The sequence below is a fragment of the Muntiacus reevesi genome, chromosome 9 (assembly GCF_963930625.1).
Source record: "Muntiacus reevesi chromosome 9, mMunRee1.1, whole genome shotgun sequence".
Lineage (NCBI taxonomy): Eukaryota > Metazoa > Chordata > Mammalia > Artiodactyla > Cervidae > Muntiacus > Muntiacus reevesi.
In genome coordinates, this window is record NC_089257.1 from 9,072,521 (window position 1) to 9,216,699 (window position 144,179).

At 38.8% G+C, this 144,179-nt stretch overlaps 6 protein-coding genes and 1 pseudogene across 6 annotated transcripts; all 7 read right to left on the minus strand.

Moving 5' to 3' along the window:
- Positions 1-5,302: 5,302 nt before the first annotated feature.
- LOC136175506 (olfactory receptor 4A15-like) lies at positions 5,303-6,221 on the minus strand (annotated as a pseudogene).
- Positions 6,222-43,399: 37,178 nt separating this feature from the next.
- Positions 43,400-45,335, minus strand: LOC136175507 (olfactory receptor 4A47-like). The gene is made up of 2 exons (XM_065945784.1): positions 45,301-45,335; positions 43,400-44,367 (listed from the first exon to the last, which is right to left on the minus strand). Exon 2 carries the CDS (start codon positions 44,321-44,323, stop codon positions 43,400-43,402), a length of 924 nt encoding a protein of 307 aa, XP_065801856.1. The 5' UTR covers positions 44,324-44,367; positions 45,301-45,335.
- An 8,919-nt stretch (positions 45,336-54,254) lies between these two features.
- Positions 54,255-62,154, minus strand: LOC136175508 (putative olfactory receptor 4A4). Its single transcript, XM_065945785.1, has 3 exons — positions 61,476-62,154; positions 57,257-57,489; positions 54,255-54,323 (listed from the first exon to the last, which is right to left on the minus strand). Exons 1-3 carry the CDS (start codon positions 62,152-62,154, stop codon positions 54,255-54,257), a joined length of 981 nt encoding a protein of 326 aa, XP_065801857.1.
- Positions 62,155-78,970: 16,816 nt separating this feature from the next.
- On the minus strand, positions 78,971-91,302 carry LOC136175509 (olfactory receptor 4A47-like). Its single transcript, XM_065945786.1, has 2 exons — positions 90,951-91,302; positions 78,971-79,944 (listed from the first exon to the last, which is right to left on the minus strand). Exons 1-2 carry the CDS (start codon positions 91,300-91,302, stop codon positions 78,971-78,973), a joined length of 1,326 nt encoding a protein of 441 aa, XP_065801858.1.
- A 12,175-nt stretch (positions 91,303-103,477) lies between these two features.
- On the minus strand, positions 103,478-104,407 carry LOC136175510 (olfactory receptor 4A47-like). The gene has a single exon (XM_065945787.1). It carries the CDS (start codon positions 104,405-104,407, stop codon positions 103,478-103,480), a length of 930 nt encoding a protein of 309 aa, XP_065801859.1.
- A 22-nt stretch (positions 104,408-104,429) lies between these two features.
- On the minus strand, positions 104,430-118,865 carry LOC136175511 (putative olfactory receptor 4A4). Its single transcript, XM_065945788.1, has 3 exons — positions 118,151-118,865; positions 107,418-107,613; positions 104,430-104,451 (listed from the first exon to the last, which is right to left on the minus strand). The coding sequence occupies exons 1-3, from the start codon at positions 118,863-118,865 to the stop codon at positions 104,430-104,432; spliced, it is 933 nt and encodes a 310-aa protein (XP_065801860.1).
- Positions 118,866-125,416: 6,551 nt separating this feature from the next.
- On the minus strand, positions 125,417-126,346 carry LOC136175512 (olfactory receptor 4A47-like). The gene has a single exon (XM_065945789.1). It carries the CDS (start codon positions 126,344-126,346, stop codon positions 125,417-125,419), a length of 930 nt encoding a protein of 309 aa, XP_065801861.1.
- Between the last annotated feature and the right edge of the window lie 17,833 nt (positions 126,347-144,179).

Sequence of the window (144,179 nt, forward strand, 5' to 3'; positions counted from 1 at the left end):
AGAGTCTCCAGTTTTTGAAGCAAACAGGCAGAGGGAAAAGGAAAACATCTCAAGTCTACTCACAGAGGCATACTTTACCAAATTGCTGCAAATAATAACCAACAATATAAAGAGGAAGGATCTCCCAATATCTGGAAAGCACAGATTAAAATCAACACTATTCTAGACAAAATGCATAACAATTATTAACATATTCACTAGTTCACTTAGTAACTATATATTGTCAGATATAGACCTGTGTGTGTTCTCATATAGACACATGCAAGCAATTGAATAGATACCTAAATAACATTGAATATGTAGTTACAAGTTGTCATAGAGATTCACATGAGATTGGATACATACTTGTGTACTGCTGGACATAGGCCAAGGAATGTTTGGATAATCCCAAAAAAGGCAATGCCACAGAGTGTTCAAACTACTGCACAATTGCACTCATCCCACACACTAGCAACGTGATTCTCAAAATTCTCCAAGCCAGGCTTCAACAGTACGTGAACCACAAGCTTCCCAATATTCAAGCTGGATTTAGAAAAGGGAGAGGAACCAGAGATCAAACAGCCAACATCCACTGGATTATTGAAAAAGCTAGTGAGTTCCAGAGAGACATCTACTTCTGCTTTATGGACTACACCAAAGTATTTGACTGTGTGGATCACAACAAACAGTGGAAAATACTTCAAGAGATGGGAATACCATACCACCTTATCTGCCTCCTGAGAAATATGTTTGCAGGTCAAGAAGCAATAGTTAGAACCAGATATGGAACAACAGGCTGGTTCCAAATCAGAAAAGGAGTACATCAAGGCTGTATATTATCATCCTGCTTATTTAACTAGTTTGGAGTACATCATGTGAAATGCCGGGCTGGGTGAAGCACAGGCTGGAATCAAGATTGCTGGGAGAAATATCAATAACCTCAGATGCTTAGATGACACCACCCTTATGGCAGAATGCAAAGAACTAAAGAGCTTCTTGATAAAAGAGAAGAGTGAAAAAGTTGGCTTAAAGCTCAACATTCAGAAAACTAAGATCATAGCATCTGGTCCCATCACTTCATGGGAAATAGATGGGGAAACAATGGAAATAGTGACAGACTTTATTTTGGGGAACTTTAAAAGCACTGCAGATGGTGACTGCAGCCATGAAATTAAAAGGCGCTAGCCCCTTGGAAGAAAAGCTATGACCAACCTAGACAGCATATTAAAAAGCAGAAACATTACTTTGCCAACAAAGGTCCGTCTAGTCTAAGCTACAGTTTTTCCAGTGGTCATGTATGGATGTAGGGTTGGACTCTAAAGAAAACTGAGTGCCAAAGAATTGATGCTTTTGAACTGTGGTGTTGGAGAAGACTCTTGAGAGTCCTTTGAATGCAAGGAGATCAAACCAGTCAATCCTCAAGGACTTCAGACCTAAATATTCATTGGAAGGACTGATGTTGAAACTGAAACTCCAATACTTTGGCCAACTGATGTGAAAAACTGACTCATCGGAAAAGACCCTGATGCTGGCAAAGATTGAAGTCAGGAGGAGAAGGGGACAACAGAGGATGACATGGTTGGGTGGCATCACTGACTCAATGGACATGAGTCTGAGTAAACTTCAGGAGTTGTTGATGGACAGGGAAGCCTGACCTGCTGAAATTCATGGGGATTACAATGAGTCGGACATGACTGAGTGACTGACCTGAACGACTGATGTGCCTGTGACCTTTAGAAATGAGCTATAATTTACACCAGAAAAAGACACTGAGTCTTCTCTGAGCTGTTCTTTGAAAACGTGTCAGTAAATCAAATGCAAATAAGAGAGTCATCCTTTTCTATAAGAAAATGAAAAGACAAGATTTGTATACACTCTATGGAGATACTTACAAATTTTTGTTGAGACATCAGTGAATATTTTACAATATGTGTCTTATTCTGGATGAGAAATATATTATTAAAACATGTAATTTTCATCAAGGCAAATATATAGTGTCACGGCAAGCTATATATACTTTTATGGGAAGTTTGCAAACTTTTCAAAATGAGCCTGATGTTTAGAGCAGGAGGAGAAGGTCACAAAGGAGGAGAGTGATGAGGAGGAGCAAGTTCCTGAGAATTCAGCCTTCTAAATGGTGTAATAACCTCACATAGTAAAAAGAAAATTGTCAAATAAACTGAAATTAATGATTATGTTGATAGATTATTTTACCTGTTTGGGAAAAGTAGGCTTAAATATTTACCTATCACAAATAAAAGTAAATTCTAGATTGTTAATGAATAATTGAATCTTTCATTTCTTTTATTGAGGGGTAATTGACTTACAATGCTTTAGTTTTTGCTACATAGCAAAGTGACTCCATTATACATATACATATACACACAATATTCTTTTTCATATATTTTATATGGTGTTTTATTGCTTCATCACAGAACATTGACTATTGTTCCCTGTGCCATATGGTAGGACCTTGTTGCCTATACAATGCAAACATAATCATCTCCATCTGCTAATCCTAAACTCAATCCATCCCTTTCCCCAGATAACCCCTTGGCGACCACAAGCCAGCTCTCTGTGTCTTTAGTCTGTGCCTATTCTGTGGAAAAATTTATTTGTGTTATATTTTAAATTCCACATATGAATGATATTGTATGCTATTTGTCTTTCTTTCTCTGACTTACTTTGGAATGATACTTTCTCAGTCCATCCATGTTTCTTCAAATGGCATTATACCATCAGTTGTTCTTTTAAAAAAAGAGGTTAAAACTTAAAAATAATTGCTAGGAAATGAAACTTTTCAAAAGTAATGTGGTAGAAGAAATAAAAAGGAAAAATATGAAAACAAGAGCTATATATAAAACACTTAAAATTTAACATAAGCAATAGAATAAATGTTTGTAAGAGATTTCAAAGAATAGTATTATTTGTAAGTATATTTGATGTAAAAAGAGTTAATCATAACCTTTTAGTAAAGATTCTCACTCCAATAGACCAATAATTCTGATAACTGGCAAAATCTATAGAGTGGATTCTTTGCCCCATATGCTGTGCAAGGAATAGAAAATATAAAGACAGAACAATGTCCCTGACTTCAGGAAGCTTATAAACTAAGGAACATAGAGAGTTAGCTAATATTTTTATCTTATTACTTGAAATAATACACAAGTTTGAAAATTGATGAAACATATGTCTTGGTATACATGGCCTGCTTTCATGGAAGATCATAGACTAGAAGATTAAGCAATATGTATTTACTTTTCAGTGGTTTGGTGGCTAGGAAGTCCAAGATTAAGGTGCTGACAGATTCCAAATCTGGTGAGGTCCTGTCCCTAGGTCACATACAGCCTTTTTTTTTTTTTTCCCTGTGTCCTCACATGCCAGAGTTACGTGAACTCTCTGATGCTTCTTTATAAGGGTATCAATCCCACTCATCGGGGTGAAGCTTTTGTGACCTACTCATTACCCAAAGGGCCCCCCTCCCAATACCATCACAGTAGAAAGGATCTGACTTATGATTTTGGAGAGGGAAATAAACTTTCAGTCTATAGCAACATCCCAAAGTGGAGAGATAAATTGCATAAGTTCTAGTAAACCCAAAGGCTTGTTATTATCTGGTGCTTAGTATTTTATTTGAGAAGACCTTGAGATAATAAAGGGCTTCCCTGATGGCTCAGATGGTAAAGAATCTGTGTGTAACTCAGGAGACACGGGTTTGATTCCGGGGTCAGGACGTTCCCCTGGAGAAGGGAATGGCAACCCACTCCAGTACTCTTGCCTGGAGAATCCCAAGGACAGAGGAGCCTGGCGGGGTCCAGTCCACGGGGTCGCAAAGAGTCGGACACGACTGAGTGACTAGCACTTTCACTGAGGTATGAGAAATCTTCAGGGAACAGGCATAAAATTCAGGACATGAGGCTTCTCACGCAGCGTGCTGCTGCTGCCGCTGCTAAGTCGCTTCAGTCGTGTCCGACCCTGTGCGGCCCCATAGATGGCAGCCCACCAGGCTCCCGTCCCTGGGATTCCCCAGGCAAGAACACCGGAGTGGGTTGCCATTGCCTTCTCCGCTCACACAGTGTGATTTACTAGTAAAAAGCACTCATCACCCCATAGGCTTAGCCCCTCATGAAACCAGAGTAAACAAGAGAGGCAAAAGGATAATCTTCTTTGACCACATGCACTGACCATATTAGAGGCAGATAATATTTTGTTTCAAGCCTAATTCAGAGGAGGATTTTACGAATGCTGTTTCTGTCAAATAAAACAATATATTCTGGCATCTTTATTACCTAGCAATCTCTATTATATTAATAAGAGAGATAATAATGGTATATATTGTCAGAATCTTTCTTGACAATGATATAACCCCAAATATTTAGGTGTCAAGTTCCAAACTGAATATTTAAAGTGCACGGATGATAGACTGTGCTAAATTTACACATGAGAGAGACCAGTGTGCCTGGGTCTCCACAGAAGGTTATGTAAGCAGAAAAGGTGACCAGGATACTGAAAATGCAGCAGGGGTTTTTACCAGGTACTCTAAAGTATCTGGAAAGCAGAATGAGCCACCTTTATGAAAATATAACCCCAAACAAAGCTGAAAAAAATGAGGCAATAATATGATTACCCAGTTGGAATACTGAGTAAGGTTTGTTTATTTTTCTGTATAAAACTTTAGTCTTTCAGATTATTTTTACAAACATAACCTCCTTAATAATATTATGACTGAAATGTTCTTCTTTGACATTAGCGTGCTAAACAATAGAAATAAAATAATGTGCATAAAGAAGCTCATAGATAGAGAAATAAGAAATCTACTTCAAATGTTAATATGGAATGTCTTTGTGTATGGAGGAATAAACCAAGTTTTTAATCATATTTTTAAAATTATTTTTCCTGAAATCTGTAATGAGCTCTATTCTGAAGAAGATTACATTTTTGAAGAGAAAAACATGAGAAAACCTTTCCCTAATTACATAAATTTGCAGTATTAGCTGAGTATAACTCATCATATAGAACATAAATCTATTGCTTCAATAGGATATTTTATACCCCCAAACTGTATACATTTTCTCCAAAATTGCAGAAATCATAAAAATGTATTTCAAACTAAATATATAGTTTGCATTAGGAAAATATGAAATGTTTATAAGCTTATTTTGATCATTGGAAGTATTCAAATGATAAACCTTTTTCATCATACCCAAGTTATTTAAACTGAGGAGACACTTATTACAGTTTAAAAAAAAATCACACATGACTTTCCTTGCTCATTGAAAGAGCAATTGTTTGTTGAAAATAAGTAATATATTTTGCTGCTGCTTCATTGCTTTTTTCTGATCCATAGCTTTTTCATGGCATTTTGCATGTCTCCACTTCTCAGAGTATAGATTAGAGGGTTCAGCATAGGGGTGACAATGGTGTAAAACACAGCGAGGTATTTATCAATGGGTAAGGTAACAGGAGGTCTCAGATACGTAAAAATGCAGGGCACGAAGAAGAGGACCACCACTGTAATGTGGGAGCCACAGGTGGACAAGGCTTTACGCTTCCCTTCCTGACTGAGATTCTTCAAGGAGCGCAGAATGACCCCATAGGAGATGAGTAAGAGTGTAAAAATGGTCACACAGATCGCCCCATCATTGGCAACTACTGTGAGAGCAGTAATGTGGGTGTCAGTGCAGGCAAGTTTTAACAAAGGGTACGTATCGCACCCAAAGTGGTCAATGACATTAGGGCCATAGAAGAGAAGGTTGTAAAAAAAAAATAATATGAAGCAGAGCATGTAAAAACCCACCAACCCAAGCCAATAGCAGCATCAGAACACACACTCTGTGATTCATGATTGTCAAATAATGCAAGGGTTTGCAGATGGCCAGGTAGTGGTCATAGGCCATGAAAACCAGGAGGAAAACCTCAGCACCACTAAACAGATGCTCTGTAAAAAACTGGGTCATGCAAGCTTGAAATGAAATGGTTTTCTTCTCATAGAGTAAGTCTATAATTGTCTTTGGGGTGATTGAAGTAGAATAAAAGGCATCCATAAATGATAAGTAGCCAAGAAAGAAGTACATAGGGGCATCTAATGTTGGGCTGAGTACCACAGTCCAGACAATGAGCAGGTTGCCCGCCATGGTCACAGTGTAAATGAGCAAGAACACGACAAATAAAATTTCCTGCCCCTCGACACTCTGAGTGAGCCCCAAGAGGACAAACTCAGTTACATTTTTCCTTTGTTCCATAGGTTCTTCTGTATGTCTTATTCCAGAGTTCAGGACAGCATTATCTATAAATACAATTATTAAAAGTGACTTCCTAAAATCTTACAATAATTTGTTTTTTTTTTTTTTTAATTTTTTATTTTTTTTATTTATTTTTTTTTTTTTAAATATTATTTTATTAGTTGGAGGCCAATCACTTTACAACATTTCAGTGGGTTTTGTCATACATTGGCATGAATCAGCCATATAGTTACACGTATTCCCCATCCCGATCCCCCCTCCCACCTCCCTCCCCACCCGACTCCTCAGGGTCCTCCCAGTGCACCAGGTCCGAGCACCTGACTCATGTATCCCACCTGGGCTGGTGGTCCGTTTCACCATAGATAGTATAATTTGTTTTTTATTCAACAAACAGTCCTTACGGTTTATTATGTTTGGGTACTTTCAGATATTATAATACAAGGCTGATTAAATCATCTTCCTTGACCACAAACTAATAGATAGGCAAGTAAATTAAAAAAAAAAAAAATGTGGGAAAAGAACACTAAATGAGTGAAGCCCTGCAAATAATTTTCTACCTAGAATCTTTAAATTGTACATATAGCTAATATCTCAGACAAAAAATAAAAGCTGATTAAAGCTTTAAAAAGAAGTAAAGCAAGATTTAATGTCCATTTCATGAAAGAGGTGACTTTCCTCCTTCTAGGGTTGGAAGAAACTTCTTAACCAATCAATTAATCTCAAACAAATATATCTGAATATTTCAAATATTTTAAGAACTTAGGAAAGTATAACCAAACACCAATGGGCAAAATAGTCTGAACATACACATGTTAGATGATATGCACAGAGTTATTATCGAAAGTAAAGATCTGTAAGCAATTAACTAACAAAAGATAAAAATATGAAATAAATTAAAATATCAACAAACAGAGGAAAAATGCCTCTAAATGACCAACAAACATATGATCAGATGCTGAAGCTCATCTGTGAATAGAAAAGTAGGACCTGAAGTCACAGCTTGCTTAGTACAGTATTTGCTTGAGTTCTTGGAAGTCAATCAGTCAAGATATATGGATGCTACCTCATCATTTAATTTTAACAGATTAGCATGCTATATTTAGAGAACAAAAAAATTGAAAGTAGGGTCAGAGTTATAAAAACCTGAAATGAAAATACTGCCAAATCATTAACCTTGAAATTAATTTCTAAGAGTACTTTCTGGAAGGTAAATTTTTTTCAGATCATTAGAATATGAAATTATCCAAAAGGTGTATCACCAAATAGAATCAATTTTTACATATTTAATAATCATGAAGGAATCCTAACATGGCTGATTATGAAAATCACAAAGGAAAACTCTTAAAAGATTGAATTCTCACTCCACCAATGTACTCTTACAAAACAGAAAGCCTTGTTAAGAATTTTGTGTCTCAATATACTTCCTGGATTACCTGCAGAAGATGAAAGTTATTCAATCCATGTTCTGAGCTCTGGTGCCATCTCTTTAGTCCTTCATGCACTGATGCCATTAGTCCTTCATGCACTGATGCCATCTCTGGCAAAATAATGAGCAAGGTACATTCAGCATCACTGGATTTTGAGTCAATCTTGCAGGTAGTGTAATTGATCTCAGACATTCAGAAAAAAAAATACTTTTCAATTATTGGAATTTTCAAAATGAATATGAATGTCTTGTTACCTAAGGAACTCTGAATCTTGATTGTGAAAAGAAGCTCAAAATGTTTACTATCATCAGAATTTGTCCTGATAACAAACAAATGTTAAATCACCATTTTAATCAGACAAAGAGAGAGAGAGAGAGAGAACTTCAAATTATGTAAGGATTGATTAAAGTAAAAAAAAAAAACAATTAATTTGCTGCTTGTGTCTATACTGGTGAAAGTGAAATGGACTTTGCAAAATTTTGATTCTCACTTATATTGTCCTGTCTTCAAACAGCATTGTTGAATTTTGGGTTTCTTGAAGGATGGGAATGATTTCATATATACACTTTATTATGTTCTGAGCTCATCATTTTAATTCTAGTAGAAGTCTCTCATGTGATTGCTACTACAGACAAACACTCCTCAGGTTAAAGGCAAAGAACTGTCAACACTTGGTCTATATTTAATGGCAGTACATACAGGTGAGGCTTTCAGTAGGTCCATCTCCAAGGGTGATTTTTGTCTAATTAAATTCATTGGAACATTAATCATAATTTGGAGGGTAGAGTCTTTATCTCCAGAAATGTTACCAGAACAATCACCATGTGGAACAGGACTTATAGAATCCTGCCCTCTGGGGGAAAAAGCATAAAGTGTAAATTGAGACCATATCACCAAAAGGGAAAATAAAATCTGGACAGAAATGAAATATGTAAAAACTTTCTAGCTTAAATCAAACCTCAAAAATAGGCAAATATTTTTCTAAGTTTAAGCTTTGTCTTTGAAGATAATATCTGAATTTATTTCCAAATATTATTACTGCTAACTTCAGAATAAGTTACTTAAGGTTTATTTCAAATGCAGATAAAGGTTGTCATGTGATTTCAGACAGACAAGTTGATAGAATCTGTTTTAGTATCAAAATGGTGAAAGAGAAAACATTTGTGGGATTACTCCGTTTATCTCAAAGTCCTAACGTGGGCTTTGCCAAAGTAGAAAGCACCCCAGGCTGTGACAGAAGTTGCTGTGCATTTTTAAGGATTTAAATCATCAGCACATATCTATACCTACATCATATATGTATATAGCATGTATGTAAACATATACATATAAATAAAAGGAAAACAAAACATTTTTCATTTACAAATTAAGCAATATGAGCCTAAAATTACCTGTGTAAATCTTCAGACATTTTCTACAGAAAGGTAATGATACACATTATATAAAATAATCTATATTAAAGGTGTTTAAAAAGCAGGACTTCCCAGGTGGTGCTGGTGGTAAAGAATTTGCCTCCCAGTGCAAGAGTTGCAAGAGAGGCAGGTTTGATCCCTGGGTCAGGAAGATCCCCTGGACTGAAAGGTAGCAACCTGCCCCAGTATCGTTGCCTGGGAAATCTCATGGACCAAGGAGCCGCTGGGCTACAGTCCATGGGTCCATGGGATCACAAAGAGTCAATCACGACCTAACACACATATCTAGAAAAAATATATATATATGTATCCATATATGTATACACACACACATAAAGGATAATATAATATGTATATATCAGCTGGATGCAACTAAAAGAGTGCTTAGAAAGAAATGTAGTTTTCTTTATATGCAAATATTAGAAAACAATAAATATTTTAAGAAATGAGCTCAGCTTTTGTCTCAAGATACTAGAAAAGAAAAATTAAAATAAACCTAGAGAGCATTGTAGTTGGAAACAGTATTGAGAACACAGACATCATGTAAAGAGGAGTTCATTAAAAATAATAAATCTATTTAAAACCAATAATTAGGTCTTTGAACTTTAAATTGATACATTTCTAGCGAAATGTACTAAAGAAAAAATACATCAGAATCAGGATTGAAGAGAGGGGGATCCCCTGATGGTCCAATAGTTAATAATCCACCTTACGGAGCAGGGCTGTGTGCGCAGTCGCTCAGTCGTGTCCGACTCTGTGCGACCCCATGGACTGGAGCCCGCCAGACCCCTCTGTCCATGGGATTCTCCAGGCAAGAATGCTGGAGTGGGCTGCCATGCCCTACTCCAGGGAATCTTCCCCACCCAGGGATGGAACCCAGGTCTCCCGCATCGCAGGCAAATTCTTTACCGTCTGAGCCACTAGGGGATCCCCACAGTGCAGGGGATCTGGGTTCAACCCCTAGTTGGGGAACTAAGACCCCACACATGCGTTTGTGCTAGTCGCTCAGACATGTCCAACTCTCTGTGACACCATGAACTGTAGCCCACACGGCACCTCTGTCCCTGGGGTTTTCCAGGCAAGAATCCTGGAGTGGGTTTGGAGCAGATGAGTTCCCGCTGCAACTTCTGAACCTGTGCGCTCAGAGAGTTGACACGCTGCCAAGACTGATCCTGCGTGAGACAGCAGACATCCTGAAGGTGGAACTAAGACTGGATGCAGGGATATAAATGAAATTTTGAAATAAATAAATAAAATGGTTAAAACGGTAGATTTTAAACAAATATTGAAGAAAGAGCCATCACTCTCGATTCTAGAGATCTTAAAAAGATGATACAATAATATTACAAATGAATTCACAGATGTATACTTGCCAAGAAAAAAAATGAAGCACCGCTATGAAAAAGACAACTTTCTAATCACACAGAGCGAAACAACTAAAAGCTGGGATAATCTAACATCTAAATAAATCAATGTTCAGAATTACTTTCCCCCTCAAAATGTCATTCTCATGTGGCTTTCATCAATCAGTTCTGTAACAACTAATCCATAAATGGTACCAATCTTACATAAACACTTTCACAGAAGGGAGAAAATAACCTGCCCCCATAATAAGCCTTCCCAGAGAAAGAAACAAGGGCATCACAAGGAAAACAGTGAGATCGATTTCTCACATTAGCAAACACACAGAATCCTGAAAATCGTTCTTATTTTGATTCCCTTGGATGCTTTCTTTTGGGATTATTTTTTAGCTTGTTAATATGGGTTTTGAGACACATCCTGAGAAGCGCTCAATCTAAGACTAATCATGTCCCACTACTGCTGTAAAATCTTTCTGAGTATTCAACCAACACCACTGTCCTTGTGAACAATGAGGTTTCCCAGCTGGTGAGAATAAACACTATTCCAGGCCTAAAGTCAGCTCCAAGTCCTCTTTGTAATCCATTTGGATAAATCTCCCTCCAGCCTCAGGGATTTTCCTCAAATGCAAGGACAGATCAGTACTCTGATGAAACTTGAGTAATGAATAATCTCTCTCTCTCTCCCACAACCCCCTCAAGACTCCAGAACTATAGTTGTATCCTCTGCATATTTTACTCTCATAAATTTAGCTGCCTGGGTGTCCTCAGACCCTGAACCTCCTATCTTCAACTCAGAAAGCCTATTGGGATTTTTTTTTTTTTTTTATGTATCCCTCTCCGTATGACAACATGAGACATTTTAAAAGTAATAAACAGGGAAACACTTGGAACTCAACTAAACTTCCATCTCTCAGTGATCACTGCCACTTAATTCTTATATCTAGTACCTCAAACAGAGAAGGCAATGGCACCCCACTCCAGTACTCTTGTCTGGAAAATCCCATGGACGGAGGAGCCTGGTGGGCTGCAGCTCATGGGGTCGCTAAGAGTCGGACACGACTGAGCGACTTCATTTTCACTTTTCACTTTCATGCATTGGAGAAGGAAATGGCAACCCACTCCAGTGTTCTTGCCTGGAGAATCGCAGGGATGGCGGAGCCTGGTGGGCTGCCGTCTATGGGGTCACATAGTCAGCCATGACTGAAGCGACTTAGCAGCAGCAGCAGCAGCACCTCAAAAATAATTATTTTCTATTTTTTCTGAATCTGTTTGCTTGTTTCTTTAAAAGTTTACATGCACATTTACAGTAATTTTAATCATAAGTTAATATGGCTGGAAACAGGCAAAATATCTATTAATCAAAAAAAGGTTAAAAGGACTGTGATACATCCACAAAATGGAATGCTAATTGGCAATAAAATGAATAAACTATTGATAAACACAAGGATGTGCATAAATCTCAAATACATAAAACTATGAGAAAAATCCATATTTAAAAGAGTACAGAATAGGCATAATCTTTACACAGAAAATACAGACAACTGAACCAAAATTGCTGGATCTAATAAATAAATCCAACAAATTTTCAGGGTACAAAGTCAACTTGCAAAAATGAGTTGCATTTACATATTTCACAATAAAATATATAAAAATAAAATTAAGAAACTAATCCCATTTAAAATAGTATCAATAAGAATAACATACATAGGAATAAAGTAAATAATGGAAGTAAAAGTCTGGTACACTGAAAAGTATATGACATCAATGAAAGAAATTAAAGGAACAAAGAAGGATGCCCAATTGTCATGAACTGGAGTAAGAAAGAAAAATATTGCTAAAGTGGCCACACTATCCAAATCAAATGGAAAAGATCAGCAGTCACAGAAAATATATGAAGTTAATTTATGAGCAGTTCATGGAAAAGGAATATAAAGGCCTTGAAACATGTGAAAAGATGCCCAAACAGATGACATTCTGACAACAACTATAAATGTCAAAGTTTAAATACATAAAATAACTGACTCAACAGTTCCACTTCTTGGAACTCATATAGACAAAATTTAAAAAACTTCATCACAGAATTATTAAACATTGAAAAAAAAAAAACTGAAGAAAACATGAAAAGGACCAGATGCATCAATTTTAGTGTAGCTGCATGAAGAGTTAAGTAGTAGGAACTAACTAGACTGAGTTAGGATCTAAGTAAACTGGCATACACAGATCTCCAGGAGGCTGTGCAGTAAAATGAAAAATGTATACACTGAAGCAGAAACACAAACATATAAATGAGAATATGCTTATATTTGCAGATTATAAATTGAGAAATCTGAGAAAGAGAATATAGTGACTGCATCTGAAAGGACTAGAAGAGTCTGGGTTATGATGGGGATAAGTTTTATTCTACATTATTTAATTTTGCATGAATTCCATTATTGGAATAGAATTTTTTCTTATTTAAAAAATTAAAATAAATATTATGCTAAAATTTCATATGAACACAAATGAAACTGAGGAAAAAAACACTCTATCCACACAATATATTTTAACTAGTACAATAAATAGAAAGATTAAAAAATAAGAATCTAACAATAAAAACAAGAATAAGAAAAAATAAGAGTAAATACAAATTAATTTAAAATTAGTAACTATAAAAATTTCATTGACTAATTTGTGACATATTATTTATTGACTCCCTAATTTAAATGTATGCTACCTTTCAAGATTCAATGATAAACTAGATGTTAGTCAGTTTACATACCATCAGGGAATTGCTATTAATAAATAGCATGAACACATAATTTAATTATAATTGTCACTAATCTGTTAAAGAAATGGAAAGTATGTATCAAATTTATGAAGACTTTTACATTCTAAGGAGATTGGCCCTAATGCTAATTTACTAGCTTCATAATGGATAATGCACTAATTTAAAACTTGGTCTGCCTTTTTTCCTCTCCAGAGCTTATTTATATAGCATTAGTCATTTCAGAATTTCTTAGACTGCAGATTAATGAGTTCACTATGAGAATTATGACTGTATAAGAGACACTCAATTATTTTTTAACAGGAAAGGTCTTACCAGGTCTTCCATATATAAAACTACAAGAACAAAGAAGCAGACAACCACAGAGATGTGGGAACCACAGATGTGAAGGGCGTTCTGCCCCGCTCCTGACTCGGGTTCTTCGGAAAGTGCAGGATGACTCCGTAGGCGGTCAATAAGAGCAGAAACACAAAAGTGCAGACCAGTCCTCCATTGGCCAGTACTGAGAGGCCAATAATCTAGGTGTTAGTACGTATCAGTTTCAATAAGGGTCCATGTTACACATGAAGTGATCAGTGACTTTGGGGCCACAGAGTGGGAGCCCATAGATGGTGCTGAGCTGCATTACTGAGTGCAGGAGACCTCCAACCCAGGATACCACCAGCAGTAAAACACATAACCACAGCCCCGGGCATTTATGTCTATGAGTTCAAGGTCTTACTGAGAGTTTTAGTCATGATAATGTGCAGGCAGCCCACCACTGTCAAAATATAAAAAGAAAGAGTGAGGCCCAAGGGGACAAAATAAGAAATACTGTTCCTTGGTTCCATCTAGTCTTAACAGGAGCCGAGTTCACATATTAGGAGCAGTTAACCTACAAAACAAGGGGAAACACTTTTACATGCATTATCAGTTCAGTTCAGTTCAGTTCAGTCACTCAGACATGTCCGACTCTTTGCGACCCCATGAACTGCAGCATGCCAGGCCTCCCTGTCCATCACCAACTCCCGGAGTCCACCCAAACCCATGTCCACTGTGTCAGTGATGCCATCTAACCATCTCATCTTCTGTCGTCCCCTTCTCCTCTTGCCCTCAATCTTTCCCAGAATCAGGGTCTTTCCAATGAGTCAGCTCTTCCCATCAGGTGGCCAAAGTATTGGAGTTTCAGCTTCAACCATCAGTCCTTCCAATGAACACCCAGGACTGATCTCCTTTAGGATGGACTGGTTGGATCTCCTTGCAGTCCAAGGGACTCTCAAGATTCTTGTCCAACACCACAGTTCAAAAGTATCAATTCTTTGGTGCTCAGCTTTCTTTATAGTCCAACTCTCACATCCGAATATGACCACTGGAAAAACCATAGCTTTGATTAGATGGACCTTTGTTGGCAAAGTAATGTGTCTGCTTTTTAATATGCTATCTAGGTTGGTCATAACTTTCCTTCCAAAGAGTAAGCGTCTTTTAATTTCATGGCTGCAATCACCATCTGCAGTGATTTTGGAGCCCCCAAAAAATAAAGTCAGCCACTGTTTCCACTGTTTCCCCATCTATTTCCCACGAAGTGATGGGACCAGATGCCATGATCTTGGTATTCTGAAAGTTGAGCTTTAAGCCAACTTTTTCACTCTCCTCTTTCACTTTCATCAAGAGGCTCTTTAGTTCTTCTTCACTTTCTACCATAAGGGTGGTGTCATCTACATATCTGAGGTTATTGATATTTCTCCCAGTTTGATTCCAGTTTGTGCTTCCTCCAGCCCAGAGTTTCTCATGATGTACTCTGCATATAAGTTAAATAAGCAGGGTGACAGTATACAGACTTGACATACTTCTTTTTGTATTTGGAAACAGTGTGTTGTTCCATGTCCAGTTCTGAATATTTAGAACAACTTTTATTATAAGTTCAAATAGCTGGAAACAGCCAAAATATCTGTTAACTGAGAAAAAAATAAACTGTGGTACATCCATAAATCAAAATATTACTCATCAGTCACATGAATAACTTACTGATGAACACATTGACATGCATAAACCTCATATGCATGTTACTAAGAGCAAGTAGCCATATCTAACAGAGTACAGAGGAGACAATCTTACATATAGAAAATGCGAATAATTGCACCAACCCTGTTAGAACTACTAAACAAATCCAATAGTGCTTCAAAATACAAATACAAATATAAATGTTAACTCTGTGGCATATAACAAAGGGAAAAGCTCTATAGAAATAGCACCTTTATAGTTCTTCAAGGTGCTACCCATGCCAGAGTATCAGTTACTTCAGTGATTGTGCTCGGTCGCTCAGTTGGGTATGACTCTTTGTGACCCCATGGACTGAAGCCCGCCAGGCTCCTCTGTCCATGAGCTTTCCCAGGCAGAATACTGGAGTGGGTTGCCATTTCCTTTTCCCAGGGATTTTTCTGACCCAGGCACCGAACAGTCTCTCTTGCATTTCCTATATCAGCAAGTGGATTCTTTTCCACTGCACCACCTGGCAAGCCCGATTTAATTCACAGCAGAGGTAATAATTAGTAAGAATACATTGCATACGTGAAGGCAAATCACTGTTCTTGAGCTTCTTTGAGATCTCACGGTGGATAAATGAGAGTCATGTTACTGAAGGACAGGAAGTTAGGTTGGGAGGTTGACGTAGGGAAATGGGGTGACCACAAAAGCGTTCAGTGAAAGCGAATCACGGGCAGTTAGAACGGCAGGGGAACTTGAGGCCCAGGGCATAGACGCATAGGTCCAAGTCAGGGACAGACAGGCACAGGCTGGCAGGAGGGAGCTGAGATCCCAGGAGAGGTCTCTGGCCAGAAGCTGAGTTGAAAAGAGGTTGGACGATTGGAGGCCCAGGGAAGAAGCGGAAGTGAAAAGCACAGGGCACCCGGAACCGGAAGCACCTAGAGGAGCAAGCGAGCACGTGAGACTGTGGACAGCAAGGTTCCCATCCTGGGGCCCAGAAGGACGGCACTGCGGGCACGCGGGCAGGGCGCGGAAGGCCGCCCTCGGGGAGAGGACTCGAGACTCCGGAGGCGGGACGTGGTGCCGGCAAACGAGACCTACTCCTAGCTCCGCACAGACACGGCCGGACAGCCCTCTTCAACCCATCAGGTCGCCAGCCAGGGCGGTAACCTCTCAGGGCTGGTTCTGAAAGGAGAGGCTGCAGGATCCAGCCGGTACTCTGTCCGGAAGGTCTCCCCGGGGGCCGGCTCCCACCGCTGTGTGCCCGCAGCTTCCGTTCAGCAGATGCTGGCTGCTCCAGGTTGTTTGTTTCCCCTCTGAGCATCTCTTTTACCAAAGTCCCCCTTCCTTTGAAAGGCAGCCTTTGAATTTCATTTCCTGAGCCTATTGTACCCCACTTTTCATGATGTCCATGAAGGATAATACATCTGCCAAAAAGAGATCAGCAGATGATTTTCCTTGACACAAATGGAATCAGGAGTGTGTGACAAACTTGGGAAATTGAGATCAACAGAGAGATGAAGGGAAGAAATCTCCCGTCCAAAGAGAAATAGAAAATGCCTCAAAGACAGTCTTCACAGTGTGGCCAATGATCAGACCTGTGTTTAGATATTTTCCCAACAAGGAGTGAGAAAGTGGGAAAGTGATATTTTCCCATCATGAAGTGGGTTGAATAGAGGAAGCAGTCTAAAAGACATCATATTCTTACTTAACTTTATTGAGTCACTTTTGTCTTGTATAAAATGGATAGAAATCTATTTACCAATACTTGTTCCTACAGTAATAATGTATATAAAGAGCCTGTCAAGATGTATGCCTCATAGTTTGTATTCAACAGTAGTTAGCTCACTTCCCTCACTAACACCTAACATTTTTACCAAATGATATTCCAGATTAAACCAGTTATGTTTATACAACAGATCCAAACATTATATCTCACGAATTTTTAGGAGAAGCACACTTATTCCCTAAATATATATTTTTAATGAGTAAAAAACAGTCATATGGTAGTTTATCCTCAGGACACATTTTTGAGGATGTGTAAAGGAAGATCTTAAACAAGCTTTAAATTTACCGACAATCTAGTAAAATTGCATCCACTGTGAATACCAGACTGTTAGCATTTACTTTTTCAGTTCTCATACCTTCCAAGTGTTCTGTTGACAATTTATAATTTGTGTTGCATTAATCTTACTCCTTCACTGAACCTCTGATATAGCTTCTAAGATATAATCATTGGCCTTAGTTTTTTTCTCTTTAAATGCTCTCATTGCTCTAGAGTAGAAACCACATTTACTCAAGACTTATCCTATCCTTGAAGAAAAATGAAACTGAAAGTTTAGTTACTCAGTGGTGTCCAAATCTTTGTGATTCCCTGGATCATAGCCTGCCAGGCTCCTCTGTCCACAGGATTCTCCAGGTAAAAGTGCTGGAGTGGGTAGCTATTCCCTGTCTGCAGGGGATCTTCCTTATATAGGAATATGAACTCAGGTCTCCAATATTGCAGGCAGACTCTTTACCATCTGAGCCACCAGGGAAGCCCATGAATACTGGAGTCAGGAGCCTACCCCTTCTCCAGGGGATCTTCCTGACTCAGGAATTAGCTGGTGTCACCTGCATCAGGTAATTCTTTACCAGCTGAGCTATCAGGGTGTATGTACGTATATATACTTTTTCAGATTCTTTTTCTTTATAGGTTTCCATTACTATACTCATGTTGGTCTTTGTAAAAGTGAAGTGGCATAGCAAACCTTCAAAAAGAGAATAAACTCGCACTGCAGAAATATGTTGTCACCTATGAGACAAGGCTAAGCACACTGACACCATCTACTTGAAGGACAGAGTCAGTCGTTAAGACTGCAGGTCATTTTCCTATCTGTCGGCCTAAGCATAAAACAGACAACTCTGCTTTATTTGAAAGAGAGTAAGACTGAGCTTTAAAGACCTGGATTGATATTTTGTAGGTGAAACTGTTGACAGGAAACTGCATTCCAGTGTAATATTCCTGAGATACTTTAGGGGAAACACATGTGATGTGAGTCAAGTAAATTAGTAAGTTAGTAAACCGCTATTTGCTTCTCTTTCTACCTAATAGATAATAAACCATTCATGTAGTGTAAATATATGTATCTGACCTACAGAACAATAGTTTGGAACCTACCCATATGCTTTTTTTGTTGAGATTTATAAAAAGATGTGTACATTGTTTCAACTGGTTCTTGAAGTCTTGGTATGGAAAATGAAAGTATTTCCTTTATACACACACAAAAAAATGTGAGTCATAAAGGTGTTTAACAAAATAGAGCAAATTAAGAATAATTTCAAGTTTTCTGAATTATTCCTTGTTAAGAAAATAGTGAATTTTTCCGTTCTCCCCAGTGGCTCAGAGGTAAAAGAATCTGCCTGCAATGTAGGAGACACAGGAGACATGAATTCAGCCCCTGGGTCAGGAAGATAAGTTGAAGGAAGAAATGGCAACCAACCCCAGTATTCTTGCCTAGAAAATTCCATGGACAGGGGAGCCTGGCAAGCTAAATTCCATGGGGTTTCAGGGAGTTGGACACGACTGAGGGACTAACATACACAGAGAGTGAGTTATTCTTTCCTTTTGATTAGTTCATAGTACAGAAAAAAACTCCAGCTGCTATTCCTTTCCTCGATTGTTCCTTCTCCACATATCTACCTAAGAATGTCTATCCCTTATTTGCTTTACATCAGGTGAAGCAAAAATAGAAGTTCTGAGATCAAAGTCCTATGGACAAGTCTATTTCATCCAATTAACATATATGAAGAATTTGGTAAGTAGCTAAGATAATGGAAAAAAACTTCCTTTACAATCATCAAACCAAGGGTATATAGTTATTTTTTCCATTGCTTATTCTGAATCTAATAACACAAACATGGAAACCTCAGGAAAATATATTGAAGCTTACCAAAATGCCTAAAATGTGTGTAGTCAATATTAAATAATCAACAAATGTTAACTTCTGGGCCTTATATTTTTGTCAATGATGGAAAAAATTCTTCATTTTCTCCCACAACGTACAACACAAATAATCTTCCTTGTGTATATAAATCATTATTCTCTTGGCATTATGAACAGCCTAAGTCACTCTCTTCTTTAACAAACTCCTCATGGCATTTTTCACTTCTGTGTTTCTCACTGTGTAAATGATGGGATTTAACAAGGGAGTGAGGATTCCATAAAACACTGTCACCAACTTGCTGCAGGGTAAGTGGCCACAGGACGTGTGTAAGTGAATACACATGGTCCAAAAAAGAGCATCACTACTGTAAAGTGGGAGCCACACGTAGAGAGGGCTTTGCGTCGTCCTTCAGAACTATAGGATTTCAGGGAGCTCAGGATGACTATGTAGGAGATGAGGAGCAGAAAAAAAATGAGCAAGGCCATGCCCCCAGTGTTAGCTGCTACCACCATTCCAAGCCTGTAGGTGTCGCTGCAGGAAATTTCCAATAGTGAGTAGTAATCACACCTGAAGTGATCAATGACATTGGTACCACAGAAGGTCAAGTCTCCTGTGAAAACAATCTGCACTGAGGCATGCAGGACCCCCCAGTCCAGGCCACCGCCACCAGGAGCTGGCAGAGCCCCTGCCGCATGACGGCCGTGTAGTGCAGAGGCTTGCAGATGGCCACGTAGCGGTCCTAGGCCATGGCCGTGAGGACGATGATCTATGACGCTCCCAGGAAGTGCTCCATGAAGAGCTGACTCAGGCAGCCTCCCCAGGAGATGGTTCTCCTCTGGAACAGCAGGTCAAAAGTCATTTTAGGGGTGCTGACGGAGGTCAAGGAGGCATCCAGCAAGGAAAGATGGGTGAGAAAGAAGTACATGGGAGCGGACAGTGTGGGGCTGAGGCAGATGGTGGTGACGATGAAAAGATTGGCCAAGACGGTGAACAGGAAAGTGAAGAGAAAGACAGCGAAGAGCAGTTTCTGCAGGTGTGGGTCCCGTGTGAGTCCCAGGAGGACAAATTCAGTCACATTGTTGGTGAAAGGTCAGGTGTTGAGTCCTGCCCTGAAAAAGTGCCGCAGACAGGTTCCGGAGGTTGGCTAAACTTCCGGGGACTGACCGCCACCCCCCCACCCCTGCAGCCTGGTACTACCAGGAACGGACACAGAGCCCTTGGACACCCACCGCCGCTGTATCCCGCACTTTCTTCCTTATATAGAAGGACCTGACCTGGACGCCTGGCCTTGATATAAAACCTCTCCCCACCTCTCCTTCCTCGCAGACTCCCTTTGTCTCCTCGCTCACCCGCCCCTCCCCGGGAGTTCTGCTCGAGAGCGCCCGCCCAATAAAGGTCTTTTATCACCGGTCCTTAGAGGTGGCTGTTTCTTCCCGCGGCGTTTTCTAACATCTGGCGCCCCAAACGTGGGGCCCGAGGTGAGGGCCCCCCCGGCACTCGCTGTTGAGGCCCCCTCGAGCTCCACCGCCGCGGAAGCCTCGGACCCAGGTGAAAGACCAACCCCCCGGACAGCAGGATACGGGGTAAGTCCCTTCGGCTTTGGGGCCTGCCCTCCCTGGCGACCACCTCCTAGGTCCCCGTAACAGGTGCGCACTTACTGGGCCCTCCCGGTCACCAGCTGGTGGGGAGACGTCCCCAGCGGCTGAGTAGACCTCCGGCTTCGGCCTTTCTGGGTCCCTACGGTCGTGAGGAAGACGTTCCCCGCGACTACACGGACCTCCGGCTCCCCTTGACTCGTCCAAAGACGTTCGGACAGCGGGGGTTGCCTCCACGCCCGGGGGTCGCCATGGGATCGACAGCCTCCAAACCCGATCCCCAATCCTCCACCCCCTGAGAGTTCCTGCCGGCTAACCTGCGGGCTCTAAGACCAAGGGGAGATATCCGCCCCAAGCAGCTCACTTTTCTGTGTTCACAGGCCTGGCCTCAGTATCCCCTAGATAATGGCTCATAATGGCCAGCCACAGGGACATTAGACTTTGACGTCCTCCGTGATTTAGATAATTACTGCCGGAAAACGGGAAAATGGTCTGAGGTCCCCTATGTTCAGGCCTCCTGGGCGTTGCGCTCTCATCCCACCCCCTCCTCTCCGGTTCCTACCCCCTCCCCCTCCTCTCCGGCCCCTCCTGCCCCCCTCACCCTCCAATCCTACTCGGGCCTCTTCTGTTCCTGCTCCCGCCCCCGAGGTTCCAGCTCAGGCCCTTAACCCTATCTTGTACCCTCCCCTTTCCCCGTCACTCCCTCCGCTTCTCCGGTTAACTCCCACACTCGCTCCCATAGCAACCCTCCAGGAGCCTCCCCTCCCCCCTCTCCAGTCCCGCTACTCCCTCTGCAACTAGTAGCCAGAGCTGAGGGCCTGGCCCAGGTCCACGTCCCCTTCTCTCTCCAGGACTTAGCACAGATTGAGGCCAAGCTGGGATCCTTTTCCTCCAACCCCACTCAGTATATTAAGCAGTTTACTGGTCTGACCCGCACCTACGCCTTAACATGGCAGGACATATATGTCATCCTGGGGTCTACCACTACTCCCGAAGAGAGGCAGGCCATTTGGACGGCAGCCAGGGCGCAGGCTGATCAGCGACACTGTGCCAGCCCCTCCCCCAGCATCCCCTGGGAGCTCAGGCAGTTCCTGACACCGACCCTGATTAGAACTACCAGGAAGGGGGTGGCGGCCAGCTGCGGGTACGCTATATGATAAGATGCATCCTCGATGAGATAAAAACTTCCTCTCATAAGGTTATAAACCTCCTCAAACTAGATGAGGTGACTCAGGGGCCCAATAAAAACCCAGCCATGTTTCTTAATCGGCTGACTGAGGCTCTTGTTCAATACACTAGACTGTCCCCTGAGTCCCCCATTGGGGCAGCTACCTTGGCCAATCGTTTTATCTCCCAATCCGCACCTGACATCCGAAAAAAGCTGGCCAAGGCTGAGGATGGCCCTCAGACCCCTATTCGAGACCTGGTAAAAATGGCCTTTAAGGTTTACAATGCTCGTGAAGAAACTGCTGAGGCCAGTCGAAAGGCAAGGCTCAAGCAAAAGGCCGAATTTCAGGCGAGCCTCCTAAACCAGCAAACCCAGGCCTTGGTAGTGGCCCTGCGGCCAGCGGCGGGCTCGGGGCCCCAAAATCCCCCCTCCGGGGGCCTGCTTCAAGTGCGGCCAAAAAAGACACTGGGCCAAGATGTGCCCCAATCCGCAGCCTCCTTCCAATCCGTGCCCATTGTGCAAACAGCGAGGACACTGGGCTAGTGACTGTCCCCAGGCCTCTCGGGCCCCGACCTCTAGGGGCCGGAGACCAGAGCGCCCCAGGGAGACCTCCTGTCCTCCTCCGGCCTTAGAGCTGCTGAGCTTCGATGATGACTGATGCCGCCCAGACTCGGAAACCCCGATAACCCAAGCCGAGCCCAGGGTAACGCTCCAGGTAGCGGGTAAGTCTATCAACTTTCTAGTTGATATGGGGGCTACCTATTCGGTCCTTTCCTCTATCGGGGTCACTTTACGTCCTTCCCAGGTTTCGGTTATGGGCATTGACGGCCAACCCTCGTGTCCACTCCAAACCCAACCACTATCCTGTCAATTAAATTCCTGCCTATTTACCCACTCCTTTTTGGTCATCCCCTCCTGCCCTACTCCTCTCTTGGAAAGAGATATTCTCGCTAAGCTAAAGGCCACTCTTCACCTAACTCCAGAATCGGCTCCCACGTCAGGGGCCTTCCTGATGCTACTTGTTGACCCTCCAACCTCTTCTGTTAATCCTGAGTTCTGGGACACCCGAGTCCCAGTTGTGGCTCGGCACCACCCTCCAGTCCTCATCCGGCTAAGGGACCCCACCTGTTTCCCAGCCCGGCCCCAGTTTCCTCTGTCTACCCGTAACCTCAGGGGGCTAAAACCCATCATCGACCGCCTCATGGGACAGGGTCGCCTGATCCCCACGACTTCCCCCTGTAACACGCCCATCCTCCCTGTTCAAAAGGCTTCAGGAGACTACCGGCTAGTGCAGGATCTCCGCCTGATCAATGCGGCGGTGGTCCCTGCCCATCCACTTGTCCCCAACCCCTACACCCTCCTTTCTTCCATACCTCCCCAAACCTCTCACTTCACCATTATTGACCTCAAAGATGCCTTTTTTACCATCCCACTCCACCCTGACTGCCAATTCCTCTTTGCTTTCACCTGGACTGACCCCGACACCCAGTTGACCACACAACTCACATGGACTGTACTCCCTCAGGGGTTCAGAGACAATCCCCATTACTTCGGGCAGGCTCTGTTCCGGGACCTGGCCAGATGCTCGCTCCGTCCTAGCACCCTCCTCCAACATGTAGACGACTTGCTCCTCTGCAGCCCCTCAGAAGAGACCTCCCAACGACATTCTGCAACTCTTCTTAATTTCCTCGGTTCCCAGGGCTACAGAGCCTCACAATCCAAAGCTCAACTGACTCAGACTTCTGTTGTCTATCTAGGCCTCCAAATCACCCCTACCACTAAGGCCCTGACAGCAGATCGGTGTAGCCTCTTCAGGTCCCTCTGCCCTCCGGCCAACGGAGACCAGATACTGTCCTTCTTAAGACTGATGAGATTCTTCCGACACTGGGTCCCAAATTACGCCACCCTGGCCAAACCCCTATATGCCGTTGCTAAAGAGACTCCCACGGGACCGCTGTCTTCCCCCACCGAAGTGGCTCAGGCCTTCCATGCTTTACGCTCAACCCTATTGGCTGCACCCCCTCTCTTTCTTCCCAATCCCAACTATCCATACCATTTATACACTGATGAAAAGGGAGGGATAGCCTTTGGAGCCTTAGTGCAGCCGATTGGCCCCGAACTGCTGCCTATTGCTTACATATCCAAACAACTTGACCCCACAGCCAGGGGATGGTTCCCCTGCCTGCGGGCACTAGCGGCAGCGACAACATTGTACGCTGATGCTAAAAAGCTGATTCATGGCCAACCCCTGACCATCTTCTCACCTCATCGCCTTGGCGATCTTCTAGCCTCTAGATTTCTCTCTGACCTCAGCGAATCCAGGCTCCAGCAGTTTCACCTGGTATTTTTAGACAATCCGCAAGTTTCCGTGGGTCATTCTCCACAATTAAACCTGCTTTCCTCGTTGCCCTCCCTCCCCCTTTCCTCAAAACCCCCAGCCCACTCATGCCCAGAGGTCCTTGAGTCCCTTATGCAACCACCTCACAACCTGTTTTCCAAACCTCTATCAGATCCAGAGCTAACTTTGTTCGTCGATGGGAGCTCAAAGCGAGATCCCGACGGGAACCGAAGGGCGGCTTATGCTGTGGTAACCACCTGAGAAGTCCTGGAGGCTCAGCCCCTGCCAGCCGGGACGACCTCTCAGAAGGCTGAACTAACAGCCCTAACTAGAGCCTTACATTTAGCAAAAGGAAAAAGGGTCAATATTTACACAGACTCCAAATATGCCTTCTTGATTGCCCATTCTCACGCGGCAATCTGGAAAGAGCGGGGCTTCCTGACCACTAAAGGATCCCCCATCTGTAATGCCCCCCACATTACTCGACTGTTAGATGCCTTATCCCTGCCCAAAGAGGTCGCTATCATACACTGCAAGGGACACCGAAATACTCAAGACGCTGTCGCTCTGGGTAATAATATGGCAGACCAAGTGGCTCGACAAATCACCTTACAACAAGCCCCGAGCCCTTGCTGACTTTAAAATCTACCCTCAATCCAGATTATTCCAGCAAGGAAGCCAGAGCCTTGCTGGCACAGGAAGGGGCTCAGAGGCACCCGTCGGGATGGATATTACTCCATAATAAACCGGGGCTTCCTGAGCGCCAGGCTAAGGCCATAATATCCCAAATCCACAATACCCTCCACATCGGACCAAGGGCTCTCTTTTCCTTTCTCAGCCCTGTCTTTTCTCCCCTACATCTCAGACAGACCATATATGCTGCCCACCGCTCCTGCCTAACATGTGCTTCCACCTCTCCTCAAGGAGGACTCCGACCCCCACAAGAGACTCACCAGCTAAGGGGACATATGCCCGGGCAGGATTGGCAGATAGACTTCACCCACACGCCCAGACATCGAACCTACCGCTATCTGCTGGTCTTAGTAGACACCTTTTCAGGATGGGTCGAGGCCTTCCCCACCGCCCGAGAGACTGCAGCGGCGGTGGCAGAGGTCTTGACGACCCATCTCATTCCCAGATTTGGGTTGCCAAACTCTCTCCAGTCTGACAATGGGCCTGCATTAATCTCACAGATCTCCCAGCAGGTGGCTACGGCCCTGGGCATCGACTGGCATCTCCACATCCCCTATCGGCCCCAATCGTCAGGCAAAGTAGAGCAGGTAAACGGCATCATCAAGACGCACCTGACCAAGCTTGCCTCAGAACTGCGGCTGTCTTGGGTCGACCTCCTCCCTCTGGCGCTCACTCACATTCGCACCACACCACACTCCAAAACAGGTTTGACCCCTTTTAAACTGCTCTAGGGCAGGCCCTACCTCCTGAGTCACCTCCCAGAGAGAGGCTCCCCCACTCGCGGGATACCTCCCCCTCTTCTCCCTCTTACTATCCTTGCTGAGAGAACACACAGACCGGGTCCTGCCACAACCGACAGACGACAAAGGGCCAACTCAGCCTCTGGCCCCGGGAAATCAGGCTCTTGGCCTTTATCAAACAACGGCTCAACATGGTCCAGCTGATGGTGTTGCGACAGCAATACCAAGGGCTTCCAACAAACATTCCGTGACAAAATTAGCGGCAGACGCTCCCTGCCATCCCGGCCACACCCTACCCCTCGCCGCCCCGTTCAGCAGGAAGAAGCCAGAGAGAACCGGCGCCCCTTGTCCTATAGCAAAAAGGCCGGGATGAAAGGTCGGGTGTGTTGAGTCCTGCCCTGAAAAAGTGCCGCAGACAGGTTCCGGAGGCTGGCTAAACTTCCGGGGACCGAGCCCCCCTGCAGCCTGGTACTACCAGGAACGGACACAGAGCCCTTGGACACCCACCGCCGCTGTAGCCCGCGCTTTCTTCCTTATATAGAAGGACCTGACCTGGACGCCTGGCCTTGATATAAAACCTCTCCCCACCTCTCCTTCCTCGCAGACTCCCTTTGTCTCCTCGCTCACCCGCCCCTCCCCGGGAGTTCTGCCCAAGAGCGACCGCCCAATAAAGGCCTTTTACCACCGGTCCTTAGAGGTGGCTGTTTCTTCCCGCGGCGTTTTCTAACAGTTGGGAAGCCTGAAGAAGTGCATCTAGAAGGTAGCACGTTCCTGAGGCCTCAGTTATCTGCAAAGGAGTAAAGAATGATACTTATTCATCATGAAAGGACTGTGTTCTAAATGGAAAAAAATAAAAAGCAGAATGATCCATTCACTGTAACTCTGGAGCATTTCCTCAGCACTTTTGCCCCAATACTTGGTTTCAAGTCTTTATTTTCCCCATGATACTTTTCCTCTCTCCAGACACGTGGCCCCTGTCCCCTGTGAAACTCCTCCACAGCAATATTTTATGTGTAATTTGCTGAGACAACACTGGACTGGCTACATGACTTCTGATTCTCATCCTGGTTCTCACTCGTGTGACCCTGCAAAGCTATCAGTGTCCCACACTTCTGAGTTTTCCTCTGTGTCTGTGAGATTGCACATTATAATTCTCAGATGTACCTTTTTAAGTTTACAATTGCTTCAAAGAATTAATAATTTTTCCCACTTCCATGAGGATTTCCATTTGAATTCTCCGCTCTAAAGTGGAAGGAAAGGCACCATCAATAAGTATGTGTTACAAGAAGGGAGTTTAGGAAAATGTATATTAGTCATTGGTGATACACTCTTCCTGATATCAACCAGAACACATAAACTACTCCATTGTTTTCCCGCTTACCTCTAGTGCCTGGCATGATGTCTGCAGGGCCTGAATCCTATTGCATGGGTGCTCAGGCGTGTCCCACTCTTTTGTAACCCATGGACTGTACCTGCCCACCAGTCTCCTCTGTCCATGGAATTTTCCAGGCTAGAATACTAGAGTGGGATTACCATTTCCTACTCCAGGGGATCTTCCCGACCCAGGCATTGAACCTGTATCTCCTGCATCTCTGCATTGGAATATAGACTTGTTACTCCTGCAACACCTGGAAAGCCCCTGAAACCTGTTAGGTGATGGGTAAGTACTTAGTGAATTGCCTTTTGCCATGAGTAATGTATAACTCCTTCCCCTGTTCATACACCTATGATAAATTCAAGTGCTCTGTTTATCATTAACCTCTACTTTATGAGAACCATAAATAGATATTTGAAAGCAAGCTGCACCCCAGTTTAATAGTTCCTCACACACTGTTAATTGTGTGGAATAAAGATGAATATATCTAGCTATCTCTAGGAAAGAGTATGTTACTGGGTTGTTTTACCTTCAGTGTAATTATGGTGTCTGTTTATTGTTATTCTTTAGTCTTCAAAATTATGTTCCACGTACAATTTGACATAGTTAAATTCAGTAAATTTACAGCTTCTGTAGATGTGGATAAACAACTCTTGCCTAGGTGTTAAGTACACAAAGACCTTTCATGCAGAGGACATCCTTATTTTCAAAGTTCTTAAAGTAAAAATTTGATGTGAAGAACAGAAAGAAATAGATTGATAGGTAAGATAGAAAGTTAATGTGCTACACATACAACATGTATACACAGACTTAACACAAACGCATATGAAATCTTTTACTTAAGTACCTATCACAGGTTTGCTCATTGAACAAATATTGATCACTTACTGTGTATGTTAATGTATGTTTGCTTACACAATGTCATGGAGAGTGTCCTAGTTAAATGCCTTTAATGCCTGAAATTTCATTACCAAAGAGAGACAAGGCATCCATCCACAGTAAGAATGGAATTCTCACTCCTTTATGTTTCTGCTACATATAGTACTGTGTCTTCTTCTCCCATCTTCACATAGCATTTATCTTCCTGGTCCTAGGTTACCACTTTACCATTAATAACAGAATGAAAAATTGGGGGAACATACATTTTCCAGAGAAAAGAGAAAACATAAACATAAAATGTATTCTGCAAAACATATGTCTTCTTTACAAAGATAAATGGATAAAATCTTTTATTTTTCAATTATCCAGAGGAAAATTTTATACTTATGTAAAAATGTACAGCAGCTCCATTGCATTGTATTCTTTTCAGGTGGGATTCCCCAAACAGAACATGAAAGGATATAGTATACAGAAAATAAGAGTTAGATCTACTTAAAAATGTTTTTGAAATAAATATTTTTTTAAAAATCACTTTTTCATTTTTCTTTGGCTCCACAATATTCACTTTAGGAATAAACCCTGACAAAAAATACTTTTAAAGGACAAAAATAATTTATAATTATGTTCAACACAAATATTAAGAGCTGCAGAAACTTAGAAACAACACAGAGTGTTCAAAATTGGAGAAATGGATGATTAAATGTAGGGCATCACTTTGATTACTGTGTAGATTTTAAAAGTTGTGCAGTGTCACTGGAAGAGTCTCAATTTGTAATATAAAGTGGAGAAAACCTGGATGCAAATTTGAATTACATAATTATTTTATTTTAATTCTGACTAGTGTATTACCTAAACTACATTTAAATATATATCCATAAGAAAAAAAGACAAACTTTTTTATTTCTAAAGTGAAATTATATATATATATATATGTCTATCTTTCTTAAAAATTTATGCTGACAATGAGCTTTCAATGTCAGGTGAAGATAAGCAGTGATTACATGATTTATAAGGTCAATTTAAACCCAAGAATCTATGATTATGCAATTTCCTGGGGAAAAAAAACCTCACCTGCACTCACCTATGTGTGACATGGATCCGTGGCCAGTGCCTCAGGAAGCTCTTAGTTCACCAAGAAAAAAGTGAAGTTGTAAGATTTTAAAATGTCAACTAGCTCAGCTACAATAAGTATCTTTGTTAATTTATACATGATATCTTTGGATGAACCTTAAAAGTATGACCATATATATTGTTTGTAGGGAAATCTGTAGTTTCCTGGCTGTGGCTAATAGGACCCCAGGGGTATTCGACCGTCATTAGCAGACCTTGTCAAGTACTCAATTATTTCATATAAGCTAACTAAAGAGCGCAGGAGAACTTATATAGAACTCATCTTTAATTTTGAATGCCTCTTGTGTCTACAAGAAGGCAAAACACTAGAACAAGAGCAAGAAAATAGTTGAGTACTTATGAATTTAGATATTTGATAACATATGAGTTTACTATGAGGTCTTAATATTTAGTATTATACAAATTAAACATCTAAGTGGGTAACTGATTTTTAAATTTTATTATAATAATTATTTTTAAATTGATCTACTGTTCATGATAATCATAATTTTAAAATTTTGCTTCCAGATATACATTCATTTATAATTATAAGTCCTACTGCAGTATTGTCACTTCTCATCAGGTAAAGTGCACAGTTCTTCTTCGAATTCTTTCCTGTGTCAATTCTGGAATTAGATTAGCATGATAATGTTGAAGATAATTCTATTCTTCAGTTATATAGAAAGATGTTGAAATGCATTTATTTCAGTCATTTAAATTAATTGTACAATATTTATATGGAATACAAAAAAATGGGCTTCCCTCATAGCTCAGTTGGTAAAAATATCTGCCTGCAATGCAGGAGACCAGGGTTCAATCCCTGGACTGGGAGGATCCCCTGGAGAAGGAAATGGCAACCCACACCAGTATTCTTGCCTAGAGAATCCCTTGGACAGAAGATCCTGGCAGGCTATAGTCCATGGGATCACAAGAGTCAGACACAACTTAGCGACTAAACCACCACCACAAAAAATGGACAATAATATCCACAATTTATAACAGGAAAATATAAGACAGGAAAGAAGAATGTCATTTGCCAAGGAGAAATAAGAAGCCAGGAGACCAAATCTTGGACCAAGATCCTTATCTAAATTATTGTTTACAACTGAAGTGACATGACACATTTACGCTGCCACCTGCTGTAAGGCCCATTACAATTGTCTATGTAAATAAATAAATACTGATTTGATATTTGAAAACATTTTATAAATAAATTTAAATAAATTCAACTCAGAAATATTTCTGTATAGATCAACACTCATTCAGCATGTCTGAATATGCGTGCATTGCTAAAGAAAAATACCTTGTACCTAACGCTCAGTTATAGGGGTTCTCCATGTGGCTCCGACAGTTAAGAATCTGCCTACAATGAGGAAGACCTGGGTTTGACCCCTGGATTGGGAAGATCCCCTGGAGAAGGGAATGGCCACCCACTTTAGAATTCTTGCCTGGGAAATCCCATGGACAGAGGGAACTGGCGGGCTGTAGTCCATGGGGTCACAGAGAGTCGGATACTACTGAGTGACTAACACTTTCACTTTCTTGGTGACTCAGATGGTAAAGAATTTGCTTGCATTGCGGGAGACCTGGGCTTGATCCCTGGGTCTGGAAGATCCCCTGGAGAGGGAAATGGCTACCCACTCTAGTATTCTTGCCTGGAGAATCCTATCAACAGAGGAGCCTGGCAGGCTACCGTTCATAGAGTTGCAGAGTCTGACACGACTGAGTGACTAACTGGTTGTTTAGTAAAAATCAATTGACTCCAGAGAATGTGATCACTGTGAGCAGCGTGTATTATGAAAGAAAAGAGTTTAAGAAAAGTGAAACCACTTGATCAAACTTATATTCACTGGACACACCAATATTAGGGTACACTAATAATATTTGTGGTGTCAGATGTCAAAGACAGTTTGAATGAGAATTTGAAACTATCTGAACAACTACTAGGGGTATGAATTTTCCTGAAGTGTCACCATGAAAATGTCATGACCTTGTCTTTATATTTGGAATGAAAGTCAGTTCAGAAAAATAGCATGCACTAACAAAGTCATCATTCCCAACCTCATAAAAGATTGAAACCCATTCGGAATTGTCTGTTAAGTGGTCATCCAGCCTCTACTTAATTAGCTACAGTGCTGGGTAGAGAGATTGATTTACAACCCCTATGCCTGTCTATTCAACTCCCCAAGCCCGAGAACAGCATGCAAGGAAAGAGAGTGGGATCAGGTCCAAATCATAGAAGGTTTCCATAAAAATGTTCTTCAAAAGAGGAGCTCCTGGAACTATACCAGCAAAGTCTGTTTCCAGAACACAAGTTCAAGGACATAGTGATTTAAAATTCCAGAGAGACAGCAACTGAGATTCTCAAAACTGAAGGGTAAACCAGAAGGAAAGCAAGAGAAAGTATATATGGGTCTTACTATAGTTGATCAGAAATTAGTTGAAGGATGATTCGATTTTTGTTGTCAGGGACTAATTTTACAAAAACAAGGTACCTGCTAAAGTATTCTTATGGGCAGCTTCATGCATTTAAATAGGTAGAGAAATATATCCTCAAAATAACAAATCCCTCAGGAACAGAGATCATGTTTAGTCCAATCCGAGGAATCTTTCATCACAGAAGGACAAGGATATCTCCAATGTTTTTTACCAGGAATGGAAATGTTTGGGGAGGTGAACTGTCATCTCATAACTCCTCCAGTTTTACTTCTAATTGAAATAGAAGTAAAATAAACAATATTTATGGCAATAAACATATTGTTCTGGGTAGAATTACAGAACTTATAAACACCTTTCAATTTACCTAAGTAAAGTATTTGTAGAAACAGGGAAAGCTGTTTAAGATGATGGCATAGTCTGAAAGAAAACTAATGTCTCCTGATCCCAAAGCTAATGTCCTTATGCTCCATCACATTTTCATGACAAGAATATGTTTTAAATATTGTTATGATATAGAGTCTATTGGCTTCTTTTTTTTAAATTTGGCAACTATTTTTTATTTTTCATTAAAAAAAAATTTATTGATGTATTGTTAATTTACAAATTTGTGTCAATTTCTACTACCTAGCAAAGTGATTCAGTTATATATATGTATACACTCAGGTTCATATTCTTTTCCAGTATGGTTTATCACGGGATATTGAATAATTCCCTTGTTTCACAGTAGGACCTTGTTGTTTATCCATCCTATATATGATGGCTTGCATTTGCTAACCCCAAACTCCCAATTCACTCTCCTCAGCACCCCTTCTCCCTGGGCGACCACACGTCTGTTGCCTGTTTGTGAGTCTGTTTTTGTCTAGTAGATAAGTTCGTTTGTGTCATATTTTATCAAGAATTTCACATATAAATGATGTCATATGGTATTTGCCTTTATCTTAGTATGATAATCCCTAAGTTCAGCCATGGTGCTGTGAATGGCATTATTTTGTTCTTGTTCATGGCTGAGTAGTATTCTAGTTCATTGCTTTCTTAATAAAACCTATGGTACCATGAAGTGAGAGAATGGAACTTTCTGTCAAAAGAGGAAATACATATATGAGATATATATATATATATATATATATATATATATATATATATATATATGTATATATATATATATATATGTATATATATGTACATATGCATATATATGTATATATCTTCTTAGACTTCATTTACAAAAAGAACTAAAATTAATTTAAAATAAATTCTCATAAGTTTGGCACTTGTTTAGCTGAGAAATACTTCCTTTGATCAACTGTGGAGTAATGATTCCTGGTATATGTATATATTGTGTGTATACCCTGTATTATTTCAATTACTATAAAATAGAGGTTCTGATGAAACATTCATTGTCTTTGATACCTTTTGAAACTTTTGAAAGTATCAAATTTGGATTTAGAAGAATGCAGATCTGAATACTAGCTTTTTCTCTGATATTTAGCAGATTATTGAACTTCTCTGAACTGCATTGCTCTTTATTAAAGAAATGGGAATAATCACAATAAATATAATAATCACAGTAAACATAATAACAATTTATCTAAAATTACATTCCTGTTTAATCGCACTCTAACGGCACTTTTTGTGCTCTGTAGTCCTTACTGTATATATAACAAGATTTAAAAGGGCAGTAACGAGAGTGTAACATACTGCTGTGGCTTTTTCCTGGGAAGAGTAGCTCCCGGCTGCAGACACCAGTAGACAGGGCCTTTTTTTTCCCTCCCTGAAGAGCCGTGCATCCTCCAGCAGCGCAGGGCGACAACATGGACACCAACAACATTACAAGAGTGATCACATGGATGTTCCTACAATTCTGAGCAACCAAGAGACCAGCAGAAAGTATCAGTGAACACAAGTTGTTTCAGGAGGACATTTTCACACATGAACTGATACATGATATTGGGGCCACAGAACCAGAGCCAGAAAGTGGTTAAGAGCTATCCAGTCAAGTGGAGAAAGCCTGTCACCCAACACACCCCTCCAGGAGGCAGCACAGAGCGTGGTTCATGACGGTTACATAGAGCAGACATCCGTAAGAAGGATGATATCTGAAGCTCCTGAAAACTAAAAGTCAATAAAGACCTGTGCCAGGTAGCCACTGAAGGAGAAAAATTTTAATCAGAGAGGGACCCAATTGGCATTTTAAGAACGATGGAAGAGGAGTAGCAGGGATCCATCAGGAACAGGAAGGCCAAGAAGAAGCACATCAGGGAGTCCAAAGTCTGGCTGCCGATGGTAGTCACCACAGTGAGCACGTTGCCCACGACAGTGACAATGTAGGGGATGAGTAACAGCAAAAATAGATCTCTCTGCAGCAGGGGATTCTGTGTAAGTCCCATTAGAATGAATTCAGCCACAGTCGTTCTGTCTTCTTTCATTTCAATGCTCGCTATGAATTCAGAAGTGGAGAATTATCCTTTAAAGACAGTATTTTTAATAACAAAGAGATGAGAAAGTCATAATATGGGTTTTAGGTAAGTCCAAAGCATTTTAGTAATAGATGCTATTTTTCCCATGGTATGTAGGAGGATCAGAAACATACTATATTTTCTAGTTTATGAAGAGTGAACTTCTGAAGCTGCTTTATTCAGCTTATTACATGTGCATGCATGCTAAGCTTCTTCAGTTGTGTCTGACTCTTTGCAACCCTAGTCTGCCAGAGTCCTCCATCCGTGGGGCTCTCCAGACAAGAAAACTGAGTGGATTACCATTCCTTCCTCCAGGGGATCTTCCCAACCTAAGGATTGAACCCACGTCTCTTATTTCCTGCATTGGCAGGCAGACTCTTTACCACTAGCACCACCTGGGAAACCCTCAGCTTATTAAAGGATGCTCAGACTCTTCCACATCTTCTGAAAAGTGGTCGCTGGGTCTTTGCTGGAGCACAACCAGGCACTTTTCAGCCAATAAGAAATTTTAAGAATGCTTCCCTACATATTTTTAAAAACCTGTAAAACTATTGATTCTGATTCTATATCTATTAATACACAGATTGTCTAATTCACTGTCCTCTTCCACATAAAAGACATTTAAATAAGTCTGAGACATAGGTCTGTATCTGTCTTCACCCCTTTATCACCAGCACTTGGTTCAGTGTCTGGCTTATACTGGTGTTCAATACAATTAGCTGAACAAATAAGTTGGAAGACTTTTCATTCCCCGATATTTTCCTTTTCCCTCCCCTCTAACTTCCCAAATAGCATTTACTCTCTTTTTATCCTGTGTGCTATTTCACCATGGTTTTTCTGTTCTATTTTGTTTGGGATTTTTTCCCACCTAATCAATTTGCAAAAATCTCCTTTATAACTTGTTTTGAAGTCAAATGTTTTTATAGAACTTTCTCACTTCTGTTTTCATCATTTGTGATATCCAAAGATTACAAGTTCTGAGATAATTAAGGACTTTTCTCTTGAGAGATTATTATTATTATTTAGTAAATTACAAAGACTTTTTTTGTCAATTACAAGTGTTTTTTTGAACATCAGGGATCATTATTATAAAAAAATGATCAAAACCTAATATTGACTGCTTCATATATACTAGGCATTATGCAAAGAATTTTATTTAAATAATTGCATTGATTATGTTTAAAACAAGTTATATGTTGTAGGAAGATAGGAAAATTGAGACAGAAAAGGTCAGCAATGTGCCCCAAGTGCAAAGAGTGAGTGAGGAGCAGACCTAAAGATACAGTTCAAAACTAACTGATCTCGTTTTTCTTACAAATATTAATTAACTCATTTATCTGTGGTTGCTCTGGGTCTCTTTCTGCTGTGCTTGGGCTTCCTCTAGATTCAGAGAGTGGAGGCTACTCTCTAGTTGTGGGCATGGGCTTCTCATGGCGGTGGCTTCTGCTATGGAGCACAAGCTCTAGATAAAGTCTTCGAAGGTTGCAGCACGTGGGCTCAGCAGTTTCAGCGTGCAGGCTCTAGGACACGCACACTTCAGTAACTTCAGCACCCAGGCTCAGGATTGTGTCTTGCAGATCCCAGAGCTCTGGCTCAGTATTTGTGGCACATGGACTCAGCTGTTCCTCGGCATGAGGAATACTCTCAGACCAGGGATGCAACCCTTGTTCCCTGCATTGTCAGGCAGATTCGTATCCATTGTGCCGCCAGGATGAACTCTTCATGACCCCATGGACTGCAGCACGCCAGGCTCCTGCCCTTCACTATCTCCCAGAGTTTGCTCAAACTCTTATCTTAAAGAGAATCTAATTTAGTTTTTATTGTGCAGACAAAGAATCTGAGACTCAGAAAATGAAAGCAATATTTCTGAAATTGCATGTTCCGATACTGGCAGATTAAAGATAAGAATTCAGGTTACTTAAGTCCCAGTCTGTTTTATCTTTGCCTCATAAGGAATAGCTGATATTCTCACTTGTTAGAGAGTAATGCAAACAATAGGAATTGTTTTGTTTGTCTATTTGATGTATGTATCTACTTCAGTGAGCTTCACTGGTTTCCAGTGAGACCTGCCTAGGGAAATGGAGATGTTAAGAGATTATAGGCAAATACCTCCTTTGGCTCAATCCTATAGGGTTTCATCATATAAATGTAAATCTCTTTATACGATGTGTTTTCTCTGTGGCTCAGTCTGTAAAGAATCAGCCTGGGATGCAGGAAACATGGGTTGGATCACGGGTCAGGAAGATCCCTTGCAGAAGGAAATGGCTACCTACTCCAGTATTCTCGCCTGGAGAATTCCATGGACAGGGGAGCCTGGTGGGCTACAGCCCGTGGGATCACAAAGAGTCAGACACGACTGAGAGACTAGCACCTTCAAAGATTAAGGATATGGTGTTTGTTAAGTTTCCGTTTTCCACTTTGATTTAGCAGGGCTCTCCATTTGCTGCTAAACCAAAAAACTAAAGTATATGGGAGTGGGATAAGACTTATTCCCTGCCTCTATCAAATTTCTTTAGGAGCACAAGAATATGGTACTTCTTTGTGCCAACTATTTAGGAAAGGGAGGTTTTTTTCCCAAAAAAAAGTTTACTCAGTCCTTTATTATAATGACTTTACTCAAGCATCAGGGACCCAATACGGAAATGTACACCCTCCGTAGAACACTCATAGGCTACTAGATATCAGAACCGGCCCAGTGTAAGAAGAGCGTCAGGTCAATGTTTTGTCACTTTGTAAAATTTAAGAAACAGAAAATGGAATGGGGTTGGAAGACTAGAAAAGGGAATTCCTAAACCCTGCCACATAGCAGAGCCTCACAGGAAGAGGAAAGACCCTGCTTTCTGTCAAGGGCCTAAGGCAATGAAAAATCATGGACTCTCTATTTACTAGAGCCCACCTTCCCTCTCCACTTCCCTCTCCCTTCCATAAAAGCATTGCTCTGCCTTTCTCTCGGGGGTGATTGCACATTTTCCTCCATGATTGCAAGCCTCAAATTGCAATTTTTGCTGATCTCCAATAAACCCGTCTTTTGCAGAGATGTCTGTCAGCCTATTTGGATCATGTCAACAACCGTCAGTAAATTTTCCGGGCAGTGGAGGACAGTGCCATTCTGCCAGCCAGGAGTGAGCTTTAGCTTGGAACCTACTTCAAGTGATCTCCAAAAAGATTTGAGGGTTTTTATTTGCTCAGAGCATGATTAACTGGCAAATAGTCTCAGACCACAGAGAAAAACTTAGGTTGAAGGTCTACAGCACCTGTTTGAGGTGATATTACAGAGTTCTTATTTTAAAAATGCTTAATGTCTCCCTTCTTCAAAAATCCCTGGGTTTGGAGGTGACTAGATGAGGAGCCACGATTTTGCTGAATTGAATTCTGGTTATTCAGTACAGATCTCCATTCACCAAACCTAGTGTAAGGTGTACGATAAAGAGTATTTGATACATATATATATATGTATCAATATATGTATCAAATATATATATATATATAGCAAAAAGGTTACCATAGTAACATTAGCTATCACATTCATCACCTCACATAATTATAGTTTGTGTGTATGAGGCAAGAACATTTAAGATCTACTGTTAGCAATGTTCAGCATATAATCAATATTGTTAATTGTTGTCATCATGCTGTACATCTGATCCATAGAAACTGCTCATCTTAAAACTGGAAGTGTGAACTCTTTGATCAACATCACCCACTTTCACTTATCCTCAGCTGCCAGTAATCAATACTATACTCTCTCCTCTGAGTTTTACCTTAAAATCCACATATGAGTGATACCATATAGTTTTTTTTTTAATTTCTGTTTCACTTAGCCTGATGCCTTTAATGTCCCTTTATATTGTCACAAATGGCAGGTGTTCCTTATTTTACGTGGATGAAAAATATTCTGATAGATATATTTTTCTCAATCCATTCATCTGCCAATGCACATTTTGGTGATTCCCATGTCTTGGCTATAGCGATAAATAAACATTTATTAAATAAATAAATAAACATTTACTTGCAATAAACATGTAAGTACAGAAATCTCTTCAGATTCCTGACTTCATATTCTTGGATATTTACACATAGTAAGGTTGCTTATTTACATGGTACTTTCATTTTGTTTGAGAAACTTCCATAACTTTCTCCATTATGATTGAACAAATTTAGATTCCCATGAACAGTATAGAAGGGTTCCATTTTGTCTGTCCTAACCAAGATTCATTGTCTTCTATATATATCAAATAGCCATCCTAACAGGCATGAGGTGATATCTCATTATGATTTTCATTTGAATTTCCTCTTTGATTAGTGATATTGAGGAACTTAACAGGTTCTTATTGGCATTTGTAGATTTTTTTCTGGAAATATATATGTTCAGATTATCTGCCTATTTTTAATTGGGCTATTTCTTCTTACATTATTTAGTAGATGTTCCTCATATATTTTAGATATTCACTCCTTATGAGGGTATGATTTCCAAATATTTGCTCTGACTCTATAGGTTATATTTTCATTTTGCTTCCTTCCTTATGGAAAAATAGTCTGAATCTAGAACTTGAGATCCTGAACTTTAAGCTGATGTCATCACGGGATGAGACTTAACTGACCTGATAGTTTGCCCTACTCCCTCTAGGAGCCCTGAGCTGACAGTTTACAAGTCTGACAACCTCACTGGACAATGTCTATATAGCTCTATATCTATACGGAGAAGGAAGAGATGACCCAGAAGGGCTTTCTCTTCTATCTATCCCTGCCAAGGCATCATTCATATACCTGAAGTCGTTTTGGACCCTCCTTAAAAGCCAAGCAATATACTGATTACTAGAGAGTGACATCACTCCTTGCCATATGAAAGACTGTTAAATCAACTCCTGCCTGAATTCATTATGGTCGGATACTGTCAGGAAGCATTTAACAAAAGGCTTCCTGTGTGCTGTTTTGGATCTGTCAGGAACCCTCTGGCCCTTATTGATTCCTGAATATTCAGGAATTAAGAGGAGAGGCATGCCTTTCCCTGGGCTGAGGAATCCAGGCATTTCTCATTACAGTGATAAGTACCCTCTTCCTTTTTATGAGCCAAATGGTAAAAGGTGATTGTTTGCAGCTCTCTCTCTTTGATAGGGATCATCTTATGTTTTATAAGTCTGGAATTTTAATCTTTGTCTTTGCTGAGAATAGCCACCTTGTAAGACAGTATATATGCTCACGCCATGTTGATTAAAACACCTTTGCTCCATCAGAGCTTTGGTCCCCGTCTTTCTTTCCCTTTCTTTCTTTCTTTCTTTCTTTCTTTCTATTCTATTCTTTCTGTCTTTCTCTCTATCTCTCTATTTCTGGCTAATTCCTTGGAGCGCGGAGGCCCACTGAGCTCACTTTCTTGCCCGAGCAGAAGCCCCTCTGGGGAAGGCGCACTGCGCCTTCACCCACTCGAGAGGGCGCCTGATGCCTACGTGCAGCAGCGCCACCCTAAGAACAGGACTCGGCTTTCTGCGTTAACCAGGGGATATCAGCCTCTCTCTCTCTCACTCTCGGAACCACTAGGTTCCGGTCCATTAAAGGACCAACAAGCGCTATCAGCCTCTTTCTCTTACTTTCTTATCGTCGACTCCAGACCACCAGGTTCCAGTCCATTAAAGGACCAACAAGATACAGAGCAGTGAATGGCAAGATACAATCCTGTGTGTGGACAGATATAGGCTGGTGTGTGATCACATCAAATACATATGCATATGCGTATACAAGTGCATGCATATCAGTAGTCAGATACTGAACCATGTGTGGTCAGATACAGACATGGGTGTGTTCACTTACAGACACAAACGTCCAATTGGGTAGAAACCTACATAACATTGAATACGTATGTACAGGTGTTCGTAGTGATTTATATGAGGTTGGATACAAATTTGAGTGTGTAGTAGGATAAATAGTTTTGTTGTTGAATACAGGCTTATGATTGTTGGGATACAGATATATGCCTGTGGCTTTGAGAACTGAGCTGTTGTTCATGCCAGCAAAGGATACTGATCCTTTCTGAGCAGCTCATTGAACATGTGAATCAAGTATAAATAAAAGAGTCTTCTTTTTCAAAAACGAAAACAAAGGAAAGGTCCACAAACACTTTTTGGAGATGACTGCATATGTTTATTGAGACATTAATCAATCTTTCACAGTATGTATCTTATTCTGGGTGGAAAAACGAAATATTTAAACATGTCATTTCCCTTAAAATAAATATGTAGAGTCATCACACTATAAATTTATCTTTATGGGAAGACTTCAAACTTTTAAAATTACCCCAAATTTTGGTATCTCAGATGGTAAAGAATCTGCCTGACATGAAGACCTGAGTTCAATTCCTGAGTTGGGAAGATCCCCTGGAGAAGGGAATGGCAATACACTCCAATACTCTTGCCTGGAGAATTCCATGGACAGAGGAGCCTGGCGGGTTACAGTCCATGGGGTCACAGAGAGTCGGACATGACTGAGTGACTAACAGTTTGTAGTGAAGGAGGGGAAGGTTGAGGAGGAGGAAGAGGAGAAAGTGCTCCAAAATTGAATATTCTAGGTAGTGTAAAACCTGACATACTAAATAAAATAATATCAAATTAACTGAAATTAATAATTATGTTGGTAGACTATATTATCTGCAGAGGAAAAGAGGCTTAGATATTTCCTCATCAAAAACAAAAGAAATGCTAATGGGTGGGAAATAGTTTCAAAAGTTGTTTTAAAAAGCAAGCAGAGGTTAAAATTTATAAAATCATTGTGAGGAAATGGAGTTTTCCAAAAGAATGTGTTAGAAAAAATAAAACAATGAAAGAATATTAAAATAGCATGCTTATATATTTTTCTAATTATATATAAATACATAGGAAATAAGTTACTTAGCAAATGTCAAAGAAGAGTAAATATCTATAATAAGTATATACATGTTTTTCTGTAAAAAGTGTTATTCAAAATTTATCAGTAAATATTCTCACTCCAATAGATCAAGAATTCAAAAAAATTGAAAAAGTTATAAAGTGGGTGCTGTATCCCTTACATTGGACAAGGAATAGAAAACACAAAGTCAATGAAAAAACTTTCCCTGAATTCAAGGAACTTGTAGATAAATAAACACAGACAATTCACAAAGCTATTTATCTCATCACTTGAAATTTAAAAAAAAAAAAAATTGAAAATTAACTAAATTTCTCTGTTTGTTTTTTTGGGCTACTGTTAAAGAATACCACCAACTTAGACAAACTAAATAATAAACAATTATTTTTCACAAGTTTGGTGGCTAGAAAACTAAGGGACCAAAACAGATTCCATATCTGATGAGTCCTCCTCCCTAGTTTATAGACAGCCATCTTTTTTCCTATGTCCTTACATAGCAAAAGGGTCATGTGAGCTCTCTGATGTCTCTTCATAATGGCATTAACCCCAATCAGGGATTCCCTCACAGCTCAGTTGGTAAAGAATCTGCCTGCAATGCAGGAGACCACGGTTTGATTCCTGGTCTGGGAAGATCCACTGAAGAAGGGATTGGCTCCCCACTCCAGTATTCTTGGGCTTCCATTGTGGCTTAGCTGGTAAAGAATCCTCCTGCAATACAGGAGACCTGAGTTCGATCCCTGAGTTGGGAAGATCCCCTGGAGAAGGGAAGGGCTATGCACTCCAGTGTTCTGGTCTGGAGAATTCCATGGGCTGTATAAACCATGGGGTCTCAAAGAGTCAGACACAGCGACTGTCACACACACACTATAACCTCAATCATCAGAATGCACCTTCATGACTTCGTCATCTCCCAAAGGGCCCCCTCCAAATAGTATCACACTAGAAAGGAACTAAGTTATGATTCTGGAGAGGGACACAAGATTTTGTTTCTATAGCAACATGCAAAAGTCAAGGAACGAATTATTTAAGATTTGGTAAACCAGAAGTTTGCCATTATTCAGTGAATAGTATTGTGTTTGAGAAGGCTTTGAGAAATAGAAGACATTTGAATGTAAGAACTCTCCATGTAAAAGGTATAAAAATCAGGATATGAGATTTCTCATTTAGTATCATTTACAAGTGAAAAGCATCCATTGCCCCATATCCTTAGCCCCACAGGAATCCAGGCTGAATAAGGGAGACAGAATAAGTTTCTTCAAGCACGTGCTTCTAACCGTATTAGAGGCCGTCAATATTTTATTTCAAGCCTGTTTCAGAGAAAGAGGGAGGATTTTATAAATGATGTCTCTGTCAAACAAAATAGTATAGTCTGGACTCTTTATTACCTGATAATCTGTGTTAGTTATGTTCTGGTGACTCAGGGAGGTAAAGGATTCTCCTCCAATGCAGGAGGCACAGGAAATACAGGTTTCAGCCCTGGGTCAGGAAAATCCCCTGGGGAAGGAAATGGCAACCCACTCCAGTACTCCAGCCTGCAAAATTCCACGGACAGAGGAGCCTGCGGAGCCACAGTCTATGAGGTCACAAAGAGTTGGACACGACTGAGCGACTAAGCAGTGCATGTTGGTCTCATAAATGGTTTAACTTGTCTTGACTAAATCTGTGTTTCATTAATAAGAGAAACAAGAATGGCATATATTGTCAGAATCTTTCTTAACAATGATATCACTTAAAATATCTGTTGTCAAGTTCCGTAATGCATATTTGAAGCTCATGAATGATGAATTATGCTAAATTTATGCATAAAAGACAGAGCCTTCATCTCTATAGAGGTTATGAAACACTATAAACAAAGAAACAGGAATATTGAAAAATAGTGGAGGTTTTACCAGAAATTCTAAAGTATCAGGAAAGGTGAAACAATCATCTTTATAAAAATTTAACTCCTGACAAAGCTGGTAAGCTTCAGGAGATAACATGATTGTCCAATTGGAAAATAAGTAAGATTTGGTTATTTTTCTGCATTTGCACCATGCTTATTCAGATTATTCGTGTAGCCTCTTCATGATAAATATTGCAACTCTGAAACATTCTTTGACTTTAACACTCTAAGTAACATAAGCAAAATAGTATATGAAGAGTACCTTACAGATGGAAGAATAACTCATGTGCCTCAAATATTAATATGTGCTGTCTTTGTGTGAAGAGCAGTGAACCAAGATTTTATGTCATATTTCTTGTATTTTTTTTTTAATTTGTAATGAGCCTTATTAATTCTAAAAGGTCAGTTTTTAAGAGAGAAACATAAAATCTTCCATTAATTAAATAAATTTAAAATATTAATTATAGCTTAACTAATCATATAGAAAATAAATTTGTAGTCTCAAGAGACCTTTTACAAACATAAACTATATTTTCTGAAGAAATTGTGGAAATCTTTTAAAAATGTGTTTTGAACATAATATATACTTTGAATTAAAAAACTAATGAAAATATTAAAAGCATATTTTGATCATTAAGACTTTTACCAAATAACTCTTTTCATTATGTTCAACTTATTAAAGCAGAGAAGATATTTTTTTCCAATTAAGTAATCACACATGGCTTTCCTTGGAGGAACAATGCTTCATAAAAATATATATATATATATTCATGCTGCTTCATTTTCTTCTTTTGCCTCTGTTCCAGAGCTTTTTCATGGCATTTTTCATCTCACCATTTCTCAGTGTATAGATTAGAGGGTTCAACATAGGGGTGATAATGGTGTAAAACACAGTCAAGTATTTATCAATGGGTAAAGTAGAAAGAGGCCTCACATACATAAAAATACAGGGCATGAAGAAGAGGACCACCACGGTGATGTGGGAGCCACAGGTGGACAAGGCTTTGTGCCTTCCGTCTTGATTACAATTCTCCAGGGAGCGCAGGATGACCGCATAGGAGATGAGTAACAGTGTGAAGATGGCCATACAGATGGCCCCGTCATTGGCCAGGACTGTGAGGGCAATAAATTGGGTGTCAGTGCAGGCTAGTTTTAACAAGGGGTACATGTCACACACAAAGTGGTCCATGACATTGGGGCCACAGAAGGGGAGGTTGTAAACAAAGAGAGGATGAAGGACAGCATGTAAAAACCCACCAGCCCAGGCCAGAAGCAGAAGCAGAACACACACTCGCTGATTCATGATTGTCAAATAATGCAAGGGCTTGCAGATGGCCACGTAGCAGTCATAGGCCGTGAACACCAGGAGTAAAATCTCAGCACCACCAAATAAGTGCCCTGTAAAAATCTGGGTCATGCAAGCTTGGAAGGAGATGGTTCTTTTCTCATAGAGTAAGTTTATAATCATATTTGGGGTGAATGTAGTAGAATAAACAGCATCCATAAATGATAAGCTGCCAAGAAAGAAGTACATAGGGGCATCCAGGGTTGGACTGACCACCACAGTCAGGACAATGAGTAGGTTGCCCGCCATGGTCACAATGTAGATGAGCAAGAAGATGACAAATAGTATTTTCTGACCCTGGGGGCTCTGAGTGAGCCCCAAGAGGAAAAATTCAGTTACATTGTTCCTTTGTTCCATGGGTTCTTCTGTATGTCATATTTCAGAGTTCTGGACAAAATTACCTGTAAATATATATTATTAATAGTGGCTTCCCAAAAGCTTAAGATAATTTGTTTATGCAACAATTAGGCAGTAAAATTTATTATGTGTCCATATTTTCAGATGTCATAAGACTGATTAAAATATTAATCCTAATCTCAACAATCATATAGTCTAATGGAGAGGTGAGTAATTAGAGACATGTGTGGGAAAAAGCTACAGTATTAAATACATGAGTTGCCACAACTAGCTTTCCATTTGGAAGCTCATTAAATTGTATAAGGTAGATAGTATCTTTTGAACTGTGGTGTTGGAGAAGACTCTTGAGAGTCCCTTGGGGTGCAAAGAGATCCAACCAGTCCATCCTAAAGGAAATCAGTCTTGAATAATCATTAAAAGGATTGATGCTGAAGCTTAAACTCCAATACTTTGGCTACCTGATGCGAAGAACTGACTCATTTGAAAAGACCCTGATGCTGGGAAAGATTGAAGGCAGGAGGAGAAGGGGACAACAGAGGATGAGATGGTTGGATGGTATCACCAACTCAATGGACATGAGTCTGAGTAAGCCCCAGGAGCTGGTGATGGACAGAGAAGCCTGGGGTAGTGCAAAGAGTCAAACACGACTGAGCAACTGAACTAAACTGAAACCCAGAGTTACTTTTTATTTACTTTCCAGTTAATGGAGGTTACCTTGCACATTTTAGGAGCAGAAGAATCTTCTTAAGAAATTATTAAAATCCCAAATAGATATATTTGACAACATAAATTTTTTATGGGTTTAGGAAAAGTACTAAAACAATAGACAAATGTAGTTTGTGAAAATTATTTACATTTTAGAGGATATACACAGCTAAATCTAAAATAGACAAAAAAAATTTAAACTATTAAGTTATAATAGATAGAAATAAAATTGTAGCATAAATTATATAAACAAACAGGTAAAGGAAGAATACCTCTAAGTGGTCATCAGATAGACGATAGGTTGTTGACTCTCACCTGTGAACAAACAAATAGGAATTGTAGTCAGAGTTTGCTTACTACACTCTTAATTTTTGTTCTTGAAAGTCAGTCAAAGTCTACAGATGCTACCTCCTCTTTTAATTTTAACAGATTAACATATTATATTTAGAGCACATATTAATTGAGCATATTATCAGATTTAAAGTATTTGCCCACAAAAATATCTCCAAATAGTTGCATTTAAAATTAATTTCTAAGAATAGTTTTGAGAAGGTTAATTTACTCCAGATCATTACAATATGAAAGTATTCAAGAAGAGAATTACAGAATAGACTTAATCTGCAGATTTTTCAGAAATTACAAAGGATTCCTAACATAGCTGATTATGAAAATCACAAAGGAGAACCCTTAAGAAACTTAAATGTACTCTTGCAAAATGTAAAGCCTGGTTCAGAATTTTATGTATAAATATACTTCCTGAGTTACCAGCATAAAGAGAAAGCCTTTCAATCCAGGTTCTGGACTTCCTCATGCTATCTTCCCATGCTGTCTTCCTCATCCTTCATGAACTCACTCCATCTCTGGGAACAGAGAGCAAGGTACATGTACCATCACTGGACCTTGAACTGCTTCCACATGATCAACTCTTCTCAAGCTTGCAGGAAATCTAATTCATCTCTGTCACTCAGAGAAAATTACATTTTCAAATTGTTGGGATTCAAAGACGAACATCAATGTCCTGTAATCCAAGCAATTTGAATCTTGATTGTCAACAGAAACTCAGAATATTCATTGTTGGCAGGAGGTGTTCTGATAACAAATGTTAAATCAGCATTTTGATTGAGGAGAGCGAGAGAAAACTTCAAATTCTGCAAGAATTGTTTACAACAAAAATTTTGCTCTTTGCCCTTATACCAGTGAAGATGAAATAGTGAAAGAGCTTTTGCAACATTTTGATTCTCAGTCACTTATACTGTCCTGTCTTCAAATAGCACTGCTGAACTTTGGATTTCCTGAAGAATAACTTCTTATTCACACTTTTTTATGTTTTGAGTCCATCATTTCAATTCGAGAAGAAGCCTGTCATGTGGTTACTGCTACAGACAAATACTCTCTGAGGTAAGGGCACAGGGTCGTGAACACTTTGTCTACATTTAATTGTGTCTCGTATTATTGAGTCATTCAATTGCTTCATCTCCAAACATGATTGTTGTCTAATTAAATTCACTGGGACTATAATCATGATTTTGAGGTAGACTCTTTATCTCCAGAGATACCACCAGGATAATCACTGTGTAGTACATGACTTATAGAATCCTGTCCTCTGGGAGAAAATCATGAAAAACAACTTGAGATCATCTCACGAAAATGTCCAGTCTGGGCAGAAATAAAATATATAAAAACTTTCTTGTGTAAATCTTGACTTTCAAATTTAAGTTTTATCTTTGAAGATATCTGAGCTGATTTCAATTTATTCTTTGAATGTTAAATAAAAGTAATACATTCCTAGCAAAATGGATTATAAAAATAAGAAAAAATAAATTATTAGAATCAAGATTGAGGATAGGGTCACCACTACAAATTCTACATACCCTAAAAAGATAATCAGGTAATATGATTAATTAATTTTTGATAGTATGCTTGCCAATTGAAAGAAAATAGACCACTGCCATGAAAAACAATTTTATAAACTCAGAGAAAAATACTTAAAAACTAGGATAATATAATACTTAAATTTACATGACTAGAATTCTATCTTTCGACCCCCAAAAAAGTTCATTCCCATATAGATTTGATCAACCAGTTCTATATAAAAGCTAATCTGGAAATAGCACGCACTTTCTCAGAAGGGAAGGAATTAATAGACTTCCTAATACATTCCATGTGCCTAGTCTAACCTTTATTCTATCATAACACAAGGGTATCACAAGGAAAATATTTGAATATTTGAATATCTCACAGTAACAAACATACAGAATTCTGAACAGGATGTTTACTTTGATTCTTTTGGATCATTCCTTTTAGAATTTCTTTTGAAAAAATCTTCATATGGTGTTTGAAGCAAGTCTTGAGAAGTACTCAGTCTAGGGCTAATCATGCCCCACTACCAATGCAAAATCTTCCTAAGTATTCAACCAAGAGCACTGCCCCAGTGAACCATGAGGCTTTCCAGCTGGTTAGAATAGGCCCAGCCTGAACACCAGCCCTCATCTTGCTAACCATCTGGATAAATCTTTCCCCATCTTTGCTGCTGCTGCTGCTGCTAAGTCGCCTCAGTCGTGTCTGACTCTGTGCGACCCCATAGGCCGCAGCCCACCAGGCTCCCGCCCCTGGGATTCTCCAGGCAAGAACACTGGAGTGGGCTGCCATGTCCTTCTCCAGTGCATGAAAGTGAAGAGTGAAAGTGAAAGTGAAGTCGCTCAGTCGTGTCCGGCTCTTTGCGACCCCATGGACTGCAGCCTACCAGGCTCCTCTGTCCGTGGGATTCTCCAGGCAAGAGCACTGGAGTGGGGTGCCATTGCCTTCTCCTCCCCATCCTTAGGTATTCGTAAATGTATGCACTGATCAGTACTCTGATGAATAGTTGAGAGGGATCCTCTGTTGTTGTTATCCAGAATTCTCTCTCTCTCATCCTCCCCCCATCCCAGATTACAGGTGTATCATCTATATTCTACTCTCAGAATTTTGGCTGCCTTGGTCTCCTCAGATCCCTAACTTCATCTCCTCAACTCATACAGTCTACATGGATATTTTGAGGTGTTTCTCTCTGTAGCACAATATGGAAATTTTTTAAAGGTAATAAATTGGAAAAAAATCTTGCGAGTCAATTTGTTTCCCATCTCTCAGTAATCACAGTCAATTATTTTTCAAATCTAGTGTCTTGAAAATTATGATGTTATTAATTTTTTAATGACATTTTAATGACATTTTTTAATGACATTTTAATGACATTTTTAGATGTCATTTTTTTTTCTGGTTTGTTTCCTTGTTTGTCAAAATTCTACATGGATACTTAGATCAGTTTTAATCATAATTTCAAATAGCTGGAAATAGCCAAAATATTGAGAAAAGAATAAAGAAAAGGATACAGAAGCTGTAATACATCCATAATATTAAATACTAGTCATCAATAAAATAAACTGCAGATTAACACACTGACATATATAAACTCTTATGCATGATATTAAGATTAAGAAGCCATATTGAAGAGTACAGAGTAGACATAATCGTACAAACAGAAAATGCATATAATTGCACCAAGACTGTTAGAACTGCTGAGCAAATCCAACAGTATTTCAGAACACAAAATCAATATACAGAAACAAGTTGCATTTACATATAATACCAAAATATGTTAAAAATTAAGAAAATAATCCAATTTATAGCAGCATCAAAAAAGAATAAAATACACAGGAATAAATTTAAACAAGGAGATGAAAGTATGATGCACTGAAAAATATATGACTTGATGAAAGAAATTAAAGACACAAGTAAAGGTATTTCATTTTCTAGAATTGGAAGAATAAACATTGGTAAAATGGTCGCTTTTACCAAATAATGTGGAAGAGATCAGCAATCCGAGAAAATATGTAAAATTCACTCATAAGCAGTTCATGGAAAAGGAATACAAATAATTTGAAATGTGTGAAAAAAATGCTTAAATGGATGACATTCTGGCAATAACAAGGAACATCAACATTTTAGATACATAAAACAGTTGACTCAGCAATTCCATTTCTAGGGGTTCATATGCAGAAAACTTCAAAATTTCATTGCAGAATTATTTAAATTTGAAAAAGACTAGAGAAAACATGAAGAAAGCCAGGTGAATTAATTGTAGTGTAGTTTTTTAAAGAAGTTAAGCAGTAGGAGGAAACTAGAATGACTTAGACCTATAGAAATTAGTATCTAAAAATATTCAGGAGGTTGAACAGTAAAAAGCATAATTTATACGCTGAAACAGAAATACAAATGTATGAAAATGCCATGTGTTGAATTTGAAAATGAAAGTCACTCAGTTTTGTCGAACTCTTTGTAATCCTATGAACTATAGCCTGCCAGGCTCCTCTGTCCATGGAATTCTCCAGGCAAGAGTGGTGGAGTGAGTCACCATTCCCTTCTCCACAGGTTCTTCCCAACCCAGGGATCAAATTCAAGTCTCCTGCATTGCAGGCAGATTGTTCACCTCTGAGCCACCCGGAAAGCCCAAAATTTATACACTGAAATGTAGGCACAGATAAATATATGAAAATGCCCTGTATTTGCAGATTTTTACTTGAAGAATCCTAACAACAGACTGTCATGCCTGCACGGGAAGGACTGGGAGAATCTGGTATGGGACGGGGAAAAGTTTGATTCTACATTATTTCATTTTCTGTGTGTGTGTGTGTTTGTTGTTTTTTTGTTGTTGTTAGTTTTGTTTTGTTTTGTTTTGTTTTTTCAGCACTTATACTAAGCATCTGGAGAAGGCAATGGCACCCCACTCCAGTACTCTTGCCTGGAAAATCCCATGGATGGAGGAGCCTGGCAGGCTGCGGTCCATGGGGTCGCTGAGAGTCAGACACGACTGAGTAACTTCACTTTCACTTTTCACTTTCGTGCATTGGAGAAGGAAATGGCGACCCACTCCAGTGTTCTTGCCTGGAGAATCCCAGGGACGGGAGAGCCTGGTGGGCTGCCATCTATGGGGTCGCACAGAGTCAGACACGACTGAAGCAACTTAGCAGCAGCATACTAAGCATCATGCTTTCGATTTTTATTTTAAGAAATTGAAATATATTAACTTTCCTATGCAAGATAAATGAAACTGAATAAAAAGGACATTCTTACAGAACTAAATATTTTAACTAGTACAATAAATAGAATGAAGGCAAAAGTAAGAATACAATTAAAAATAAAAGAAAGAATGAGCAAATAGTAAAAGTAAAAGCAGACATTAACTGAAAATCAGTTAACTTTATAAAATTTCATTGACAAATGCATTGTTTGTCATTTATTGACTCCTTACTATAAATGCATCCTAGTTTTCCAGGTATAGTGATAAACCAGACATTACACAGTTTACATTTTAGTAGAAAATTGATATCAATAGCTTGAAATAAAGTTATTCTTTAATTATAATTATCACTAATCCTTTAAAGAAATGGAAAGTTTGCATCAAATTTACAAAGACTTTTACATTCCAAGATGCTTGGCCCTAATGCTGAATTACTAACTTCATGATGGATAATGCACTAATTCCAAGGTGTAATTCTTGAGACCCACTTAAACTAATTCACGTATTCAGTGAGAGTAGCTGAAACCATGAATAGAAGGCCTTGTGCTGGATTGTCTCAGGACTCACTGAGGCATCTTTCTGAGGGTCTTTAGTTGGATGTTCCCTGTTTCCTAACCTATAAATACAAATGCCGTCCAATGTCGTGTCACCAGCTCCGATTTCTATACTTACTTCCCATTATTTCCCAGTTTTTGCATGCAATGTCTCCAATTTTGTACATCTGCAGTTGGATACCAACTTAGTATATATAACACAACATTTTTCAAATTTTTCATAATATAAAATGTGTTCTCCATCTCATTAAATGGCACCACCACTTTCAATGTCATTTCTCAAACAATAAATTTCAGAGAGTTATCTGCTTCCACGTTGATCTTCTAGGACTTATCCCTACCTTTAGGAAATCCTGTCTCCTCTACTTTCAAATGTATCACAGGTTTGATCATCCATACCGCAGCTCCTTCCTGTCACTGCAGCCGCCTCCTGCCATGCATGTCCACATCTACACTGACCTCTAACAATTTGTTATCCTAAGTCAGACCATATGATTCTCTTTCATCTCGTTCTGTTTACACCTTCCTCCACTTCTCAAAACTCCCAGTGTGAATTCCAATCATGTACCCATAGTTTAGAGGTAAACAATAGAATAGGAAAGACTAGAGATCTCTTCAAGAAAGATAGAGATAACAAGGGAGTATTTCATGCAAAGACAGGCTCAATAAAAGACAGAAATAGTATGAACCTAACAGAAGCAGAAAATATTAAGAAGAGGTGGCAAGAATACACAGAAGAACTGTACAAAAAAGATCTTCATGACCCAGATAATCACAATGGTGTGATCACTCACCTAGTGCCAGACATCTTGGAATGTGAAGTCAGCTGGGCCATAGGAAGCATCTCTATGAGCAAAGCTAGTGGAGGTGATGGAATTCCAGTTGAGCTATTTCAAATTCTAAAAGATGATGATATGAAAGTGTTGCACTCAATATGTCAGCAAATTTGGAAAACTCAGCAGTGGCCACAGGACTGGAAAAGGTCAGTTTTCATCCCAATCCCCAAGATAAGCAATGCCAAAGAATGCTCAAACTACTGCATAATTGTTCTCATCTCACACGCTAGTAAAGTAATGCTCAAATTATTCAAGCCAGGAAAAAAAATTTTTTTTTCAAACCAGGCTTTAGCAATACGTGAACCAAGAACTTCCAGATGTTCAAGCTGATTTTAAGAAAGACATAGGAACCAGAGATCAAATTGCCAACATCCACTGGATCATCAAAAAAGCAAGAGAGCTCCAGAAAAACATCTATTTCTGCTTTATTGACTATGCCAAAGCCTTTGACTGTGTGGATCACAATAAACGGGAAAATTCTGAAAGAGTTGGGAATACCAGACCACCTCAATTGCCTCTTGAGAAATCTGTATGCAGGTCAGGAAGCAACAGTTAGAACTGGACATAGAACAACAAACTGGTTCCAAATAGGAAAAGGAGTACGTCAAGGCTGTATATTGTCACCCTGCTTGTTTAACTTATATGCAGAGTTCATCATGAGAAACGCTGGGCTGGAGGAAGCACAAGCTGGAATCAAGATTGCTGGGAAAAACATCAATATCATCAGATATGCAGATGACACCATCTTATGGCAGAAAGTGAAGAAGAACTAAAGAGCCTCTTGATGAAAGTGAAAGAGGAGAGTGAAAAAGTTGCCTTAAAGTGCAACATTCAGAAAACAACAGTCATGGCATCCAGTCCCATCACTTCATGGCAAATAGATGGGGAGACAGTGGAAACAGTGGCAGACTTTATTTTGGGGGGGCTCCAAAATCACTGCAGATGGTGATTCTAAAACACTTACTCCTTGGAAGGAAAGTCATGACCACCCTAAGCAGCATATTAAAAAGCAGAGACATTACTTGGCCAACAAAGGTCCATCTAGTCGAGGCTATGATTTTTCCAGTGGTCATGTATGGATGTGAGAGTTGGACTGTGAAGAAAGCTGAGTGCCAAAGAATTGATGCTTTTGAACTGTGGTGTTGAATAAGATTCTTGAGAGTCCCTTGGACTGCAAGGAGATCCAACCAGTCCATCCTAAAGGAGATCAGTCCTGGGTGTTCATTGGAAGGACTGATGCTGAAGCTGAAACTTCAATACTCTGACCACCTGATACAAAGAGCTGACTCATTTGAAAAGACCCTGATGCTAGGAAAGATTGAGGGCAGGAGGAGAAGAGGACGACAGAGGATGAGATGGGTGGATGGCATCACCGACTCAATGGGCATGAATTTGAGTAAACTCTGGAAGTTGGTGATGGACAGGGAAGCCTGGTATGCTGTGGTCCCTGGGGTTGCAAAGAGTCAGACACATCTGAGTGACTGAACTGAACTGTACTGAACCCACAGCTTAATGTATCACATGTGGCATTTACAATAACAGAAATTGTAAGTCCCCGTTAGTTATATGAGGAAACTAAGGATCAGAACATTTCAGTAATTTCCCCAAAATCACACATTTTAAAGTAATAAAACTAGAATTGGAATCTAAATGAGACTTCTTTCAAAATAATTTAATATCTTTCATAATACAGAAAATACACAATTGTGAAATCTATTTCCCACTATTTAGTATCAGTCTTACCTTGTGGAACCTAGTTCACAATTTGAAAGAAGAAATTTTAAATTATTCATAAGGTCCTGGAATTTTTCTTTCATCCAGGATGACAACAGGGGGTGAAAGCCTGAACTATTACTTGAAGAAATATTTTTTTCATCCCACTGTTATCCATTTTCTCCAATAGTTTGAGTTTTAAAAGAAAAGTGAAAGCACAAGAGACGATGAGAAGAAAATTCCTTAAAAATGTGCATCATTTATGACATCAAAAAGGTGCAATACTTGAGATCAGTCAAGCTAATTTCCATAGTCAGTGTAAGTGTATCAAACTATGACTAGAAGGTCACTGTCCTGAACTGTCTCAAATCACACTGAGAACCCTTCGGACCTTAACCTGGATATTCCTCCTTTTCCTGCACAATAAATGCTGAAGCACTTTAATTTTGTGTCAAGCCCCTATCTCTCTACTTATTGTTAACCCTTATAGACAACATCCAATTTTGGACATCTATAACTAAATATCAATTTAATATATATAAGCATAAATTTTAAAGTTTCCACAAGGTAAAAAGAGTTCCCTGTCTCATTAAATGGTACCCACTTTCCATGGAATTGCTCAGACAAAAAAACTTTAGAATTTTCTTCACTGCTTTATTGCTCTAATTTTATTTATTGACACACTTGACAAATTCTGTTGTCTCTACTTTCAAAATATAACAACTGGTCAACTGCAGTAGCTTCCTGCTGTGTCTTTCCACTTTTATTCCTGCCACGAACAACTTGTTGTCCTAAAGTGACCGGTATGATTGTTTTTGAATCTTGTTCTGATTATCTTACTCCACTTCTTAAAACTCCTGTAGTGAATTCCAATCATGCACTCACGGTTTAATAGGTCACACTTAAATTCTGCAGTAAGTACTATAATCCTCATTTCATAGTTGAGGAAACTAAGGCTTAAAACATCTAATTAATTACCCCAAGATCACATAGTTTTCAATAGTAAAATGAGATTTAAATCTAAGCTTGACTTAATTCAAAATAATTTAATCTCTTACATAAAAAGTTCACACAATTGTGAAGCCTGGTTCCCACTCTTCACTGTTGGTCTTATCTTGTGGAGTTTTGGCCACAGTCTGAAGGAAGATTTTTTAAGTTACTCATAGAAACCTCAAATTCTGTATCCATTCAGTATGACAATAAAGGCAAAAGCATGCAGTATTACTCCAGAATATATTTTATTTCATTCAGCTGTCTGTTTTCTTCATGAAGTTTTCTGGATATTCAGAAGATTGTTTTAATTGCACTATAGATTATTTTAAAAAAATTTCATGGAGCACACACATAGGTACACATATGCACAAAAACAAACATTTACCACATTAGGACAACTGATCAAAATTACAAACAATTCTTATGTTGACGTAGGAAGATAACATCCATCATTTCTCAAGAAAATGTGTCTCTAATAATTTCTTTTCCTACAAACTTCAAAATAGAAAAACACCATTCAGTTGTTTAGTCCCTCTCATTGTATCATGGTGTAGAACTGGAGTAGTCAACTTGAGATTTTGAGAGGCATTCTTCCACTGTTTTTCTGTTTTTAATGCAATGTTTTCAGCCTAACAAAGAACCACCTGAAAATTTTATATCGGTTCTTAAAATAATATCACTTCTTTTCCCCAAAAGGGACAAAGATCACTGGACATTCTGTCCCTTCTAACCACATTTATCACTGAGTTTTGGAGCTGTTCTATATCCAAGACTAATTCTTTCTTAATTAGATTCTCTGGGATTTTCCACAAAAGCACATCTGTGTGTAAAGATGCTGTTGGCTCAAATCACATAGTTAGGATCTAAAAGTGTAACATGGAAGGAAAAAAATTGTTTTAGAACCTTCATGATGTTATTATGAGTCAAATAGCAGCTCAATCAATTTGTTCCAGTTAGACTAACTAGACACACATTTCCCAACCTGCAACAGGAATTTTTCTTTCCTTTTACTTAATACTAAATTTATTCTGCTTTGAACTTCGATTAAGTATACAATAATTTTCTCACCAAAATTTAGATGTAATGCCTAATTATTTATCTGATTTTTTTTTCTTAATTTAAGTTACGTATTTAAAGTCAGGAACTATACTCTGAGTGAGAACACAGCAATTAATAAAACGGGGGAAATGATGTAAAAATTCTTTCCTGCATGTGTCTCATGTTCTTATGAGTCAAACAATAAAGGAGAAAATTTAATAAGGTAAGTATAGCCTTATTCACTGCTTATAAGAAAGAAAATAGGGTACTATGACAGAAATAAAAAGAAAATTTATACTGAAAGTTTGCTGCTGCGAGCCGGGTGTTACTCCAGGATTCATGACCTCCGAAGGAGGGGATTTTGATCCGGAGTCAGAGACGAGGCTTGACTACTTGGAGCTTTTTGTGTAGCAAAGTTTTATTAAAGTATAACAGAGATAGGGAAAACTTCTGACACAGACATGAGAAGGGGACAGGACGAGTGCCCCCTTGCTGGGTTATAGCAAGGTGCTCCATGTCTGTTAGAAAGCTATTCACCAGGTGAGAGGGACACCCCAAGACTGAAAGGGTTTCACCAGACCTCTCTCCCACAATTCGCACTTTTGAGATAGGATGCCAGAAAACTTCATCCTAAAATCCCTTTGAATCTAAATCGGCAGAACAATCTTGACAAAAAGAACAAATCTGTGGATTTCCTACTCCTGGTTCTATAACATAGGACAAAACAATGGTAATCACAGCAGTGTGGCTTCGGCACAAAGACAGACATATAGGAGCCAGTGGCCAACATGCAGGGTAGGAAAACCCTGAGCTCACTTCTTTCCGTAGGGATACCGAAATTATAACTATTTACAGAGCACTTTTCTTTTTTTTTTTTTTTTTAATATTATTTTATTAGTTGGAGGCCAATCACTTTACAACATTTCAGTGGGTTTTGTCATACATTGACATGAATCAGCCATATAGTTACATGTATTCCCCATCCCGATCCCCCCTCCCACCTCCCTCCCCACCCGACTCCTCAGGGTCCTCCCAGTGCACCAGGCCCGAGCACCTGACTCATGTATCCCACCTGGGCTGGTGGTCCGTTTCACCATAGATAATATACATGCTGTTCTTTCAAAACATCCCACCCTCACGTTCTCCCCCAGAGTTCAAAAGTCTGTTCTGTATTTCTGTGTCTCTTTTTCTGTTTTGCATATAGGGTTATCGCCACCATCTATCTAAATTCCGTATATATGTGTTAGTATGCTGTAATGTTCTTTATCTTTCTGACTTACTTCACTCTGTATAATGGGCTCCAGTTTCATCCATCTCATTAGAACTGATTCAAATGAATTCTTTTTAACGGCTGAGTAATATTCCATGGTGTATATGTACCACAGCTTCCTTATCCATTCATCTGCTGATGGGCATCTAGGTTGCTTCCATGTCCTGGCTATTATAAACAGTGCTGCGATGAACATTGGGGTGCACGTGTCTCTTTCAGATCTGGATTCCTCAGTGTGTATGCCCAGAAGTGGTATTGCTGGGTCATATGGCAGTTCTATTTCCAGTTTTTTAAGAAATCTCCACACTGTTTTCCATAGTGGCTGTACTAGTTTGCATTCCCACCAACACTTTTCAAGTGGCAAAGAATCTACCTGCCAATGCAGGAAATGCAAGAAATGCAGGTTGTATCCGAGTCAAGGAGATCCCTAGAGTAGGAAATGGCAACCTACTCCAGTATCCTTACCTGGAATATCCCATGGACAGAGGAGCCTGGTGGGCTATAGTCCATGGGGTCGCAAAGATCAGACATGACTGAGCACACACACATACTAATAATATAGAACAATTACTAAAGAGAACAACCTGAAGACTAGCAGGATAATCCCCTACAGAAAAAAATATGATATAAAGAAGGAACCACAACAAACAAGTAGGAAGAGTGAAGACACAGTATAGTCAAGACCATGACCCTGAGTGGGTGAACCACACATGACGGTAATAACAGCTGCAGAGTTTCTCGCCGAGAAGTCAGGAGTCTGAGCCTCACTTCGAGCTCCACAGCCAAGAGTCCTGCACCAGGAAGAGGGACCCTCAAAATATTCTGGCTTTGAGGACCAATGGGGCTTACTTTGGGGAGAGCCAGAAGATAGCTGTAAGAAGCAGACTCCAACCCCAAAGCACACATGCAAATCACACAGGCTCTGGCACCCAGAGGATAAACAGGATTTTGAAAAGAGCTCAGGTAGAGTAAGGTGACAATGATGCTGGTAAAAAAGTAATCTAGGTTTGGTGAACAGAGGTATGAATTAAAACACCAGAATTCAGTTCAGGAAAATCGTGGCCCCTCATCTAATTAGCAGGTGTGAAGACTTCTTGGACTCCTCAGGTGGTGCAGTGGAAGAATCCACGCACCAATGCAGGAGACACAGGAAAGGCCAACTTGATCCCTGAGTCAGAGAGATCCCCTGGAGGAGAAAATGGCAACCGATTGCAGTATTCTTGCCTGGAAATTCCACGGACAGAGCAGCTACAGTCTGTGGGATTGCAAAGAGGCAGACATGACTGAGCATACACACACAGTATTTTTCCAGATCTAGAGACTTTTGAATGAAGGAGTCTTCATGTATTATGGAATAAGATGTTTGCAATATGACCACACATAGGTGATGTAAGTCTTCATTCCAACCTTTCTATGGAGGATCTGAGAAAGGAATATTTAATTCACTGTATTACACACTTCCAAATTATGAAAATAGGGGGAGCTCACACCTGGATACTGCAGTGAACATGGTTGGGATCAAGGATTAACCACCTATTCTATCATGTAGGAATATGGAAACTAAATTCAGGGTGAAAGTTCTCTGCATGTACTTCTCAAAGTCCTTCCCTGCCTCAAGTTTATAAAGATAATTATCTTTAAACATTTTAAAGTTATTTCTTTCACATTTACATATATAACCTGCATAGACTATACTCTTTATAGTGTGATGTGAAAAGACACTTTCCTATCATAAGTATAAATAGGGACTTCCCTGGCAGTCTAGTGGTTAAGACCCTGTGCTCCCAATGCAGGGGTGCAGGTTTAAACCCTGGGTGAGGAACTAAAACCCCATGTGCCTTGTGGCACAGAAAAAAATTTTTTAAATTTTAAAATCATGATTTCTTAAAAAAAAAAAAAGGATAAAGAAATTTTCCCGGTACATATATTGAATAACCATTCTGTCTCCCAATACCCTGTAACATCATTACTTCCAGATACAAAAATCTGTATATTTACTATTCTATTTCTTAGCTTTCTCTTTTGTTCAATCAGTATACATATTCATGAGCCAGTACCACAGTGTCTAAATTACTACTGTGTTTCAGATACTATTGTGATATCTGAAAAAAATTCACTATTTAAAGTACCAATATTCACTCTGTTACACTAGATTATTTCAGTGGGTCAAGAATTTGATCAATTCAGCTGAATACTTCTGTCTCCACCTCTCTCATGACTGCAGTTAGAAACTGTCAGACTGAGGTCATCTAAAAAGTTTATTCACTCCTACATCTTGTACCTAGGCTTGGAAACCTTGAAATGGGGACTGAAATAGCTCATATTCCTGGAGACCATAAGGGTGGGTCCTAATCTGATAGAACCGGCATCCTTATAAGCAGTGGAAGGGGCAAAGAGCTTTTTCTCTTGCTCAAGTTCACAGAAGAAAGGCCATGCAAGGACAGAGTGAGAAAGTGCCCAATGCAAGTTAGGAAGAGAGGATTCACCAGAAACCAACCTAGATATCACCTTGATCTTGGACATCAGCCTACAGAACTATGGGAAAATAAATGTCTGTTGTCTAAGCTCCACAGTCTGTAGTATTTTGTTATGGCAACCCATGCAGACTAAGGTGACAATGATAATGATAATAACAATAATAATAATAATGTAGGTCTGGTGAACAGAGGCCTGAACTGAACAACCAGAACTCAACTCAGGAAAATTGTGTTCCCTCATCCAATTACCAGATGCAAATATTTTTCAAACCAAAAGATTTTTGAATTCACATATTCTTGAATAAGATATATGCAATATGACCACAAATAGGTGGCATAAATCTTCATTACAATCTATGGATCTGATACCATTTAGTTTGTGGATAGGAATTCTCAATTCTCTGAAGATACAAATGCTTTCTCAATCAAATATTACTCAAAATACTAACTCAATGTAGTTTTTACCAGACTAGCTTACTGAAATTTAATTTTAAAATGCAAATATGCAAAAATAGACATAGTTCTGATAAAAAATTAGCAGTGAAGGAATCCTAGGATTTTAAGATAGTAAAGTATATTCTATATCAAATGTACACAGTTACATTGTGTGTTAAATGGCACATGAATAAAGACATCAATAGAAGCTAATGGAGGAATGAATTTGATGCAAACACATGCCATATTTACAAAGTTAGGATATCAAAGCCATGGGGAAAAATAATTATGCATCTAAAATAATGACAATCTAGAAAAATAATTAAAATATAATCCCTACTTATCTCTTTATAGCAAAGGAAAATGTAAGCATAAAATGTAAGGACAAAAAATTGAGTGTTGAAAATGTGAAGAATATTTTGACAACATTGAGTTAGACAAATTCAAGATATAGAGGCAAAAAATATTGATAGCATTAATTATGCAAATGTATAAATATTTGTCCCTGCCCCAAAATATTCTTCACATTATTTAAAAAATTAAAAAATAAATCACAAGCAGGAAAAACAGTAATCCAAACACAGGGTAATAGGGATAATTAGTGTGTAACTCAATCATTAATATCAGTATGGAACAGTGTCAACAGTCAAATACACACAAAAGTTCATTAATAGGCAATTCATTAAAAAGGACTGCAAATCATTTAAACAAGGATGAAACTCCAATTCAATTATGTTTATTGAATATCAATTAAAGTATACAGATGAAACAATTTGTTTAATCACATTTTCATATACCATAGATGTTTATCAAACCCTAGTGGTTCAGCATGTTGTCAAATATATTTTCCAAAGTAAGGAGAGTAATAAGTTTGTTCAAACTCATAATGACATTTTTGCAATAGCTATGAATATCAATATTTTAAATACACATACCACTTAACTCAACAATTCCACTTCTAGAAACTCATGCTGAGAAAATTTTAAAAAGACTTCTTTGCAGAATTATTTATTGTAGAAAAGGAGAACGAACTTGAAGAAAACTGGATACCTAAATTTTAGAGACTTTTAAAGAAGTTGAGCAGTATGAGAAAACTAGAATGAGTTAGATCTGTGAAGACTGTATGGAAAGATCTTCAGAAAACTGAGCTACAAAATGCAAATTTATACACAGAGATATACAGGCAAACACACATGAAAATATGCTTCTTTTGCAAAAATTATTATTTGAGTAATCTTAGAAACAGTATAGTGACTACATCTGGAAAAACTGGGAAACTCTGATATTGGTTGGACAGGAGGTACATTTTACATGATTCTATTTCTGTAGGGATTCTATTTTTTAACATTTACTATTATCCATCATACTTTCAAATTCCTATATAGAGGAAACTGTTACACTAAATTTTCATATGTAGCAAATAAAAGTGAATGACAAGGATAGAATATATAGTATAAAATATTTTCATTAGTACAATAAAAAGTGAGGATAAAAGGTAAGAATCTGGTTACAAAAAATGAGAAAGTAATAAAAGTAATGCATATTAGTTAATTAATCTTGTAATTCTGACCAACACATTACATATGACTTATTGACACTCTTTTAAATCCATTTCAACTTTCCAGTTGCAGTGATAAACTAGACATTGATGTTTACATTCAAGGAGGGTAACTACTATTAATAACATAAACAAATATTCTATTCTTTAATAAAATTCATGATAAATTCTTCAGAGAAAAGATAAGTTTTCATCAAAACAATAGACTTTGATATTTGAAGTAAATTCCTAGTGTTAAACTACTTTCTCTGTAATGCACAATGCACTTATTTGCTACTTGATCTCACTTTTTTTGTCCAGAGCTTCTTTATAGCATTCATGATCTCAGAACTTCTTAGACTATAGATTAATGGGTTCAGCATGGGGCTTATGACTGTATAAAACACACTCAATGATTTGTCAATGGGGAAGGTCTTAGCAGGTCTTGCATACATGAAAATGCAGGGAACAAAGAAGCAAATAACCACAGTGATGTGGGAGCCACAGGTCTGGAGGGCTTTCCGCTTCCCTTCCTGACTCAGGTTCTTCAGAGAGCGCAGGATGACTCCGTAGGAGACGAGTAAGAGCAGAAACAAAAGAGTGCACATCAGTCCTCCATTGGCCACCTCTAAAATGCCGATGACAAAGATGTCAGTACAGACGAGTTTCAACAAGGGGAACATGTCACACATAAAGTGGTCAATGACATTGGGGCCACAGAATGGGAGCCCATAAACAGTGCTAACTTGAATAATTGAGTGCAGAAAACCTCCAGCGAAGGATGCCAGCAGCAGCGCAACACACACCCTCTGCCTCATGATCACCAGATAATGCAAGGGCTTACAGATGGCCACATAGCGGTCATAGGCCATCACCAGCAGAAGTAGGATCTCTGATCCACCAAAAAAGTGCTCTGTAAACAGCTGGGTCATACAGGATTCAAAGGATATGGTATTCTCCCCAAAGAACAAGTCTGAAATCAATCTGGGGGAAGCAGAAGAGGAATAAACTAGATCTATAAATGATAAACTAACAAGAAAAAAGTACATCGGTGAGTTCAGGGTCTTACTGACAGCTACAGTCGCAACGATGAGCAGGTTGCCCACTACAGTGAAGACGTAGAAGAACAAGAACAGAACAAAGAGGACTTTCTGCTCCTTCGGGTTCTGTGTGAGGCCCGAGAGGATGAAGTAAGTCACATTGCTCCTCGGTTCCATCTAGTCTGTGTAGGTGCCGTGTTCACATGTTAGAGGCAGTGAGCCTACAGAACAAGGGGGAAGTTTTTAAATGAATTATAAATTTCATCCTTTGCTACAAATTCAATTAAAAGAATGTGTGTGGAGAATCTTTTCATGTACAATGTGTTATTGACATTCTAATTGTCAAGTTGAATAATGCAAAGTTCCTTACCCTCAAGATATAACACACGACTAGGGATCAAATAATTCCAGACCCATGCATTAAGTTATAAAGATATTCACAGAAGTTAAGAGTCACAGTAAAGGAATATATCAATCAAAAGAATCAGAGAAGAATTTCCAGAAGAATTAATGCTTCAGCTGAATTTTTTTTTAAGTGAATTAGCAAGAAAAGACAGAAATGGACTTCAGTGAAGTCACAAAGTGTAAAAGTGAGACTCACTCAAGGTAATTTACATGATCAATGTGAGTAGATCAAATCATGAAAAGGTTTCTGTCCTGAATTGTCCCAGATCTCACTGATACTTCTTAGGTCTTTAAGTGAATATTTCCCTTTTTCTGACCAATAAACACTGCAGCAGTCTAATTTTGTGCCTTCAGATCCTGTGTCTCTCCTAATTTTCAAACTATATATCTCTAATTGTGGACATCCATTTGAATGCAATTTAATATTTGTAAACTCCGGGAGTTGGTGATGGACAGGGAGGCCTGGCATGCTGTGGTTCTTGGGGTCACAAAGAGTCTGAACTGAACTGAACTAATATTTATAGAACAAACTTTTTTATTTTCCACAATAAACATAGGCATTACCTATACAAAATTTAAAGAATTATTACCTATTTATCTTGCTAAATGGTATAATTTTCCATGTTATTGTTCAGATAAAAAATTTCAGTGCTCTTCACTTATTTTTCACTCATAAAAAGTAAAGAAATCCTATTGACGCTACTTTCAAAATATATCACAAATTGCAATCCCGTCTATTTTTTCCTGCTATACATTTTATTTTTTCTGATCCACTGTGATAACCTCCTACCAAGTCTCTCCATGTTTATTCTGGCCTCCAAAATTGGTTCTCCTGAAGCAGCCCAAATTGTCCTTTTCAGTCTTATTCTGAAGATATCACTCTGCTGCTCAAAAGTATTGCGGTATACCCCAATCACGCAGGCATAGTTTAATGTATCACATTTAATATTTATAGTAACATAGACTATAATCCCTGTTTCATAACTGAAAACATTAAAGCTGAGAACATCCATTCACGTTCCCAAAGTCACACATTTCTAAGTGCTATATCTGCAATTGAATCTAAGTTTCATTTATTTCAAAGTGAGCTAACTTCTTCCATAATAAATAAAGTCACTCAATTGTTAAGCTGTCTCCCAGTATTCTCCATTAGTCTTACCTTGTGGAGGCTTGTCCACAATCTGAAGAATGAGGTCTAACTCAATGTAAGCCCTGGAATTCTTTCATCCAGTATGACAGTATAGGGCAAAGGATGCCTTATTACTTGAGGATAAAATTATGTCATTTGACTGTCTATTTTTTAAATGGATTCTTCTCATTATTCAGAAGGTCATTTTTATATGAAGTGCAGATTGTTTGAAAAGAATTCCATGGTGTACACAGAAAAACAAAGGTTTATCACATTAGGAAATTTATCAGAATGGCCAACAAATCCTATATAAACATAGGAAGATAGCAACTAGTCATTTCCCAGGGAAATTTTTCATAAGCAACTTCTTTCCTAATAACATTAAAAAGAAAAATAGCATTTGATTGTTTAGCCCTTCTCACTCTGTCACATTGACATGGCCAGACTGGTTTTTTTAAGTCTAAGAAAGGACCTCCTGAAGAGTTGATGCCAGTTACTAAGTGGGTAGCATTTTCTTCCACTTAAGAATGATGATCATGAAACACCCCATCCCTTCCAGATGCAATTATTATTGAATCTTAGATTTGGAACGTGTCCAAGACTGATTCTTGCTTAATTAATTCAGTGGGATTTTCCACAAAGTTTTTAAAGAACACCTATATGTAAAGATATTAATAAGCCAAATCACATAATTCATGTCAGAAAAGTGCAACACGGGGGAGAAAAGCAGTATTTCAGATCTCTATCAGACTGCTGCCAATCAAGAATAAAATATCAACCCCGTCATTTTGCTTCAGTGAACTTACTTGTTGTGTATCTCCCCACCTGCAATAGCAAAATTTTCTTTACTTTTATTTAATACTCAATTTAGTCACCATAAAATTTGGTACAAATATGAAAATCATATCAAAAGACACAATTAAATATATTAAAGTTAATAATTTCAACAATTAGTAATTTTTTTAAAAAAGTAGGGCACCTCTGTAATGCCAGCAGCTGTACTAGAAGTAAGGACACAGCAATTAATAAAACTGGGCTAAAATCAGGTAAAAGCTTCTTTTTCCTGCATTCCTTTCTTATTTTCTCATAATAAAGTTAGACAATAAAGAAGGAGATGTTAGTTGTAGCTGTATTCATGGCGTGTAATATAAGAAATAGAGTACTGGATAGAAAATAAAAGAAAGAATTCTCCTGTGGGTAATGTGATCAGAGAAGGTCTTTCTTAAAAAGTGATGCTTAAACTGAGATGAAAAGGAAAGGAAATGGCTGCCATTAGAAGCACTGCTACAGACAGCAAAACTAAATAAAAATTAATAACAAAATTATCTCACTTCAGAAAACAGGAGCTCTACTTAGGAAAATCTAAGATTTCCACAGGAATTTTTATGTCAACAATATGTTACAAAGGACTTGTGAGACTGTGACCATTTGTCTTCTTCCAGATTTTAATGTGGAAGCTTTAAAGCTTTAATGTTGAGGAAGATGTTAGCAATTGGTTTGTCACATGTGGACTTTATCATGTCAAGGTACATTCCTTCTCATGACTTTATACAGGAGACAATGATAAAGGCATCCACAAGAAAAAGAAATGCAAAAAAGCAAAATGGCTGTCTGAGGAGGCCTTAAGAATAGCTGTGAAAAGAAGCGAAGCAAAAGGCAAAGGAGAAAAGGAAAGACAATCCTATTTGAAAGCAGAGTTCCAAAGAATGGCAAGGAGAGATAAGAAAGCCTTCCTCAGTGATCAGTGAAAAGAAATAGAGGAAAACAATAGAATGGGAAAGACTAGAGATCTCTTCAAGAAAATTAAAGATACCAAGGGCATCTTGGTATTCATACAAAGATGGGCACAATAAAGGACAGAAATAGTATGAACCTAAGAGAAGCAGAAAATATTAAGAAGAGGTGGCAAGAATACACAGAAGAACTGTACAGAAGAGACCTTCATGACCCAGATAATCACAACGGTGTGATCACTGACCTAGAGTCAGACATCCTGAAATGTGAAGTCAAGTGGGCCTCAGGAAGCATCACTACAAACAAAGCTAGTGGAGGTGATGAATTCCAGTTGAGCTATTTCAAATCCTAAAAGATGATGTTGTGAAAGTCCTGCACTTAATATGCCAGAAAATTTGGAATACTCAGGAGTGGCCACTGTTCTGCCCGTAGTCCGAGTCCCCGGTCGGGAAAGAAGATTCCTCGAAACAATGCAACTTGCAATAGGGAAATTTATTACTGACTCGAGCCAGGGCCTCCCGCCCTCACCAAGGGTGTGAGGACGAAAAGGCCCCGAGCCCCAGTTCTCTCGGGTATTTATTAGGTCAGAAAAAGCAGCAGGTAGTTGGCGCAAGCGGATTGGTTACACAGCAGGTAGTTTGGTGCAAGCGGATTGGTTACATAGTTGCAAGGCAATTTTTGTTGGCCCAACGTGGGGCTTTCAGCTTTCCCCTGATAGGTTCCCTTTTTCTTGCTAGGCATATGTTGATTGGCTAGCTCCAGGAGGCCTGATAATTATGTTACCCCGGGAAACCAGGCCTACTCCTAATCTAGCCTGCCTGTCATGGCGTTAGCCGTGACAGCCTCACATTCCCCCCTGTCTTTGTACTTTTGTAGAGGACTCTTTCTCTTCACCCTGTGAAATTGACTGATATTGTTGTCTCAATACCATAATTTGGATGGTATTTAGGCGCTCCCTAATAAATGAGACCAGATGGTTTAAAATGCATGGACCAAAGGGCAGTAACAATATTAATACTATAAGTGGGCCCAGGAGGGTAGAAATCAAAGTGGTCAACCGGGGGAGCGCTGAAACCAGGATTCAAACCAGCCTTGTTGGGCTTCTCATTCTCTCTTCCGCTAGGTTAGTCCCTCTCTTAGTTTCTGGAGAGATTTTTGTACCAGTCCTGAATGGTGGATATAGAAACAGAATTCTTCTCCCAGTGCTGCACATAATCCTCCTTGTTGCAGAAACAACAAATCTAAACCTCTCCTATTCTGTAACACTACTTCAGCCAAGGAGCTCAAGGCACAATAAAAAGAGTCAACTCTCCCACACTTCTCAATTTGGTTCTGATCCCTTCCTCCCTCCGGGCAGACATAGACATGCACCTGTTCGTACTACTGTGGGCCTTTTTGCTCACAGTTACGGGTGAACAGACCGAAAGAGCCGTGGGCAAAGAACTTGGTCAGTTGGTGGGGACCAAACCCATTACTATCAGCTGCCAGCACGCACAAATCGAAGGTCAGTACTGGCCACCATGTCCCTTTGGGGGCCACGTTGGAGCTCGAGTTAAGCACTTCTCCATTCTCAGGATTGTAGATCACCCAAGTCAGGTTAGCGGGCTGATGGGGGTTGTGGCTGGTTGCTCCTGGGCGGATGAAAACTGTTGTCAGCAGGAGAGTTAAGAGGGCTCCCGTCATATGAGTTTCAGTTTCAAAGGATTTGACGGGTGAGGTCTTGCCTCCCATTCTGCTTGCGCCTTCTCCTGTTCTTCTGGGGTGGCTTGCCGCACGTGATTGCAGTGAACCCAGGGCCCGATCCCGTCGACCTCAACAGTAGTAGGAGTGGTAAGGAGAACAACATAAGGGCCTTTGCATCTAGGTTCTAATGCTTTAGATTGGTGTCGTTTTACCCAAACCCAATCACCCGGGCCAATATTATGTGAGGGGATGGTCCCCTTGCTTGTTCCCTTGTGTATCTCTCGAATTAATTTCCAAACATGGCTATGCACCTTACTTAATGCCATCAGTGTTTGCTGGAATTGTCCCAAGGTAGGGGGTGGTAGGCATTTTCCCTCGAATATAGGACACACAGGAGGGGGTCTTTCATACAGAATCTCAAAAGGGGTAAGATTCAGCTTATAAGGGGTGTTATGCGCTCGAAAGAGCGCGAAGGGAAGGAGGGTCACCCAGTCCCCGCCAGTCTCTATTGCCAACTTTGTCAAAGTTTCTTTTAGGGTCCGATTCATTTTCTCAACCTGTCCTGAGCTCTGGGGATTATATTCACAATGTACTTCCATTTTGTCCCCAGAGCTTGGGCCAGCCCTTGTACAATCTGGCTCACAAAGGCAGGTCCGTTATCAGAGCCCATAGTCACTGGTAGCCCATACCTAGGCACTATCTCCTCTAAGATCTTTTTAGCAACCACTATTGCTGTCTCTCCCTTAACGGGGAAGGCTTCTACCCATCCCGAGAAGGTATCTACCAGAACCAACAGACAGCGATACCTGTACTTGCCTGGCCTTCCCTCAATGAAATCTATCTCCCAGTGTTGCCCTGGCTTTTCCCCTCGGTACCTCGTCCCCGTGTGCTGCTTTCTCTCTGTCCTCATCAGCTGGCACACTTTGCAAGTCTGGATTATCTCTCGTCCAGTTGCATTTTGTCGAAGGAACCTCAGGCAGGCCGTCTGGAGAAGTGTCAAGGTCTTTTTCTCCCCCAAGTGTGTAGTTGTGTGCAGATGTTCACATAGGTGGCAGGCAATATCAGGTTGTTGTTTTGATCTCGGTATCATCCATCTCTGTCATCCTTCTGGAGGGTGGTATCCTCTTTCATCCAAACGAGGTCAGGGAGAGAATAGTCGGGGAATGGCTGCAGAGTCCCCATACCAGGAGGTGGAAGTCTCATGGCTAATATGGGGGTGGCATAGTCCCGGCTGGCCGCTTCTCGAGCGGCCGCATAAGCAGCCCGATTGCCCTGTGCCCTAGGGTCTTCTCCTTTCTGGTGACCGGGGACATGTACAATCGCTACTGCCCGCGGCAGTTGAACAGCTTTCAGGAGCCTGCGGATCTCAGGCAAATTCTTGACTTCTTTTCCCTCCGCTGTTCTAAATCCCCTTTCCTGGTGTATCGGACCTTGAATATGGACAGTGCTAAAAGCATATCGGCTGTCCATAAAAATGGTGACTCTCTTCCCTTTTGCTTGTTCCAGAGCCTGTATTAGGGCAATCAACTCTGCTTTTTGTGCAGACGTGTTTGGGGGAAGTGTCTCAGCCCATATCGTCTGCCCTGAATCATCAACTATGCCGGCTCCCGCCTTCCTTTGCCCATCTTTTACATAGCTGCTCCCATCGGTGAACCATACTAGCTCACTGTTGCTTAGGGGAACATCAGTTAAGTCTTTTCGTGCCGCCAGGGCCTCAGCCAGTATCTCATTGCAATCATGGAGAGAGCGGTCCTTCTCTGGGTTTGGTAGGAGCATGGCCGGATTTAGGAAGCAAGGGGTCAGAAAACGCACCCGTGGGGCATCGAGCAGCAGGGCCTGGTAATGTGTCAAGCGGGCACTGGAGATCCATTTACCCGGCAGCTGCTTTAGAACCCCTTCGATGGCGTGGGGGGTGTAAACCCAGAGTTGCTGTCCATACGTCAACTTGTCGGCGTCGCGGATGAGGAGGGCAGTGTCTGCAATGATGCGGAGGCAAGGGGGCCACCCAGAGGCTACCGGGTCCAATCGCATTGAAAGGTATGCTACCGGCCGCTTCCATGGTCCCCATTGTTGCATCAAGACCCCCTCTCCTATTCCTTACTTTTCATCTACAAACAGCTGGAATGGCTTATTTGGGTTGGGCAGGGCAAGGGCTGGGGCTTCCAGTAGGGCCCGTCTGAGTGTCTGGAAAGCCTGTTTCATTGGCTCAGTCCAAGTCCAGCTTGGAGTCTCTTTACTTCCATCATACAAGGGCCGGGCCTTCTCAGCAAACCCCATGATCCACAGTCTGCAATATCCAACAGTCCCCAGAAACTCTCTCACCTGGCGGGGGGTCTCAGGCTCTGGTATCTGCAATATTGTTTCCTTCATGGCCTGAGTTAGCCACCTTTGCCCCTGCCTGATCTTATACCCCAAATAGGTGACCTCTTGCCAGGATATTTGCGCCTTCTTTGCACTAGCACGATATCCCAAGGTGCCTAGAGTCTGTAAGAGGTCACCGGTGGCAGGGCTGCATGCCTCCTCTGTGGTTCCAGCCAACATAAGGTCATCCACATTTTGCAGCAGGATGACCTCTGGGTGGCGAGTCCGATATTCATAGAGTTCCTCACTCAAAGCCTCATTAAACAAGGTAGGGGAGTTTTTGAACCCCTGTGGGAGGCGGGTCCAAGTTAATTGTATTACCGGTTGGCCTTCCCCCTCGGTCCACTCAAAGGCAAATATCTCCTGGCTCTGGGCCGCCAGGGGAATGCTGAAAAAAGCATCTTTCAAGTCCAACACAGTGTACCAAGTGTACTCAGGCAGCAGACTGCTCAGGAGGGTATACGGGTTGGGGACAGTAGGGTGTATGTCACTCACCCGCTTGTTGACTTCTCGTAGGTCCTGGACAGGTCTGTAATCCGTACTCCCTGGCTTCTTCATCGGTAGTAAGGGGGTGTTCCAAGGGGATTGGCACCGCTTGAGAATTCCGGCATCCATGAGCCATCGAATGTGGGGAGTGATCCCCTGCCGAGCCTCCTGGCTCATAGGGTATTGCCTCATCCTCACAGGCGTCGCCTCGGCGTTAGTTCAATGACGACCAGATGTCTCTGTTTAGCCAGTCCCATTCCTGCTGTTTCTGCCCATGCCAACGGGTATTTGTGGACCCATGGTTGTATATCTGGTGCTATAACCTCTGAGGGCTGAGGCACAAAAAGTCTGTATTAATCTCTTAAAGCTAGAGACAGGACATGTATCGGCTGTCCAAGTCCATCCATGACTGACATTCCCCCAGGGTCAAAACGGATCTGAGCATTCACTTTAGTCAACAAGTCCTGTCCAAGTAGAGGGGCTGGGCATTCTGGTATCACCAAAAACGAATGGGACACCTGATGGGTCCCCAGATTTACTTTCCGTTCTGTGACCCAACAATATCTGTCCCTGTGGCTCCCTGCACCAAGCTGGTTTTCTTAGACATTGGTCCCAGTTTTTGATTTAAAACAGAGTGGTGGGCGCCAGTGTCCACCATGAAGCCAACGGGTTTCCCCTCCACATGTATGGTTACCCAGGACTCGGGGAGGGGTGCCGAGTCTTGACTAGTCACTGTCTTCCCCCGCATATGGAACTCGAGTTCCAGGGGAAATTCTCTCTCTCTGGGTTGTTCCTCTCTTCAGGTCCCTCTTAGGGCACTCATTTTTCCAGTGCCCCCGTTCTTTGCAGTAGGTGCACTGATCTTTCTTTAGGGCCTGCCTTTTTGGTCTCTCTTTTTTTCCTGTCTGGGGGCCTCGAGGCTCCCTCAATTCTGTTCTGGCCTTTATCCTCACAAAAAGAATCTTGGCTAGCTCTCTCTGGTTCTTCCGGTTTTCCTTCGCCCTATGTTCCCTATCTTCTTTCCTGATCTTCTCAGCTAGTTCCCTTTCCCCCCGACGAAGTCGTTCCTCCCTTTCTTCTGGGGTGTCCCTATTATTAAATACCTTTTCAGCTGCTTTCAGTAAGTCTTGTATTGTCTGTTCTGCTAACCCCTCTATCTTTTGAAATTTCCTCCTAATATCTGGGGCTGCCTGATTCACAAACGCTAGTAGAACTGCAGCGCATGATTCCTCAGCCTGGGGGTCCATGGGTGTATATTGCCTAAAGGCTTCCATTAGCCTCTCTAGGAAGGCTGACGGGCTCTCAGTGGGCCCTTACTAAATTTACCTTTGCCAAATTTGTCGGCTTCCTAGCTGTGGCCCGCAGGCCAACCATTAGAGTCTGGCGGTATGCTTGGAGACGCTCCCTATCTTCCACTAGCTCAAAATCCCAGTTAGGCCACAACAGAGGAAACCCCTCGTCCATGAGATGAGGCTGGGTGGTTGGTCTCCCGTCGACCCCCGGGACCCGTTTCTGCGCCTCTGCCAGGATTTGCTCCCGTTCTTCCGTGTTGAAGAGCACCTGCAACAGCTGCTGGCAATCATCCCAAGTGAGGTTATGAGTGAACAAAATGGGAAAAGGGTCAGTACTGATAGGTTTGCTCTCCGTCCGGATTAACTGGTCCCACTTGGATGGGGAGTGCCTGTACAGTAGATGAAGGTAACTCTGGGTCCCCATGATCCTGCTCACCCCTATTTCCTCTATTCCTTCTCCAGGGTCGGGGTTCCCTTATCCCTTCTGATTAACCGGGGGGGGGGGGGAGCTCCTCCCCCTGGGAGAACCTGCAACGGAGGAGGGGCATATGGTGGGGGCCTAATTTCCGTCTCCAAGTCAATCAGATTCCAGTACGAGGATTCCTGCAAGACCGGTTTTGGGCCCTTATTCTTCTCGGCTTCTTCTGGGGGAGTGGGAGTTTCCATAACCAGGGCCTGTACATTAGGAGAATCAGGGAGTTCGTGAACAAAAGGTTTTAACCATTTGGGCGGACCTTCTACTAGATCTTGCCAGACCATAACATATGGGACTTGGCTCGGGTGGCCCCAGGGATCAGGAGCCATAACTTTCTCTTTCACTGCCCAAATAATAGAAGGTTGAAAAGTTCCCTCTGGAGGCCATCCAACTTGGAAGGCGGGCCACTCTGCAGAGCAAAAGGTTATTAATTTACTCTTTGTAACCAGTAGCAACAGATCATACGCTCTAGCCCTGACATCTGAGAAATGATCAGTCACAAGAGAGAGTGGGGTGGATTCTCCTTGCCCCATAACGAGAGTCAGAAGAAAGTCACCGAGAATTACCACCAAAAAATCCTATCAGGAGTGGTGGCGGCCAGGAGGTTGGGCTTGTGGTATGCTTCGTGGAACTATTTAAGTGCCTTAGTCGTTGCACGGAAATTTTCTTGTTGGGGGCGGGCACCCTAAGGGTTTCTAGCCCGTTCTATGACCCCCTTATCCTTTCATGGGAGTCTTCCAGTGGCAGGCGCCCTATCGGCTCTTAAGTGCCTGTCCCGTGCCCACACAGACGGGTTTTTATTTGGCCAGATTCTCAGTTTAGAATACGAGAAAAAAGAAAAGAGTTTCACCCTCTCGGGCTCCCGTTACTGGGGCTGACTTGTTGGGAGGCCTTCAGAATCCGCCAGGGAGTAGCCCTGGCCGGGACTCGTCAGTTGCCCCGACAACTGACTGCCTGCTCACTGAAACTCTCAGAAACAGAAACAAGGCTCCAAGGCTTTATAGGAGGAAGTAGACAACAACACACCAGAGAACAAAGAGACAGGAGAGGATGACAGCAGTTATACAGACGCGAAAGGGCCTAGAAAAACACATAGACACACATCGGCTGACAACACAGAACTAGGGGGCGGGACCCTCTGAGTCTCCCTATCCTCTGGAACAAGGGTCACCTTACCGAATGGCATCCACTGTTCCCCAGATTCGGGCTTAGGAGAGTAGGTCTCCTTCCCGCAGAGCCGGCTGCCTTCCAGCATGATCGCTGGCCTCGGCCTCATGCCGGCCGCAATGGCCAATCCGTTCCCTCATGGAAAGCTTTCCCTCATGCCAGACACCTTCCTGCCATTTAGCAGGGCCTTGGATTTACACTGGACTTTTCCAGACCTGCCTGATCACCGGTGCTATTACCTGTCCTTTTTCCCCTTTGTTCCAAAGAGCGTTCTTCCCCGGTCAAGGGATCACGGACGAGCCCCCAAATGTTCTGCCTGTAGTTCGAGTCCCCGGTCGGGAAAGAAGATTCCTCGAAACAATGCAACTTGCAATAGGGGAATTTATTACTGACTCGAGCCAGGGCCTCCCGACCTCACCAAGGGTGTGAGGACGAAAAGGCCCCGAGACCCAGTTCTCTCGGGTATTTATTAGGTCAAAGAAAGCAGCAGGTAGTTGGCCCAAGCGGATTGGTTACACAGTTGCAAGGCAATTTTTGCTGTCCCAACGTGGGGCTTTCAGCTTTCCCCTGATAGGTTCCCTTTTTCTTGCTAGGTATATGTTGATTGGCTAGCTCCAGGAGGCCTGATAATTATGTTACCCTGGGAAACCAGGCCTACTCCTAATCTAGGCTGCCTGTCATGGCGTTTGCTGTTACAGCCTCACAGCCACAGAACTGGAAAAGCTCAGTTTTCATTCCAGTTCCAAAGAAAGACAATGCCAAAGAATGCTCAAATTACCGCACAATTGCACTCATCTCACATGCTAGTAAACTAATGTTCAAAATTCTCTAAGCCAGGCTTCAGCAATATGTGAGCCATGAACTTCTAGATGTTCAAGCTAGTTTTAGAAAGGGTAGACCTACCAAAGATCAAATTGCCAACATCTGCTGGATTATCAGAAAAGCAAGAGAGTTCCAGAAAAACATCTATCTCTGTTTTATTGACTATGCCAAAGCCTTTGACTGTGTGGATCACAAAAAACTGTGGAAAATTCTTCAAGAGATGGGAATACCAGACCACCTGATCTGCCTCTTGAGAAACCTGTATGCAGGTCAGCAAGCAACAATTAGAACTGGACATGGAACAACAGACTGGTTCCAAATAGGAAAAGGAGTACGTCAAGGCTGTATATTGTCACCCTGCTTATTTAACTTACACGCAGAGTACATCATGAGAAATGCTGGGCTAGATGAAGCACAAGCTGGAATTAAGATTGCTGGGGGAAATATCAGTAACCTCAGATACACAGATGATACCACTCTTATGGCAGAAAGAGAAGAACTAAAGAGCCTCTTGATGAAAGTGAAAGAGGAGAGTGAAAAAGTTGACTTAAAACTCAACACTCAGAAAACTAAGCATCTGGTCCCATCACTCCATGGCAAATAGATGAAGAAACAGTGGAAATAGTGGCAGGCTTTAGTTTTTTAGGATCCAAAATCACTGTAGATGGCGATTACAGCCATGAAATTAAAAGATGCTTACTCCGTGGAAGAAAAGTTATGACCAACCTACACAGCATATTAAAAAGCAGAGACATTACTTGGCCAACAAATTCCATCTAGACAAAGCTATGGCTTTTCCAGTGGTCATATAAGGATGTGAGAGTTGGACTATAAAGAAAGTTGAGCACTGGGAAATTGAGGCTTTGGAACTTCGGTGTTGGAGAAGACTCTTGAGAGTCCCTTGGACTGCAAGGAGATCCAACCAGTCCATCCTAAAGGAGATCAGTCCTGGGTGTTCTTTGGAAGGACTGATGTTGAAGCTGAAACTCCAATACTTTGGCCACCTGATGCGAATAACTGACTCATTGGAGAAGACCCTGATGCTGGGAGGGATTGAGGGCAGGAGAAGAAGGGGATGATAGAGGATGAGATGGTTGAATGGCATCACTGATTCGATGGACATGAGTTTGAGAAAGCTCTGGGAGTTGGTGATGGACAGGGAGGCCTGGCGTGCTGCAATTCATGGGATCACAAAGAGCAGGACATGACTGAGCAACTGAACTGGACTAAATTGACATCCCTTTTATTTCCAACTTGCTAAGAGTTGTTTACGAAAAGATGCTTAGCTTTTACATGGTTGTAATCAAACCAAGGAGAAATTAACAAAATAATTTCAGTTACAAATCACCAAAAAGAACAAAATATTAAGAGCAAACTTAACCAATGAGGCAAAAGTTTTGTAAACTGAAAATCACAAAATGTTAAAGTATTTCTAGAACACATACATATATGGGAAAATTTTTATGGACTAGAATATTTAATAGTATTTCGATGTTAATATTACTTCAAGTGACCTAAAGATTCAGGATATTCCCTATCAAAACTCCAGAAATGTTTTTTGCAAAAGTAAAAAAATTCATGATAAAATTCATATGGAATATTAAGGACTTCAAAATTGCCAAAACAGTTTTGAAAAGGAAGAAAGTTGAAGGTCTCATAATTCCTGATTCTAAAACATACTGCAAAGCTACAGTAACCACAGCACTATTACTGGGGTGAAGATGGACAACAGACTAATGGAGTAACAAGATTCTAGAAATAAGCTTTTGTATTTGTCCCAGATAATTTTCAATCACCAAGAGTATTTTATGGGAAAAGGATAATATGACATTAAGTGAAAAAAAAAAAAAGGCAGTCACAAAAAAACAAATATTGTATGATTCCACATGACCAAGACACTTAATCAAATCATCGACCAAAAGTAGAATGGTCAGTGAGGGAAAATGGAGAATTTTCTTTAATGGTTTTAGAATTTCAGTTTGAGAAGTTGGAAAAGTTCTGGATATAGACAGTGGTAATAATTGCATAACAATGAGAATTAACTTATGCCACTTGAAAATGATGAAAGTTATGAATTTATTATGGGTATTCAGCCATAATTTAACAAGTAAATTTAAGAACTAAGATGACCTCATTAGTTGATTTATGATATGAACATAGAGTATATAGCATGACAGCCCAAAGTAAAGGCAAATATCATTGGCTTCAGATACATCTGGGTAATTTAAGAGGTAAATATGTCAATACAGTGGCAAAACTACTGAAGTAAAATTGTTACTTTTAAATTTTTATTTTAATTTGGAGCATGCCTGCTTGCGTGCTCGGTGGCTTCAGTCATGTCCCACTCTTTGTAAACCTGTGGACTGCAGCCCGCTGACTCCTCTGTCCGTGGGATGCTCCTGACGAGGATACTGGATTGGGATGCATGCCCTCCTCCATGGGATCTGCCCCATCCGGGGATCCAGCCCGCCTCTCCTGCAGCTCTTGCATGGCGGGCGGGTTCTCTCCCACAGAGCCTGCCGGAAGCCCTGTTAGAGTCCGGGGTTAGCAACGTGCTGGCTTGCAGTCTACAGCAGTGACTGGGTTATGCACACGCATGTGACTACTCTCTGTCAACTTCTCTTCCATTTAGTTTATTACAAAATATTGGGTAGAGCTCCCTGTGCTATACAGTAGGACTTGTCATAATCTATGTTAAATATGTGGTGATTCAGCTGCTCAGTCGTGTCTGACTCGGGGTATCATGGACTGCAGCCTGCTAGGCTCCTCTGTCCATGGGGTTTTCCAGGCAAGAGTACTGAAGTGATTTGCCATTCCCTTCTCCAGGGGAACTTCCTGACTCAGGGATCGAACCCAGGTCTCCCGCATTGCAAGCAGACATTTTAACATCTGAGCCACCAAGGAAGTCCGACCTCATTTAAATTTCTTTTAACTTAATTTTAATTTTAGTTTTAAACTACATCATTTATTTTAATTACATTAAATTTATCATTAATTTTTAATAATTTTGAAATAGAAATATGTAAGTATAGACATATTTGTGAGAAACAACAGTAATGAGAGACTGCGAGTCTCCTCACAGATCAAGATATCTTACATATTATGGCGATTATGTGTCAGCCTGCACATGAATAGATTAGTGAAGCAGAAGAGTGTCAAACTGGATCCAAATACATTGGGATTTCAGGATGTAATAATCATAATTTCAAATTAATGGCCAAAAGATAATCATGCAACTATTTTTTAAAAACCATAAAATATAGAGAAACCACTAAAATTTCAATCCCCATTCAACTCCAAAACCAAAATAAATTTGAGATGAATCAAAATTTTTAACATAAGATATAAAAATGCTTTTAAAATTTAACTCTGAAAAAAAAATTAAGAATACTTGACACAAGTGGAATGGGGAAAATCTTTCTAAGCAAGGTAAAAAATTTTTTAAATTGAATACCAAATGTAAAACAATTACATGCAAAAAGCATTCTACAGAGTTTAAAAACTTCAAAACATATAACCAGAAAATATTAACTATACACGCAGTGGTAAAAGTGATCATTTCTTTAGTATATAAATATCTTATAAAATTTAGTATGGAAAAGATTAGCCATTGAGTGAAATAGATAAAATTTGAATGAATATATGTATATAATTCTGTGTATTTATATACACATAAATTCACACAAAAATAACACAAAAAAAAATAAACATATGGAAAGATAATCAAATTCAATTATATCAAAAGGGTTGTGGTTAAAGTATGAGTTACTTTAATCAGATGTCATAAATACTTATCAGGTACTGGTCATTGAGATGTGGACAAAAGAATTCTCATAGAGTGGACAAGACTGTAACTATTTAAACAACCTCAAGTATGGTAGTTTGGCAAGAGCTATCAATATCAACATCTTAAATTCATATATTACCTGATCATTGGTTCAAATATCATAGGAAAAATCCTATGCCTATGAACTCATACTTTCACATATATAAAGCTTGTATTTATTGGAATATTATTTGTTATAAAAATGTTTAGCAGCCACATGAAGAGAAATGTGTATATTAATTCTGTATAAATTTATAAGGAGAACTTTGTACCATAAGAAAATTAAGATATATATAAATATATGTTAAAAAAGATATATATATATATATATATATATATATGTATATATATATATATATATATATATATATATATATATATATATTTGGGCTTGGGCTTCCCAGGTGGCACATTGGTAAATGCAGGAGATGCAGAAGACACAAGCTTGATCCTGGATTGGGAAGATCACCGGGAGTAGGAAATGGCAACCCACTCCAAAATTCTTGCCTGGGAAATTCCATGGACAGAGGGACCTGGCAGTCTACAATCCACGGTAACTCAAACAGTCAGAAACTACAAGCAACTGGGCATGCATGTACGAAATATATGGACTGATATGGAAACATTTTCAAGACATTGAATAGTAAAAGCAAGTGTTATATATATAGAAAGAAACAAATACTTGTACGTTAATTACATTTGCATTTGCAAAGATTATTACCAGATGAAAAGAAACAGATTTAGGGTCAACAATTAGGGCTGGGAAATGCTGAGAAAAAAAATAGCAAATTCATTTGACACTTAATACCATATTGTTTGGCTTCCATCACTGCGGTTTATTAATACCTGTTTTACTTCAAATTTTCTTGTAAACAGGAAAAGCATTAAGTTAAAAATTTTGTGTATAATGCAACTGAAATATAGTAAAGGCAATATATATAGAATTAAATATTTTAAATTATATAAATTAAAAGTTCATTTACATGATAAGAATCTAAATAAAAATGGATCTGTCCTGAAAAAGAGTTTTTGTTGCTTTCAGTCTGTAAGTCGTGTCCAACTCTTTGCTACCCCATTAACTGCAGCATCATTTTTACTTTTTCTTTCATGAAAAAGAGTAAAAAATATATATCCATAAATTGGTTGGGCTTCCCAGGTGGCTCTTTGCTATGTAGGCATTATATCATTCTAGGTACAGAGATGAACAAGTAATTATAGACTTTACTTTCTAGTAGGGAGAAAAGCTGTTATTGATAGCAGAGTTGTACAATTGTAATCTCTAATTATAATTATCATAAACTAGTTGAAGAAAGAGAAACAAGAATCAAACTGCAAAATGCCTTCACTGGTGGCTCAGATGGTAAAGAATCTGCCAGCAATGTGGGGGACCTGGGTCTGATCCATGGGTTGGGAAGATCCCCTGGAGGAGGACATGGCAGCCCACTCTAGTGTTCTTCTCTGGAGAATCCCATGGACAGAGAAGCCTAGCGGGCTACAGTTCATGGGGTCGCAGAGAGTTGGACACAACTGAGGGGCTAAACACAAAATGACTTTTGCATTCAAAGGAAATGGCCGCTGATGTCAAATGACTCCTTTCATAGTAACTGATGCACTTAGTTAAAATGAGCTATGATGTTCCTTCTCCAGACTTTCTTCATGGAATTACTTAACTCAGAATTTCTTAGACTGTAGATTAATGGGTTCAGCATGGGACTGATGACTATATAAAACACACTCAATGATTTGTCAATGGGGAAGGTCTTAGCAGGTCTTGCATTTACAAATATAGAGGGAACAAAAAAGCAGACAACCACAGTGATGTGGGAGCCACAGGTCTGGAGGGCTTTCCACCTCCCTTCCTGACTCAGGTTCTTCAGAGAGTGCAGGATGACTCCATAGGAGATGAGTAGGAGCAGAAACACAACAGTGCAGATCAGTCCTCCATTGGCCAACACTAAGATGCAGATGATATAGGTGTCAGTACAGATGAGTTTCAATAAAGGGAACATGTCACAGATGAAGTGATCAATGACATTGGGGCTACAGAATGGGAGCCCGTAAACAGTGCTGAGTTGAATCACTGAGTGCAGAAAACCTCCAACCCAGGACACCACCAGCAGTAAAACACACACCCTCTGCCTCATGATCACCAGATAATGCACGGGCTTACAGATGGCCACATAGCGGTCATAGGCCATCACCAGCAGAAGCACAATCTCTGATGCACCAAAGAAGTGCTCTGTAAACAGTTGGGTCATGCAAGATCCAAATGATATGATTTTTTCCCCTAAGAATAAGTCTGAAATCATTCTAGGGGTAATACAAGAAGAATAAGTGACATCCATAAAAGATAAGCTAGCAAGAAAAAAGTACATTGGTGAGTTCAGGGTCTTACTGACAGTTATAGTCATAATAATGAGCAGGTTGCCTACCAGGGTCAAAATATAGAAGATCAAGAACATAACAGAAAGGACTTTCTGTTCCTTTGGATTCTGAGTGAGGCCCAAGAGGACAAAGTAAGTTACATTGTTCCTTGGTTCCATCCAATCTGGACAAAAGCTGAGTTCAGGTATTAGAAGCAGTTGATCTAAAACACAAGGGAAAAACAAAAACAAAAACACACTTAAACTGGGGGAGAAAAAAAAACACTTCACTTGAAGGGGAAAACACTTCAATGTATAATTGTTTATTTTCCCATTCATTAGGAAAAAAAAGAAAAATATATATAGAACATCTATTTGTGTCTCCTATGTCGTGGTCACTTGATTACCAAGTTGAATGAGGTAGTTTCTTTCCCTCAATGATATTGTACATAACAAGGGATTAGGCAATTCCAAATCCAATTATAAGTGCCACTAATATTTGGCTTCTCTGGTGCTCAGATGGTAAACAATCTGCCCACAATGCAGGAGACCCAGGTTTGATTCCTGGGTTGTTAAGATCCATTGGAGGTGGAAAGGGCAACCCACTCTATTATTCTTGCCTGGAAAATTCCATGGAGAGAGGAGCCTGGTGAACTATAGTCCAAGCAGTCAGAGAGTTGGACACGGCTGAGAGACTGCTTCTTTAAAATGCATATTTACACAGTGCTTAGGGTCACAGTATAGGAGTATAACAAACTATAGTCAAAGAAGGCTTCCTGGAGGAAGAAATGCTTTGGCTGAGATTAAAAAAAAAATTGAAAGAATAAAAAAGATGGGAAGAGAACTCCATAAAAAGGTGCATCATTTACAGAGTCAGAAAGCATAGTAAATGAAACCCAGTGAAGGTAACTTACATAATCAGTGTAGGGAGGTCAAACAGTGAGTAGAAGATCCTTTCCCCTCTCTGTCTAGTCGCTCAGTCGTGTCCTGCTCTTTGCAACCCATAGACTGTAGCCCGCCAGGCTCCTGTGTCCATGGGATTTTTCAGTGTAGGGAGATCAAACTGTGAACAGAAGATCCTTGTCCTGAATTGTCTCAAACCTCACTGACACTTCTTAGGTCTTTAGTTGGATATTTCCCTTCTCCTGACCAATAAATGCTACAGTCTCATTTTGTGTCAGTCCCTAATTCTTCTCTAATTTTCAAACGCATATGTGCAACATTTCCAATTTTGACATACAGTTTAATGACAGTGTAGTATTTATAAAACCAACTTTTAAAAGTTCTACTATAAATATAAACATTTCCTATACAAAATGTAAGCAGGTGTTCCATATTTATCTATTAAATCCTATTATTTTCCACACTATTATTCAAACAAAAAAATTCAGTGCTCTTCACTCACTGATAGTCTCATAAAACTTTAATTCCTCTTTCCTCTACTTTCAAAATATATCACAAGTTTGGTCATATCCTACTTCTTGCTTTCTTCCTGGTCTACTGCAGTAGCCTACTGCCAAACCTCCCCATGTTTATTCTGGCCTCCCTCCAAAAACTGGTTCTCCCAAAGCAGCCCAAATGGTCCTTTCAAATTTTATTCTGATGACATCATCCTGCTGCTGAAACGTCTTAACCATATATTGCAATCACACATTCATTGTTTAATGTATCACATTAAATATTTACAGTAACAAGAACTGAAATCCCCATTGTATAATGGAAGAAACTAGTACTCAGAGTATCTCATTCATTTTCCTCAAATAACAAATTTTAAGCGGTATATCTAGAATGGAACCTAAGTTTGATTGATTTCAAAGTAATATAGCTTCTTATACAACAAAGAAAGTCCCACGATTGACCACTAGTCTTACCTTTGGGAGCTTGTTCAAAATCTGAATCATGACTTTAAGTTATGCATAGACACTAGGAATTATTTTTCATCCAGTGTAATGACACTGGATGGCAAAAGGTTGCCTTATTATTTGCGAATATATTTTGTTTCATTTGACTGTACATTTTCTTCATGGAGTCTTATAATTGTTCAAGTCATTTTTATGTGCACTGTAGATTATTTGAAAGGAATTTCAAATAAGGTACATACAGAAAAACAAAAGTTAATCATGTTAGGAAATTTATCAAAATGACCAAAAGAATCCTATATATACATAGAAGATATCAAGTAGCCATTTCCCAGGGAGATTTTTCACAAGTAATTTCTTTTTACTAACTTGAAAAAGAAAAATAGCATTTGGCTATTTAGTCCTTCTCACTCTGTCATGTTAACATGGTCAGATTAGTTAATCTAAGATTTTGAAATATATTGCCATGATTTTTTTTTAAGTCATACTTACAAATTTTCGTAAAAATCAATGCCAGTTACTAAGCGATTATCATCTTCTTCTTAGGAGTGAAGATCATGGGATATTTTATCCCTTCCAGCTGCAGTTATCATTGAGTCTTGGAACTGGAATGTGTCCAAGACTGATTCTTATTTAATTAACTCACTTGGATTTTCCCCAAAGTTTTTAAAGGTCATCTATATATAAAGATATTAATACGCCAAGTCACACAATTCATGTCAGAAAGGTCCAACATGGGGGGGAAAAAAGGTCCAACATTCTAAAAAGTGATTTAGAATCCTTTTGAGACTAAAGGTAATCAAGAATAATATATAAACACAGTCATTTTTCTTCAGTGAACTTGTCGTGTATTTCCCCACCTGCCATTGCATGAATTTCTTTCCATTTATTTAATATGCAATTTAATCACCTTAAATTTTGGTTAGATATATAAAAGTTATATAAAAAACAGAACTAAACACCTTAAAATAAAATAACTAATAGCTAATTATATATCCAGTTATTAATTTTCTAAATGTTAAGCCACCTCTTTCATGCCAGCAACTTTGCTGTGAATAAGGATACAGCAATTAGCAAAACCTGGGGGAAAATCATGTGAAAAAATTTTTTTGTAAGAATCTTATTTTCTTATATAGGAGTCAAAAAATAAAGAAGGAGATATTTAATTAAAAAAACAAAGAAGGAGGCATTTAATAAAATACTTGTGTTCTTATTTATGCCTTGCAATATAAGAAGAACTAGAGTACTGCGACAAAAAAGAGGGAGAATTTGACTGATGCTGAAGCTGAAACTCCAATACTTTTGCGACCTGATGAGAAGAACTGACTCATTGGAAAAGGCCCTGATGCTGGGAAATATTGAAGGCGGAAGGAGCAGGGGATGACAGAGGGTGAGATAGTTGGATGGCATCACCGACGCGATGGGCCTGAGTTTGAGTAGGCTCTGGGAGTTGGTGATGGACAGGGAAGCCTGGCGTGCTTGCAGTCCATGGGGTCGCAAAGAGTCGGACACGACTGAGCAACTGAACCGAACTGAAGTCCTCTCTTAGGAGATGATATTTAATCTGTGATTTAAAGGAGAGGAAGTGGCTGCCGTTAGAGAGAGTGTTACAGAAGGGAAAGCTAAATAAAAATTAATAAATAAAATTATCTCACTTCAGAGGTGACAGTAGCTTTACATAGAAAGCCCTGAATTTTTCACAGGACTTTTTATGGCAGTACTGTGCTTAAAAAGCTTTCTCAGCATGAGCCCTCTTGTCCTCTTTCTGATATTAAGGGGAAGGTTTAAATCTTTCAATGGTGAGGATGATGTTAGCTGTGGATCTGTCATACATGGACTTCATTATGTCGAGGTACTTTCCTTCTATTTCAAACTTGCTGAGAATTTTTGTAAAATGTTGAATTTTCATATGATCATGAACAAATCAAGGAGAAATTAAGAAAATAATTCCATTTACAACAGCACCAAAATGAATGAAATAATTAAGAATAAACACCACCATAGAACAATAGTCGTATAAACTAAAACAGCAAAACATTAGTCAGAGATATTGCAGAATGCACACATACATGGGAAGATATTTATAAGCTAGAATATTTACTAATATTAAGATGTTAACGCTACCTCCAGTGATCTACAGGTTTAGTACAAACCCTGTCAAAATTCCAACCTATTTTTCACTGAAATAGAATAATTCATGATAAAATTCATAAGAATCTCAAGACTCCAAATTGTCAAGACAATTTTGAAAAATAAGAAAGTTGGAAGTCTTATACTTCCAGATTGCAAAACATACTACAAAGCTATAGTAATCACAGCATTAGTGTTAGAATAAATATGGACAACAGACTAATGGAGTAAAACACAGAGTCTAGAAATAAACATTTGCATATGTCTTTTGGATATTATATGACATTAAGTGACAAAAGCAGTCACAGAAAATCTAAATATTGTTTGATTCCACCTGACTGAGACACTTAGAAAGGCAAATCATAAACAGAAAGTAGAATCGTGTTTGCCTGGGGCTCAGTGGCTGAAATTGGACAGTTTTATTTGATGGTTGCAGAATTTCAGTCTGAGAAGCTGAAAAAGTTCTGGATACAGACATGGTAATGCTTGCATAACATTGTGAATTAACCTAATGCTGCTTTAATATTGTTAAAATTGTACATTTTATTATGCACATTTGATCATAACTTAAAAAATAAATTTAAGAACTAAGGTGACTTCATTAATTTTATCCTTTTCATTAATAGGTTTATGATGTGAACATAAGCTGTATAGCATGATAGCCCAAAACATATGCAAATATCATGGGATTAGGATTGTTCTGGTTCAGTCTCTAAGTCGTGTCCAACTCTTTGTGACCCCATGGACAGCAGCATGTCAGGCTTCCCTGTCTTTCAATATCTCTTGGAGTTTTTTCAAACTCATGTCCATTGAGTTGGTGATGCCATCCAATCATCTCATCCTCTACTGCCCTCTTCTACTCTTTCCCTCAATCTTTCTCAGCATCAAGATTTTTTTAATGAGTTGGTTCTTTGCATGAAGTGACCAAAGTATTGAGCTTCAGCTTCAACATCAGTCCTTCCAATAAATATTCAGAGTTGAATATTCCTTCAGGATTTCCTTTAGGATTGACTGATTTCATCTCCTTGCGGTCTGAGGGATTCTCAGGAGTTTTCTGCAACACCACAGTTCAAAAGCATCAATTCTTCAACACTCAGACTTCTTTATGGTCCAAATCTCACAACAGTCCATGACTACTGGAAAACCCATAGCTTTCACTATACAGAACTTTGTCAGCAAAGTGATGTCTCTGCCTTTAAATAAATTGTCTAGGTTTGTAATTGTCTTTCTTCCAAGGAGTAAGTACCTTTTAATTTTATGGATGCAGTCACAGGTCACAGCAATTTTGAAGACCAAGAAAATTAAGGAAAATTAGTGGTAAAGAACCCGCCTGACAACATATAACATAAGAAATGCAGTTTCAATCCCTGGGTTAGGAAGATCCCCTGGGGGAAGTGATGACAATCTTGCCTGGAGAATCCCATGGACAGAGGATCCTGGCAGGCTACAGTCCATGGGTTTGCAAAGGGTCAGGCACAGCTAAAGTGAATTAACATGCACACAAGAAAATTAAATCTGCCACTGTTTCCACCTGTCCCCCTTTTAATTGCCAGGAAGTGATAGAATTGGATTCCATTATCTTATTTTTTCCTGAATGTTGGGTTTTAAGCCAGCTTTTTCACTCTCATCTTTCACCCCCATCAAGAGGTTCTTTAATTCCTTTTTACTTTCTGCCTTTAAGGTGGTGTCATCTGCATACCTGAGATTGTTATTTCTACTGGCAATCTTGACTCTAGCCTGTGAGTCATCTAGCTCAGCATTTAGCATCATGTACTCTGCGGAGTGAAGGAGGAGAGTGAAAGAGCCAGCTTAAGACCAAATATTAAAAGAAACAGATCATGGCATCTGGCCCCATTACTGCATGGCAAATAGAAAGGGAGAAGTTGGACAGTAGTGACAGATTTCCTCTTCTTGGGCTTCAAAATCACTGCAGATGGCGACTGCTGCCATGGTGAGGGCAGATGATTGCTTCTTGGCAGGAAAGTGATGATAAACCTATCCAGTGTGTTGAAATACAAAGACATTACTCTGCCAACAAAGGTCTGGATAGTCAAGACTACAATCTTCCCATTGGTCACATACGGTTGTGAAAGCTGGACAATAAGGAAGGCAGAATGCCAGAGAATTGATGCCTTCAAACTGTGGTGCTGGAGAAGACTCCTGAAAGTCTGTTGGACAGCAAGAAGATCACCAGTCAGTCTTAAGGGAAATCAACCCTGAATATTCACTGGAAGGACTAATGCTGAAGCTGAAACTCCAGGATTTTGGTCATCTGATGCAAACAGACAACTCAGTGGAAAAGTCCCTGATGCTGGGAAAGATAGAGTGCAGAAGAAGAAAAGGACATCAGAGGATGAGATGGCTGGATGGCATCACGGATGCAATAAACATGAACTTGGGCAAACTCCAAGAGAATGTGAGGGACAGGGAGGCTTTAGCATGCTGCAGCCCACAGAGTCACAAAGAGCCGGACATGACTGGGTGACTGACAGCAACAACACCACTCTGCATAGAAGTTAAAAGGCAGGGTGACAATATATAGTCTTGACACACTTCTTGCCCAGTTTGGAGCCAGTCCACTGTTTCATGTTCAATTCTATCTACTGCTTCTTGACATGCAAACAGGTTTCTCAGAAGGCAGGTAAGGTGGTCTGATATTCCCATCTCTTTAAGAATTTTCCATAGTTTGCTGTGATCTACACCATCAAAGGCTATAGTGTGGTCAATGAAGCAGATGTTTGCCTGAATCTCTTGCCTTTTCTATGATGGGATGAATGGAGGCAATTTGATCACTAGTTTTTTATCCTTTTCTAAATCCATGTTGTATTTCTGAAATTTCTTGCTTCACATACTGTTGAAGCATAGCTGGAAGGATTTTGAGCATTGCCTTGCTAGAAGGTGAAATGAGTGCAATCATAAAGTAGCTTGAACATCTTTGGCACTGTCCTTCTTTGGGACTGAAATGAAATCTGACCCTTTCCAGTTCTGTGGCCATTGCTGAGTTTTCCAAATTTGTTGGCTTATAGAATACAGCACTTTAATACCATCATTTTTTAGGATGTGAAGTAGCTCAACTGGAATTTTATGATGTCCCCCAGCTGTGTTCGTAGTAGAGCTTCCTAAGGCCCACTTGACTTCATACACCAGATATCTGCTTCTAGGTGAGTGACAAGACCATCATGGTTATGTGGGTCATGAACTTTTTTTGTTTTTTGTATATTTTTGCCACCTGTTTTTAAATCTTCTGCTTCTGTTAGGTCCATACTGTTTCTGTCCTTTATTGTGCCTGTCTTTGCATGCAATGTTCCTTTGGTATCTCACATTTTCTAGAAGAAATATCTAGTCTCTCCTACTCTATTGTTTTCATCTATTTCTTTGCATTGTTCACTTAAGAAGGCTTTCTTATCTCTCTTTGCTGTTCTCTAGAACTCTGCATTCAGGTGGTATATCTTTTCCTTTCTGCTTTGCTTTTCACTTCTCTTCTTCTCTCAGCTATTTGTAAGGCCTCCTCAGACAACCATTTTGCTTTGTTGCATTCATTTTGGGGGGGATTTTGGTCACCAACTCATGGACGATGTTACAAAGCTCTGTCCACTTCAGACACTCTATCTATTGGATCTAATCCCTTTAATATATTTTTATACCTCCACTGTATAATCATAAGTAATTTGACTTAGATCAAACCTGAATGGTCTAGTGGTATCCCCTACTTTCTTCAATTTAAGTATGAACTTTGCAATATGAGCTCATGATCTGAGCCACAGTCAGCTCCTGCTTTTTTTGCTAACTGTATAGAGTGTTTCCATAGTTGGCTGCAAAGAATATAATCAATCTGATTTCGGTATTGACCATCTGGTGATGTCCATATTAGAGTCATCTCTTATATTGTTGAAGAGGGTGCTTGCCATTACTAATTGGTTCTCTTGGTAAAACTCTCTTGGCCTTTGCCTTGCTTCATTTTGTACTCAAAGATCAAACTTACCTGTTACTCCAGGTATCTCTTGACTTCCTACATTTGCATTCCAATCCCCTATAATGAAAAAGAAATCTTTTTTGTGTGTGTGTGTGTTAATTCCAGAAGTTCTTGTAAGGCTTCATAGAGCCATTCAACCTCAACTTCTTCAGCATTAGTGGTTGGGGCATAGGTTTGGATTACTGTGATATTGAATGGTTTGCCTTGGAAATGAACTGAGAGCATTCTGTCTTTTCTGAGATTGCACTCGAATAGTTCATTTCAGACTCTTTTGATGACTATGAGAGGTACTCCATTTCTTCTAAGGAATTTTTGCCAAAATTAGTAGATATAATGGTCATATTAATTAAATTTGCCTGTTCTCATCCCCTTTAGTTCACTGATTCCTAAGATGTCAGTATTCACTCTTGTCACCTCCTGCTTGATCATGCCCAATGTCCCTTGATTCATGGACTTAACACTTCAGGTTTTTATGGAATATGATACACTTGCATGGTTTGTTAAGAGGTAAATATATCAATACAATGACAGAACTAGTAAATTAAAATCTCTATTTTTGAATTTTTATTTTATATTGAAGTATAATGATTAACAATGTGTTAGTTTCAACTGTTCAGCTGTACTGAATCTACACAGTGTATGCATGTGTCTATTCTTTTTCAAATTCTTTTCCCATTAATTTATTACAAAATATTGAGCAGAGTTCCCATGTAATACCGTAGGCCTTGTTGATTATTTTAAATATACTAGTGCTATTTGTCAGTATAAATATTTATGTAAACAGTTTAACAAATGTTGAATACCTACCATGGGCCAGGAGTTGCTCTAAGTACTCAGAATGCATGAAGAAAAGAAAGCAAACTAAAAGGGAAAAAAAGAATAAAAGGAAGAAAAAAGGAAAAAAAAAAAAAAAAAAAAAGGAGGGCAGGAGAAAGAAGGAACTAAAACCCAAACTCTTTATTTTGGAGCTCAAAACTAGATTTTAAATACACGCTACTAAACACCTTAAAGCTCAATATTCAGAAAGCTAAGATCATGGCGTCTGGTCCCATCACTTCATGGGAAATAGATGGGGAAACAGTGGAAGCAGTGTCAGACTTTATTTTGGGGGGTGGCTCCAAAATCACTGCAGATGGTGATTGCAGCCCTGAAATTAAAAGACGCTTACTCCTTGGAAGGAAAGTTATGACCAACCTAGATAGCATATTGAAAAGCAGAGACATTACTTTGTCAAAAAAGGTCCGTCTAGTCAAGGTTATGGTTTTTCCAGTGGTCATGTATGTATGTGAGAGTTGGGCTGTGAAGAAAGCTGAGCACCGAAAAATTGATGCTTTTGAAATGTGGTGTTGGAGAAGACTCTTGAGAGTCCCTTGGACTGCAAGGAGATCCAACCAGTCCATCCTAAAGGAGATCAGTCCTGGGTGTTCACTGGATGCTGAAGCTGAAACTCCAATATTTTGACCACCTCACATGAAGAGTTGACTCATTTGAAAAGACCTTGATGCTGGGAAGGACCGAGAGCAGGAGGAGAAGGGGACAACAGAGGATGAAATGGTTGGATGGCATCACTGACTCGATGGACATGAGTTTGAGTAAACTCCAGGAGTTGGTGACGGACAGGGAGACCTGGCATGCTGCGATCCATGGGGTCACACAGAGTCGGACACAACTGAGCAACTGAACTGAAATTGAACTGAACTGAAACACCTTTGAACGATTTTGTTCTCTTCTGGACCACTCAGATTGCCTGGCTATGCATGGGGAAGAGGGGCTTGATAATGTGAAACTTTCCTCTCTGCAAATCAGTGTCAATATATACTACAGAGTTGACAAACCACAAATTGTGCTACATCTCCACCTTCCAAAAGAGTCACCAAAGTTACTGATGAACCCTAAGTGGGAAGAGCTTACTCTCAGAGCTACAGGGAATATCTATGTATGTGGCAGTGTCACAACATAAATAAAAAATTGTAATGAGTAATAATAAATACAAACATTTGCATTTCAAAAATTAAAAACAAAATCTCTATAACTATATAACAACAACTGCTCTCTCATTTGTTTGTTTTTAAATATTTGTTAACTCGGTTCTCTTTGTCTGTTTTGTTGTTGGTGTCTGTTTGTTTTGGATGTGCCATGTGGATTGTGGTAAAGTAATGTTCAAAATGCTTCAAGCTAGGCTTCAACAGTATATGAACTGAGAACTTCCAGATGTAAAAATCTGTATTTAGAACAGACTGAGGAACCAGAGATCAAATTGTCAACATCCTGCCCGACTTTAGTATCTACTACAAAGCTACAGTCATCAAAACAGTGTGGTACTGGCACAAAGACAGAAATATAGATCAGTGGAACAGAATAGAAAGCCCAGAGATAAATCCATGCAACTATGGACACCTTATCTTTGACAAAGGAGGCAAGGATATACAATGGAGAAAAGACAACCTCTTTAACAAGTGGTGCTGGGAAAACTCGTCAACCATTTGTAAAAGAATGAAACTAGAACACTTTCTAACACCATACACAAAAATAAAGTCAAAATGGATTAAAGATCTAAATGTAAGACCAGAAACTATAAAACTCCTGGAGGAAAGCATAGGCAGAACAGTCTCTGACATAAATCACAGCAAGATCCTCTATGACCCACCTCCCAGAGTAATGGAAATAAAGGCAAAAATAAACAAATGGGACCTAATTAAACTTAAAGGCTTTTGCACAATGAAGGAAACTATAAATAAGGTGAAAAGACAGCCTTCAGAATAGGAGAAAATAATAGCAAATGAAGCTATGGACAAAGAATTAATATCAAAAGTATACAAACAGCTCATGCATCTCAATGCCAGAAAAATAAATGACCTAATCAAAATTTGGCCAAAGAACTAAACAGACATTTCTCCAAAGAAGATATACAAATGGCTAGCAAACACATGAATAGATGCACAACATCACTTATTTTCAGAGAAATGCAAATCAAAACCACAATGAGGTACCATCTCATGCCAGTCAGAATGGCTGCTGTCAAAAGTCTACAAACAATAAGTGCTGGAGAGGGTGTGAAACAACTGGGAAATACCTAAATATAAATACAGTTTTATAATGGTAAATAATTCTCTACCTGGAATTTGTCTCTGAGTGCCTAAATTTCAAAATAAACATGCTATTAATAAGTAGTATTATTTTATGACCCCAACCCATAAAATTATATTTTCTCTTCTACCTTTAAAACACAAAGTCGTTTTATATTGTTATGCTTATTTTCCATGCTCACTTTGTTTTTTCCAGAACTTTCTCGTAGCGTTTTTTTGCCTCTGAATTTCTGAGTGTGCAAGCCTGAGAGGTTTAGCAGGGGCTTTTCGAAGTATAAAATGCAGCCGTGGTCTGCTTGCTGCAAACAAGCAGGCTACAAAGACTGAGAGGGCCACATGATGTGGGAGACACGATGGAGAGGACCTGCCGTCTCTCCTCCAACCTGTACGCCTTTGGGGAGCACAGATGACCGCATAGGAGACCGTTAAGGGAAAATATTTCACAGGCAGAAGAGCCCACTGCTGGGAGCAGCAGAGGTCAAGGCTGTGGCTGCGCACGCAAACGAGCTTCCACACAGGGTTTGCATCACACATGAGCGTCTACGGCTCTGTGGCCACGGACAGGCGCCCGCTCCATGAAGAGAGCCTGGGTGGCAGCGGGTCCAGCCCGCTAGCTCACGCCGCTTGAAGGAAGAAGCCTCATCCCTGCCGCTCATGGTGGTTTTACAGTCCAGGTTTTGCAAACGGCCGCATAGCGCTCACCTGCAACCAGTGTGGGCAGAATGGTCTCAGCACCAGTAGACTCTCAGCAAACATTTGAGACCTGAACTTGCTGAAAAGAGAAGATTTTTTTTTTTCTTACAGCAAATGTCAGCTAGCATTTTAGGCATCATAGCTGAAGAACACCAGCTAGCCACAAGGTGTCAGAAACACAGACAGGAAACTCGGCTCTGCCCAAGCCTACAGCAGTTGACGTGTTGGCTGAAGACACCTCCAGTGACGGCAATAGCTTTATAAGCTCTTCCTAAAGTGGCCTTCTTAAAATGAATCTCATTGAAAATAACACCTGAAAATTGTTTTGTGACTCGCCTCTTTTAAATATATTTAACTTAATTTTCATTCTAAACTATATTATTTATCTGATTCATATTCAAATTATTTATTTTTTAATAATTTTGAAATAGAACCATGAAGATCTAGGCATATTTCTGAAAAACAATAGGAATAAAGAACTACCAGTCTCCTCACAGATCAAAATGTGTTACATATCATAGCAATTCTAGGCCAACCTGCACATGAATAAGGAGATCATTGAAACAGAAGATTGTCTTGAATTGGACCCAAATACACTGGGATATAATAGTCAGGTTTCAAATTAATGACAAAAACATAATTATGAGACTATTTTTAAAAACCTCAAAATATCGTGAAAGCACTAAAATTTCAGTCCCTTTTCAACTCTTATACCAAAAATAAATTCAAGATGAATCAAGCTTCTTAATATAAGAGATAAAGAGGCTTTAAAAATTAAATACTGAAAAAGAATTGAGGAATATTTCACCCAAGTGGAATGGGAAAAAAATTTCCAAGTAGGATACAAAAAACAAAAAAAATTGAATATAAAATGTAAAAAAAAAAAATTACATGCAAGAAGCATTCTACATAGTTCAAAAAGTTAAGAACATATAACCAGAAAGTATTAACTACATATGCAGTGGTAAAAAAGATCATTTCTTTAGTTCATAAATATATCATAAAAATCAGTATGAAAAAGAGAAAGAATTGAATGAAATGGGTAAAAGAAATATTATTTTCACAAAAAAATCAAATTAAATATGTGGAAAGATGACCAAACTGAATTATATCAAAACAGTCGTTGCTAAAGTAAAACTTGAATCAAATGTCATATTTATCAGGTACTGCTCATTGAGATGTGGACAAAAGTATTCTCACAGACAGCGGATAGGACTGTAACTATTAGAAGATGCTCAAGAATGGTAGTTTGGCTATAACTATCAATATCAACATTTTAAATGCATATACTACCTGACCATTGATTCAAATATTATAGCAATGATTCTATGCCAATGAACTCATATTTAGCTATTTATAAGATCATATATTTTTTAATAACTCTTTGTCATAGAAAGGTTTAGCAAGCAACTGGAGAGGAATGTACACATTAATTCTAGTAAAAATTTATAAGGAGTATTGCCCACCATAAGAAAAATTAAGGTTATATATAAAGATTGGGCTTCCTAGGTAGCAGAGTGGTCAGGAATCTACCTGTGAATTCAGGAGATGCAAGAGAGGGATGTTTGTCCCTGGGTCAGGAAAATCCCCTGGAGGAGGAAATGACAGCCCATGCCAGTAATCTTGCCTGTAAAATGCACACAATATATGGACTGGAATGAAAACATTTTCAAGATTTTGCATAGTAAAAGTGAGTATTAAATATATATATAGAAAAAAATATCTGTATGTTAAATACACTTGCATGCACCAAGATTATTACCAGATGAAAAGAAGCCAATTTAAGGCCAACCTCTAGCATCACTGACTCAATGGGCATGAATCTGAGCAAACTCCAGGAGAGAGTGAAGGACAGCGGAGCCTGGCATGCTGCCGTCCATGGGGTCGCAGAGTCGGACACGACTTAGTGACCGAACAGCAGCTGGGGACGAGGGCTGGGAACTGCTGAGGGAAACAGGAAATTCATTTGAAACTCTATCCCATATTGTTTGGTTTTCATTCATTCTGTTTGCTAATGCATGCTAAGTCACTTCAGTCACGTCCGACTCTTTGCAACCCATGAACTGTAGCCCACAAAACTCCTCTGACAATGGTGATTCAAGAGTGGGTAGCCACGCACTCCTCCAGGGGATCATCCTGACCCTGGTCTCCTCCATTGGTAGATGGATTCTTTACCACAAGCACCACCTGGAAAATCTTGATTATTAATATCTTAGTTCAACATTACTTGCAAACAAAAACATATAAAATTAAAAATTTTGTGTGTAATTTTCCCACTATAAGTTTTATCACCATATATTATATATAAATATAATATATACGTATATGTATACTATATATATGTATATAATATATACAATGTATAAATTATATACATATATATAATATATAATACAATATAATTATGTAGTAATAATAACATATATAATATAATATATAATATTATATCACTATATAGGCGTTATGCCTTTCTCGGTACAGTGATAAACAAGGAGTTATAGACCTTCCATTATAGGAGGGAGGGAAACTGTTAATAATAGCACAGCTCTATAATTACATTAGTTAAAAATAATTACTATATATTCATTGGAGAAAGTGAATCTAGAAACAAATTTTAAAATGACTTCAGCATTCTAGGAAAATGTACTCTGATGTCAAATGTCTCCCTTCATAGCAAATGATGCACTTATTTAATATGAGATAAAAATGTTTCTTCTCCAGAGCTTCTTCAGAGCATTAGTTAACTCAGAATTTCTTAGACTGTAGATTAGTGGGTTCAGCATGGGGCTTATGATGGTATAAAACACACTCAATGATTTGTCAATGGGGAAGGTCTTAGCCGGTCTTGCATTTATGAAAATGCAGGTAACAAAGAAGCAGACAACCACAGTGACGTGGGAACCACAGGTCTGGAGGGCTTTCCGCCTCCCTTCCTGACTCAGGTTCTTCAGAGAGCGCAGGATGACTCCGTAGGAGACGAGTAAGAGCAGAAACACAGCAGTGCAGATCAGTCCTCCATTGGCCACAACTAAGATGCCAGTGACATAGGTGTCAGTACAGACGAGTTTCAGTAGAGGGAACATGTCACAGATAAAGTGATCAATGACATTGGGGCCACAGAATGGGAGCCCATAAACAGTGCTGAGTTGAATTGCTGAGTGTAGAAAACCTCCAACCCAGGACACCACCAGCAACACAACACACACCCTGTGCCTCATGATCACCAGATAATGCAAGGGCTTACAGATGGCCACGTAGCGGTCATAGGCCATCACCAGCAGAAGTAGGATGTCCGATCCACCAAAAAAGTGCTCTGTAAATAGCTGGGTCATGCAAGATTTAAAGGATACGATTTTTTCCCCAAAGAACAAGTCTGAAATCAATCTAGGTGTAATACAAGAAGAGTAAGTGACATCCATAAATGATAAGCTAGCAAGAAAAAAGTACATCGGTGAGTTCAGGCTCTTACTGACAGTTATAGTCACAACTATGAGCAGGTTTCCCACCACAGTCAAGATATAGAAGAGTAAGAATGTAACAAAAAGGACTTTCTGCTCCTTTGGATACTGTGTGAGGCCCAAGAGGATGAAGTAAGTTACATTGCTCCTTGTTTCCATCTAGTCAGTCTAAATTCTATGCTCACTTGTTAGAAGCAGTGTACCTACAAAACAAGGGGAAAACTTTTAAGTGAATTAAATTTCCATCTACTGTTATATATTCAATTAAAAGAATGTGTTTCGAGAGTCTTTTCATCTCCAAAGTGTCATTGATAGTGTATCTCCAAGTTGAATAAGGTAGAGTTACTTGCCCTCATGATATAATACAGGAATAGGGATAAGATAATTCCAGATCCATATAATAAGCTATAAGAAAATTCACAAATGGTGAATCATGGTACAGTTATGCATCAATAATAATTAAATCAGAGAAGACTTTCCAGAGGAATTAGTGCTTTAGCTGAATTTTTTTTAAGTCAAACAAGAACGGACTGGAAGGGAATTCAGTGAAGTCACAAAACTGTAAAAGGAGGTTCATGGTAATTTACATAATCAATGTGAGTAGATGGAAGCATGAATAGAAGGTTTCTCTCCTGAATTGTCCCAGATCTCACTGATACTTCTTAGGTCTCTAAGTGGATATTTACCTTTTCCTGACCAGTAAACACTGCAACAGTCTAATTGTGTGCCTCCAAACCCTGTGTTTCCCCTAATTTTAAAATATGTATATGCAGCATCTCTAAATGTGGACAAGCAACTGAATGGCAATTTAGTATTTACAAAACTAACGTCTTTATTTTCCACAATATGTAGCACTTTCTATACAAAATTTGAAGTGTTGCCTTTTACCTTGCTAAATGATATAATTTTTCATGCTATTGTGCAGACAAAAAATTTCAGTGCTCTTCACTTATTTTTTACTCTTATATAAATTAAATAAATCCTATTGACTCTACTTCCAAAATATATCACAAATTGGAATATTCTCATCTATTTTTTTCTGCTATGCTTTTTTTTTTCTTCTAAGTTTCTTTGTAGCCCACAGTGATAGCCTCCTCCCAAGTCTCTCCATGTTTATTCTGGCCTCCAAAAACTGGTTTTCCTGAAGCAGCTCAAATTGTCCTTCTCATTCTTATTCTGATGTTATCACCACTTTGCTGCTCAGAAGGCTTACAGTATATCCCAATCATGCAGTCATAGTTTAATGTGTCACATTTAATATTTATAGTAACATACACTACAATCCCTGTTTCATCACTAAAATATACTAAGGCTCAGAACATCTATTTCATTTTCCCAAAGTCACACATTTTTGAGTACTATACTTAGAATTGAATCTAAGTTTGATTTATTTCCAAGTAAGTTAATTTCTTTCATAATAAAGAAGGTCTTTCAACTGTTATCCTGTTTCCCCGTATTTTCCATTAGTCCTACCTTGCAGAGGCTTGTTCTCAAATTGATGAATGAGTTTTAACACAATGTAAGTCCTGGAATTCTTTCATCCAGTATGACAGTAGAGAGCAAAAGGGTGCCTTATTATCTGAGGATATAAATTTGTACAGTCATTTGACCGTCCATTTTCTAAATGGATTCTTCTCATTATTCAGAGGGTCATTTTTATATGCTAGATTATTTGAAAGGAATTCCTTGGTGTACACAGAAAAGAAAAACCTTAATCACATTAGGAAATTTATCAAAATGGCCAACAAATTCTATAAAAACATAGGAAGATAGCAACTAGCCATTTCCCAGGGAACTTTTTCATAAGTAGCCTCTTTCCTAATAACATTAAAAAGAAAAATAGCATTGATTGTTTAGCCCATCTCACTCTGTCACGTTGACATGGCCAGACTAGTTCAAACTGAAATTTTGAAAAATATTTCTATGATATTTTTTAAGTCTAAGAAAGGACCTCTTGAAAAGTTGGTGCAAGTTACTAAGTGGATAGCATTTTCTTCCTGTTAAGAATGAAGATCATGGAGTATTTCATCTGCTCCAGTTGCAATTATTATTGAATCTTAGAGTTGGAATGTGTCCAAGACTGATTCTTGCTTAATTAATTCAGTGGGATTTTCCACAAAGTTTTTAAATAACATCTGTATGTAAAGATATTAATAGGCCAAATCACATAGTTCATGTCAGAACAAATAGTAGTTTAGAATCTCTATAAGACTGCTGCCAATCAAGAATAAAATATCAACCCAGTCATTTTGCTCCAGTGAACTTATTTGTTATGTATTTCCCCACCTGAAATAGCAAGATTTTCTTTCCTTTTATTTCATACTCAGCTTAATCACCATAAAATTTGGTTAGAAATATGAAAATTATATCAAAAGACACAATTAAATATATCAAAATTGTAGATATAAGAGCTAATAGTTTAAACAATTAGCAACTTTTTAAAAAGTAGGATGCCTCTGTTAGGCCAGCAACTATGCTATAAGTAAGGACACAACAATTAATAAAACCAGGGTTAAATCATGTAAAAAATCTTTCTTGCCTTCCTGTGTTATTTTCTCAGAATAAAGTCAGACAATAAAGAAGGAGACATTCAGTAATTGTAGTTGTATTAATGGCTTGTAATATAAGAAATAGTTTACTGTGACAGAAAATAAGAGGAAGTTCTACTGTGGATAATGTAGTCAGAGAAGGCCTTTCTTAAAAAGTGATATTTAAACTCAGACTAAAAAGATAGGAAGTGACTACCATTAGAAGTACTGTTACAGAAAGCAAAACTAAGTAAAAATTTAAAAATAAAATTATCTCACTTCAGAGAATAGGCGCTATACTTAGAAAAAACCTGAGTAACATGGAAACGTACATTACCATATGTAAGACAGATAGACAACGGGAATTTGCTGTGTGGCTCAGGAAACTCAAACAGGGGCTCTGTATCACCCTAGAGGAGTGAGATGGGAGGGGATACGTGTATATTTATGGTTGATTCATGTTGGGGTTTGACAGTTTACAACAAAATTCTGTACAGCAATTATCCTTCAATTAAAAAATAAATTAATTTTTTATGAAGGACTTGTGAAAGTGTGTGCACTGTCTTCTTTCAGATTTTAACGTGGAAGTTTCAAAGCTTTAGTGTTGAGGGTGATGTTTGCGGTGGAGCAGTCACATGTGGACTTTATTACGTCCAGGCACATTCCTTCTATTTCAAACTTGCTGAGAGTTTTTTGTGAAATGTTGTTGAAGTTTTATGTGGTCATGAACAAGCCAAGCAGAAATTAAGAAAATAATTCCACTTACAAGAGCACCAAAAAGAAGAAAATAGTTAAGAGAAAACTTAATCAATGAGACAAAAGCATTTTAAACTGAACATCACAAAACTTTACTCAGAGATATTATGGAACACACATGTATATGGGAAAACATTTATGAACTAGAATATTTAATAGTATTTAGATGCTACTATCGCTTCAAGTGATCTACAGATTCTGTACACTTCCTATCAAAACTATAAAAATGTTTTTTGCAGAAGTAGAAAAATTCATGATAAAATTCGTATGGACTATTAAGGACTTCAAAATTGCCAAAACAGTTTTGAAAAGGAGGAAAGTTGGAGGTCTCACACTTCCTTGCTCTAAAACATACTACAAAGCTACAGTAACTGCAGCACTAGTATTGGGATAAAGATGGACAACAGACTGATGGAGTAAACAGACTCTAGAAATAAGCCTTTGTATATGTCCCAGATAATTTTCAACAAGACTGCCAAGAGCATTTTATGAAAAAAAAAAAAAGATATAATATGGAATTAAGTGAAAAAAGACAGTGACAAAAAACAAATACTGTATGATTCCACTTGACTGAGACACTTAAAGAGTCAAATTATGGAGAAAAAGTAGAATGGTGGCTGCCCACAGGTCAGTGAGGGAAAATGGAGAATTTTGTTTAACGGTTTTAGAATTTCAGCTTGAGAAGTTGGAAAAGTTCTGGATATAGACAGTGGTCATAGTTGCATAACTTAATGTCACTTTAAGATGATTAAAGTTATGAATTTTGTCATGTATACTTGGCCATAATTTTAAAAGTAAATATAAGATCTAAGGTGACCTCATTAATTGATTTATGACATGAATATAGAGTACAGCTTGATAGCCCAAAGTAAAGGCAAATATCATCAGCTTCAGATACATCTGGGGAATTTAAGAGGCAAATATGTCTATCCAATGACAAAACTACTAAATTAAAATCTCTGTCTTTAAATTTTTATTTTAATTTGGAGCATGTATGCCTGTGTGCTGTGGTTTCAGTCGCGTCTGACCCTGTAAACGTGTGGACTGCAGCCCGCAGACTCCTCTGTCCATGGGATGATCCTGACAAGAGCAGTGGAGTGCGGTGCCTCGCCCCCCTCCATGGGGTCTTCCCGGCCCAAGCCTGCATCTGCTGTAGCCCCTGAGTTACAGGCGGATTACCACAGAGCCACCGGGAAGCCCACATTAGACTGCAGTGATTTACAACGTGTGAGATTCAGATCTACAGCAAAGGACTGAGTTATACATACACACGTATCTAACGTATCTACCTTTTCTCCATTTCTTTTCCCACTTAGTTTATTACAAAATGTGAGCAGAGTTCCCTGTGCTGTACAGTAGGACTTGTTATAATCTATGTTAAACATGTAGTGGCTTAGTCTTAAGTCGTGTCCATCTCTTGCGATACCATGGACAGCAGCCTGCTAGGCTCCTCTGTCCATGGGATTCTCCTGCAAGAATACTGGAGAGGGATGCCATGCCCGCCTCCACGAGGTCTCCTGACCCAGGGATCCAGCCCACATCTCCTCTAGCTCTTGCTTTGCAGGTGGATTCTTTACCACAGAGCCAGCGGGAAAGCCATGTTAGAGTATAGTGATTAGCACTGTCCGCATTGCTGCAATTGTCTACATTGCTACAAAATGTCTACAGCAAAGTGACTGACTTACACATATACATGTATCTACTCTTTTTCAAATTCTGTTCCCATTTAGTTTATTACAAAATATGGAGCAGAGTTCCCTTGTGCTAGACACTAGGCCTTGCTATAATCTATTTTAAATACAGGAGTGCATATTGGAGGAGAAGGAAATGGCAGTCCACTCCAGTGTTCTTGCCTGGAGAATCCCAGGGACAGAGGAGCCTGGTGGGCGGCCGTCTATGGGGTCGCACAGAGTCGGACACGACTGAAGTGACTTAGCAGCAGCAGCAGTGTGTATTGGGCGCTTCTCTGGTGGTTCACTGGTCAGGAACCCACCTGTAACGCAGAAGACACCAGAGACCTGGGTTCCATCACTGGGTTGAGAGGATCCCTGGAGGAGGGCATGGCAACCCGCAAGCCTAGGTGTATTTCTGAGAAACAATGAGAGACTGCTAGTCTCCTCGCAGACCAAAATGTGTTACATATAATGGCAATTATGTGTCAACCTGCACATGAAAAAAGAGATTAGTGAAGCAGAAGAGTGTCTTGAATTGGATCCAAATACACTGGGATTTCAGGAAACAAAAATCAGGATTTCAGGACACAAAAATCAGGATTTCAAGTTAATGGCAAAAAGATAGCTATGCAACTATTTTTAAAAACCATAAAATATACAGAAACCACTAAAATTTCAATCCCTCTTTAACTCCTATAGCAAAATAAATTCAAGATTAATCAAAAGTTTTAATATAAGATATAAAAATGCTTTGTAAAAAAAGCACTGGAAAAGAATTGAAGACTATCTGGCACAAGTGGAATGGGAAAATGTATCTTTCTAAGCAAGATACACAAATGAAAAAAAATGAATATAAAATGTAAAAATAAAAAATTTACATGCAAAAATCATTCTACATAGTTTATAAAGTTAAAACCATGTAACCAGGAAATGGAGAAGGAAATGGCAACCCACTCCAGTATTCTTGCCTGGAAATCCCATGGACAGAGAAGCCTGGCGGGCTACAGTCCATAGGGTAGAAAAAGAGTCAGACACAACTTAGCAAGTAAACAACAAGATATCTAATTTTTAAATCTAATTTGATGTCATATCGTGTGTGCATTTTTATCATCCCTTTTGAACTAATATTATATCATGCACTTTTTCTCATGTCTTCACATTTTCTTTGAAAACACAAGTTTTTAATAGCTGCATGATAATCCATCTTATGAATAGATTGTATTCATTTACTTGTCAAATATTTTTGGTTGTTTAGGTTTTTGCTTTTCACTGCAGTGAGTGGTACCATAGTCCTGTGTTCTTATTCTATTTGTTTAGCAGCTGGTGGCTCAGACGGTAGAGAATCCACCTGCAATGCAGGAGACCTTGGTTCAGTCCCTGGGATGGGAAGATCCCCGGGAGAAGGGCAGGGCTACCCACCTCAATATTCTGGGCTGGAGGGTGCCATGGACAGAGGAGCCTGGCAGGTCCCAGTCCTTGGGGTCACAACAAGCAGGACACAGCTGAGGCACTTTCACACAATCAGAAAGCATAAACTACTCACGCAGTGGTGAAAGTGATCATTTCTTACTATGTAAACATCTCATAAAAATCAGTATGGAAAAGACTAACCATTAAATAGGTAAAATTTAAATGAATATATATATATAAAAATTTGTTTATATTTATATACATATAACCTCACAGAAAATACAAATCAAATTGAACATGTGGAAAGATTATGGAAATCAGTTATATCAAAAGGGCTGTGGTTAAAGAATAAGAGTAACTTTAATCAGATGTCATATATATTTATCAGGTGCTGGTGATTGAATTGTGGACAAAAGAATTCTCATAGAGTGGACAGGACTATAACTACTTAACCTCAAGTGTGGTAATGTGGCGATAACTATCAATATCAACATTTAAATGCATATATTATCTGATCATTCATTCTAATATCATAGGAACAATGCTATCCCTATAAAATTATATTTATTATACATAAAACATATATTAATCAGAGTATTATTTGCCTTATGAAAAGTTTAGCAATCACATTAATAAAAATGTACACATTAATTTCACTATAAATTTATAAGGAGAACTGTGCACCATAAGAAAAATTATATATGACTGGGCTTCTGACTGGGCTTCCCAGGTGGCACAGTGGGAATCTGGTTGCCAGTGCTGGAGACGCAGAAGACACAAGCTCGATCCTGGGTCAGGAAGATCCCCTGGAGTATGAAATGGCAACCCACTCCAGCATTCTTGCCTGGGAAATTCCTAGGACAGAGGGGACTGGCAGGCTATAACATATGGGATCTCAAAGAGTCAGAAAGTACAATTGACTGATCATGTATGTACAAAATACATGGACTTGTATGGAAACATCTTCAAGATGCTGCATAGTAAAAGCAAGTGTTACATATATAGAAAGAAGCAAATATACGTATGTTAATTACACTTGCATTTGCAAAGATTATTACTAGATGAAAAGAAACAAATTTAGGGCCAACAATTAGGGCTGGAAAATGCTGAGAAAAAAAATAGGAAATTCATGTGCCCTGCATACCAAATGGTTTGGTTTACATTTACGCTGTTTATTGATCTCTTTTACTTCAAATCTTCTTATAAATAGGAGAGTATTAAGTTAAAGATTTTGTGCATAATGCCACAGAAGTATAATAAAAAAGAAGATATATATCAATAAATATTTTAAATTTTATAAACAAAAAAGTTCATTTAAATGATGAGTCTAAATAAAAATCCTGTCCTGAAAAAGAGTTGTTGTTATTCAACCACTAAGTCCAACTCTGTGCTTCTCCATGAACTGCAATATCGGTTTTGCTCTTTTTTTCATGAAACAGAGTGAAAAATATGAATCCGTAAATTGGTTGGGCTTTCCAGGTGGCTCTAGTGGTAAAGAACTCAGCATCCAATGCAGGAGACATAAGAGATGCCAGTTCATTCCCTGGGTCAGGAAGATCCCCTGGAGGAGGGCATGGCAACCCACTCTAGTTTCTTGCCTGGAGAATCCCATGGACAGAGGAGCCTGGTGAACTACAGTCCCTAGGGTCACATAGACTCGGACATGACTGAAGCGACTGAGCATACATAAATTAGTTAGAAATCAGTGCAATAATTTTCTCATGAATTCATTATACATTTTTTTTTTGCTATATAGGTTTTATGCCATTCTGGGTACAGTTATAAACAAGTAATTATAGACCTTACATTCTAGTAAGCAGAAAAACTGTTATTAATAGCACAGATGTATAATTGCAATCTTTAATGATAATTATCATAAATTTGTTCAAGAAAAAGAAATCAGAAACAAATTTTAAAATGGCTTCCCTGGTAGCTAATATTGTAAAGAATCTTCCTGCAAGGGGGAGACCTGGATTCGATCGCTGGGTTGAGAGGATCACATGGAGGAGAGCGTGGCAATTCACTCCAGTATCCTTGTCTGGAGAATCCCCATGGACAGAGGAGCCTGGCCGGCTACAGTCAATGCAGTTGCAAACAGCTGACATGACTGAGTGACTGAGCACAAATGCTTCTGCATTCAAAGGAAATGTCCCCTGATGTCAAATGACACCTTTCATAGTAATCAGTGCACTTACTTAAAATGAGATACGATGTTCCTTCTCCAGAGCTTCTTCATAGCACTAGTTAACTCAGAGTTTCTTAGGCTGTAGATTAATGGGTTCAGCATGGGACTGATGACTGTATAAAACACACTCAATGATTTGTCAATGGGGAAGGTCTTAGCAGGTCTTGCATTTACAAATATAGAGGGAACAAAAAAGCAGACAACCACAGTGATGTGGGAAACACAGGTCTGGAGGGCTTTCCGCCTCCCTTCCTGACTCAGGTTCTTCAGAGAGTGCAGGATGACTCCGTAGGAGACGAGTAAGAGCAGAAAACCAAGAGTGCAGATCAGTCCTCCATTAGCCAGCACTAAGATGCCAATGAGATAGGTGTCAGTACAGACGAGTTTCAGTAAAGGGAACATGTCACACATAAAGTGATCAATGATATTGGGGCCACAGAATGGGAGCCCATAAACAGTGCTGAGTTGAATCACTGAGTGCAGAAAACCTCCAACCCAGGACACCACCAGCAGAGCAACACACACCCTCTGCCTCATGATCACCAGATAATGCAAGGGCTTACAGATGGCCACATAGCGGTCATAGGCCATCACCAGCAGAAGTAGGATCTCAGATCCACCAAAAAAGTGCTCTGTAAACAACTGAGTCATGCAAGATTCAAATGATATGATTTTTTCCCCTAAGAACAAGTCTGAAATCAGTCTAGGTGTAATACAAGAAGAATAAGTGACATCCATAAATGATAAGCTAGCAAGAAAAAAGTACATCGGTGAGTTCAGGGTCTTACTGACAGTTATAGTCACAATAATGACCAGGTTGCCCATCAGGGTCGAAATGTAGAAGAAGAAGAACATAACAAAAAGTACTCTCTGTTCCTTTGGATTCTGTGTGAGGCCCAGGAGGACAAAGTGAGTTACATTGTTCCTTGGTTCCATCCAGTCTGGACAGAAGCTGAGTTCAGGTATTAGAAGCAGTTGGTCTAAAAGACAAGGGGAAAAACATTTAAATTAAAAAAAAAAAAAAACACTTAAAGGGGAAAACACTTAAATGCACAATTATTTATTTACACATTCACTTGAAGAATGTATGCAGAACATCTATTTGTGTCTAATATGTCATGGACATTTTGATTACAAGTTGAGTAAGGCGGAGTTTCTTTCCCTCAGTGATATGGTACATAACAAGGGATCAGGCAATTCCAGACCCAAGTTATATATGCCATTAATATTTGGTTTCCCTGGTGCTCAGATGGTGAAGAATCTGCCCGCAGTGCAGGAGACCTAGGTTTGATTCCAGGATTGTTAGCATTCACTGGAGGAGGAAATGGCAACCCACTCCATTATCTTGCCTGGAAAATTCCATGGAGAGAGCAGCCTGGAAAATTATAGTCCAAGCAGTCACAAAGATCAGACAGGATTGAGCAACTGTATTTTTTTTTTTTAATGAATATCACACAGTGCTTAGGATCACAGGTCCCTCAGATGGTAAAAGCGTCTGCCTACAATGAGGGAGACCCAGGTTTGATCCCTGGGTCGGGAAGATCCCCTGGAAAGGAAATAGCAACCCACTCCAGTACTCTTGCCTGGAAAACCCCATGGACGAAGGAACCTGGTAGGATACAGTCCATGGAGTCACAAAGAGTTGGACATGACTGAATGACTTCACTTTCACTTTCCTTCACTTTAGGAGTATATCAAACTGTAATCAAAGAAGGCTTCCTGGAGGAAGCAATGCTTTGGTTGAGTTTTTAAAAAATTGAAAGCATAAAATAGATGGGAGAGAATTCCATGAAAAAGTGCATCACTTATAGAGTCAGAAAGTATAATAAATGAGACCCACTTAAGGTAATTTACAGTGTAGATAGATCAAACTGTGAATAGAAGATCCTTGTCCTGAATTGTCTCAAACCTCACTGACACTTCTTAGGTCTTGAGGTGGATATTTCCCTTTTTCTGACCAGTAAATGCTACCACAGTCTAATTTTGGGTCAGTCCCTGTTTCTCCCCTAATTTTCAAGCATGTGTAAGGCTGCATATCGTCACCCTGGTTATTTAACCTATATGCAGAGTACATCATGAGAAACACCGGACTAGATGAAGCACAAGCTGGAATCAAGATTTCCGGGAGAAATATTGGTAACCTCAGATATGCAGATGACACCACCCTTATAGCAGAGAGTGAAGAATTATAGAGCCTCTTAATGAAAGTGAAAGAGTAGAGTGGAAAAGTTGGCTTAAACCTCAACATTCAGAAAACTAAGATCCTGGCATCTGGCCCCATCACTTCATGGCAAATAGATGGGGAAACAGTGGAAACATTGATAAACTTTATTTTGGGGGCTCCAATATCACTGTAGATGATGACTGCAGCCCTGAAATTAAAAGACATTTGCTCCTTGGAAGAAAACTTGTGACCAAAATAGACAGCATATTAAAAAGCAGAGACAATAAATTTGCCAACAAACCGATCCATCTAGTCAAAGGTATGGTTTTTCCAGTGGTCATGTATGGATGTGAGAGTTGGACTATAAAGAAAGCTGAGCACTGAACAATAGATGCTTTTGAACTGTGGTGTTGGAGAAGACTCTTGAGAATCCCTTGGACTGCAAGGAGATCCAACCAGTCCATCCTAAAGGATATCAGTTCTGAATATTCACTGGAAGGATTGATGCTGAAGCTGAAACTCCAATACTTTGGCCACCTGATGTGAAGAAGTGACTCATTGGAAAAGACCCTGATGCTGGGAAAGATTGAAGGCAGGAGGAGAAGGGGACAATAGAGGATGAGATGGTTGGATTGTATCACCAACTCAATGGACATCAGTTTGAATAAACTCCGGGAGTTGGTGATGGACAGGGAGGCCTGGCATGTTGCAGTCCATGGGATCACAGTGTGGGACACAACTGAGCAACTGAACTGATATGCAACATCTCTAATTTTGGCATAGTTTACTGGCAATGTAGTATTTACAAAGCTAACTTTTAAAAGTTCTACTATAAATATAAGCATTGTCTATACAAAATTTCAACAGATGCTCCTTATTTATCTATTAAATCCTATTATTTTCCATGCTATTGTTCAGACAAAAATTTCAATGCTCTTCACTCATTGATAGTCTCATAAAAATTTAATAATTCCTATTTACTCTATTTTCAAAATATATCACAAGTTTGATCATATCCTACTTCTTAATTTCTTCCTGGTCTACTGCTGTAGCCTCCTGCCAAATCTCTCCATGTTTATTCTGGCCTCCAAAAACTGATTCCCTTGAAGCAGCCCAAATTGTCCTTTTAAATTTTATTCTGATGACATCATCCTGCTGCTGAAAAGTCTTAACTATATATTCCAATCACAGACCCAAAGTTTAATGTACCACATTTAATGTTTAGAGTAACAAGAACTGGAATTCCCATTTTATAATGCAAGAAACTAAAGCTCAGAATATCTTATTCATTTCCCTCAAATCACATATTTTTAAGGGTTACATCTAGAACTAAATCTGTTTGATTGATTTCAAAGTATTATAATTTCTTTTACAATAAAGAACATTCCACGCTTGTGAGTTTGGTTCCCATGATTTACCATTAGTCTTACCTTTAGAGGCTACTTCAGAATCTAAATGATGCCTTTAAGTTATTCATAAACACTAAGAATTATTTTTCATCCAGTTTGACAACAGAGGGCAAAAGGTTGCTTTATTATTTGAAGATAAATTTGATTCCATTTGACTGTCTGTCCATTTTCTTCATGGAGTCTCATGATTATTCAAGTTATTTTTATGTGCAGTGTAGATTATTTGAAAGGAATTCCAAGGTGCATACAGAAAAACAAAAGTTTATCAAATTATAAATTTATCAAAATGACCAAGAAATCCTGTATATACATAAAAGATATCAAGTAGTCATTTCCCAGCAAAATTTTTCACAAGTAACTTTTTTCTACTAACTTGAAAAAGAAAAATAGCACAATAATGACCAGGTTGCCCATCAGGGTGGAAATGTAGAAGAACAAGAATATAACAAAAAGGACCTTCTGTTCCTTTGGATTCTGTGTGAGGCCCAGGAGGACAAAGTAAGTTACATTGTTCCTTGGTTCCATCCAGTCTGGACAGAAGCTGAGTTCCGGTATTAGAAGCAGTTGGTCTAAAAGACAAGGGGGAAAAAATTTAAATTGAAAATCATGCTATGGCAGGTGGGAAAATACACAACATATCTGTTCACTGGAGTAAAATGACTGGGTTTATATATTAACCTTGATTGTCTTTAGTCTCATGACGATTCTTTTCTTCTCATGAAGTTCTCATTCTTATGAAGAGTTTTCCCCATGTTGGACCTTTCTGACATGAATTATGTGACTTGTCCAATAAAAACTTTGCATATAGATGATCTTTATAAACTTTGGGGAAAGTCCCAGTGAATTAATTAAATAAGAATCAGTCTTGGATATATTCCAGTTCTAAGACTCAATGATAATTGCAGCTGGAAGGGATGAAATATCTATCCCATAATCTTCACGCCTAAGGGTAAGAAGATGCTATCCACTTAGTAACAGGCATTGAGATTTCCTGAGGTCTTTTCTTAGGCTTAAAATATGACTTAAAAAAAATCACATGAATATCTTTCAAAATCTCAGGTCAACTAATCTGGCCAGCTAGCATGACAGAATGAGAAGGGCTAAACAACCAAATGCTATTTTAAGATGTAATTTAATCACCTTAAATTTTGGTTAGATATATGAAAGTTATATCAGAAAACACAGCTAAATGCCTTAAAATAAAATATGCAGTAGCTAATTTTAAATTCACCATTGTGAAAAAAAAAAATTCACCATCATGGGTATCTGGTTTGTTAAGATCTTTTTTGTATAGATCTCATGTGCATTCTTGCCACATTTTCTTAATATCTTCTGCTTCTATTAGGTCCATAATATTTCTGTCCTTTATTGTGCCCATCTTTTCAAGAAATATTCCCTTGGTATTTCTAATTTTTTTTGAAGAGATCTCCAGTCATTCTCATACTATTAATCTCCTTTATTTCTTTGCATTGATAACTTAGAAAGGCTTTATCTCCCCTTGCTATTCTTTGGAACTAGCTATTCTTTGGAATTAAGAAAAGATGGCAAGAATACACAGAAGAATTGCACAAAAAAGATTTTCATGACCCAGATAACCACAACGGTGTGATCACTCACCTAGAACCAGAAATCCTGGAATGCAAAGTCAAGTGAGCCTTAGGAATCATCACTACAAACAAAGCTAGTGGAGGTGATGGAATGCCAGTTGAGCTATTTCAAATCCTAAAAGATGACAGTGTTAAAGTGCTGCACTCGATATGCCAGCAAATTTGGAATAATCAGCAGTGGTCACAGGACTGAAAAACCTCTTTCCATTCCAATCCCAAAGAAAGGCAATGCCAAAGAATGTCCAAACTACCATACACTTGACTCATCTCACACGCTAACAAAGTAATGCTCAAAATTCTCCAAGCCAGGCTTCAGCAATACATGAACCGAGAACGTCCAGATGTTCAAGCTGGATTTAGAAAAGGCAGAGGAACCAGAGATCAAATTGCCTACATCTGTTGGATCATCAAAAAACCCAAGAAAGTTCCAGAAAAACATATACTTCTGCTTTATTGACTATTGCAAAGCCTTTGACTGTGTGGATCATAATAAACTGGGGAAAATTCTGAAAGAGATGGGAATACCAGACCACCTGACCCGCCTTCTGAGAAATCTGTATGCAGGTCAAGAAGCAACAGTTAGAACTGGACATGGAACAACAGACTGGTTCAAATTTGGGAGAGGAGTACATCAAGGCTGTATATTGTAACGCTGCTTATTTAACTTCTATGCAGAGTACATCATGCATAATGCCAGGCTGGATGAAGCACAAGGTGGAATCAAGATTTCCAGGAGAAATATATAAAACATCAGACATGCAGATGACACCACCTTTATGGAAGAAAGCAAAGAGAAACTGAAGAGACTCTTGATGAAAATGAAATAAGAAAGTGAAAAAGCTGGCTTAAAACTCAACATTCAAAAAAATAAGATCTTGGGATCCGGCCCCATCATTTCATGGAAAGTTGATGGGGAAACAATGGAATCAGTGACAGACTTTATTTTCTTGGTCTCCCAAATCACTGCAGATGGTGACTGCAGCAATGAAATTAAAATACACTTGCTTCTTGGAAGAAAAGCTATGACCAACCTAGACAGCAGATTAAAAAGCAGAGACATTACTTTGCCAACAAATGTCCGTCTGGTCAAGGCTATGGTTTTTCGAGTGGTCATGTATGGATGTGAGAGTTGGACTGTGAAGAAAGCTGAGTGCCGAAAAATTGATTCTTTTGAACTGTGGTGTTGGAGAAGACTCTTGAGAGTCTCTTGGACTACAAGGAGATCCAACCAGTCCATCCTAAAGGAGATCAGTGCTGGGTGTTCATTAGAAGGACTGATGCTGAAGCTGAAACTCCAATATTTTGGCTACCTCATGCGAAGAGTTGACTCATTGGAAAAGACCCTGACGCTGGGAGGAATTGGGGGCAGGAGGAGAAGGGGACGACAGAGGGTGAGATGGCTGAATGGCATCACTGACTCAATGGACGTGAGTTTGAGTAAACTCCGGGAGTTGGTGATGGACAGGGAGGCCTGTCATGCTGCAATTCATGGGGTCGCAAGGAGTCGGACACGACTGAGCAACTGAACTGAACTGAACTGAGAACCACACAAGACTTACATTTGAAAAATAATACTTTATACTTAAGAAGTGCAAGAATACTGCATATTTTTGGATAGGAAAATAATTGAAAAGATAACAATTATCCCCCAACATTATCTATGAAGTCAATTCAATCCCAATAAATATCACCATCTAAGCTTAAAACAAAAGCAAAACAAAAGTAACTCACAAGAGCTCTACCTGGAAAAATCTAAAATTTTCATAGAAAATTATATAGCTTCACTATATTAAAATATGTGTGCCTGCTCGTCCTATTCCAGATTTTAATGGAAAGCTGTAAACTTTTAAATGTGAGTGTATTAGCTGTGGCTCTCTCACATTTGGACAGTATCATGTTGAGTTGCACTCCTATTTGCAGCTTATTAAAAGTATTTTTATGAAATGATGTGAAAGTTTATATGATCATAAATAACTCAAGGAGAAATTAAGGAAACAATTCCACTACAACATCAAAAAGAATAAAATGGTTAAGAGTAAGCTTAACCAAGGAGACAAAAGTCTTGTAAATTGAAAACTATAAGCATTACTCAGAGATATTATAGAACACACACATATATGGGAAGACATTTATGAGCTGGAATATTTAACAGTATTAAGAAATTAATACTACCTCAAGTGATCTAAAATATAGTGCAATCCCTATCAAAACACCAAAAATATTTTTAGCAAAAATAGAAAAATCCATGCTAAAATTCATGTGGAATCTCAAGGACTACAAACTGCCAAAGCAATATTGAAAAAGAAGTTAGAGATCTCATACTTCCACATGTTAAAAAATTGCAAAGCTATAGTAGTCACAGCACCCATATTGGAATAAAGATGAATAACAGATTAATGCAATATAATAGACAGCCTAGAAATAAATCTCTAAATATGCATTTAATAAATTTCAAAAAGGGTGTCAAGAACATTTAATGGAAAAAGGGTTTTATATGACACTAGTCAAAAAAGGCAGTCACAAACACACACAAAAGCAGATTTTGTATGATTCCACTAACAGAGGCAAATAAAATAGATTCATAGACAAAGTAGAATAGAGGTTTCCTGGGTTTCTGTGAGTGAAAATGGAAAGTTTTCTTTAATAGTTGTGGACTTTCAGTTTGTGAAGTTGGACTAGTTGGCGAGATAGATATTAGTAACATTTACACAACAACGTGAGTTAAATTAATACTACCTTAAGATGGTGAAAATTGTAAATTTTATTATGTAACAGTTCAGTCACGCAGTCATATCCGACTCTTTGTGACCTCATGAAATGTGCCACGCCAGCCTTCCCTGTACATTACCCAATTCCTGTCCATTCCCAAATCCCAGAGCTTGCTCAAACTCATGTCCATTGAGTTGATAATGCCATCCAACCACCTCATCCTCTGTCGTCCCCTTCTCCTCCCGACTTCAATCTTTCCCAGCATCATGGTCTTTTCCAATGAGTCACTTCTTTGCATCAGGGGGTCAAAGTATTGGAGTTTCAGCTTCAGCATCTATTCTTCCAATGAATATTCAAGACTGATTTCCTTTAGGATGGATTGGTTGGATCTCTTTGCAGTCCAAGGGACTTGAAAGAGTCTTCTCCGACACCATAGTTCAAAAGCATCAATTGTTGACACTCAGCTTTCTTTATTGTCCAACTCTCACATCCATACATGACTACTGGAAAAACTATAGTTTGACTAGACGGACCTTTGTTGGCAAAGTAATGTCACTGCATTTTAATATGCTGTCTAGCTTGGTCATACTTTTCTTCCAAAGAACAAGCGTCTTTTAATTTCAGGGCTGCAGTCACCATCTGCAGTGATTTTGGAGCCCCAAAATTAAGTATCTCCCTGTTTCTTTTGTTGCCCCATCTATTTGCCATGAAGTGATGGCATTGGATCCCATGATGTTAGTTTCTCAAATGTTGAGGTTTTTTATTGTTTTTTCTTTAAGCAGTTCTGTTTATTAGACTTGTAGGTTTTTTCTGCTGTTTTAACTCTTGTAAGTGGCACAACTGTGAACATCTTTTGTTTCATTAATTTTTTTATTTTTATTTTTTAATTAATTTATTTGTTTTAATTGAGGCTAATTAATGTTGAATTTTAAGCCAGCATTTTCACTCTCCTCTTTCACTTTCATCAAGAGGCTCTTTAGTTCTTCTTCGCTTTCTGCCATAAGTGTGGTGTCATCTGCGTATCTGAGGTTATTAATATTTCTCCTGGCAATCTTGATTCCAGCGTGTGTTTCATCCAGCCCAGTGTTTCTCATGATGTACTCTGCATATAAGTTAAATAAGCAGGGTAACAATATGTAGCCTTGATGTCCTACTTTCCCAATTTGGAACCAGTTCTTTGTTCCATGTCTGGTTCTAACTGTTGCTTCTTGACCTGCATACAGATTTCTCAGAGGCTAGGGTAGTCCCATCTCTTGAAGAATTTTCCACAGTTTCTTGTGATCCACACAGTCAAAGGTTTTGGCATTGTCAATAAAGCAGAAGTTGATATTTTTCTGGAACTCTCTCGCTTTTTCGATGATCCAGCAGATGTTGGCAATATGATCTCTGTTTCCCCTGCCTTTTCTAAATCCAGCTTGAACATCTGGAATTTCACAGTTCATGTATTGTTGAAGCCTGGCTTGGAGAATTTTGAGGATTACTTTGCTAGCATGAGAGATGAGCGCAACTGGGAGGTAGTTTGAACATTCTTTGGCATTGTCCTTCTTTGGGATTGGAATGAAATCTGACCTTTTCCAGTCCTGTGGAAAATATAAATTTATTATGCATACTAGACCATAATTTAAAAAAGCAAATTTAAGAACTAAGGTCACCTCATTAATTGATTTATGATGTGAATCTGGACTAAAGTACAATAGACAAATAACCCGATAGCCCCAAATATATGCAAATATCATTGGTTTCAGATACACATGTGTAATTTGTTTAAGAGACAAATATGTCAATCCAATAGAGAAGGAAATGGCAACCCACTCCAGTATTCTTGACTAAAAAATTCCATGGACGGAGCAGCCATGGTGGGCTACAGTCTACGAAATCACAGTAGGACACGGCTAAGCAACTAACACTTTCATTTTCGTGTCAATCCGATGACAAACTACTAATTAGAAACTCTAGCTTTAAATTTTCAGTTTATATTTCAGTATAGTTGATTAACAATGTGTTAGGTGCAGGTGTACTGCAAGGTGATTCAGACATATATGTATACAGATAGATAGATGTGTGTATATATATACACCTGTATCAATTTTTTCTCAATTCTTTTTCATTTAAACTTTTACAAAATAGTGAGTAGAGTTCCCTGTGTTATATAGTATGTCTTGTTGACTATCTACTTTAAATATAGTAACATATATTTGTCAATCTCAAATTTTTTTATAATCAATTCAGCAAATATTAAGTACCTACCATGGACTAGGCACTGTTCTAAGTACTCAGGATGCATCAAAAAGGAAAGGAGACCCAAAAAAAGCCTGGGTGAGAAAGAAAGAAATGAAATCCAAATTTTTTATTTTGAAGTTTCAAAATCAGGTTTTGGTTGTAAATTAGAAAACATATTTGAAGGATTTTATGCTCCTCCAGATACATTCAGAATGCCTGGTTATGCATGGGAAGAGGGGATTTTATAAAGTGAAGGTCCCTCTCTACAAAGTCCCTCTCTACAAAGCAGTGGAAATATACAGAACACAGATTATACACCAAAGACAGGGCTTAAACTCTACCCTGCAAAGAAAGGCACCAAAGTGACTGATCTACTCCTTATTGGGAAGAGTTTACTCTCGGAGTGACAGGGAATAATCTGTGCTATGTGGAAGAGTGACAGTCTAAAGAGAAATTGTATTGAGTCATAATAAAATAAACATGTTTGCATTTCAAAAAGTAAAATCTCTATAACTGTATCCTAAAACTTCTCTTTTTTTTTTTTTTATTATTTGTTAGCTAGGTTTTCTTTGTATGTTTTTCCTGGTATTGTTTATTTGTTTCTGGTCATGCCATGTGAATTGGGGGATCCTACTTTTACCAGGGACTGAATCTAAGCCCTAGGCAATGAAAGTCTGTAGTCCCAACCACTGGAAACCCAGAGAATCTCAGAATCATAATGAATTCTGAACTGGGCAATATATAAATTTAAATACAATTTTCATAATGGTTAGTGATTTCCTGCCTGGACCTTACCCCTGGGTACTTATATGTCAAAATCAACATACTTTTGATAAGCAATGTTCCATAAAATTGTATTTATTTACTATTCACCATTTAAAATACAAAGCCATTTCATATTGCTATGATTATTTCCCAAGCCCACATTTTCACTCCAAAAATTCCTCATAGCATTTTTTCACCTCTGGATTTCTGAGTGAGTAAGTTTAAGAAGTTTAACAAAGGAGTTATGATGATATAAAATGAGCCACGCCTTCAGGGCAAATAAGCAGGGCACAAAGATTACAATGACCACAGTGATGTGGAAGACACAGGTGGAGAGGACTTTGCATCTCCCCTCCAACCTATAGGTCTCTATGCAGCACAAGCTGACCACATGGGAGACAATTAGAGGAAAATATTTAACCGATAAATGAACCCACTGTTAGCAGCAAGAGAGACCAAGGGAGTGAGCGTCCATGCAGGCAGGTTTCAGTAAAGGGTTTAATTCACACATGGATGGTCGGTGACATGGGAGCCGCAGAAAGGCAGCAACACCATGAAGAGAATCTGGGTGATTGCAAGGGCAATCCTGTAGCTCCCATACCTGAAAGAGTGAGCCACGTCCCTTCCTGTTCTGTGAAACTGTCATGACACTCATGACATGATGGTTTTGAAATGGTGCTGCCACAAGCTGGGAACAACACTGGGATTCGTGGCCTCCATAGGAGAGGAATTCAATCCAGGGCCAGAGACAAGGCTTGATCACTTGGAGCTTTCTGTGTAGCAAGGTTTTATTAAAGTATAAAAGAGACAGTGAAATCTTCTGACATAGACATCAGAAGGGGACAGATAGAGTGCCCCCTTGCTAGTTTTAAGCAAGAAGTTATATGCCTATTCAGTTCAGCTCAGTTCAGTCTGTCAGTCGTGTTCGACTCTTTGTGATCCCATGAATCACAGCATGCCAGGACGCCCTGTCCATCACCAACTCCCGGAGTTTACTCAAATTCATGTCCATCAAGTCGGTGATGCCATCCAATCATCTCATCCTCTGTCATCCCCTTCTCCTCCTACCCCCAATACCTCCCAGCATCAGGGTCTTTTCCAGTGAGTCAACTCTTCGCATGAGGTGGCCAAAGTACTGGAATTTCAGCTTCAGCATCAGCCCTTCTAATGGACACCCAAGACTGATCTCCTTTAGGATGGACTGGTTGGATCTCCTTGCAGTCCAACGGACTCTCAAGAGTCTTCTCCAACACCACAGTTCAAAAGCATCAATTCTTTGGTGCTCAGCTTTCTTCACAGTCCAACTCTCACATCCATACATGACCACTGGAAAAACCATAACCTTTACTATGCAGACCTTTAGCAAGTTCTTAAATAGAGAAAGGAAATGACTGAAAACTGAGAGAGTTGCAACAGGCCCCTAACCCACAACATGCATTTTGAGATAGCATTGGCTTTTTCACTCTCCTCTTTCACTTTCATCAAAATACTGCAAGTAGTTTAAAAAGGTAAAAACATATAACCAGAAAATGTTAGTTACATATTCAATGGTAAAAAGATTTTTTTTCTTCCTTCTATTTTATTTTTTAAATTAGAAAAGTAAGATAACACATTTACAGGAGACTTGGAAAATGCAGAACAAAGTTACACATAGTTCCATTGTGTGCATGCTGGGTGCTCACTCAGTCATGTCCAGTTCTTTGTGACCTCATGGACTGTATCCCATGAAGCTCATCTGTCCATGGGATTTTCCAGGCAAGAGCACTGTAGTGGGTTGCCATGCCCTCCTCCAAGGGATCTTCCAAACCCAGGGATGGAATCCACATCTCCTGTGTTTCCTGCATTGCAGGCAGGGTTCTTTACCTGCTGAGCCATCAGGGAAGTTCATAGTTCCACTATATATTACAATTATTTTTTTAAGTACATACATTAACATTGTTAGTTGGAATTTCAATATCAAAACTCAAAAATTAATAACACACTCTAATGAGTGGGTTCTTCATAGCAAGTGCTCAAAAGTATTGGAACTTCAGCTTCAGAATCAAAAAGAAAAAAATGAAAAAATACAAATCAAACAAAACATATGGGAAAATATCCAAACTCAATTATATCAAAAGGGTAGTGGTTAAAATGTAAAATGAACTTTAATCAGTTATCATAAACATTTATCAGGGACTGGTCTTGAGGAGGTGGACAGAAGACTTCTCATAGACAGTGTACAGGACAGTAGCTATTAGGACAATCTCAAGAACGGTAGTTTGCAATAACTCTCAATGTCAACACTCTAAATTCATATACTACCCTACCACTGATTCAAATATCATAGCTACAGTTCTGTGCCTATGAGCTAGATTTGGACATGCTCAAAACCATATGTTCATTGGAAAGTTATTTGTCATAGAAAAATTTAGCAGTCACATGAAGAGAAATGGACATACTAATTTTAGTATAAAATTATGAGGAGAATTGTGCTGCATAAGAAAGGTTATGAGATATATATGGACTCCTACAAAAACATTTTTTCAAGACATTGCATAGTAAAAGCAAGGATGATATATAGAGAGAGTAACAAATATCCTTTTGTTAAACACCTTTGCATTTGCAAAGATTATTGTCAAATGAAAATTAAGAAACAAAATTAGGGGTTACATTTATGAAGACTAGAAAATGCTGAGAAAAAAATAGGAAATTTGGAAATTTATTTGAGATTTAATCCTATATTGTTTGGGCTTCCCAGATAGGTCAGTTGTTAAAGAATCCACCTGCAATGAAGGAGACCTCGGTTCAACTCCTGGGGTGGGAAGATCCGCTGTAGAAGGGATAGGACACCCACTCCAGTATTCTTGGGCTACATTTGTTTCTCAGCTGGTAAAGAATCTGCCTGCAATGCAGGAGACCTGGGTTCATTTCCTTGTTGGGAAGATCCCCTGGAGAAGGGAAAAGCTACCCACTCCAATATTTTGGCCTGGAGAATTCCATGGACTATACAGTCCATGGTGTTGCAATGAGTCGGTCACGACTAAGCAAATTTCACTTTCTTTCAATCCTATATTGTTTGGTTCTCATATAGGCTGTTAATTAATCCCTATTTTACTTCAGATTTTCTTGTAAACAGCAAAATATTTAAGTTAAAATTTGGGGGCATAATGTGATGGAAACATAGCAAAGAAGACAATCTATATAAAATAACAATTTTAAGTTATATAAATAAATGAGTTTACTTAAATGACAAGAATCTAAATAAAAATTACTCTGTGTCTCAACAAGAGTAAAAAAAATAAAAGCATAAATGTTCAAAAATCAGTGTAACTATATAATCATAATCTTGCAAATTAATTATATATTATTAATATCTTGCTGCATAGGCATTAAATCTTGCTAGCTACAGTGATAAATAGGTATTTATAGGCTTTATACTCTAGTGGAGAGGAAAACTGTTTTAACAGCACAGTTGTATAACTATCTTTAATTATAATTATAGAAAAGTTTTTGCAAAAAAGAGAAATCAGAATCAAATTTTAAAATGACTTCTGCATTGTAAGGAAATGGACCCTGATGTCGAATGACTCCCTTCATGGTGGATGATGTACTTATTTAATATGAGATATGATGTTTCTTCTCCAGAGCTTCTTCATAGCATTAGTCAACTCAGAATTTCTTAGACTGTAGATTAATGGGTTTAGCATGGGACTGATGACTGTATAGAACACACTCAATAATTTGTCAATGGGGAAGGTCTTAGCAGGTCTTGTGTTTATGAAAATACAAGGAACAAAAAAACAGACAACCACAGTGATGTGAGAACCACAGGTCTGGAGGGCTTTCCGCCTCCCTTCCTGACTCAGGTCCATCAGAGAGTGCAGGATGACCCCATAGGAGACTAGTAAGAGCAGAAACCCAAGACTGCAGATCAATCCTCCATTGGCCACAACTAAGACGCCAGTGACATAGGTGTCAGTACAGACAAGTTTTAATAGTGGGAACATGTCACACATATAGTGGTCAATGACATTGGGGCCACAGAATGGGAGCCCGTAAATAGTGCCAAGTTGAATTACTGAGTGTAGAAAACCTCCAACCCAGGACACCACCAGCAGTAAAACACACACCCTCTGCCTCATGATCACCAGATAATGCAAGGGCTTACAGATGGCCACATAGCGGTCATAGGCCATCACCAGCAGAAGGAAGACCCCGGATCCAGCAAAAAAGTGCTCTGTAAACAGCTGAGTCATGCAAGATTCAAAGGTTATGATTTTTTCCCCGAAGAACAAGTATGAAATCAACCTGGGAGTAATAGAAGAGGAATAAGTGATATCCATAAATGATAAGCTAGCAAGAAAAAAGTACATTGGTGAGTTCAGGGTCTTACTAACGGTTACAGTCACAACAATGAGCAGGTTTCCCACCACAGTCAAAATAAGGAAGAGCAAGAACATAGCAGAAAGGACTTTCTGCCCCTTTGGATCCTGAGTGAGGCCCAGGAGGACAGAGTGAGTCACACTGCTCCTTGCTTCCATTTCGTCTGTACAGAAGCTGACTTCACATCTGAGTAGCTTACCTCCAAAATGAAGGGGAAAACACCTAAAGACAGAAAAGACTTAAATGTTTGTCTTTTATTTATCCATTCATTAGAAGATATGCACGGAGCATCTATTTGTGTCCAATATGTCATGGACATTTTTATTACCAAGCTGAATAAGGCATAGTTCCCTTCACTCTAGTGCTAGACACATAATGAGGAATCAGGCAACTCCAGACCCACGTAATAGATGCCATTAAATGAGTATCAATACAGGGCTAACAGTCACAGTAGGAGTTTCTCCAACTAGAATCAGAGGAAGGCTTCCCAGTGGAAGCAATGCTGAAGCTGAGTTTTAAAAAAATGCAAGAATAAAAAAGATGGGAAGAGAAGTTCATGAAGAGGTGTACCATTTATAAGGTCAAAAAAGTGCAATACTTGAGACCCGCTTAAGGTAATTTACATAATCAATATGAGTAGATCAAACAATAAGTAGAAGTTCGCTGTCCTGAAGTGTCTCAAACTGCACTGACACTTCTTAGGTCTTCAGGTGGACACTTCCCTTTTCCTGACCAACAAGCACTGCAACAATCTAAACTGAGTCCCCAGTCCCTAACTCTCCTCAAATTCTCAAGCGTAGATATGTGCCATGCATGGGATTTCCCAGGCGAGAATACCAGGGTGGTTGCCATTTCCACCAAAGGATCTTCCCAATCCAGGGATCTAACCCTTATCTTCTGCCTCTCCTCCACTGGCAGGCAGATGCTTTACCACCACGCTGCCTATATGCAACATTTCTAATTTTGGACATCCGATTGATTGGCAATTTAATACTTATTAAAATTTTAAATTGTCCAAACTAAACATAATAGTTTCCTGTATAAAATTTAAAGAGGTGTTCTGTATTTATCTCATTAAATGCTATCATTTTCCATGTTATTTTTCAGACAAAAAAAATTTCAGTACTGTTCTCATTTACCAATTTCATAAAATCTTAATAAATCTTATCAACTCTACTTTCAAAATATATTACAAATATGATCATACCCAACTTCTTAATTTCTTCCTGCTCCACTGAAATAGCTTTCTACCAAGTCTCTCCAAAAAAATTGGAGAAAAATTTATTCTGGCCTCCAAAAATTTGGTTCTCCTGAAGCTGCCCAAATTGTCCTTTTTGATCTTATTCTGATAGCATCTCTCTTTTGCTCAAAGTTCCTGCAATATATTTCAAACATATACTCATATCTGAATATAACACATTTAATATTTACTGTAACAAGAACCGCAATCCTCATTTCATAACTGAAGAAGCTAAGGCTCAGAACAACTAATTCAGTTTCCCAAGTCACATTTTTAAGTGATATACCTAGAGTTGAGTCTAAGTTTGACTTCAAAGTAACTTAATTTCTACAAAATAATTTCTCACAATTGGGAGACTGGTTCCCACTATTTACTGTTAGTTTTACCTTGTGGAGGCTTGTTCAGAATCTGAAGGATGACCCTAAATTACTCACAAACACTGAAATTATTTTTCATCCAGTTTGGCAACAGAGGGCAAAAAACTGCCTTATTACTTGAGAATATAGTTTATTTTGTTTGACTGTCTGTTCATTAACTTCATGGAGTCTTCTGATTATTCAGAAGGTTATTTTTATGTGCAGTATATATTACTTTAATGGAATTCCATGGTGCACAGAGAAAAGAAAAGTTTATTACCTTGGGAAATTTATCAAAATGACCAGGAAATTCTATATATACATAGAAGATATTAATTAGTCATTTTGAAGGGAAATTTTTCACAAGTAACTTATTCCTGCTAATGTAAAAAAAAAAAAATGCATTTGACTTTTTATCCCTTTTCACTCTGTCATGTTAGCATGGACAGAGTAGTTGATTGAGATTTTGAAACAATTTCCTAACCTTTTTTAAGCCATGCCTCAAGTCTAAGAAAGGACCTTCTGAAAAATTTCTGTCACTCACTAAGCGGGCAGCATCTTCTTCCTGTTAGGGGTGAAGATCACAAGATATTCATCCCTTCCAGCTGCAATTATCATTGAGTCTTGGAACTGGCATGTGTCCAGGACTAATTCTTGCTTAATTAATTCACTGTGATTTTCCCCAACGTTTTAAAGGAAGTCTATATGTAAAGTTATTAATAGGTCAAAGCACAAAATTAGTGTCAGAAAGGTGCAACGTGGACCAAGAGCTCCAGATTCATGAAATGACTACAAATCAAGAATGAAATATCAGCTCAGTCATTTAGCTTTAGTGAAATTATTTGTTATGTGTTTCCCTACCAGCCATAGCAAGATTGCTCCCTTTTACACAATATCCAATTTAATTATCTTAAATTTACTTTTATATATGTATATAAAATATCCAAAAACACGATTGAATGTATTAAAATTTTATATATAGTAAATAATCCAATTATTAATTTTTCAAAAAGTTGACGATACCCGCATTTGACCAGCAACCATGCTATAAGTGAGGATACAAGAATTAATAAAATCAGGGGGAAGTCATGTAAAACTTTCCCCTGTGTGGATCTTATTTTGTTATAATAGAATCATATAAAAAAGAAGGAGACAATATTAAGAAAGAAATTGCAGTTTTATTCCCTGTTTAAAAGACAAGAAGTGGGGTATAGTGACAGAAAATAAGAGGGAAAATTCAACTGTGGATAAAGAAATCCAAGATGAGCTTTCTTAAGGTGATGCTCAAGCTGAGTTCGAAAGTATAGGAAGTGACTTCCATCAGAGACACTGTTACGGAAATTATACAAATGACCTTATTTATGAAACGGAGCCTGGAAAATTCCATGGACAGAGGAGTGTGGAGGGCTGCAGGCCATGGGACACGACCCAGCACACACACAACATGCTCACAGACTCAGAGAATAAACTTACGCTTGTTAGGGTGGAAGAACTTGGGGAAGAGACAGTTAGGGATTTTGGAGTTGGCATGTGCACACTGCAACATTTAAATTCAATAATCTGCAAGATCTTACTGTAGAGCACCGGGAACTCTGCACAGTGTTACGTGGTAACCTGGGTGAAAGGGGAGTTTGGTGGAGAATGGATGCTTGTGTACATAGGCTGAGCTCTTTGCTTTGCTATCACATGAAACTATCACAACATTGCTTATTGGCTACCCTCCAGTATATAAATAAGTTGTCGGATTTTTTTAATAAACCCTGTTACAGCAATTGAAAGTATATAAAAATTAATAAAATTATTTCACTTCAGAGATGACAGGAGCTATACTTAACACAGCTTTAAAATTTTCACAGGAATTTTTATGGCAGTACTATGTTAAAAAGACTTGTGCCTTCTTGTCTATTCCAGATTTTAATGAGGCAGGTTTTAACCTTTCCATATTGAGGATGATGTTAGCTGTGCATCTGTCATATATGGACTTTATGGTGTCAAGCTACATTCTTTCTATTTCCAGTTTGTTGAGAGTTTTTTATGAAATGATGTTGAATGTCTACAAGATCATGAAAAACCCAAGAATAAATTAAGAAAATAATTACACTTATAAGAGCACCAAAAAGAATATTTAGGAATAAATTTAACCAAGGAGACAGTCTTGTAAACTGAAAACTACAAAATGTATCTGAGTGATATTATCAAATACACACATACATGGAAGGATATTTATGATCTGGGATATTTAACAGTATTAAGATGTTGATAATACCTCTACATATTATTAAGATGTTAATAATACCTTCAGATTCAGTGCAATCCTTATCAAAATCCCAGAATAGTTTTTATAGAAGCAGAAAAATTCATACAGAATCTCAAGGACTCCAAACTGCTAAAACAATTTTGAAAGGAAATAGAAAGTTGTAGGTCTCACGCTACCTGATCCTAAAACATATTATACAAAGTTATGGTAATCCCAGCATGACCATTGAAATAAAGATGGACAACATATTAATGGAATCAAATAGATGATCTAGAAATAAAGCTTTATATACATCCTAGATAATTTTTCACAAGAGTGTCAAGAGCATTTAATGGAGAAAGGATAGTATATTGATGCAAAGTGAAAAAGGAAGTCACACAGAAAAACTAATTTTGTATGACTACATGTGATTGAGACACTTAACTAGTCAAGTTTATAGACAGAAAATAGAATGGTAGTTGGATGATGCTTGGTAAGTGGAAATGGGAAATTTTGTTTAATGATTGTGAAATTACAGTTTGACAAGTTGGAAACATTTTGGAGATGACAACCATGATGTTGGCACAGCAATATAAATTAAGGTAGTGACACTTTAAAATTGGTAAAACTGTATATTTTGTTATGTGTATTTGACCACGATTTTTAAAAGAAATTGAAGAACTCAGGTGACCTCATTAAATGGTTTATGATATGAACATAAACTATAGCACGAAAGCCCAAACTGTCTGCAAATATTATTGGCTTTAGATATACCTGGGTTTAAGAGGTAAATATGTCAATCTAATGACAAAACAACTAAATTAAAATCTTTACTTTTTAATAGATTTATATTTTAATGTATTTATTTACTTCAATTGGGGGACAATTCTTTTACAATATTGTGATAGCCTCTGCTGCATACTTGTGTCCCCTCCCTCCAGAACCCCCCACCGTCTTCCCCCCATCCATCCAGGTTCACACAGAGCACTGGCTTGGGTTCCCTGTGTCATACATCAAACTCCCTCTGGTTATCATTTTACATATGGTAAGGTATGTGTCTCAATGCTGTTCTCTCAAGTCATCCCGCTCCTTCCTTCTTCCACTGAGTCCAAACATCCGTTCTTTATGACTGTCTCCATTGCTGTCTTTCACACAGGATCATCAGTACTATCTTTCTAGATTCCATATATATACTTTAATACACGATATCTATTCTGCCTTACGTCACTCTTATAATGGGCTCTAGGTTAATCCACCTCATTAGAACTGACTTAAATGCATTCCTTTTTATAACTGAATGATTATTCTGTTGGGCATATATACTACAGCTTTCTTATCCATTCATCTGCTGATGGACATCTAGGAATCCAATGACAAAACTAGTAAATTAAATTTCTGCTTTTTAATAATTAATGTCTATTTTATATTGGATTGTAGTTGACCAACAATATCAGCTTCAGGTGGTCAGCAGAGTGAGGGAGCTATGCGTGTATGTGTACATATTCTCTTTCAATTCTTTTCCCAGTTAGGTTATTATGGGATGCTGAATAGAGTTCCTTGTGTTGTATATGGTAGATCCTTGTTGGTTATCAATTTTAAATATACTAGTGTGTATTATCAATACCCAAGTATTACATAATCTACTCAACCAACATTGAGTATCTACCATAGGCCAGGCATTGTTCTAAATACTTAGGATTTATCAATAAACAAAGCAGACCAGATAAAGGGAGAGTTTGGAGTCTCAAAATCAGATTTTAGGTGCAAACACTTTTGAAGTACTTTGTGCTCCTCCAGAATAGTTCAGATTGATTGATTAAGCAGGGGAAGAGGGTATTTTATAATGTGAAACTTCCTCCCTACAAAGCAGTGGGAATATACACCCAGATTACACACCACAGATTGAACTTCGACTCCACTCTGCAGAGACACCAAAGTGACTGATGAAACACTGGGTGAGATGGGTTTACGCTCAGAGTGGCAGTGAATAATTATGCTACATGGAAGCGTGATGACTTAAACAGAAACTGTAATGAGTCATAGAAAAATAAACATTTGCAGTTCAAAAAATTTTAGAACTGTATTATCGCAAACTCTTTTTTTCAATATTCATTGCCTAGGTTTTTTGTTTGTTTGTTTGTTATTGGTGTGGTTTTCTTATGTGTGTGGCTGTGTGGTGTAGCCTCTGGGATTCCAGTTCTCCCAGCAGGGACTGAACACAGGCCCGTGGCAATGAAAGTATGTACTCCCAACTTCTGGACTGGCAGGGAATCCAAACTCTAATTCTGACAGAAAATAAAATTTAGCTCCCAACTGGGTAATACATAAAACTAAGTACAATTTTATAATGGCAAACAATTCTCTATCTGGAACTCACCTCTGAGTAGCTATATGTCAAAATCAGCATGCTTTTGTTAAGTAGTGTGCGATTGTCTTCAATCACAAAATTCTATTTTGTCTTTACCATTTTAAAGACGAACTCACTTTTTATTTCTATGACCTTTGCCTAAAGTCACTTTTTCATCCCAGAACTTCCTCCTGAGGGTGAAGTGTAAGTTTAACAAGGGACGTATTACGATATAAAATGTACCCAAGGCTTGCGGACAAATGCACAAATAAGCAGGGCACAAACACTAAGGCGACCACAGTGATGGGAGACACGGGTGGGGAGGACTCCGTATGGAGCAAACTGCTCTTAACAGCACGGCTGTATAATAATGATCTTTAATTGCAATGATCATAAACTCTTTGAAGAAAGAGGATTTTTTTCCTTTTAAAGAAAAAATTTAAAATCAGAATCAAATTTTAAAATGACTTCTGCACTCTAAGGAAATGGAACCTGCTGTCAAATGCCTCACTTCATGTTAGATGATGCACTTATTTAATTTGAGAGATGATGTTTCTTCTCCAGAGCTTCTTCATAGCATAAGTTAGCTCAGAACTTCTTAGACTATAGATTAATGGGTTCAGCATGGGGGTTATGACAGTGAAAAACACGCTCAATAATTTATCAGTGGGAAAGGTCTTAGCAGGTCTCACATACATGAAAATGCAGGGAACAAAGAAGCAGACAACCACAGTAATGTGGGAGCCACAGGTTTGGAGGGCTTTCCGCCTCCCTTCCTGACTCAGGTTCTTCAGAGAGTGCAGGATGACTCCGTAGGAGACGAGTAAGAGCAGAAACACAGCAGTGCAGATCAGTCCTCCATTGGCCAACACTAAGATGCCGATGATATAGGTGTCAGCACAGACGAGTTCCAATAAGGCGTACATGTCACATGTATAGTGATCGATGACATTGGGGCCACAGAATGGGAGCCCATAAACAGTGCCAAGTTGAATCACTGAGTGCAGAAAACCTCCAACCCAGGACACCACCAGCAGTAAAACACACACTCTCTGCCTCATGATCACCAGATAATGCAAGGGCTTACAGATGGCCACATAGCGGTCATAGGCCATCACCAGCAGAAGGAAGACCCCTGATCCAGCAAAAAGGTGCTCTGCAAACAGCTGAGTCATACAAGATTCAAAGGATATGGCTTTTTCCCCAAATAACAACTCTGAAATCAATCTGGGAGTGATAGAAGTGGAGTAAGTGACATCCATACATGATAAGCTAGCAAGAAAAAAGTACCTCGGTGAGTTCAGAGTCTCACTGACAGCTATAGTCACTATAATAAGAAGGTTGCCCACCAGAGTCAAAAGGTAGATGAACAAGAACAAAACAAAAAGGACTTTCTGCTCCTTTGGATTCTGTGTGAGACCCAGAAGGACAAAGTAGGTTACGTTGTTTCTTGATTCCATCTAATCTGGACAGAAGCTGACTTCACATATTAAAGCAGTTTACTTTAAAAAAAAAAAAAAGCAAGGGGGGAAACACTTAAAGGGGAAAAATGCTCAAATGTATAAGAATTTTTTTAATTTATTCATTCATTGGAAGAACGTCAATAGAACATCTATTTGTGTCTAATGTGTCATAGAAATTTTGATTACCAAGTTGAATAAGGCATAGTTCTTTTTTCTGTTTTTTGTTTGTTTGTTGTTTAACCTCAGTTATATGACACAGAACCAAAAAATAATAATTCCTGAGACCTGTATGAAGTTCCATTAAATTCACAGAGTCGTGAGGAGTCAGAATATAGGAGTATATCAAGTGAGTATCACAGAAGACTTTCAAGAGGAAGTAATGCTTCAGCTGAATGTAAAAAATAATTGAGAGTATAAAGAAATAAAGAAAGCTATGAAAATGTGCAGCATTTATAAAGAAACAAACTATAATACATGAAATATTCAATATAATACACATAATCAGTGTGGGTAGATGAATGTGTGAGTAGATGAATTCCTTATCCTGAATTGTCTCTAACCTCACTGACACTTCTTTGGTCTGTACATGGATGTTTCCCTTTGTCAATCAATAAATTAGACAGCAGAAGTCTAATTTTGTATCTCCAGTCCTTACCTTTCCCCTAAAGTTCAAATGTTTATTTGCAATATCTCTAGTTTTGAAATTCAACTGAATAGCAATTTGATATTTATAAAACATAACTTCTAAACTTTCCACAATAAATTGAGCATTTTCTAAATAAAATTTAATGAGCATTCTTTATTTATCTCGTTAAATACTATAATTTTCATGTTAGTGTTCAGACACAAAATTTCAGTGCTCTTTACTCATTTGTCACTCATGAAACTTACATAAATCCTACTAACTACACTTTAAGAATATATCACAAATTTGATCATTCCCTACTTCTTAATCTCTTCCTGTTCCAAGGTAACAGTGGCCTCCTAAATCTCACCACATTTATACTGGCCTCAAAAGTCAGTTCTCTGCTGCAGCCCAAACTGTCCTTCTTAACCTTCTTCTGATAACATCACTCTACTTCTCCAAACTCCTACAATATTCCAATCACTCACTCATAGTTTAATATAACACATTTAATATTTACAGTAGCAAGAGCCATAATCCTTATTTCACAAGTGAAGAACTTAAGGTTCAGAATATCTAATTCATTTTCTCAAGTACACACTTTTAAGTCATATACCTAGAATTGAATTTGTCTGATTGACTTTAAAGTCACTTATTTTCTTATATAATAAAGAAAGTCTCACAACTGTGAGCTTGATACCAACTATTTAATGTTAGTCTTACCTTCTGGAGGCTTGTTCAGAACCTGAAGAATAACCTGAAGTTACTCATCAACACTTGGAATTATTTTTCATCCAGTTTGACAAAGAGGACAAAAGCACACTTTTTTTCTTGAGCATATAGTTTATTTGACTGTCCGTCCATTTGCTTCATGGAGTCTTCTGATTATTCAGGTCATTTTTAACTGCAAATGTAGATTATTTGAAAGCAATGCCATGGTGCACACACTGGAAAACAAGTTTGTTGCATTAGGAAATATATCAAAATGACCAGCCAATACTACATACACATAGAAGAAATCAACTAGTTATTTGGCAGGGAAATTTTTCACAAGTAACTTCTTTCTTCCTAACTTCAAAAATACAAATAGGTCCCATTTGTTTATTTTTGCTTTTATTTCCAATATTCTGGGAGGTGGGTCATAGAAGATCTTGCTGTGATTTATGTCGGAGAGTGTTTTGCCTATGTTCTCCTCTAAGAGTTTTATAGTTTCTGGTCTTACATTTAGATCTTTAATCCATTTTGAGTTTATTTTTGTGTATGGTGTTAGAAAGTGTTCTAGTTTCATTCTTTTACAAGTGGTTGACCAGTTTTCCCAGTACCACTTGTTAAAGAGATTGTCTTTTTTCCATTGTATATCCTTGCCTCCTTTGTCAAAGATGAGGTGTCCATAGGTTCGTGGATTTATCTCTGGGCTTTCTATTCTGTTCCATTGATCTATATTTCTGTCTTTGTGCCAGTACCATACTGTCTTGATGACTGTGGCTTTGTAGTAGAGTCTGAAGTCAGGCAGGTTCATTCCTCCAGTTCCATTCTTCTTTCTCAAGATTACTTTGGCTATTCGAGGTTTTTTGTATTTCCATACAAATTGTGAAATTATTTGTTCTAGTTCTGTGAAAAATACCGTTGGTAACTTGATAGGGATTGCATTGAATCTATAGATTGCTTTGGGTAGAATAGCCATTTTGATAATATTGATTCTTCCAATCCATGAGCACGGTATGTTTCTCCATCTGTTTGTGTCCTCTTTGATTTCTTTCATCAGTGTTTTATAGTTTTCTATGTATAGGTCTTTTGTTTCTTTAGGTAGATATACTCCTAAGTATTTTATTCTTTTTGTTGCAATGGTGAATGGTATTGTTTCCTTAATTCCTCTTTCTGTTTTTTCATTGTTAGTGTATAGGAATGCAAGGGATTTCTGTGTGTTAATTTTATATCCTGCAACTTTACTATATTCATTGATTAGCTCTAGTAATTTTCTGGAAGAGTCTTTAGGGTTTTCTATGTAGAGGATCATGTCATCTGCAAACAGCGAGAGTTTCACTTCTTCTTTTCCTATCTGGATTCCTTTTATGTCTTTTTCTGCTCTGATTGCTGTGGCCAAAACTTCCAACACTATGTTGAATAGTAGTGGTGAGAGTGGGCATCCTTGTCTTGTTCCTGATTTCAGAGGAAATGCTTTCAATTTTTCACCATTGAGGGTGATGCTTGCTGTGGGCCAAAGAACTAAACAGACATTTCTCCAAAGAAGACATACAGATGGCTAACAAACACATGAAAAGATGCTCCACATCACTCATCATCAGAGAAATGCAAATCAAAACCACAATGAGGTACCATTACACGCCAGTCAGGATGGCTGCTATCCAAAAGTCTACAAGCAATAAATGCTGGAGAGGGTGTGGAGAAAAGGGAACCCTCTTACACTGTTGGTGGGAATGCAAACTAGTACAGCCACTATGGAAAACAGTGTGGAGATTTCTTAAAAAACTGGAAATAGAACTGCCATATGACCCAGCAATACCACTTCTAGGCATACACACTGAGGAAACCAGATCTGAAAGAGACACGTGCACCCCAATGTTCATTGCAGCACTGTTTATAATAGCCAGGACATGGAAGCAACCCAGATGCCCATCAGCAGATGAATGGATAAGGAAGCTGTGGTACATATACACCATGGAATATTACTCAGCCATTAAAAAGAACTCATTTGAATCAGTTCTAATGAGATGGATGAAACTGGAGCCCATTATACAGAGTGAAGTAAGCCAGAAAGATAAAGAACATTACAGTATACTAACACATATATACGGAATTTAGATAGATGGTGGCGATAACCCTATATGCAAAACAGAAAAAGAGACACAGGAGTACAGAACAGACTTTTGAACTCTGGAGGAGAACGTGAGGGTGGGATGTTTTGAAAGAACAGCATGTATATTATCTATGGTGAAACGGACCACCAGCCCAGGTGGGATACATGAGTCAGGTGCTCGGGCCTGGTGCACTGGGAGGACCCTGAGGAGTCGGGTGCGGAGGGAGGTGGGAGGGGGGATCGGGATGGGGAATACGTGTAACTATATGGCTGATTCATGTCAATGTATGACAAAACCCACTGAAATGTTGTAAAGTGATTGGCCTCCAACTAATAAAATAATATTTAAAAAAAAAATAAAATAAAATAAAAAAAAATAAAAATTAAAAAAAAAAAAAAATACAAATAGCATTTGACTGTCCAGTTCTTTTCACTCTGTCTTATTAACATGACCAAACTAGTTGAGATTTTGAAAGACATTCCTGTGATTCTTTTTAAGTCATGCTATAAGCCTAAGAAAGGACCTCCTGAAATTTTTTATGGCAGATGCTAAGCGAATAGCATTTTCTTCCTATTAGGGGTGAAGGTCACAGGATATTTCATCCCTTCAAGCTGCAATTATCACTGGGTCTTGGAATGTGTCCAAGGCTGATTCTTGTTTAATTAATTCACTGGGATTTTCCTTAAAGGTTTTCAAGAACATCTATAGGGGGTTCATCGAAAAAACAAGAGAGTTCCAGAAAAACATCTATGTCTGCTTTATTGACTATGCCAAAGCCATTGACTATGTGGATCACAATAAACTGTGGAAAATTCTGAAAGAGATGGGAATATTAGACCACCTGACCTGACTCTTGAGAAACCTGGATGCAGGTCAGGAAGCAACAGTTAGAACTGGACATGGAAAAGATTGGTTCCAAATAGGAAAAGGAGTACGTCAAAGCTGTATATTGTCACCCTGGCTATTTAACTTATATGCAGAGTACATCATGAGAAATGCTGGGCTGGAGGAAGCATAAGCTGGAATCAAGATTTCCAGGAGAAACATCAATAACCTCAGATATGCAGATGACACCACCCTTATGGCAGAAAGTGAAGAAGAACTAAAGAGCCTCTTGAAGAAAGTGAGAGAGGAGAGTGAAAAAGTTGGCTTAAAGCTCAACATTCAGAAAACTAAGATCATGGCATCTGGTCCCATCATTTCATTGCAAATAGAAGGGGAAACAGTGGAAACAGTGTCAGACTTTATTTTAGGGGGCTCAAAAATCATTGCAGATGGTGTTTGCAGTCATGAAATTAAAAGATGCTTAATTCTTGGAAGGAAAGTTATGACCAACCTAGACAGCGTATTAAAAAGCAGAGACATTATTTGTCAACAAACGTCTGTCTAGTTAAGGCTATGGTTTTTCCCGTAGTCATATATGGATGTGAGAGTTGGACTATAAAGAAAGCTGAGCACTGCAGAATTGATGCTTTTGAACTATGGTGTTGGAGAAGACTCCTGAGAGTCCCTTGGAGTGCAAGGAGATCCAACCAGTTCATCCTAAAGAAGATCAGTCCTGGCTGTTCATTGGAAGGAGTGATGTTGAAGCTGAAACTCCAATACTTGATGCAATCAGGTCACCTGATGTGAAGAGTTGAATCATTGGAAAAGACCCTGATGCTGGGTAAGATTGAGGGCAGGAGGAGAAGGGACAACAGAGGATGAGATGGTTGGATGGCATCACCAACTCATATCGACATGAGTTTGGGTAAACTTCGGGAGTTGTTGATGGACAGGGAGGCCTGGGGTGCTGCAGTTCATTTGGTCGCAAAGAGTCGCACGCCTGAGTGGCTGAACAGAACTGAACTGATGGGAGCTTTCCTGTTGGCTCAGTGATGAGGAATTCACTTGCCAATGCATAAGGTGCAGGTTTGTCCCCTGGTGTTGTTTATGATATGAACATGAACTATATAGCACAATAGCCAAAGTGCCTGCAAATATCATTAGCTTTAGATACACTTGAGTTTAAGAGGTTAATATGTCAACTAATGACAAAACAACTAAATTAAAATCTTTATTTCTTTAATAATTTCATTTTTTAATTTATTTATTTACTTTAATTGGAGGAAAATTATTTTACATTATTGTGATAGCCTCTGCTGCATACTTGAATCCTGCAACCTCTCCCTCCCCATCCCACCCTTCCAGCTTGGCACAGAGCACTGGCTTGGGTTCCCTGTTTCATACACCAAACTCCCTCTGGTCATCTGTTTTACATATGGTAAGGTAGGCGTTTCAATGCGATTCTCTCAAATCATCACCCTCTCTCCTTCCACTGTGTCCAAACATCTGTTCTCTATGACTGTCTCCTTTGCTGCCCTTCACATAGGATCATCAGTACTCTCTTTCTAGATTCTATATATATACTTCAATACACAATATCTATTTCTGACTTACGTCACTCTTATAATGGGCTCTAGGTTAATCCACCTCATTAGAACTGACTTAAATGTGTTCCTTTTTATAACTGAGTAATTACTCTGTCGGGCATATATACTACAACTTTCTTATCCATTCATCTGCCAATGGACATCTAGAAATCCAATGACAAAACTAGTAAATTAAAATTTCTGTTTTTTAATATTTAATGTCTACTTTATATTGGATTATAGTTGACCAACAATATCAACTTTAGGTGGTCAGCAGAGTGAGGGAGCTGTACGTGTATGTGTGCCTGTTCTCTTTCAATTCTTTTCCCAGTTAGGTTATTATAGGATGTTGAATAGAGTTCCCTGTGCTCCGCCAGTCAGAATGGCTGCTATCCAAAAGTCTACAAGCAATAAATGCTGGAGAGGGTGTGGAGAAAAGGGAACCCTCTTACACTGTTGGTGGGAATGCAAACTAGTACAGCCACTATGGAGAACAGTGTGGAGATTCCTTAAAAAACTGGAAATAGAACTGCCACATGACCCAGTAATCCCACTTCTGGGCATACACACCGAGGAAACCAGATCTGAAAGAGACACGTGCACCGCAATGTTCATCGCAGCACTGTTTATAATAGCCAGGACATGGAAGCAACCTAGATGTCCATCAGCAGACGGATGGATAAGGAAGCTGTGGTACATATACACCATGGAATATTACTCAGCCATTAAAAAGAATTCATTTGAATCAGTTCTAATGAGATGGATGAAACTGGAGCCCATTATACAGAGTGAAGTAAGCCAGAAAGATAAATACCAATACAGTATACTAACGCATATATATGGAATTTAGAAAGATGGCAATGATAACCCTATATGCAGGACAGAAAAGGAGACACAGATGTATAGAACAGACTTTTGGGCTCTATGGGAGAAGGCGAGGGTGGGATGATCTGAGAGAATAGCATTGAAACAACTATACTATCAAGGATGAAACAGATCACCAGCCCAGGTCAGATGCATGAGACAAGTGCTCGGGGCTGGTGCACTGGGAAGACCCAGAGGGATGGAATGGAGAGGGAGGTGGGAGGGGGTTCAGGATGGGGGTTCAGGATGGGGAACACATGTAAATCCGTGGCTGATTCATGTCAATGTATGGCAAAAACCACTACAATATTGTAAAGTAATTAACCTCCAACTAATAAAAATAAATGGGAAAAGAAAAAAGAAAAGAGTTCCCTGTGCTATATATGGTAGATCCTTGTTGGTTATCAATTTTAAATATACTAGTGTGTATTGTCAATACCCAAGTATTACATAATCAACTCAACCAACATTGAGTATCTACCATAGGCCAGGCATTGTTCTAAATACTCAGGATTCATCAATAAACAAAGCAGACCAGATAAAGGGAGAGTTTGGAGTCTCAAAATCAGATTTTAGGTGCAAGATAGCAAACATTTTTGAAGTACTTTGTGCTCCTCCAGAATAGTTCAGATTGACTGATTATGCAGGGGAAGAGGGTATTTTATAATGTGAAACTTCCTCCCTACAAAGCAGTGGAAATATACACCCAGATTACACACCACAGATCGGACTTCGACTCCACTCTGCAGAGACACCAAAGTGACTGATAAAACACTGGGTGAGATGGGTTTACGCTCAGAGTGGCAGGGAATAATTATGCTACATGGAAGCATGATGACTTAAATAGAAACTGTAATGAGTCATAGTAAAATAAACATTTGCATTTCAAAAAATTTTAGAACTGTATTATCGTAAACTCTTTTTTTCAATATTCTTTGCCTAGGTTTTTTGCTTGTTTGTTTGTTTGTTTGTTATTGGTGTGGATTTTTTATGTGTGTGGCTGTGTGGTGTAGCCTCTGGGACTCCAGTTCTCCCAGCAGGGCCTGAACACAGGCTCTTGGCAATGAAAGCATGTAGTCCCCACTTCTGGACTGGCAGGGCATTTCCAAACTCTAATTCTGACAGTAAATAAAATTTAGCTACCAACTGGGTAATACAAAAAACTAAGTACAATTTTATAATGGCAAATAATTCTCTATCTGGAACTTGCCTCTGTGTGGCCATATGTCAAAATCAGCATGGTTTTGTTAGGTAGGGTGCAATTGTCTTCAATCAAAAAAAGAGTAAATTCTATTTTCTCTTTTCCATTTTAAAGACAAACTCACTTTTTACTACTATGATCTTTTCCCAAAGTCACTTTTTCATCCTAGAACTTCCTCTTAGAATTTTCATATCTAAATTTCTGATCATGAAGCATAAGTTTAATAAAGGACTTATTATGATATAAAATGTACCCAAGGCTTGCGGACAAATGTACAAATAAGCAGGACACAAACACTAAGGTGACCACAGTGATGGGAGACACGGGTGGGGAGGACTCTGTATGGAACAAACTATTCTTAATAGCAGAACTATATAATATTAAACTTTAATTGCAATGATCATAAACTCTTTGAAGAAAGAGGATTTTTCTCTTTTTAAAGAAAAAATTTTAAATCAGAATCAAATTTTAAAATGACTTCTGCACTCTAAGGAAATGGAACCTGCTGTCAAATGACTCCCTTCATGGTAGATGATGCACTTATTCAATATGAGATATGATGTTTCTTCTCCACAGCTTCTTCATAGCATAAGTTAGCTCAGAACTTCTTAGACTGTAGATTAGTGGGTTCAGAATGGGGGTTATGACGGTGAAAAACACGCTCAATAATTTGTCAAGGGGGAACGTCTTAGCGGGTCTCACATACATGAAAATGTAGGGAACAAAGAAGCAGACAACCACAGTGATGTGGGAGCCACAGGTCTGGAGGGCTTTCCGCCTCCCTTCCTGACTCAGGTTCTTCAGAGAGCGCAGGATGACTCCGTAGGACATGAGTAAGAGCAGAAACACAGCAGTGCAGATCAGTCAGTCCTCCATTGGCCAACACTAAGATGCCGATGATATAGGTGTCAGCACAGACGAGTTCCAGTAAGGGATACATGTCACACATATAGTGATCAATGACATTGGCGTCACAGAATGGGAGCCCGTAAATAGTACTAAGTTGAATCACTGAGTGCAGAAAACCTCCAACCCAGGACACCACCAGCAGTAAAACACACACCCTATGCCTCATGATCACCAGATAACACAGATGGCCACATAGCGGTCATAGGCCATCACCAGCAGAAGGAAGACCCCGGATCCAGCAAAAAGGTGCTCTGCAAACAGTTGGGTCATACAGGATTCAAAGGATATGTTTTTTCCCCCAAATAACAACTCTGAAATCAATCTGGGAGTGATAGAAGTGGAGTAAGTGACATCCATACATGATAAGCTAACAAGAAAAAAGTACCTCGGTGAGTTCAGAGTCTCACTGACAGCTATAGTCACTATAATAAGAAGGTTGCCCACCAGAGTCAAAAGGTAGATGAACAGGAACAAAACAAAAAGGACTTTCTGCTCCTTTGGATTCTGTGTGAGACCCAGAAGGACAAAGTAGGTTACGTTGTTTCCTGATTCCATCTAATCTGGACAGGAGCTGATGTCACATACTAAAGCAGTTTACTTTAAGAAAAAGGGGGTGGGGTGGGGATAACACTTAAAGGGGAAAAATGCTCAAACGTATAAGAAATTTTTAAAATTTATCCATTCATTGGAAGAACGTCAACAGAACATCTATTTGTGTCTAATGTGTCATAGAAATTTTGATTACCAAGTTGAATAAGGCTTAGTTTTTTTGTTTGTTTGTTGTTTAACCTCAGTGATATGACACAGAACCAAAAAAAACCAAACAATTCCTGACACCTGTATGAAGTTAAATTCACACATTAAATTCACAGAGTCCTGAGGAGTCAGAATATAGGAGTATATCAAGTGAGTATCACAGAAGACTTTCAAGAGGAAGGAATGCTTCAGCTGAATGTAAAAAATAATTGAGAGTATAAAGAAATAAAGAAAGCTATGAAAAGGTGCAGCATTTATAAAGACACAAACTATAATACATGAAACACTCAAGGTAATACACATAATCAGTGTGGGTAGATGAATGTGTGAATAGATGAATTCCTTATCCTGAATTGTCTCTAACCTCACTGACACTTCTTTAGTCTGTAGGTGGATATTTCCCTTTTTTGATCAATAAATTAGACAGCAGAAGTCTAATTTTGTATCTCAAGTCCTTACCTTTGCCCTAAAGTTCAAATGTTTATTTGGAATATCTCTAGGTTTGAAATCCAACTGAATAGCAATTTGATATTTATAAAACATAACTTCTAAACTTTCCACAATAAATTGAGCATTTTCTAAATAAAATTTAAAGAGCATTCTTTATTTATCTCATTAAATACTATAATTTTCATGTAAGTGTTCAGAAACAAAATTTCAGTGCTCTTTACTCATTTGTCACTCTCATGAAACTTACATAAATCCTACTAACTCTACTTTAAGCATATATCACAAATTTGATCATTCCCTACTTCTTAATTTCTTCCTGTTCCAAAGGTAACAGTGGCCTCCTAAATCTCTCCACATTTATACTGGCCTCAAAAGTCAGTTCTCTTGCTGCAGCACAAACTGTCCTTTTTAACCTTCTTCTGATAACATCACTCTACTTCTCCAAACTCCTACAATATTTCAATCACTCACTCATAGTTTAATATAACACATTTAATATTTACAGTAGCAAGAGCCATAATCCTTATTTCACAAGTGAAGAACTTAAGGTTCAGATATCTAATTCATTTTCTCAAGTACACACTTTTAAGTCATATACCTAGAATTGATTTTGTTTGATTGATTTTAAAGTAATTTATTTTCTTATATAATAAAGAAGGTCTCACAACTGTGAGCTTGACACCAACTATTTAATGTTAGTCTTACCTTCTGGAGGCTTGTTCAGAACCTGAAGAATAACCTGAAGTTACTCATCAACACTTGGAATTATTTTTCATCCAGTTTGACAAAGAGGACAAAAGGCCACTTTATTACTTGAGCAGATAGTTTATTTGACTGTCTGTCCATTTGCTTCATAGAGTCATCTGATTATTCAGGTCATTTTTAACTTCAATGTAGATTATTTGAAAGCAATTCCATGGCGCACACTGGAAAACAAGTTTATTGCATTAGGAAATATATCAAAATGTCCAGTCAATACTACATACACATAGAAGAAATCAACTAGTTATTTGGCAGGGAAATTTTTCACAAGTAACTTCTTTCCTCCTAACTTCAAAAATACAAATCGCATTTGACTGTCCAGTTCTTTTCACTCTGTCATATTAACATGACCAAACTAGTTGAGATTTTGAAAGACATTCCTGTGATTCTTTTTAAGTCATGCTATAAGTCTAAGTACCTCCTGAAATTTTCATGGCAGTTGCTAAGCGAATAGCATTTTCTTCCTATTAGGGATGAAGATCACGGGCTATTTCATCCCTTCCAGCTGCAATTATCACTGGGTCTTGGAATGTGTCCAAGGCTGATTCTTGTTTAATTAATTCACTGGGATTTTCCTCAAAGGTTTTCAAGAATATCTATGGGGGTTCATCGAAGAAACAAGAGAGTTCCAAAAAAAACATCTATGTCTGCTTTATTGACTATGCCAAAGCCATTGACTGTGTGGATCACAATAAACTGTGGAAAGTTCTGAAAGAGATGGGAATACCAGACCACCTGACCTACCTCTTGAGAAGCCTGCATGCAGGTCAGGAAGCAACAGTTAGAAAAACAGACTGGTTCCAAATAGGAAAAGAAGTACATCAAGGCTGTATATTGTCACTCTGCTTATTTAACTTATGTGCAGAATACATCATGAGAAATGCTGGGTTGGAAGAAGCACAAACTGTAATCAAGATTGCCAGGAGAAATATCAATAATTCACATATGCAGATGACACCACCCTTATGGCAAAAAGTGAAGAAGTACTGAAGAGCCTCTTGATAAAAGTGAGAGAGGAGAGTGAAAAAGTTGGCTTAAAGCTCAACATTCAGAAAACTAAGATCATGGTCTGTGGTCCCATCACTTCATGGCAAATAGATGGGGAAACAGTGGAAACAATGGCTGACTTTATTTTTCTGGCTACAAAATAACTGCAGATGGTGTTTGCAGCCATGAAATTAAAGGACGCTTGCTCCTTGGCTGAAAAGTTATGACCAACCTAGACAGGATATTAAAAAGCAGAGATTATTTGTCAACAAATGTCCATCTAGTCAAGGCTATGGTTTTTCCAGTGGTCATGTTTGCATGTGAGAGTTGGACTATAAAGAAAGCTGAGTGCTGAAGAATTGATGTTTTGTACTGTGGTGTTGGAGAAGACTCTTGAGAATCCCTTGGACTCCAAGGAGATCCAACCAGTCCATCCTACAAGAGATCAGTCCTGGGTGTTCATTGGAAGGAGTGATGTTGAAGCCGAAACTCCAATCCTTTGGCCACCTCATGCTGAGAGCTGAGTCATTTGAAAAGACCCTGATGCTGGGAAAGATTGAGGGCAGGAGGAGAAGGGATGACAGAGGATGACATGTTGGATGGCATCACCGACTCAGTGGACATGGGTTTGGGTAAACTCCGGTAGCATTATATATTCACCTCACCAACTTTGAGTATCTACCATAGGCCAGGCATTGTTCTAAGTACTCAGGATTCACCAATAAACAAAGTAGATCAGAAAAAGGGAGAGTTTGAAGTCTCAAAATCAGATTTTAGATGCAAGATAGCAAACATTTTTGAAGTATTTTGTGCTTCTCCAGAATATTTCAGATTGACTGGTTATTTAGGGGAAGAGGGCATTTTATAATCTGAAACTTCCTTCCCTACAAAGCAGTAGGAATATACACTCAGATTACACACTGCAGATTGGACTTCAACTCCACTCTGCAGAGACACCAAAGTGACAGGTGAAACACCGGGTGAGATGGGTTTACGCTCAGAGTGGCAGATAATAATTAGGCTACATGGAAGCGTGATGACTTAAGTAGAAACTGTAATGAGTCATAGTAAAGTAAACATTTGCATTTCAAAAAGTTTTTAGAACTGTATTATAACAAACTATTTTTTTGTCAATATTCCCTGCCTAGTTTTTTTGTCTGTTTGTTTGTTATTGGTGTATCTTTTTATGTGTGTGGCTGTGTGGTGTATCTTGAGGGGTTCTAGTTCTTCTATCAGGGCTGAACATAGGCCCTTGGCAATGAAAGTGTGTAGTCCCAACCTCTGGACTGGCAGGGAATTTCCAAATCCTAACTAATTCTGACAGTAAATAAAAGTTAACTACCAAAAGGGTACTACATAAAACTAAATATAATTGTATAATGGTAAATAACTTTCTATTTGGAACTTGCCTCTATGTGCCTATATGTCAAAATCAACATCCTTTTAAGTAGTGTAGAATTGTCTTCAATCATAAAGTTGCATTTTCTCATATAGATCATTGGAACAGAATAGAAAGCCCAGAGATAAATCCATACACCTATGGACACCTTATCTTTGACAAAGCAGGCAAGACTATACAATGGAGGAAAGACAATTGCTTTAACAAGTGGTGCTGGGAAAACTGGTCAGCCACTTGTAAAAGAATGAAACTAGAACACTTTCTAACACCACACACAAAAATAAACTCAAAATGGATTAAAGATATAAACATAAGACCAGAAACTATAAAACTCCTAGAGGAAACATAGGCAAAAAAATCTCTGACATAAACCACAGCAGGATCCTCTATAACCCACCTCCCAGAGTAATGGAAATAAAGGCAAAAATAAACAAATGGGACCTAATGAAACTTAAAAGGTTTTGCACAATGAAGGAAACTATAAGCAAGGTGAAAAGACAGTCTTCAGAATGGGAAAAAATAATAGCAAACGACACAACTGACAAAGAATTAATCTCAAAAATATACAAGCAGTTCATGCAGTTCCATACCAGAAAAATAAACGACCGTATCAAAAAACTGGGCCAAGGAGCTAAGCAGACATTTCTCCAAAGAAGACATAGAGATGGCTAACAAACACATGAAAAGATGTTCAGCATCACTCATTGTCAGAGAAATGCAAATCAAAACCACAGTGAGGTACCATCTCATGCCCGTCAGAATGGCTGCTATCCAAAAGTCTACAAACAATAAATGCTGGAGAGGGTGTGGAGAAAAGGGAACCCTCTTACACTGTTGGTGGGAATGCAAACTAGTACACCACTATGGAGAACAGTCTGGATATTCCTTAAAAAACTGGAAATAGAACTGTCATATGACCTAGCAATCCCACTGCTGGGCATACACACAGAGGAAATCAGAATTGAAAGAGACGCATGTACACCAATATTCATCACAGCACTGTTTACAATAGCTAGCACATGGAAGTAACCAAGATGTCCACTGACAGACAAATGGATAAGAAAGCTGTGGTATGTATACACAATAGAATACTACTCAGCTATTAAAAAGAGTGCATTTGAATCAGTTCTAATGAGGTGGATGAAACTGGAGGCTATTATAGAGAGTGAAGTAAGTCAGAAACAAAAACACCAATACAATATATTGACATATATGTATATGTATATATATATATATATATATATATATATATGGAATTTATAAAGATGGTAATAATGACCCTATATGCAAGACAGCAAAAAAGATGAAGATGTAAAGAATAGACTTTTGGACTCTGTTGGAGAAGGCGAGGGTGGGATGATTCGAGAGAATAGCATTGAAACATGTATATCATCATATGTGAAATAGATCATCACTCTAGGTTTGATGCATGAGACAGGGTGCTCAGGGCTGGTGCACTGGGAAGACCCTGAGGGATGGGATGGGGAGGGAGGTGGGAGGGTGTTCACGATGGGGAACACATGTAAATCCATGGCTGATTCATATCAAGGTATGGCAAAAATCACTACAATATTGTAAAGTAATTAGCTATCAATTAAAACAAATAAATATATTAAAAAATAAAATAAAAATTGTATTTTCTCTTTTCCATTTTAAAGACAAACTCACTTTTTATTGTTATGATTATTTCCCAAAGTCACTTTATCATCCCAGAACTTCCTCATAGCATTTTCACGTCTAAATTTCTGAGCTTGAAGTTTAAGAAGTTTAACAAAAGCCTTCTCATGATATAAAATGTACCCAAGCCTTGGATACAAATACATGAATAAACAGAGCATGAAAACTAAGATGACCGTAGTGATGTGAGAGACACAGGTGGAGAGAACTTTGCATCTCCCCTCCAAGCTGTGTCTCTAGGGAGGACAAGATGACCAGCTAAGAGACCAACAAGGGAAATTGTTTTAATGGATAAATGAACCAATGATTGGCATCAACAGAGTTCAAGGATGTGAATTCCATGCAGACAAGTTTCAACAAAGTGTTTAAGGCACACAGGAATGGTCTTTGACATTGAACCACAGACAGGCAGCCACACTATGAAGATCTGTGTGGTTGCAAGTACAGCCTTCCCATTCCTATTACTTGAAAAAGGAAGCCACATCCCTGTCACTCATGATGGTTTCACAGGACAGGGTTTTGCGGATGGTCACATAGAGCTCACTGGCAACCAGTATGGGCAGGAAGATCTCAGGAGCAAAAGATGCTCAGCAAAGACATTAGTCCTGGACTTCCTGAAGGAGATGATTTTTTTCTTACAGCAAGTGTCAATTGGTATTTCAGATGTCATAGATAAAGAACAGCAGATGTTCACAAGGGACAGAAATATAAGCAGGAACTGTAATTCCTGCTTTACCCAAATTTACAAACGGTGACTTTTAACTGACAACATCTTTTCATACCTGGGTCACAGTTTATACTCTGAAGACATCAAGTCCTCTAAAATGACCCTTCTTAAAGTGAAACTTATTGAAAATAATAACTGAATATTATTTTGTGACTAAACTATTTTAAATTTGTCTTAACTTCATTTTAAACTCGGAGGAGGAAATGGCAACCCACTCCAGTACTCTTGCCTGGAGAATCCCATGGAGGGAGGAGCATGGTAGGCTGCAGTCCATGGGGTCGCTAAGAGTTAGGCACGACTGAGCGACTTCACTTTCACTTTTCACTTTCATGCATTGGAGAAGGGAATGGCAACCCACTCCAGTGTTCTTGCCTGGAGAATCCAAGGGACAGGGGAGCCTGGTGGGCTGCCGTCTACAGGACTGCACAGAGTCGGACATGAGTGAAACGACTTAGCAGCAGCAGTATTTTAAACTATATTATTAATCTTATTTATATTCAATTTATTATTTTATTTGTAATAATTTGGAACAGAGATATACAAGCCTAGGCATACCTCTGAAAAAGAATAGTAATGAGGGACTGCTAGTCTCTTTACTTATCAAAATGTGTTATATATCATAGCAATTATATTATGTGCCAATCTGCACATGAATAAAGAGATCAATGAAAAAGAATCACGTCTTGAATTATATCCAAATACATAGGGCTTCAGGATGCAATAGTCAGGATTTTAAATCAATGGCAAAAAGATATTTACATGACCATTTAAAAGAAACCTAAAATTTAGAGAAACAGCTAAAAATTGAATCAATATTTATCTCCTATAGCAAAATTAATTCAAGACAAATCAAAAGTTTCCATATGATATCAAAAATGTTTTAAAAATTAAATACTAAAAAAGAATTGAAGAAGTGTCACAAGTGAAATGAGAAAATTCTTCATAAGCAATATACAAAAAAACTGAATATAGTATAAAAATATTACATACAAAAAGCACTCCACATAGGATAAAAATTTAAGAACATACAACCAGAATATATTAATTATATATACAATATAAAAGAGATCCTTTCTTTAATATATGATCTCATAAAAATAAAAAATTGACTGAAGTAAGACACGCATATAAAATATCCACCAAAAAATAATTACAAGTCAAGTTAAATGTATTGAATGATGCCCAGTTAAATTATATCAAAAGGGTAGCAAAGTATAAAAATAACTTTAATCAGTTGTTATAACTATTTATCAGGTACTGGTCTCGAAAATATGGACAAATGAATTCTCACTGACAGTGGACAAGACTGTAGTTGTTATACAACCTCCAGAAAAATAGTTTGTCAATAACTATCAATATCAACATTTTAAATGCATATGTTACCTCATCATTGATTCAAATATCAAAACAACAATTTTATGCCTAGGAAATCATATTTGCACATATTCAAAAACATATTTATTTGAAAACTGTTTGTCATAAAAAAGTTTAAAATCACATGAAAAGGAATGAGCATATGAATTTTAATATAAATTTATAAGAAGCATTGTGAAATATGAGAAAGTTAAGGGATATGTTTGAGCTGATATTGAAATATCTTTAAGACGTGGCATAGTAAAAGCAAGTGTGATATACATAGAAAAAGCAAATATATATATGGCAAATAAACTGGCATTTGCAAATATTTTTACTAAATGAAAATTAAGAAAAAAAATTAGATTCTAGCTCTTAGAGTGAAGATTGGAAAATATTGAGAGAAAAAGGAGAAATTTGTTTGACACTTCACCCCATATTATTTGGTTTTATTTATGTTGTTTATTATTATCTATTTTACTTCAGTTTTCTTGTGAACAGTAACAGTATTAAAGTAAGAAATTTGTGTATAATGCAAGTGAAATATACTAACAAAGAATATATAGAATTAAATATTTTAAATTGTAAAAATTAAAAAGTTTACTTAAATTACAAGATGCTAAATAAAAATTATCTTGTCTCTGAAAAAGAGTAAAAAAGCTAAATACATGAATTGATTAAAAATCAGTGTTACTATATAATACATTTCCCACTTAATCATTATTTATTATTTAACACCTTACCATGCAGGCATTACACATTTCTAGGTACAGTGATAAACAAGTAATTATGGGCCTTGCATTCTAGTATGGAGGAAACGGTTATTAATAGCACAGCTGTATAATTGTAATCTTTAATTGAAATTATCATAAACTCTTTGAAGACAGATA

Bases quoted from the DNA above. Each gene is read 5' to 3' on its own strand.
- LOC136175507 (XM_065945784.1), bottom strand. From the start codon at position 44,323: ATGGAACAAAGGAACAATGTAACTGAATTTTTCCTCTTGGGGCTCACT.
- LOC136175508 (XM_065945785.1), bottom strand. From the start codon at position 62,154: ATGGAACCGAGGAGCAATGTGACTTACTTCATCCTCTCGGGCCTCACA. The intron at 57,490-61,475 runs GTCAGGAAGGGA...CACCAAACCTAG, and splicing joins GCGCTCTCTGAAGAACCTGA to ATTACTTTTTTACCAGCATC. The intron at 54,324-57,256 runs GTGAGGCTCAGA...ATCTTCCTTCAG, and splicing joins TCTTGGCTGTGGAGCTCGAA to ACTGTGGCCAAAACTCCACA.
- LOC136175509 (XM_065945786.1), bottom strand. From the start codon at position 91,302: ATGTGTGATGCAAACCCTGTGTGGAAGCTCGTTTGCGTGCGCAGCCAC. The intron at 79,945-90,950 runs GTGAGCATGGAA...CTTGTGTTTTAG, and splicing joins AAAGTTCTGGAAAAAACAAA to ATCAACTGCTTCTAATACCT.
- LOC136175510 (XM_065945787.1), bottom strand. From the start codon at position 104,407: ATGGAACCAAGGAACAATGTAACTCACTTTGTCCTCCTGGGCCTCACA.
- LOC136175511 (XM_065945788.1), bottom strand. From the start codon at position 118,865: ATGGAAGCAAGGAGCAGTGTGACTCACTCTGTCCTCCTGGGCCTCACT. The intron at 107,614-118,150 runs GTTCTCACATCA...CTTGTCTTTTAG, and splicing joins GAAAGCCCTCCAGACCTGTG to ACCAACTGCTTCTAATACCG. The intron at 104,452-107,417 runs GTTAGTAGAAAA...CTTGTCTTTTAG, and splicing joins GTGCTATTTTTCTTTTTCAA to ACCAACTGCTTCTAATACCT.
- LOC136175512 (XM_065945789.1), bottom strand. From the start codon at position 126,346: ATGGAATCAAGAAACAACGTAACCTACTTTGTCCTTCTGGGTCTCACA.